At 34.3% G+C, this 144,179-nt stretch overlaps 2 protein-coding genes across 6 annotated transcripts; both read right to left on the bottom strand.

Annotated features, from left to right (window-relative positions):
- Positions 1-1,428: 1,428 nt before the first annotated feature.
- LOC132296549 (rRNA-processing protein EFG1-like) lies at positions 1,429-11,387 on the bottom strand. The gene is made up of 9 exons (XM_059794744.1): positions 11,241-11,387; positions 10,962-11,118; positions 10,227-10,356; positions 9,897-10,024; positions 9,442-9,580; positions 4,700-4,814; positions 4,187-4,250; positions 3,807-4,094; positions 1,429-1,725 (listed from the first exon to the last, which is right to left on the bottom strand). Exons 2-9 carry the CDS (start codon positions 11,115-11,117, stop codon positions 1,720-1,722), a joined length of 1,026 nt encoding a protein of 341 aa, XP_059650727.1. The 5' UTR covers position 11,118; positions 11,241-11,387; the 3' UTR covers positions 1,429-1,719.
- A 34,108-nt stretch (positions 11,388-45,495) lies between these two features.
- Positions 45,496-114,639, bottom strand: LOC132296524 (putative ion channel POLLUX-like 2). 5 transcript variants are annotated; one of them, XM_059794716.1, is made up of 25 exons: positions 114,469-114,629; positions 106,207-106,283; positions 95,160-95,278; positions 94,916-94,954; positions 93,061-93,356; positions 91,151-91,222; positions 87,778-87,850; positions 87,553-87,651; positions 87,320-87,474; positions 87,126-87,230; positions 83,930-84,016; positions 71,222-71,306; positions 70,984-71,131; positions 65,315-65,391; positions 65,143-65,223; positions 63,256-63,438; positions 63,049-63,162; positions 49,814-49,906; positions 49,591-49,717; positions 49,453-49,529; positions 47,128-47,175; positions 46,930-46,999; positions 46,768-46,841; positions 45,893-46,003; positions 45,496-45,826 (listed from the first exon to the last, which is right to left on the bottom strand). In XM_059794716.1, the coding sequence occupies exons 1-25, from the start codon at positions 114,543-114,545 to the stop codon at positions 45,725-45,727; spliced, it is 2,589 nt and encodes an 862-aa protein (XP_059650699.1). In that variant the 5' UTR covers positions 114,546-114,629; the 3' UTR covers positions 45,496-45,724. The 5 variants fall into 5 exon arrangements, with proteins under 5 accessions (XP_059650699.1, XP_059650704.1, XP_059650715.1 ...); XM_059794721.1 differs by lacking the exon at positions 94,916-94,954; XM_059794732.1 differs by lacking the exons at positions 95,160-95,278; positions 114,469-114,629 and having other exon boundaries at positions 106,207-106,227.
- Positions 114,640-144,179: the final 29,540 nt, after the last annotated feature.

The following is a 144,179-nucleotide window of genomic DNA, read 5'->3' as shown; positions in this document are numbered from 1 at the left end:
AGAATTTCTTTTTAATATACTAGCCGATCACCGTATAGATTTGAATGCTGTTGTATATCTATTCGGTAAAAAGCATATTGTCCATCCAAAAGACATTGTCTTAATTACAACCAACTTTAATCCATCATTTCCATTGTTCAGCATGGCTGTAACCATTAATTTTACTAATGATACCAAAAAATGTAGCAGTTATAATTTTTTATATTTCATAATGTAAAAGAATCAAAATATTTTGGCACACTTGGCCTAATGAGTAGCAACATTTGATGGCTGAGTCCCCATCCATTTGATGCTCATATGGATAGATGTACGGAGTCCAGGGTTAACAATACCTCACAATGCAAGAACCAAAGCCATGAAAACATTCGTACCAACCAAGACCTACATTAGTTCAGGAAATATTCAAACACCATGTACCTACTACAGGCAAATTACTTGGGTAACTTTAATTGCCTTTTTACCATTATAAGCCTATTATCCTAGGCCGGAAACAAAAAAAAAAGGGAAAGAGAGGGATGGGTTTCTCTCTCTTTTGGCATGGTGGGCACAGTGTTAGAGCACGCCCTTAATAATTATGACGTTGTGTCTTGCCTATGCTTGCAAAAAACTTCCTGTTGCTGCCCTTCCGCTTCTACATTGTTGAATTCAAACCCTCAACAACGCGATAGAAAAAAATCCAACAATTTGCAACCCTGAAATTAGGGAAGGCAACGGGACGGGTAGGGGTGGAGAATGCCTTCCTCATCCCCATCCCCATTTAGCTACCCCCATTCCCGCTCCAAAACTGTTTATTAAACAAGACGGGACGAGACTGGGGTGAGGTGCGGATGGATTTTGCAGAATACTTTTGTAATGATAAGAATTCTTTTTTCTAAAACAAAATTTAACTTCTCAGTTGAATTCTAAACTTAATATTATTGTAAGAACAACAAAATAATACATAAAAGTTCTAAAATAACAATAATACAAAAGGATATTTAGTGATTAAAATAAAATTAATTAGAATTTGTAAAAATATACCTCCTATTATTGAATATAAAATAACGTATAAACACAAAATTATAATTTATTACTATAAACGGGACGGGGCGGGGCGAGGGGACCATTCCCCATCCTCGCCCATAATCATGCAGGTTTTCAATCCTAATCTCATTCCTGCCCCGCCCCAAACCATTTAACCACCCTCATAACCGTTCTAAACGGGGCGAATACCCGACGGGGCAGGGTATTCCGCCATCCCTACCTAAAATTGGGGATCTGAAGCATTAACGTTCTCATGATCATCAAGTTCTGCCAATTGCCTTGCTGGCTATATGGTATTAACCAAACATGATGAAACTGAAAGGCGTAAACCAACCTAAATGTTCCATCCAAGATTTTCTTAAACCATCCACCAAACATCAAGGGAAAAAGGTGGGGAAAGGCAAATAAACAAACAAAACAGCTTTCCTCGAATAAATTTTTTAATAGTGCAACGGAGAATGGCCATAATACAATTAATTACTAAGGAAATTGAATTTTCAAACAACTAACTTGAATGCAGTAGACATGGTGTTTAACTGATCAAAACAAAGAATCACAGGTACAGATTCCTGACTGTCTAAAGAAAAGGAAAAGGAACAAGTCGATGGGTCAAAAAGTATGCTGTGAGAATTTTGCACAAACATTATATGAGCTTCTTCACTTGGCAATAAAGTTTACATCAGCAGTCCAATCAATTCATGCCTGTTGACAAAGAAAAGAGATAAATGAGTTGAAGTACACTAGAAACTTGAGATAATAAACCACCAGACGTGCAATTACTAGTCCAAAAATCAATTAATAGTTCAATAAAACTACAAAAACAAGAATATGAATAATAGAGCACTGGAGTGAATCAAGAAACAAATCACATTTCCAGGACCATCCCAAAGATAAATAATGAACTCAATTCAGCAAGCCCTAACAAAAAATGAAAGGAAGAGAAGGGTGTTTGCAGTGGTTTTAGATAGGGCAAGCAATGTTGTGGTTGGTTTAGAAGTAGTGTGTCATTAGTAATTACAATATAAATGAAATGGAAAAGACAGAAAAGAAAACCTATTTCATGGGCTTATACATATTTTCTCACTATCAAGACCAATTTAATGTTTGGCTTCGCCATTGTTCTTGCAGCACTTCCAAGCTAGACCATACCATTGTAACCCATTGGTGTAGAATTTTCACTGCATAGCGCTGAACCAATTATAGCCTACTGAATTTTAAAATTTAAGTGGTTGATAGCTCTACCATCACAAAAATTCTTGTATTTCCAGTTCTTCCTTCCTTGCAATTTCTCCATCGTTTCTCCTAATTAGTACCAAGTTATATGCAATGTACTGAGTAAGAAAGGATAGTAGAGCTCATTTCTCTTAAGAATAATACTAAATCTTATTCCTTCAATTTGACTGATAGCATGGATGATGTGATTAGTGTTAATCAAATTTGACAAATGCAAAAATGAGGGGAAGAGGGGGAGAGAGAATAAATCCCTGCCTATTTGACAGATGCACAAATGGGAAAATAAAAAGACCCTAGATCACGACCAAGTAAGTTACTAAAGCTTAAATGAGCTCTCATGTCAAAAAAAACCCCTATATTTTACCTACCTGGAGTCCACCCTGAAAATCCCCGTCCATATAGCATGGATTAAAAGCCACCCCTTTTGTTAAACCATAAGCCATCATGTTTTCTCTTAACACCTCAATCCACATCCTTCTTAACCAACTTTTTGTCTTTTTAGCTCCTTCAAACTGCTCTTCCTCACTCAAACTCAAGTGGTTTAACCTTTACAAAAATACAAAAAAAATGAAGGCGAATGTATTTTTACCCTAATTGGTTAGTCACAAGTGCTAACAAGTGCGTCTAATAAATAAGATAACTAAAAAAAAAAAAAAAAAAAAAAAAAAAAAAAAAAAAAAAAACAACAACTTTTACCACATTTAACAGCATTTTTGGATCAATTACATGGAATATCAATGGATATAAGATTTTGATCAACCTTCATCATCTTCATAATCTACTTTTAAAGAATCAAAGGTTGGCTAGGGTGACAATCACTGAAGAAGAATGAGAGTTATCAGGAAGGCAATTCGTTGACAGATCAACGGCCAGACTTGGGAGACTCAGGCATAAGACTGAAGGTTGAAAGCAACTGAACTCAAAGCACTAACAACTGAATCCAGGCAAGCTAACCGAGTGTAAGATGGAACAAGTGTACTTGGTTGTACTTTCTCTTCAGATAGTGGATTGGTCCAGATAATCAATTCCTCCAGAGAGGAGAAGGTCCCATGACTTTTCTCCGTTGGGTTATGCACCTAAAAGATCTGGTTATTTCATTTCTCTTGCTCTCTCTTATCTTATTTATTTTGGGTTTGCATGATTGATTGATAAACGGGACACAAATCTGAATTTGGTAATTGCTTTAGTTTAGAATCAACCATAAGAACAGATTGACCTATTCACACACTCTAAAGTCAAGGAATCAACTCATAAATCATTCAAAACCACAAGCACAGCGTAACTCTCCAAAGCAACTGACTTATTATGATTCATTTGAAAGGGTCGTTGTCTGGTTAAAACAAGTAACAAACAGTAGATACCAAGGACAAGAAAGCACTAGAAATAACAACAGTCATTTACATGTTAAAAGATTACTGAAGTCAATTAGGCAACATTAACACTAAGAGAGGTCATGCTCTGCCAAATCCTTAAGAGACGACATGGTAGTACTGTAATAACGAAAATGATAATAGAAAGGAGATGACACATTTCAGTCACAAATATTGCACCTGTTGCCTTTTCTTCTTAGGCCTCCTCCTCCTTCTGGGTTTCCGAGCATCAGAGTTGGAACTCAGATTACTACTCTGGCCCGTCCGTGAATCTGAAGATGCCCTGTTTCTGAAGGATGATCCACTCATGTTATTCGATGTATTGCTAGATGTGGCCATTTCAACCCTCTTAAAGGATGATTTTTTGCTTGAAGAACCTCCAAACCTTGATTTAACACCAAGTGACCTTGGAAACGAATTGTTTGATGGCCGAGGAGGTGGCATCAGAGCTCGAGCAGAAATCTGCCTCTATAATATTGCAGAGAAAAAAGGATGCAGAGAATGTTAACAGCTTTACACATCAATTTTATAACAGTAACATACCAAATTCAACAAAATACCTGATTTCTTTCATCACTGGACATGCCAGATGCTGCTTTACCGGAAGCACTAGAGGCTTGTTCTCTGTAAAGTACATGGTAAAAATCTAAGATGCAACTCTAGTTTTCCACACAAAACAGCAATGCAAATGCAAGATTAAGGGGAAGTGAAAACTATAATACAAACATTCCAACAGAGATGCATCAAATGCGTTCAATTCAATCTGTGTTGTAATTTGCTATTTTATTAATTATAGTTATCAATAACAAACAAAAAATATGTGCAGTAATTTGCCATGAAGGCAACTTGTTATAGACTTGGTGTCTTCGAAAAGATATCAACCCCGCACCAACTCATCAGAAAGATACAGAGTAACAAAAATTAAACATTGATCCGGAATTTTCTGTGCAACTGTGTTATTTCATTGGTAAAAGACCAGAAAGTGGCCCAAATGCAGCCCACAGAACTAGAAAATTTTAGCACTATCAATCAAAATAAAAATTTGCATCTCCTTTCACAGTTATAAAATATACCTTGTACTTTTATCTGTCCATTCATCATCTGCATCAGCTTCATCACTTGAACTTCCAGTTAAGAAGAAATCATCGTCACTCAGATCCAAAATTCCATCATCCTCACTCCCAGTCTCTATTATAGGAAGTCCAAAAATAAAGCATGAATTCTATTAAAACAGCAAGCTAGCATGATTATTAACAAAAACAAGAATAAATCATGACACAAGTAAATTAGGTAATGCAAAAAGAGCACAAGATCATCCACACTAAATCCCTATACATAAATCAGAGAGTAGGTTCAGGCAACAATTAGGAAAGTCACTCAGAAAATAATCATCTGGTACATTTCATCTATTTTCCCAACATCTTTAAGCATGCAGAAATTGTATGGTGTTTTTGGGAGGAAAAAATGACGCTCTCGTCTCTCTAGCCGTTTGCCTGTTTTCCTTCTCTCAGACACCGGAGTCTTCTACTCCGGGGTCCTCTGAGATTCTCTCTCTTTCTTTATTTTCTTCCTATTTTCTTTGATTTGTTTCTTTTTTGATTTCCATGAGAGCTTTAGAAGGCCAAAAACTGACGTTCCTTGAAGTTGCGAGCCTTCCTCGCCTTGATCTGAAGGGCGAAGTGGAATGTGTGACCACAAATGAGTTGCTTTGGACAGGTACGAGCCAAGGGAGATTCGAGATCCGCTCATTTTACTTCCGTTTGACGGATTTTCAGGGGATATCCTTTCCGTGGAAAGGTATTTGGCACTTGCGAGCCCCCCAGAAGGTGGCTTTTTTGGGTGGTCACCGGCTTTGGGGAGGTTTTTGACCATTGACAATCTGAGGCGGAGACGTCAGATTACTGTCAATTGATGTTTGTACGTGTAAGCAATCCAAGGAGTCTGTTGATCATCTTCTCCTTCATTGCCCCAGAGCTAGAGAGGCTGGGATATGCTTTGTGCCATTTTTGGGATCCAGTGGGTCATGCCTAAGTCTGCGGTGAGCTTGATTGCCACTTGAGGTGATTGCCGAGTGCGACCCCAAGTCAGAGACGCATGGGGGATAGCCCCCCTTTGCTTGTGGTGGGCTCTCTGGAAGGAGAGGAACAGGAGATCCTTTGATGGGGTGAAGTCACTTTGGCGGGTGTTCAGATATTCTGCGCATAGTCCTTTATTCTTTTGGGTTCAGGGTTTCAATTGTAAATCTATGGAGATTCTTTTTGTCTTTTGTGGACAGTTTGAAGATATAATTTTTAGGGGTGCACAAAAAACGGTTGGAAACGGTAAACCGGTATGAACTGAACCGTCGGTTCGATTCTTCTATGGTTTGGTTTCGGTTCTAGTTCCAGTTCCAAAAATAAAGAACACTTCGTTTATGGTTTGGTTCCATTTCTAGGTCCATTAGAACCAAACCAAACTGTAAACTATATAAATAGTGTATATATGAAAAATAAGTGTGAGCCTAAGGGAGACTCATTATGAAAAATTGTATGCATTTAATGTTATATTCTAATATTAGCAGTGCTTCTTATCAGTAAGGTACAACCCAATAGCTTTCATTCAATGTTATATATTCTAATATTTCTACTCTCATTTTTGCATCAATGTTATATTCTAATATTAACAATAAGGTACTACCAGACCACCAATGGCTTGGGGAGACATATAATAGTGTCTTATAACATTATTTTTTTAGGAAGTTCTTCAACTTACAGAACTGTGGTTCAGAACCGGACCTTTTACACTGGTTCCAAGGTCCAACGGTTCCGTTTCCAATTCCAATTTTTCAGGAACTGCGGGATTGGTTTGGTTCCGATTTAGCCGAGAACCGTACCGAACCGAACTGTGCGCAGCCCTTAATTTTTATGTAGTTTGGGCCACGTCCCCCTTTTGGACGCTCTTCAGTGAATACTTATCCAAAAAAAATTAATTGTTAAACACACAAAAACAAGGTCGTTTCCACTACAGCATTGGTGCAGCAGGATCCTCTTACAGCAGAGGATCCCAATCTGTCCTTCCATCAAAGACTTAACTTTTTGTTACTCAAATTCATAACATCCCCTAAGTTAATGTTCACAGGCTATTGTTTACCTTCAAAACATACCAAAAACGCGCCCCCTTCCATTCCTCTATAAATCCTAATCAACCAAAACTCTTTATTTGTGGTGCATGGTTGTTGTCAGCTCTAGCCTTGAGGTGTTAAATTAAGTCCTGCAACGAGAGCAACCCTCATATTTAGCTGCCATCATTGAGTTTGGATCCTTGAACAAACTAGCAGTGAAAAGCCAGAGGAAGGTGAGGATGACATCAAGTCATCATGCACCTCATGCCCTGGGCGACACATGCCACAGTGGCCGGAGCAAAGGATCACTGGATGCTACGAACCATATTTTCAACTTAAAATAAGCTAAATTACTGTTCGCAGCTTCAGAACAGCACAAAACTAGTCTCATCTGTTGCTCTATCAAATCTCTAATCAACCCCACCTATCATTTTAATAAATAATCCTTTCTTTTGGCCACCCAACTCCAAAACTTTAAATAACTGCTGTCCAAATATTCTAGCAGTGATTTCCCTGAATTTCCTACTACCAAACACCTTTAAAGGCCAGTCAGCTTCAAGCATTTCCTTATTTATAAAGCCTCCAAATTTTTCTCCGTTTATTAAAGCCCTAAATTCACAAAAAAAATTCTTTTCTTTTTTACCTAATGCAACAATAAAATCAATTTTCAAACTAAATTTTAATATGTTTGGGTGTTGTATGAAATTGTATCCAAAATCTCTCTCTCTACCTATGAGGCATGAACATGGAGACAAAATACGAAACACAAGGGTATAAAAAATTCCAAAAAAATAGGCCGGATAAAGCAAGGACACATGTTATGACTAACATTTTAAATATATGTGTTTAAAATATAAAATATATGTATCCATGTTTAATTGAAAAAAATAATTGTTTGTCATAATATAGATTACGACTAAAAATTTTCTTATAAAAAAATTATGACAACCAAACGTAAGAGTTATATTGCATGGACATAAACTGTAGATTAAATTAAACAAGATATATTATCATTGTATTTCAATTTTACTTTCTTTAAGAAAGTTAAATCATTTGGAGCTTTTCCTTTACAGTTATACTATGGTATTATACTTTAAAAAATTACATTTTAATGATCAAGACAAGTAAAAATGAGAACCTGAAAAGTATCAGATATGTGTTCCAAAATCTTAAAAAGAAGAAAATATTTTCAAATTATACATAGCTTTAGGAAGAGGGCGGGCCTTGGCGTTATGGTAAGATTGCTCCATTGCGAGGTAACAGATTCGAAACAGGAAACAGCCTCTCTACATGCAGAGGTAAGGCTGTGTATATCTAACCCTTCTCAGACCCTGCAATGGTGGGAGCCTCATGCACTTGGCTACCCTTTTTTTTTTTTTTCCATAGGTTTAGGAAGTATCATACACATATTGGCGAGTGTTGAGAAGTATCTTACGTATATTGATGAATGTCAAGAAGTATCTTTATCCGATATGAATACAAATTATAGAATTATTTGTGTTTCTTAAAGTGGGCTTGCGAGTTCCAAATAGAAAAAAAATATTATTTGTGCAACAGTTAATTAAATTTTATAGTTGGCTCCAATTCCAAGAAAGAAGGATTGCATTAGGAAGCTAAGAAACAAACTAAAACCTTTGTTAGGCCAATATGACCATGAATTATTCGAGCAGATACCAGGGAGTTCCCTCCTAAGAAAGTATTAACATCCATATGCTTCAAAAAATAGGAAGGGATGCCACATCAGCAACCAAGCACGATGAAATGTCAGCAAAGGGTTATTTTGGACAAGTGAGGGAAAAACAATTAGTTCAACATATTAGGCTAGGTTACATGGATTGGAGTTGTAGTCTTGCAGACAATGATTAGAAGGAACGCTGATACAACATGTTTACAAGAATCTAAGTTGATAGGGAAACGTCTAAGAAAATTGAAAATACTGGATATCAACTCTGTACGAGAAATAGAAAAATAGGAAAAAAAATTTCGATGTAGAGCAGGAGTAGAAATAATAGTTGATAAGAATTTTAAAGAGAAATTGTTAACAATTACGAGATAAAAGATAGGACAACATTAATAAAAACTTATACAGAGAGAAAATGAAAACATTAAAGCACAATTTTGGGAGCATATGGATGAATTAATTCAAGGGATCCCATAATTGGAGAGATTATTTGTATGCGGAGAATTTAATAGTCATGTAGGAAAAGGTGTGAGATGGTGAATGTTGGCTATGGATTTGGAGATAAGAATGATGCTATGAAGGCTAGCATAGACTTCCGTTAACTCCCACGTGCTTAAAAAAAGAAAAGAAAAAGTAAAAGGTCCCAAAATTCATGGAAAGTTACAATCCCCACCACGGTGCATTGGTCAAGGCCTGGCATTTCTTTGTATGACATGGTGGTGTAAGGTAGACAAGAGAATTTGGGTATAGGAATGATTTTAGGAAGGCTATCCTAGATTTCATAGTAATGTATGAGCTTATGATAGCAAACAACTATTTAGAAAAAGAACAGAGTTTCTCGAGGATAACCCACATTATTTACAAACACAAATATGTACTAATCAGTCCGCTTAAAAGTTTTATACTTAATACAACATTTAGTATCAATAATGGAACATGACACCCCAAATTCATGTCAGCTTATCAAAAAGTACAAGTCAACTCTACAAACATATCGTGACAAAATACTTGTAAAAGTAGTAAAAAGACAATACCTTCCAAATCCTTGCCACTAGCTGCAGCAGCAATTATATTAGCCTTGATCTGCTTCCTTAATCTATTTCTCCTATCAACTATGTCCACATCATCACCTCCCATAAATAAAGATACATATTTCTCGGTCTTGGGAAAGAACTGCAGTTCAAATAAAATATCAACTTCAACTCTGCAAATTAATGCAATATAACGAAAATGAAATTTATCAACTATGAGGAAGAAATGTATTTGATGAGTTAGATTTTTGAGTTGTTGATCATGAATCAAATTATTTCTGAGTTTTGTGCGTCACAATATCAAGTGAAGCTTCTTGAAAAACTACACAACTGCTAACTAAGTTAATGAGACTGCACTAAGATGTCAAAACAGGAAACAATTCATATCAAAGATCAACTAACATGAACTATTTTTAGAAAAAGAACAAAGGGTAGGAAGTAGTCAATATGTAGCTTACCCTGACGTATTCAAGGTCTTCTTTCAATTTAGAAAGCTGCTCGGCAGTCTCTGCCTCTTGGACCTGACCAGTTGAAGCACGTTGCAGTTTCTCTAATCGTCTTATTCTCCGTTCAATTTTTCTTCTCTCTAAACAAAGCAGATGGAGTTCCAATAGTCAAGCACAACTCAAGCATCACAATCATGCCCGTTGTATACTACAATGTATATAATATTTTGCAATCAAATATAAACTTCATAAACCAAGAAAGAATGAATTTTTTTCCCGGTAAGTAACAAAGAATAAACTTATCAAAAAAAAGTAAGTAACAAAGAATAAATTTTTATTTACCAAAAAACTTAATCTTCCGGTTACGCAAAAAAATTTTACGCTCCACAGCCAGTTGAACGTGAATCTCTTGTTGTTTCTTGAGTCCTTCTAACTTCTTTTCTTGAGCTTCTCTGACTTCAGGAGGAAGATCCTTGAATAAATAATTAAGTTAGAATGTAATTGTAACCCCATGCTCCACAAGGAATAGTACTTTCACATAACCTATAAATTACTGAAAAACATCAAATTCTGGTAAAAGGGATTAATCTAGAAGTTAAGCATCAAGAGAGGCTGTAGATTCAAAACACCATTAAGACCTTAATGACACCAATCGAAGGAGCCCCATCCATTTTCAACTAATTATTAAATGAATGAGCAAAAATTTTGGGTCCATACCAAATTCCAATTTGATATTAGCAACCTTTCCAAATCCATATTTGGTAAACTAGCCAGTCAGCAAATTCAATCACTGATGGTTGAAATTTCCTACAAGTAATATTGCTAACCAATATCCGAATATATAATAATTTTTACAAATTATACTGCTGCTATTGATCCTTATTTGCCCAACCAATTATTATTCTGATGTTGGGAATCATATGAAGTTTATAGATATTCATATATGGTCTCTTCGTTTTGTAACACGTGAATCAAACTGAATACACATTCAATTATAACAAAACCTAGCTTTGAGAAAAGAACAGCGCATACACACTACTTATACGAAGAAGAGTGAAGTGATAAGAGCATAAATACCTTTCGGAGCATACGTTCGATGGATCGAATCTGGTTCTTGATAGACACGGACTTAGGCTTGGCCTTCTTGTCGACACCAAGTTGTGCTTTGGACCGCCGACTACTCGCCGGCTTGCGTCCGGCCACCCCGCGCTTGTTGTAGCCCCCGTGCGCCATTCTAATGCAAGGGGGATAGAGAGAGCAGTATAGGGTTTCAAACTACTCAAAAAATATACATATAAATATACATAAACATATAAATATTTAAAATGTAAATAGGGAAATCCAGATTTTTGTGACCTAATGGAGTTACTTTGACGATCGACCGCTACAACTCCGACGAAGATTGTTCAATGTTCATACAATTATAGATTTCACTGTTGATTCTTAATAAAATACCACGGTTCGCGCCTCGCTTTCCCTAGCACTTTTGTATTTTCTTTTAAATATACCTTTGATACGTATTTCTTTCTTTGTATAAATAAAAGATTAGGAAACGCCCAATTCGAAATAATACAAAAATTAGAATTGCTAATGTTAGGTGCATTTTGATAAAACTAAAAATAAAATACTGAAAATTTTAAAAGCTGATTTTAAGTACTATAAGTTTTAAGTGGTAGTTAAAAAAAAAAAAATATATATATATATATATATATTTTTTTTTCAATTGTAAGTATATAGTGATAAGTGATATTCTTATCATTTGGTGCTTACCATTTTCAGTAATATTTAAATTACGTTATCAAATACACTTAATTAAATAAGTGCTTAATTTGTTCAAAATTAAGCTGAATTGAGTTTTCAAATAGCACCCAATTTATGATTGACATGACAGGTTTTGTCCACATTGAATCTAAATAAGAAAGAAATTGGATATGTATAGGCGGCTAATAGGGTTGCAAATCAATAAGTGTTCCACCAACAGTTCAAGCTTACCTCCCTTCCTACCGAATGAAGCATTAGGCTCGTTTTGAGCTCAAACCTAAACCCCCAATCTATGTGATTATAATACCGACCATTCTAATGGGGACCTCTAGCTCTGTTAGTTAGAACTTGTCTCCAAGTATGGATACAAATTGGGATTTGTAAGGGATCACACAATGGTAGTGTGGATTTATTTAGTTAGCCAATTGATCCTTAAATAGGCGGCATTTACTGTAACGATCCAAACCCGGGGCTCCGAATCATTTTCCGGGTCCTTAACCGAACCCAAGGTCGTCTAAGGGCAACACGGTCATTTCCATAGTTAGGATGTGATTCATTTGCCTCACTAGTCATTATAGTACACCCTAGTATCATCGAATGAGCCAGGACTAGACAACACAAGGAAAGAAGGAGAAGCAGTGAAGCTACAGGTTTCGGTAGACGTATGCAGGCCACACATCGGCCGATTTGAGCTGCACATTGAAATTGCCTACTGATGAGATACCGGTATACACCGACCGGTTTTCTGCTGGGGCTGGTTGTAAGGCCTTTTGAGAGTCCAAGCCATTGGTGACCTAAGTCACATAAAGTGAAAACAAGAGCAAATTTGAGAGCGGGAGCGTGAAAGCGGCAAAATTAAGTCACAAATAGTGATAATTTGAATGAGAAGGCGCACGGAGCATGAGAACAGGAGCGCGCTCGGAGCATGAGAGCTACACCCGTTGAGAAGGATTGTGTGACTTAGTTGCTAACTCATTTGGTTCATTTACTGGCTTAAATGCAATACAATCCTGCCTCAAAAATCGTGTATAAGCATGAAATGAAAGTAGATTACATCATACACATGCATTAATGAAGAGAAATGACATAAAAGCCCTTTAACTACCCCGTCATTTGCAAACATTCATTCATGAGTAATATTACAAAAATAATACTTGGGATTAACATTTACATACTGCAACTGAATAGATTGCATTGCCATTTGGGCGAATAACAAAAATAAATTGAATTTTCCGATACATTTTCTTCCATTTTAAAATTTGACAGTTTTAAGGTCATTTTAACTTCAATGTTTGCAATTGAACCATTGACGTTCTAAACTTCATTCTTAGCCATTTCCTCTATTTTTACACAACTAAACAAACAATACAAGTTCAAGGCTCTTAGAGCAAGTCTTGTATAGTTTTTGAATTTGCATAGAAAGGCTTACTACTATTAGATTTCCGTAGTCCACATGTCCACAATTAAGTCGTGTACAGATTCTCTTGTTTTTAGTAAACAAACACTGATCTGGGTACTTCTAGATTATACATTTTTCTCAATTTAGTATTTCCTTTATTGTTTTATTGTGCAACCATCTTTTACCAAAACAGTCACCAACTTCAAGGGTTGTTTATGTCTTTCTGATAAACTAAGAATATATATCAAGGAGAACATATGAAATAACCCCGACTTTCTTACATGTATTTATTCTCTTCTGAGTGCCCTTCTATTATCAACTGTTGAAGATTATGCCAGTTAATTTTAGTGCAATAAAGTTTATAGAACATGATCTTGCCTATACAAGTGTTATATTCTTCTATGAATATCTTGTGGTGTAGATTTAGCTAATAATTGATCAATAATGGAGGAATTTATGGCAAATGTTAGTGTTTTGATGTACATATTGATCAGATTACATAAAATTGACCAACCTCTTCATGTTCCATCAACCTAAAGCTTGAACAGCCTTTTCATGGCTATCATAATGATAATACTTAACATCAGGAAACTCTTGCATTTGTGCTTTTGTTTCTTCCAACTTCGTGTATATACCTACATTCCAACCGACAAATACAACGTAATAGCAACATCGAGACATTGGTTTGATAGATTTTGGATGTTTGTCTCTCAATAAGAAGATGATGCCTCCAAACCATGCATTAAGACTGCAATAAAAAGGCTAAACACCTTATACCATATTTCAATACAATCAACAACCGTAAGAGATTTAAAATTGTTTTCAATTACATCATCCATTAAGTGGAAATGATTACTTTCTACCACATTTATGGACATCAGTAGATGAGTAAATGGTTTTTATATTCTGAATTGTTTAAGTGCATCAAGATATTCACTTATACTCTGTACAAGTAATTGAGTAGACGAATAATATTAAAGAATACAAATAAGGTGGGACTGGGTAATGAATTGCGGAAAGGTGTCATTGCTATCAATCTTTGCAAAAAAGAAGGGATACCATTATTGTGGTTACGTATTTAAAGGTTTTAATATAATGGTTACCATTTATTGGGGTTACCTGTTTAAGGGTTACCTTTTAATATAGGGGTTTCAATATAAGGGTTACCATTTATTGGGGTACTTATATAGACGGATATTTTTAACGTATTTAAACAGGAGTCCTCTTAAAAACTTCCCCACACACAAAACTGTCATACTATTACATTGAAGATAGATTGCAATATTGGATAGATGATGTGATTCATCGAATTGATGCCATATGTTTCAAAACTTACAACGACAAGTATGAGTGGCGAGTTATTTCGAAAATATTGCATTTAAAGTTTTCATACATTACTGCTTGCTTAGGAGATTTAATTTATTTAGAGAAATGGAACAACTTGGGAATGCACCTTGGACCTCTTCATGAGATCATTATAATGTAGCAAAGCTTATATTGGCAAGTGAGGGTGTAATACCCCTAGTTTTTTAAAGGATAAAATTGGAATTTAAATTTTATTTTATGTGAAATTTTAATTTGTTTTTGTGGCTAGGTGCTTATGTGTCAAATTGGTTATTTGTTTGATTTTATTTTAATTAATTGTTGGTTTTATTTTATTGGTTGATTTAAATAGATTGTTTTATTTACTTGTATATTTTTTTAATTAAATTAATTGGCTTGTGTGTTTAAATGGATTAATTTAGTAATTATTAATTTTGATATAAATAAGTTAAATGAGTTTTTGGTTATTACGTTAGTTAACTAGGGTCTCTAGGAAGACAGTGTGTTTAACCGACATGGATACATCTTGGTTGCTTTATGGGCCGACTTGGGGTAACATTAGGGTTCTGTCTCTATTATTACAAGGATTAGGATTTTAGAATTTAAGTCTATAAATACAACCATTATGCTGTAGTCTAGGGTTTACGCTCATAACTCATAGCACAAAAACGGGGAGATAATTCTGTAAAAACGGAGGGTAGAAGGAACAGAACACTGTATGGGTGGCAAAGAGAAGAACAGAGAGAACCAAGGAGGGATTTTGGTGGACTATTCCAGAGCACTAGGAGGCTTTACAGAGGTTCGTGTTGCCGGAACAGTGGACACGACGCCGAGATTTCATAATTGAAATCACAGGCAAGTTCTATTCTCTCTCTATCCCTTTGTCATGTGTTCTGTGCATACCTAGATGTCTCTAGGATTTTAATTGCATTTTAATCTAATCTGGCATGCGAAATATATGTCAAGTTGATTATCAGTATGTATATGGTTGTTTAAAACAATTCTTGAATGACTTGTGTTTGGTTTATTTTAAGCTTACAGATTAGTTCTGTTTTAATGAATGATTTAATTCGTATTGTTATAAACAAGGGATTAGGATGTCATGGAATATATATAGGATGGTTAAGATCAGTTTTGATTATCTGTATATGTTCTGGTATTACCTGTAGTTATGTCTGCAAATCGAAGATCAAGTTGTATGTTAACGCATAAGGAATCGGTAGAGGTTTTAAATCACTGTAATAAATTTCAATTGTCGAACCAGACCATTGGGATGCTATTTGGTATTAATAAGACCCTTAGGATCAGTTTTAGAAACCAATTGAAGGGTAGAAAGTGACCAGGGTCGAAGCAGATCATCGGAAACGAAGAAGGATGGGAACAGTGAGCTCCCCCTTTTTGGAGGCGGCTCCAAAATGTTTTAGAGGCGGCTCCAAACACTTTGAGCCTGCTCCAAAAGTTTTTGGAGCCGGCTCAATGTTGGTTTGAGCCTACTCTATTTTTTTTAGAGCAGGCTCTTTCCATTTTGATGCGTACTGTAAGTTTTCAGCTACTGTTTAGGCTCTTGGGGTTTCTGAACAGTTTTAAAACTTTAATAGGGTTTTCAATAATTAATTTAGGATGTAATTAAGGTCTTGTATTGCATAAAATACCCTCTTTGTATTAATGGAATTAACAGTGCGCTATTTAACAACCGGTGCGCGGTTAACTGCTGGAAGGAAGTTAAATTGTCTAATTTTAATTTGACAATTTAGGGTGCTATAATATGATTCTAAATTAAATTTTAGATGTATGAGGGAGTCTTTTAATTAAAAATTTGGACTTGTAGCATAGTTTATGGCTCGGTGCTAAAACAATAAAACAGTATGCAAAGATGCAACCTAGCATGCTATTGATGGATAAAAGGAACTGAATTGCTAAAATTAATTTTAGCAATTTCTTGGACAATATTATGATTTTAAAACTTACTTATATGCATGATAAAGTTATTATTTTATTAAAACTGATCTATTCATGCTTTGGATGTTAGTCGTTGAACTGTTAAACAATACATGATTTAACTCTTGGATTTAAATTGCTGAACCTTTAAACATATTTCTGCAATTATTTGGGTTATAGTTTGGACTTAGATTACTGAACTAATACTTAGGTTTTGTTAATCTAATTGGATGTTGGCCTAGAATTAATTGAAGAATTAATTATATATATTTTCTGTCAATTACTTGGATGGATGCTGGATAATTAACTTGATGAAGTATTAAACCTTGTCTTGTTAGTTACGTGGATGGATTCTGGATTATAGATGATGAACTGTTTAAATTCTATTTATTATCTATTTGGATTATATGGATGTGTTTGATGTACTGCATAAAATATTGCATCATTTTCGGATCATTTGCATGTATGTACCAGTATGGGACGGTGACATACGGAGGGACGGATTAGATCAAAACGTTAATTCCAACCCAATCATACATACGGAATAGATTAACTAAAATAGTTAAATCCTACATGGATGCATGTCCTGTCAACTAAAACAGTTGAACGACATTACGGATGGTTGTTTATATTTTCTGTTAGTAGAATGGATAGGGATTTAATTAAAACATTTAAATCCTAATTTTATGTCGTGTCATGGCAACGAACTGTTGAGCGGTACTACATTGGTTTGGATGGAATTTATATATATAAACTATGGTACCGCGGTCTGAGCTTGAGTCTCATAGTCGACGGTTAGGGAGGGTATATGCAGTAGGATGCGTAGCTAGCTATGCTGGTTGAGGTATACCCTGTTAGGTTTAGGTAGTCATGCCCACTCAGGTACGTTTTTGCATGTTGCCTTCTATTCAGGTTGAGACCCTCAGCATAACCTAGTGAAAGTCCTGTAGTGTGGTTATATGTATATATTTATTTACGGACTATATAGATATGGTTGAGACATCTAGAATGTATCTGCGTATCGGGTCTCTGTTTGGATTGTAATTAGGATAGAACTTGTTCGTGGGCCTGACCCACCATTATTTTTCAGGTAACGGACGGTATCAGGTCTTAGAACTTGTTCGTGCTGAGCAGAGACGACTACTCACTCTACCGATGATGTAGGTGGTTCCTGTATGGTTTAGCGTTGGATTCCTTTCCGGTGGTTCATTTCTCAGTGTTGGTTTTATTAGGGGTCCACCAGATGGATTCCCGAGTTGTATTAGAATTGGAGAAATTGGATGTGTCAGATTAATACTTTCTTTATAAATATTTTATTCTGAGGTTTTCAGTTTTGGGTTTACTATTCTAGTTTCTTTTCAACAATTTATTTATTTATGTTTTCTTAATTATATTCTGTGTTCGTTTATTGCTAATTAGTTTGATATCCTCGGGCAATCGGGTGTGGGCCTGGCCAACCCGCATCCGGAAATCCGGAAGTATCACAGAGGGCCCAGGGCATGTAATCGGAGAGATGCATATGTACATACAACATTGTTTTAAGTCTAGGAATAATGATACAAGCTTTATAAGGGGGTGTGGTACGATTTATACCATTTTAAAGTTATCATTTAAATAAATTGTTCCTTTACAAATTTAAATTATAATATATTTTTGTATGGACATAAGTTGAAGGGATTATGTACAACCAAACCAGAGGGTTGGCATTCTTGCATAGAGGTGGAGTTTAGAGTATATATGTCATGTGTATTGCGTTACTGTTTGGAGATGAAGTACAGAAGGAGGCTAAAATTCATTTATTAAATTTGTTATGGACAAATGAACGACTCAGGAGAGCGTTGAAGATTGCGCGAAAAAAATGCTTACAATGATTAAAAAGGAGAAATGCTTACAATGATTAAATTATAATATATTTTATTGATTTCTCTCAAAGTTCTGTGTCTCATTTTCTGGTTCTGAATTTCTCTCAAAGTTCTTCGTTCCATTCATTAGTTTTTAATCAAAATCATCTATAACGCATAAGGTTCGTGCTACTATTTCTCTCCTTCAAAGCCCCTGAAGCCGGATCAAATGCACAAGGTTTGATTTTGACCAAAAATTGGTCTTCTGAGTGGGGTTAGGGTTTACGCACAAGTTACTCTTTCTGTTCTTCGAATCCACTAAAGCCGGATTATACTCAGAAGGTTTGATTTCCACAAAAAATTGGTCTTCTGAGTGTGGTTAGTGTTTTTTATTCTTTGAAATTATGGTTATTGTTAACTTCTATTTTTATTTGATTCCATTTGTCTACTAAATTTCCTCTATTGAAGGTATAAATTGCACATCTATATTCATATTTTATTCTGTTTTTCTTTTTGTTTCTTCATTTTCTCATCTCAATGTCAGCCATGATTGTCATTTAGCTAGTTTGATAAAAATATTTGTATGCATTTACTTATATACATATTAGGTTTACACTTTACAAGATATGGTTCTTTCTAAAAAAAACTAGTTAATTAAATGATTTGTCCAAAGAAGCACAACAATGCTTGCAAAGTAGATAAAACAAATTGAATTTTCCAAAACATTTTCTTGCATGATAAAATTTGACCGTTTTAAGGTCATTGTAACTTCGATGTTTACAATTGAACCATTGACATTCTGGACATCATTCTTAGCCATTTCCTCTGTTTCTACACATCTAAACAAACAATACTAGTTCAAGGCTCTTAGAGCAAGTCTTGTATAATGATGAGCGCTGAAAAGTGCATATTTAAACCCCTCAAGTTTAGATATTCTAGAATCTTTATCTATCTTATTTTACCCTTTTGTATTAATTTCATGTTATTTCCATTTTCAAGTACTTATCCCCAAAATAAGTTAACTCAGCCAAATAAGAGCAGAAATGAAGCAATTCCAGGATGAATCAAAGAAAGGAGCAAAGTAGACCAAAAAGAAACAAAATGTAGAATTTTAGCAACTTTGATCGATCTCAAGAAAAGTTCGATCGATCCAACTTCCATCAATCTCAGCACTTCAAGATAGATCCAGGCCATGATGTCATCTTCAGAGATCCCAAAAGTTCGATCGATCCAACATCATTCTTTGATCGATTGAACTTTCTTGTCCTTATCCATATGCCAGATCTTATCCAGCTGTACCACCCTACCAACCACTTTTTGTCATTTTCTCAAAAATATCTTTAAAATATCTCAGATTTGTTTTTATCCAAAAAGGTGCCGCCATTGAGGATCGATCCAACTTCAATTCGATAGATCTCAGCCATGTTCGATCGATCTCACCTCAAGTTCGATCGATCAACTTCCCAAATCTCGAGAAAAATCTAATGCCAGCTCATTAAAAGTTGTATCATATCCAATCATTAAAGGATTATTGGTGTACGAGCCCAGCTCATTTGAGATGATTTTTGACCTACCTATATAAGAAATATAAGCCACTTTTACACATATACACATACTTAGAGAAGATAATACTTGGTGAGGAAGCAAAGGAAAGGATGAGGCTAGAGACACTATTGGAGACTCTTCATCAACTAAGGAGCAGATTTCTTCCATGGAGCTTGCCTTTGAGGGTTGGAGGACATCATTCATGAGTGGCTAAATATCCTCTTGGGGCTAGAGTTAGTCATAAGCATGCTTTCTACTTCTTGATTTATGTATTTTTGAGGGGATTTGTATTGTGATTCATGTCTTGACACTTATATATATATAGATCTTGTTTATTCAATGATTTATGTGGTTTAATGCTTCCAATTGATCATTTCATTCTATCCATATGTCTATGTATGCTAGAATAGATGTTCATGTGTTTGTCTCTATTTCTTGTGTTATTGATACATGTCTATGTGTATTGATGCTATAAATCTAGAGATTGTCAAGGCATAGTGCTTAATAGCATGTTCTTTTGGTTTATTTGATGGTTCATACTCATTTCTTGATGGATTGTACCTCTCCCTTAGTTTAATTAGTTTAATTTTATGTTATTAGCTTAGTTGTAGAGTAGTTGTTAAATGTGAGGACAATCCATGCTTGTTGTTGATGTTCCATACTTATGAAAGCAAGTAACATATATTTCTAACCTTGTGATGTGTTTGGATTGTGAGCTTAAAGAAAGGATTAATGGCTTAATTTGATATGTTATGCTATCCACCATGTTGTTTAGACAATATATGCTTAATTTGTCATCCATGCTTATTGAAACAACGACACACACACTCTTTGTTGCAATGCATGTTTTTCTTCTCATTAATCATTCATTAAAGGTGTAGAAAAGTATGCTTGGTGGTGATCTCTAAACCCCAAGATCTCTCTCTTTTATTCTCCTTATTGCATTATTGTTTACTTTAGTTTAAATTGCATCTAGTTTAATTCAACCAACCAACCACTACTTTGATCACTCGACCTACTAACCCTAATCTTGATTCCTCATCCTAGTACGACACCTCAATCCCTTGGGACGATCCCTATTCACTCTTGCTACGTTAGTAGTAGTGTTGGTAGTGGGTTTTATAAATTTAAACTTAACCTAAAAGGCTTTTCTTGAACCGCACATTCACTACATTATTTTGGCGTATAGGAATTGCCATCGTCATATAATTTTTGAATTTCTATAGAAATGCTTACTACTATTAGATTTCCATAGTTCACATGTCCACAAGTAAGTCTTGTACAGATTCTCTTGTTTTTAGTAAACAGACATTGATCTAGGTATTTCTAGATTGTACGTTTTTCTCAATTCAGTATTTCTTCTATTGTTTTACTGTGCAACCATCTTTTACCAAAATGGTCACCAACTTCAAGGGTTGTTTATGTTTTTCTGATAAACTGAGAATATAAATCATGGAGAACATATGAAATAACCCTGACTTTCTTGTACGTATTGATTCTCTTCTGAGTGCTCTTCTGTTATCAACTATTGAAGATTGTGTTAGTTACAGCGATCCAATGCACCCTGACTCCCAACTAAGGAGTTGTTAAACTCTACTCTCTATTTCCCAGTCTTTACAAATACGAGTGGATCAATACTTATAGTTGGCAAATGAACAAGTGAAAAGAGGCTATGTATTCGTTACTGCTTACCAGGAATAGTAAGCACACAGAAACTTTGTCCATCTTCTGACCATTCTCTTCCTTTGCAATAAAGTTTTTAAAACATTATCTTGCCTATACAAGTGTTCTGTTTTTCCATGAACATCTTGTGGTGTAGATTTAGCTAATAGTTGATCAGTAATGGAGGAATTTCTGGCAAATTTTGTGGCAAATAATTGGTGTTTTAATGTACATATTGATCAGATTACATAAAATTGATCAGCCTCTTCGTGTTCCATTGACCTAAAGCTTGAATAGCCTCTTCATGGCTATCATAATGATAATACTTAGCATCAGGAAACCCTCGCGTCTATGCTTTTGTTTCTTCCAACTTCGTGTATATACCTACATTCCAACTAACAAATACAATGTAATAGCGACATCGAGGCATTGGTTTGACAAATTTTGGATGTTAGTCCCTCAATCAGAAGATGGTGCCTCCAAACCATACATTAAAGCTGCAATAAGAAGGCTAACCACCTTATACCATCCTTCAATACAATCAACAATCGTGAGGGACTTAAAATTGTTTTCAATTACATCATCCATTAAGTAGAAATGACTACTTTCTAGCACATTTATGGACCTCAGTAGATTAGTAAATGGTTTTTATATTCTGAAGTATTTATGTGCATCAAGATATTCACTTATACTCTGTACAAGTAATTGAGTAGACGAATAACATTAAAGAATACAAATAAGGTGGGACTGGGTAATGAATTGCAGAAAGGTGTCATTACTGTCAATCTTTACAAAAGGAAGGGATACCATTTGTTGCGGTTACGTATTTAAAGGTTTCAATATAAGGGTTACCATTTATTGGTGTTACTTGTTTAAAGGTTACCTTTCAATAAAGGGGTTTTATTGGAAAATTAGAAAGATATTTGGCAGTAATTACCAAGATTGAATAGCTGTAAATTAGGTAGTGATTAGTTAATGATTATAAATTAGGAATGTATCTTTATTAGGTAAACTAATTAGTTATTCTTTTCCTTAATTAGTTATTCTTTCCTAGTTTAGATTTCTTGTAATTCCCATAAGTAGGAATCCGTGTAAGTTAGAAAAGGATTAATATATGAGAAAATTATTCCCAAACTATTCTTTCTGTTTTTATAGTATTAGAGCCAACAATTGCTTGCTAACTCATTCTTTCCCATTCTTCCCTCTTTTGTTTCCTGTTCTCTATCTCGGTTGTAGCACCGTGTCTGATGTTTCAATTGAGTCCATTGCTGTCCCACCATCCTCCTCTGCTACAAACCGTCAAAAGGTAATGGAACCAACTCCGAGTTTCACTTTGTTCAAATTATCACTATCTGCTTGAATAGTGATAATTTTTTGCAATGGTCTCAATCGGTTCGCATGTACATCCTGGGGCGTGGGAAGATAGGCTACTTGAGTGGTGAAAAAATAGCCCCTGCAGAAGATGATCCAGCCTAAGCGATTTGAGATGCTGAAAATTCCATGGTCATGACATGGCTGGTGAATTCCATGGAAGGGGATATTAGCTCTAACTATTTGTGCTATCCAACTGCACAAGGGCTTTGGGAAAATGTGAACCAGATGTATTCGGATTTGGGTAATCAATCTCAAATTTTTAGTTGACTCTCAAACTTGGTGAAATGCGTCAAGGAGAGGATAGTGGCACCAAGTATTTCAACTCTCTAAAACGGGTGTGGCAAGATCTCAATTTATTCATTACCTATGAATGGAAATCTGTGGGAGGTAGCCATCATCACAAGAAAATTGTGGAGGACAATCAGCTTGTTAAATTTATTGCTCGCCTCAACATTGAATTCAATGAAGTAAGGGGGAGAATTATTGGAGGATAGCCCATTCCTTCAATTGGTGACGTTTTTTCGGAGGTAAGGATATAGAAGAGTCAAAGGAATGTGATGCTAGGCAAGAAAGGACCCGGTGTTGCTATTGAAAGCTTTGCCTTAGTGGCTGCCGATGGAAATTCTAGCAAAATCATCACTTACCAACGCATGAATGATGACAAACTGGGGGCTTGGTGTGACTATTACAATAAATCGCGTCGCACTCGGGAGACTTGCTGGAAAATTCATGGCAAACCAGCAAATTAGAAGAGCAGTAACCTTGGTGACACATCTAGCCGAGCTTTCCCTACTGTCAATGAAGCCGAGGTCAACCCCTTTACTAAAGAGCATATGTAACATCTTCTTACACTATTAATATCCAATTCATCATCTGGTATTCCTAGTGTTTCTTTGGCTAACCTAATGCTCTATCTTATTGTCTAAATTTATCCGCTCCCTGGATCATTGATATAGGAGCCTTTGACGATATGGCTAGTTCTTCACACTTATTTAAATCTTATTCACCATGTTCTGGAAATGAAAAGGTTAGAATTGTAGATGGTAGTTTTTCATCTACTGCAGGTAAAGGCTTAATAAAAATCTCAAAAAGAATAGATCTTAAATATATTCTTCATTTTCCTAAACTTGCCTACAATCTATTGTCCGTAAGCAAATTATCCAAAGATTCTAATTGTTGTGCTATCTTCTTTGAATCTCATTATACTTTTCAAGACTAGAGCTCAAGGAGGACAATTGGCAGTGCTAGGATGATAAATGGTCTCTACTATTTTGATGATAATCTATCTAGTAATAAAAAAACTCAAGGCTTTAGTAGTATCAACTCTGTCTCTGTTTGTGAACAAATAATGGTTTGGCATTACAGATTAGGCCATCCTAGTTTTTCCTATCCAAAACATCGGTTTCCATCGTTGTTTAAAAATATAGACTCTGCATCTTTTCAATGTGAAAGTTGTTTTTTGTCCAAAAGTCATCGTGCAACTTATCTTCCTAAACCTTATCGTGCATCAAAACCATTCTATTTATTTCATAGTGATGTGTGGGGACCTTCAAAGGTTACTACTATGTCAGGAAAAAGGTGGTTTGTGACATTTATAGACGACCATACTCGTCTTTGTTGGATTTATCTAATGCGTGAGAAGTCTGAAATTGAAAAATTATTCAAAGATTTTTACAATATGATTGAAAATCAATTTCAAACAAAAATTAGTGTACTTTGATCTGACAATAAAACGGAGTATTTTAAAAAAGTTTTGGAAACTTTTTTACTAGAAAAATGTATTTCTCATCAATCTTCATGTTGTGATACCCTCAACAAAATTGAATAGCCGAAAGAAAAAATAAACATATGCTTGAAGTAGACTGTGCTGTAAAGTTTCATATGAATATTCCAAAATATTTATGGGGAGATGCTATTTTGACTACATCCTATTTGATCAACCGGATGCCTACACGAGTTCTATAGTGTATCACTCCATTACATTGCTTAAAAACGGAATTTCCAAAATCTTTAATTAATTTAGAATTACCTTTAAAAAATTTTGGTTGCACAGTTTTTGTTCACATACCAAATAAATCTCAGTCTAAATTAGATCCGAGAGCTGAAAAATGTGTTTTTTTAGGATATGTCCCTAACCAAAAAGGGTATAAATGTTTTAACCCTCAAACAAAAAAATTCCATATTACTATGGATGTCTCTGTTTTGGAAAATACTCTATTCTTTACCAAAAATTTTCTTCAGGGGGAGAAAATAGGTGAAGAAGATAAGTTTTGGGAAAAATCTACACCTTTACCCAATAAAATCGTTGACTTTCCTTCTCAGGACACCGAAACATTTCCCACCGAATCCTCTCCACAAATTACTAAGTTTTTTCAGGAAAAAAGAAACAACATTCAAGATGTTGATATTGGCAAAATCATTTTTTACCAACAAAGAAGGAAATACTACAAAAGGATAACTTTAATCCAAATTTTGAGCTTCTGGTTTATACTAGGATCCCTGAAAGAAATAAAGACCCTCCTATCATCCTAGTGCAGAATCAATCAGAATCCCTGAACAATGGCTCTTTGAATATTTAAGGTAACTCTTCTCCTATTCCTATTTTATCTTCTGCTCCTACTTCAGAATCAGACCCTATAATATCTCCAAAAAATAAAATCTCAGATCTTGATATTCCAATTGCCATAAGAATAGGAACCCAAACATGCACTAAATATCCTATTGCCAAATATATTTCCTACCAAAAACTCTCCAATAATCATAGAGCATTTACTTCAAATATTTCTCAACTTATTGTGCCAAGAAGTATCCGAGAAGCACTAGATGATCCGAATTGGAAATTGGCAGTACTTGACGAAATGAACGCTCTTAGGAAGAATGGCACGTGGGAGATGGTTGACTTGCCGAGAGACAAGAAAACTATAGGGTGCAAATGGGTTTTTACAGTGAAATGCAGGGTTGATGGCAGTCTAGATAGGTACAAGACGAGGCTTATTGCAAAAGGTTTTACACAAACCTAAGGAATCGACTACCAAGAGACGTTCGCCCCTATAGCCAAAATAAACTCAATTCGAGTATTATTATCCCTTACTGTGAATTCCAATTGGCCTTTACACCAATTGGATATAAAAAATGCGTTCCTTAACACAAACTTAGAAGAGGAAGTTTTTATGAGTCTTCCACCGGGGTTCGAAGAAAGACTTAGTGTAGATAAAGTCGGCAGATTAAGGAAGTCATTATATGGCCTCAAACAGTCCCTGAGGGCTTCGTTTGAACGTTTTGGCAAAGTAGTAAGACGTCACGGATATTGTTAAAGTCAAGCAGATCATACCATGTTTTATAAACACTCAAAAAAAGGTAAAATTGCTATTTTGATTGTTTATGTGGATGATATTATCTTGACAAAAGATGATAGTACCGAACTGAGAAGACTAAAAGAAAGGCTTGCTGATGAATTCGAGATCAAAGACTTGGGGGCATTGAAGTATTTTCTTAGAATGGAGTTTGCTAGGTCTAAGGAAGGTATATTTGTTAATTAATGCAAGTACGTATTGGACTTGCTTGGAGAAACGAGTATGCTTAGCTGTAAAACAGCGAAAATACCAATGGAACCCAACACAAAATTACAACCTGCTAAGACCGAAAGTGTAGTGAACAAGGAACAATATCAACGACTTATTGGAAGGTTGATTTATCTATATCATATACGACCGGATATAACATTTTCGATAAGTATGGTTAGTCAATTCATGCATTCGCTTAGACCGGAGCATTTTGAAGCAGTTTACAAAATTCTAAGATATTTGAAGGGGACTCCTGGAAAAGGTCTACTTTTTAAAAACGTGGACATCTACAAATTTAAGCTTACACTGATGCAAAATGGGTTATGAGTATAACAGATAGGAGATCAACATTCAGATATTATTCCTTTGTTGGAGGAAACTTTGTTACTTTGCGAAGTAAAAAACAAAATGTGGTTGGTAGAAGTAGTGCTGAGGCAGAATTTAGAATAATAACTCATGGTATTTGTGAAGTTATGTGGATTAAAAGATTGTTAGAAAAGCTGAAGGCTTCAGATTCGCTGCCCATGAAGTTATATTATGATAACAAGGCAACAATTTCAATCGCCCATAATCTGGTTTTTCGTGACAGAACAAAGCATGTAGAAGTGGATAAACACTTTATCAAGGAAAACTTGATAGTGGGCTGCTTTGTATGCCATACATCCCAACTGCTGAACAGATTGCTTATGTATTTACTAAGGGGCTGCACAAAAAGCAATTTGATGCTAATGGGCAAGCTGACTATGGAAGATATCTTTAAGCCAGCTTGAGGGGGAGTGCTGGAAAATCAAAAAGATATGTGGCAGTAATTACCAAGATTGAATAGCTGTAAATTAGCTGTAAATTAGACAGTGATTAATCAATGATTGTAAATTAGGAATGTATCTTTATTAGGTAAACTAATTAATTATTCTTTTTCTAGTTTAGATTTCTTGTAATTCTTATAAGTAGGAATCCGTGTAAGTCAGAAAAGGATTAATATGTGAGAAAATTATTTCCAAACTATTCTCTCTGTTTTTAGGTTTCAATATAAGGGTTACCATTTATTGGGGTTACCTATATAGACGGTTATTTTTAACGTATTTAAATAGGAGTCCTCTTAAAAACATCCCCACACACAAAAATGTCATACTATTGCAACGAAGATAGATGTGTATTATTGGATTGATGACGTGGTTCGCCGAATTGATGCCATATGTTTCAAAACTTACAACGACAAGTATGAGTTGTGAGTTATTTGGAAAATATTATATTTAAAGTTTTCATGCATTACTGCTTACTTAGGAGATTTAATTTATTTAGTGATGTGGTTTTATGGAAATGGAACAACTTGGGAATGCACCTTGGACCTCTTCATGGGATCGTTATAATGTAGCAAAGCGTATACTAGCAAGTAAGGGCCAAGGCATGTAATCGGAGAGACGCGTATGTACATACAACATTATTTTGAGTTTAGGAATAATGATGCAAGCTTTATAAAGGGTGTGTTACGATTTATACCATTTTAAAGTTACTATTTAAATAAATTATTCTTTTACAAATTTAAATTATAATATATTTTTGTATGGACTTAGGTTGAATGGATTATGTACAACCAAACCAGAGGGTTGGCACTCCTGCGTAGAGGTGGAGTTAAGTGTATATCTATCATATGTATTGCGTTATTGATTGGAGATAAAGTACATAAGTGAGTTGGAATTCATTTATTAAATTTGCTATAAACAAATGAACGATTTAGGGGAGTGTTGAAGACTGGGCGAAAAAAAATGCTTACAATGATTAAAAAGGAGAAATGTTTACAATGATTAAATTATAATATATTTTATTGATTTCTCTCAAAGTTCGTTGTCCCATTTTCTGGTTCTGGATTTCTCTCAAAGTTCTTCATCCTATTCATTGGTTTTGAATCAAAATTATCTATAACGCACAAGGTTCGTGCTACTATTCCTCTCATTCAAAGCCCCTGAAGCCAGATCAAATGCACAAGGTTTGATTTTAACCAAAAATTGGTCTTCTGACTGGGGTTAGGGTTTATGCATAAGCTACTCTTTCTGTCCTTCGAATCCACTAAAGCCGAATCAGACGCAGAAGGTTTGATTCCCACAAAAAATTGGTATTCTGAGTGTGGTTAGTATTTTTTATTCTTTGAAATACTTCTATTTTTATTCGATTCCATTTGTCTACTAAATTTCCTCGATTGAAGGTATAAATTGCACATCTATATTCATATTTTATTCTATTTTTCTTTTTGTTTCTTCATTTTCTCATCTCAATATTAGCCATGATTGTCATTTGGCTAGTTTAACTAAAATGTTTGTATGCATTTACTTATATACATATTAGGTTTATACTTTACAAAATATGGTTCTTTCTCAAAAACTAGTTAATTATATGGTTTGTCCAAAGTAGCACAACAATGCTTGCAAAGTAGATAAAATAAATTGAATTTTCCAATACATTTTCTTCCATGTAAAAATTTGACAGTTTTAAGGTCATTTTAACTTTGATGTTTGCAATTGAACCATTGACATTCTGGACTTCATGTTTAGCCATTTCCTATGTTTCTACATAACTAAACAAACAATACAAGTTCAGGGCTTTTAGAGCAAGTCTTGTACAATTTTTGAATTTGTATAAAAAGGCTTACTACTATTAGATTTCCATAGTTCACATGTCCACAATTAAGTCTTGTACAGATTCTCTTGTTTTTAGTAAACAGACACTAATCTGAGACTTCTAGATTATACGTTTTTCTCAATTTAGTATTTCCTCTATTATTTTACTGTGCAACCATCTTTTACCAAAATGGTTACCAACTTCAAGGGTTGTTTATGTCTTTCTGATAAACTGAGAATAATATCAAGGAGAACATATGAAATAACCCTGATTTTCTTATATGTATTTATTCTTTTCCAAGTGATCTTCTGTTATTAAGTATTGAAGATTGTGTCAGTTAATTTTAGTGCAATAAAGTTTTTAGAAAATTATCTTGCATGTACAAATGTTCTGTTCTTCCATGAACATCTTGTGGCGTAGATTTAGCTAATAGCTGATCAGTAATGGAGGAGTTTTTGGCAAAATTTGTGGCAAATGATTGGTATTTTGATGTACATGTTGATCAGATTACATAAAATTCTTGTTTCAGTTTTAAACAAAATGCCCGATAATGTTTAATCACATAATTGGTATTGTGTTTCCATATTGTTAAGGAAGTAGTGTAACAAACTCTAATTTTATGGCTTAGGGAAAGGGAAAAAAAATCTAATTTTATCTTACAGTGTTTTCGTAGAAGTGTGTTAAACCTAGATTTATGTAATATAGTTCATACAATTCAAAATTAAAAAGTTAAAACGAAAGAAATCTTAACATGTAGATTTAATCGTTCTAATTAAAGTAAAATATCAACTTCATTCTATGTTCAGTTATCTTTTCCATCAATTTAGAAACAAATTTTAAATGTAAATGTCCCCACTTTGGAACTTTGGAAGCAATTTATCTAAACCATGACCAACTTACAATAAAAAAGGTGGTGGTACAAAATTGCATCAATTTGAAGGATTTGCAATAACAACTCAACATTCCTTTTTCCTTCTATCTCATGCATTTTTCTTCTTTTTTATGCCTTCTTTATCAATTTATCTACATTGGCGTGAAATCAACATTAATTTCATTTATTAAAATTTTCATAATAATGGAAAAAAGGAACTGAATTCAAATTGCCCTCGAGGCTCAAGTTAGGCAGACCTAATCATCAAAAGTAAGGAGCCAAATCTTTGTACCTTAGATTATACGAAATATAACCAATGGTTTGTAGATTGAGTGGTAGAGGGAAGGGTCCTATACAACAATATGTATACATTTTTTATTAGTTTTTGTTTGCATATATTAACTTTATCTTTTCTAACAAATTGAAGAACCCTTGTCTTTTAGGTTTTGTAATGAGTAAGAAGACGAAAGGTAAACAAATTGAAGGGCCGGGTACGAATATTTCTGCCCGAAATAATACTGCTCAACCTGTTCAAACAAAAAAAAACATCCCCATTACTCGTTCCCTGTTAGAGTTGTGGGTCAAAATTCATACAGAGAATTATATTATGGAAGAACGTAATTGGTTACGTTTTAGCAGAACTGGTTGTACTTGGGCATAATGGTTGGATCAGTGCTTCAAAGTAGCGAAACTTGTTGCGTTGTAGCGTAACCGGTTGCGCTTGCCATATGTGCAAGAAATAGCTTCCTAATTAATTTTAAAAGCCAGAATACTTAGGGAAAATGCTGAACATTTGAGAAAGAAGTTGTGTCTGCTATTCTAGAGTTAAAGACTGATATTTAGGTTTAAAGAGGAGAGAAAAGATGTGAGGGGTGTAAAAGTGAGTGTTATGAGGAGAGGGGAGAGTATAAGTAATTTCCGAGTATATAGATGTACCCTCAAAGAGATGATGAGTGAGTGAGTGGTTTTTGAAATATGATATTATATTTTCTTCTTTGATATATTTTCTCTCTCCATAGACGTAGCCCTAGAGTTGGGTGAACTATGTAAAATATTGTATTGTATGTGGATGTGTATGATTTTTATCTCCATATATGTTTGTATTGATGTGACGTGATGATACTTCTGCTTTGTGTGATGAAGAAGGGATTTAACTCTCAGCCAACCATGGAATTGGTTGGAGGGAGTTAATTTTCCCTAACATTTTTGTACAACAGCTGCAGATAATAACCATTCTAAGGTTGGTGAGGGTTCAAGAAGGGGGGGGGGGGGGGAATGAGCGAGACGACAATAATAGTATGTCTCTAGATGATTCAACTAAGAAGACGTTAATTAGTCCCCCTGGAGGAGTCTTCCTTATATTCCAGTAAGTATAAATTAATTATCACATTTACATTTATTGTATTTGTTCTTTTCTTTTGTGGTTATATTGCCTGGGTGATCCAAAAAGTATAATACATTTACCTTGATTATTTAGTTCATAAAATGGATTACGATGAAATTTTAGGTAACATAATCGAATATGTTAAGAACTTCCGAGTAGAACAAGGTTTGACCGAAAGAATTAGCGAGAAATTAAATTTGGCAATTATGAAGAAAGCAAATAAAGTGTGAAAATCAATGACCATTGTCCAAAAGAACCCTTATTATGCCTAGAAAAGGTGACATGACAGAGAGTTCAAAATGGTCTGGGATGAAACGAGTAAATGTTTGAAAAAACAAGATAATGTTTTAAATGGTACATCATTATGTTCGAAGACATATATACTATGCATGAGGAAATAGAATAATTATGTGTTAATATTATTTATTTCCTGATTATATGAATTTCTAGTTTGATTCAGAAGGAAAAGTTGAAAATAAAAACTAGGTAACATAGATACAAGGGCGTATCTAAAGGTGGGCTCAATTCCACCCCAATTTTTTATTTTATTATTATTATTTTTTCACTCTAGTCAATTAATTTTAGCCTAGCCTATATATATATATATATATATATATATGTCCACCCCATTGATAATTTATGGATCCGCCCTTTCATAGATACTCTTCAATCTCAACGAGGAAATGAGGAAAAATGTCAGAGAAGATTGGTGTTGGCAATATGTTGAACCCCAACGGTTTGTTTTTATCAATTGAACTCTGTTAAGAGTTGGTGCGAAGCGGAATGGTTGTGGAATAATATGGATAGATAATCTGGAGAGGTAGTGAATAGATTCAACTTGCTCTTTTATCCAATTTTTACTTATTTTAATTTTATCAAAATAAAACTAAAATCAAACCACAAAGCAAAAATAAAGTGCAAGTAAAGTAAATAGAGTTTGAAAGATGACATCAGGATTTTAGCGAGGAAATCCCAATTAGTAAATAGACCAATTGTAACAGGAAAAACCTCGTTGGACTTTGCAGTCCTGAGATAAACGATCCACTATGTTTAAAGCAAAGTATACTGAACTTTGACTCAGTCTCATACTCTATCGTTCTACAAAAAACCAATTGCTGATGATCCTTGACTTTGCGACTTCCCCGTCCAACAGATCTCGACCTCAGGCTTACTCTTGATCTCTGTAGAAGAGTTGCAAGTAGATCAAACAACACTCCATGAATGCTTTGACCCCTTTAAAGTGTGATCGCTTCACCCCTTTTCCTCTAGATCTGAATTTGATAAAGAACGAATGAATTCTGCTTTTCGGAATCTCTGAATCTTCAATTATGCACCAATTCCGATGAGATATAAAACAACACTACTAAATCACTTTTGTGTTTATGTGTGTGCTCTCAAAAATAAAATCAAAAAATCAGATTGATTTTCTGAATAAAAATATCTCTCAAAGATGGCTTTCAATTGGATTTGAATTTTGTATGCAAAAGCCGTGTATAAACTTATGTGTATGACAAGGTTTATATAGAGTTTACAATGTCCTAATCCCTCTGAAAATATAAAAAATTTCGTGCATAGGACTTGGAAAGAAATCTAGTCCAAAAGGGAATCAAAATAAATAAGGAAACTGAAGTTCTAAGACTGCCAGGACTTCTTGAACCGGTTCAGGAATTTGGGAACCTATTCAAGATGGCCAGAAGGTATTTCGAAGGCTCTTTTTGACTCTTGAACCGGTTCAGGAATTTGGGAACCAGTTCAAGATGGCCAGTCTTAAATTTTTCCAATTCTGCTAATGTTGAACCAGTTCAGGAATTTGAGAACCAGTTCAAGATGGACTGAATATAAAATCTTCCTTTAAAACTTCCAAACTCCTCCTAAGTGTTCTCACTATATCTCAAAACTTTATAAAACATTGTTCTCATCATCTCGAGTGTAGTATAACATGAACACTTGAATTTCTTCAAATCCGCATCTGATCTTCAAACTTGAAATGTTGAACCAGAAAATTACAACTCGATGGCCAATATACAATATATATATTTTTCAAAATCTCCTCAAAATATATATTTCACAATCTCCCCATTTGGCAATTTCTTGACAAAACTCTAAAAACAACATGTAATCTACCTAAGCAGAAAAAGTAAATTACAATGATTGTCAAAGAAATAAAACGAACTCTTCTTGAACCTCATGAAACTTCAACACATGTAGCAACTTGTAATCTGCATATTAGCTCAACAAAACTAACAGTGAAGCTTAATCAAGAAAGATAAATAATTAACATATATTAATATGTAAATATCAATATATATATATCTCCCCCTTAATTCTAGAAACACTCCTTCTCAAATATACACACTTTTCCTTCTTTTTGTTACAAATTGACAAATAAAGCTCAACAAAGAAGGAAAAAAAATAATGTGGGAGAATTAACATGAAGAGAGATCAAAACAATCATACATGCATAAAATATTGCAATAAACACAAAAACATGATGACATAAAGTAATAATAGAATCAAAGACAAGTATCCAAGATAACATATGTTCTATCCACCAGATATATAGAACCAATCATACTCAAAATCATCATGATATCTTTATCCAATTAAAAACAAAAATTCCTAATAAAAACTATAAGGAAAATCTTTTTTGATTTTTTTTTTTTTCATTTTTCAATTTTTTTTTTTTTCATTTTTCTGATATTTGAACAAAAATTATGAGATAGCAATTTCCATGAATTTCAATCATACATGAGATCAAAAATTTCTGAAGAATTTAAGAAAATTTTAAAGCACAATTTTTAGATACCACAAATTATTAAATCAAATCAATTCTTAAGTATGCAATCACAACATGAAATTCAATTTGCAATTTTTATAAAAATTTAGAAATTTATCTAGCAAGTTCACATGTATGTGCGTGCAATCCAATCTCATCAAATTTCAATCGAATCACATTGACCAACTGTCTAAATCATATTGATTGAAAAACATCAAGATAAGATTGTTTTGAATAAACTTTTCTAAGGAAGGCGGCTTTCACTCTAAAGAGTAGACAACAATTCCATGTTTTGACTTGTCTCCTCCTTTCTTTTTACTCAATTAGCTCATCTTCAAAGTCTAGTAGGTGTAAGATTATTTATTTAATTGTGGCCCACATGATTTGGACATGTGACATATTACTTGGTGGGTAAGTAAATAGATATCAATTAATATTATTTATTTTTGGTCAACTTATAATTATCTTTTTGGTAATTACTTATTGGAGAAGTGTTTTCCTTTCTTATTCCTTACTTTGATGGAAAGTAGAATTATGTTACTATAAGGAAAACTGGTCCTCTCTCTGCCTTTATAAAAATGCATATATTCCATCAATTATGTACAATTAATGAAACAACACGTAAAAGTTTTATGTGTGCAAAAGGCCAAGAGAGAGAAACCAGTTTCCACCTTTGCCTGTTGATCAGAGTTGCAGATTAGTTCATGCCCAAAGAATCTGGACGTTGGACTTAATCTCAACAAGAATTGATATCGTGAATCGAGGTATTTATATCTAACTAGTATTTATTTATGCATTATAGATATGTGAAAATCATGAAGTTCTAAGATATGAGATTCATGTAAATTTGTGATTAATGGCTTAACACGAATTATTATAGTTTACATATGGTATCAGAGCTAACGGTTTAGGAACTCATTATTTTTCATTAAAGTTGCATAAATAATATGTATAATTTTAAAATTAAATGATTGTATAATCCATTCTTTTAGAATCGTATGTTTAGATCAGTCCGTGTGGTTTTTGGGTTTAGGTACCTCAATTTCTAAGCCAAAATTAAATTATGAAAGTTGGTTACTGATACATAGTTTACATATGTGTAATAGTACAAACGTATGCATAATGTGTGTAAGACAAACAACTTCAATGCTTTAGATTACTGATTTTCGTGCATGACTAATAAAGAACATTGAATTAAAATAATAATAATAATAATAATAGTATTTGTCTTGCTATTGTTTTATAGAAACAGTAAGTTGTGAAAGGATTATAAAGACTCATTATTATTATTATTTAAAAATTAATAAATAAATAAAGTTTGTGTATTTATTTATTTTATTAAAGAGGTTTAAATTATTGTTATAAGTATTTGTCCAATGATTTGAAGATTCTGATTTTAATTTAAAATAAATTAAACTTAAAGTTATTGAATACATAAAATATATGTATTGATTTATTTATTTTAGGAATTTGAATTTCTAGAATAATTTGTGAGTTTAGAAATTTAATCTAATAAATTAGACATGTAAATAACTTATTGTTTCGTACCCAAACATACATACATATTGTAGAATCAATTTTAAATTGATTCAATTATGATCTTTAAGTCCGAAAATAAAATAATATATTTTATGATGTATATAAAATAAAAAAATATTTTCTATGAAATTTCGGACTATTAAGTTTTTGAGATCGAAGTTGCTTAAACTTTAATCGACAATTATGAGTATGTGTGTATAATGTTAAATGGGTAAATTAATAATTAATTAATTACTAGTTAATTTAATATTCATATTATGTGTGGGTTAGTAGCTACCAAAGTGGTCTAACCATAATGGTCGATGAATATTAATTTTAGTAGTAAATATAACTTAATGATTAATTAATTACTGTCTAATTTAATATTCATATTATGTGAAGATTGGTAGCTACTAAAGTGGCCCAATCATAATGATTGATGAATATTAATTTTTGTAATAGACATAATTAATTATAAATTAGTTACTATCTAATTTAATATTCATATTATGTAAAGGTTGGTAGCTACCAAAGTGGCTTAACCATAATAGTTGATGAATATTAATTTTAGTAGTAAACATAATTGCAATATTTCATGAATTATGATGCTTATAATTTTTGTGATATTCATGAATATTGATTTTATTTAATTATGAGAAATAATTCCTCAAAGGGAATTGATTTTCAAGTGATTAGATAAAAATTAAAGGGTCGTATGTATTTTTTTTTAATTAGGTAAATATAGGATATCCAAAGGTAACTTATTTGTTTAATTAAATAATGCATCACCAATAAAGGTATACGTATAAATACATATAAGCATCATTATTAGTATTTTATAGTTGCCACCCAAAAGGGTACTATAGTTATACATTGTATTTATATTTTTAAGTTATACATACGTGTTGTTAACTCAAAGTATTATTGTTGTTAAAATTTTATCTTATTATATTTGTTTTATTACATCCCTTAATGCACATGCTACATCTGTTCTGATTCTCAATATGACTAACTTCTCATAATAAAATGAGTAAGTTGAGTTCAAAATTTAAATGTGTTAAATCTTAATTTAACATTTTAAATTGAGAAACTTACTGTAATTACTGATAAAAATAGTAAGGGAGAAAAGATTCTCCATAAAGCTTAGAAGAGATCGAACAGATTAAGCATTATGGTTATGCGAATAATTATTCCTCATAGTGATAGTATTAAGGAATATTTGATTATAAGAATGTTTTCGTGTTGTAGATAAATATCTAAAACAAAAATTATTAATTGATATAACTATTATGGATTTTTTGTTGTACTCGTACCATGTATGATCGTATTTTTAGATAATTAATGTTGCTACCAAATTGAGAACCTTATAGATGATTGTGGATAAGAATTTTCTTATTCAATTTATCTCAATTTTTGTCTACTTGGTATGGGTCATTTCGAATTAACACTATTAAGACAAATGGAAAGTAAAAGAATTGACCATTATGTTAATTTAGGAGAAGACAAAGCTTAAGCAGCAGGTAATCATTATGTTCATCTGATGACTCAAGAAGTTAGAAAAAAATTTAGGAATAAGTCAGAAAAGGCAATAAGTGAGCAACACTCAAAATTAAAAGATTTAAGTCAATCTACTAAAAGAAAGTAATGTAATAATGAAAAAGTATCATTAATGTATTGAACACTTTTAGAAAGATTACATGACATATAAAGAATGATTCAAAAAAGAAAAGTACGCTTTTAACTTTTGTATATTGCGAATTACTTGTTGAAATTCTTTTTAATACATGATAGGTTGACTTAAGTACTATTTATGTTTCTAATAGATGCAAGAATTTTTTATGGCCTGAACCACAAATTCAATTAAGAATTTCTTATTTATGATAACTGGGAAAGAGTTTTGTTGAAACCATTGTGACACTATGTTTAATGTTAGACAATGGATTTTATTTAAATTGTTTTAAAATTTTTATGTTTATTCAATTTCCCATAATTTGATTTTATTTCAAAAACTTTATGTTAATGGTTTTTCATTTAAATTTAGTAATGATATTTATTTAAGAAATTATAATTTGTGAGTTATGGCATTATTGTTGATGATTTCTGTAAATTCAAATTTGATGGTTTATTTATTAAAATCCTTTTGATCTTGTATCATAATGTTAGAATTAAGCGTAACTCAATTAATAGAAAATTTATCTTTAGCATAAAAGACTAGGTTAATATCTAGTGAAAGGTTAGGAAAATTAGTAAAAGATGTGATTCTTCTGAATCTAAATTTTACTGATTTTGATGTATGTGTAGATTGTATTAAGGGTAGACAAACTAAACGCACAAAGAAATGAGCCACAATAAGTACATAGTTTCTTGAAATTATTTGTAGACCTTCTGATGTTCCATCTTTTGGAGGAGAAAAGTATTTTATCGCCTTTATAGTTAAATTTTCATGTTATGGATATATCTATTTGTTGTATGAAAAATCTTAAACAGTGGGTACTCTTGAAGTATACATAAATGAGGTTGAAAAACAACTAGATAGAAAGTGAAAATCATAAGGTCATATAGAGGTGGTGAATATTATGTAAAGTATGATGAAACAGGTTAATACTCTAACCATTTGTTAAACTCCTTGAAATGTATGTCATTTGTGTTCAATACACTTTGTTATATATGCCACAGTAGAAGTGTGTAGCTGTAAGGCGTAATCGTACTCTTATGGAATTGGTTAGGAGTATGTTAAGTAATTCCTCGTTACCCATAATGTTATGGATATTAAGTAATCTAAAGGGTACAAGTTTTACTATCCGAAACATAGTACGATAATTATTGAAACCGGTAATGTCAGATTCATTAAGAATGGTGAAATCAGTGGGAGTGATAAAAATAAGAATTTGATCATTTCAGAAGTTAGGGTACAAATATCTTTATCCATAACTTATAAGGAAGTAATTGTTCCTTCAGTTGTTGAACCGTATATCAACGAAGAATAATTAAATGATCAACAACTCTATAATGAGATTGTCACCAATGAATAGATTGTAGAAAAATCATAAGGAATAACATTAAGACGATCTCAAAGAGAAAGAAGATTTGTTATTCCGGATGACTATGTGATATATCTGCAAGAATCTGTTTTTGATATATAGTGAGATATATACGGATCCGGTTACATATTCACAAGCCATTAACAGTAATGATTTTACTAAATGGATTAGTGTCATGAATGAAGAGATTATAAAGAAATCTTCTCTTTAGTATTTAAGAAGGAATCTTTTAAAATATCATGGCATTAGTAGCTTATTATGATTTAGAGTTACATCAAATGGATGTGAATACAATTTTTATGAATAGGAGTTTATAAGAGGAAGTCCATATGGAACAACTTGAAGACTTCATATTAGAGGGTAAAGAATTCATGGTCCGTAAACTTAAGATGTCAATATATGGATTTAAACAAGCTTCCTAACAATGGTATATTAAGTTTAATGATACCATTATTTCTTTTGGTTTTAAGAAAAACACTGTTGATCAGTGTATATACTAGAAGGTTAGTGGGAGTAAGTTTATATTTCTGATTCTATATATTGATGATATTTTATTTGTTAGTAGTGATCTTAGTTTATTATATGAAATTAAAAGTTATCTCTAAGAACTTTGAAATGAAATATATGGATGAAGCATCCTATGTGATAGGAATAGAAATATTTCATTATAGATCACATTGATTTGTTTTTAGAATTGTCTCATAAAGCATATATTAAAAGAGTTCTAAAAGATTTGGTTGGAGGAACAATATTATGAAAAAGTGCAAAGTAATTTATGATTACTTTGTCTATTATGAAATTTTAATTCGTAGCATGCTTTGAGGCTATAATTTATGGTTGCAGAATTTATTTCAGGACTTGGAGTTATGGGTACCGTTTTCAGATTGCTGAAAATTTATACTGCAATTGTTGATCTTCTTGTATGAAAAATGATAGGTATTCTAAAGTTGAAATACTTTATCATTAAAGAAGATATTTAGAAACAACGAATGTCTATTGAAATTATAAGCACACAACTTATGATTGCATTCCATTATTGAATGGACTACCATCCAAGACATTTATGGAACATGTTGAAAGAATGGGTCTTAAATGTAATCAATGATGATTATTTTTTAATTGTGGATTGCTTAAATAGTGCTTATATATATTTGACATTTTGCGCTGATTAAATGTGTTTATGATATTTCCTATTAATTAATGTACATGTACGTATTGCTTTAATAAGTGGTAATAGAAATAGTCTTGGAAAAGACATTATTGTTAGATCATTATTGATATTTCTCATTTATAGACTATGTTAAATAGATTACTATTGTTATGGTACATGGAAGGGACTGTGTCATTTAAGGATATATAACCGCCATGACTCGCATTGGTAATTTATTTACCATGGTATTTATGATGACCAATTTAATAAGTTAATCTGATTTATGGTGCACATTAATGACTATTTTACTAAACCACTACAGAAATTATCATATGTGCCAAGTGGGAGAATGTAAGATTATTTATTTAATTGTGGCCCACATGATTTGGACATGTGACATATTACTTGGTGGGTAAGTAAATAGATATCAATTAATATTATTTATTTTTGGTCAACTTATAATTACCTTTTTGGTAATTACTTATTGGAGAAGTGTTTTCCTTTCTTATTCCTTACTTTGATGGAAAGTAGAATTATGTTACTATAAGGAAAACTGGTCCTCTCTCTGCCTTTATAAAAGTGCATTACTCCATCAATTATGTACAATTAATGAAACAACACGTAAAAGTTTTATGTGTGCAAAAGGCCAAGAGAGAGAAACCAGTTTCCACCTTTGCCTGTTAATCAGAGTTGCAGATTAGTTCGTACCCAAAGGATCTGGACGTTGGACTTAATCTCAACAAGAATTGATATCGTGAATCGAGGTATTTATATCTAACTAATATTTATTTATGCATTATAGATATGTGAAAATCATGAAGTTCTAAGATATGGGATTCATGTAAATTTGTGATTTATGGCTTAACACGAATTATTATAGTTTACAGTAGGAGCTTTCAAACTAGTCTCAATAGGTAGCCTCTTCCTTAGCAAAGATTTTCAGCATTCTTTTGATATTTCTTTTCTTTTCATGCTGAAATTTCATCAATTTTTTTTTTTTTTTTTTTTTTTCAAACACATGCTCTATATTTTTTTAAAAAATAATAAACTTTATAACTTTTATGAGCAATATGACCTAGTCAACTTCACAATGATTTTCAACTTAAATTTTTAGAGTTGGACTAGTGCACATGAAAAATATGAACTCAAGAGACTCATCTCTACAAAAAAAATAAACAAAGCAAATTGTCTTTCAACATATAGATTACACATCAAGAATCTTTCATCAAATAACCATGTGTCCCCAATTTGCATTCAAAAATAATTAATTCAATAGAAATAATTATCATTCATGCATTGATAGAAAAATAACATAAATCCTAAACTACAAGATATGGTCCAATAAAAATAAGATAAACATCAAAGCATAGTCCATGACCATAAAACCTCTTTAGGAATTACTATGGGGATTTTGCACCCAATGACCTATTGGAAATAGATTCCGCAGCATCAATATGCACATACAATTTTAAATCCTCTTTCTTCACTCAATAGCTTTCACCTTCAACTTTTGAAGAAATTTTTTAGAAACATCAGAAACATTCTTTTTCTTATGTCAATTCCTTTTAGCACGAAAATTTCTAGGTTTAGTCCAATTATATGTTTTGCTTTCTAGCATGAAATTTATTTTGTGCAAAGGAATTATAATCATAAAAATCAGAACAAGAATTATCCTTTTTCTTTTTATAACAATAATATTGACCATGTCCAGTTCTACCACAATAAGAACAATAAAGCACATTGGACACATTCTTAGCATGCATAGGATCAACAAAAATTTTAGGCTTAACAATAGGCACATTCAAGTTCATGGGTTTAACAAAAATAGTTTGACCCTTTTTACTAGATGAAGCCTCATTAACACCTACTCCAATTTTATCACCTACATGCTTAACAAAATTAATCATCTTATCAAGCATAATCTGTCCAGAAGTAAAAACAATTAATTTCTCTTGAGATTTTTCTAATTCAAGTTCAAGAAAATTAATTTTAGCAACAAGAGATTCTCTAACAAAATTAGCTTGACTTACCTCGCTCTCGAGAATTTTTACTTTACCTTGAAGATTCTAAATTTCAACTTTGTTCTCCTCAAGCAATTTCTGTTTTTGCTTATTTTCCTTCTTCAAGGTATCATTCTCCTTTTTCATCAACTCTAGTTCCTCATACTGCTTCTGACTAGCCTTTAAAATTGCCTCAAAGATTTTCAATGTATTGCTTTCACTTGGTTCTTCTTCAATTTTCTTATCATCTGAATCATAAGAACCAACCTTGCTTAATGTCCCAAATTTGGTAGAATCTCCTACACAAAAAGAAGAATTATTAGCAGTATCATTATCAACATTAGCAAGAAAAGCATTAGAAATATCTTTCTTATTTTTCTTATCTTCGAATTTAGAAGAATCACCTTTAACACAATTTTTATTCTTTATATTATTAAGGAGTCTTTCATATCTTTTAGATAAACGAGAAAGTTCCTCATCAGAACTTAAGCCATCTAAAACAAGATCTAATTCACCCTTATTCGTAGGATTTTCCATCATGAATTTTTGAAAACAAAAATAATTTTATTTTTTTAAAAAAAACTTCCACACGGATTAACTCAATATATAGAGGATGGTTCTGATACCACTTGTTAAGAGTTGGTGCGTGGAATGGTTGTGGAATAATATGGATAGATAATCTGGAGAGGTAGTGAATAGATTCAACTTACTCTTTTATCCAATTTTTACTAATTTTAATTTTATAAAAAAAAAAACTAAAATCAAACCACAAAGCAAAAATAAAGTGCAAGTAAAGTAAATAGAGTTTGAGAGATGACACCAAGATTTTAGATAGGAAACCCTAATTGGTATAATAGTCCAATTGTAGCAGGAAAAACCTCGTTGGACTTTGCAGGCCTGAGATAAACGATCCACTATGTTTGAAGCAAAGTATACCGAACTTTGACTCAATCTCACACTCTATCATTCTACCAAAAACCAATTGCTGATGATTCCTGACTTTGCGACTCCCTCGCCCAATAGCTCTCGACCTCAGGCTTACTCTTGATCTCTGTAGAAGAGTTGCAGGTAGATCAAACAACAATCCACGAATGCTTTGACACCTTCAAAGTGTGATCGCTTCACCCCTTTTCTTCTAGATCTGAATTTGACAAAGAACGAATGAATTCTGCTTTTCGAAATCTCTGAATCTTCAACTATGCACCAATTCCAATGAGATAGAGAACAACACTACTAAATCACTCTTGTGTTTATGTATGTGCTCTAAAAAATAAAATAAAAAACCCAGATTGATTTTCTGAATAAAAATATCTCTCAAAAATGACTTCCAATTGGATTTAAATTTTGTATGCAAAAGCCGTGTATAAACTTATGTGTATGACAAGGTTTATATAGAGTTTAGAATGTCTTAATCCCTCTGAAAATATAGAAAATTTTGTATATAGGACTTAGAAAGAAATCTAGTCCAAAAACGAATTAGAATAAACAAGGAAACTGAAGTTCTAAGATTGCCAGGACTTCTTGAACCGGTTCAAGATGGCCAGAAGGTATTTCGAAGGCTCTCTTTGACTCTTGAACTGGTTCAGGAATTTGGGAACCGGTTCAAGATAGCCAGTCTTGAATTTTTCCAATTTTGCTGATGTTGAACCAGTTCAGAAATTTGGGAACCAGTTCAAGATGGACAGAATGTAAAATCTTCCTTTAAAACTTCCAAGCTCTTCCTAAGTGTTCTCATTACCTCTCAAAACTTCTTAAAGCATTGTTCTCATCATCTCGGAGTGTAGTATAATATGAACACTTGAACTTCTTTAAATCTGCATCCGATCTTCAAACTTGGAATGTTGAACCAGAAAATTACAACTCGATCGGACTTTGTTTTGACAACAACATCAGCCAATATGCAATATATATATATTTTTCACAATCTCCCCAAAATATATATTTCACAAACTCTTTAATTACTAGAACATTTTGAAGGCTAAAAATGTCGAATTAGACTTCAGGAGGAGAATGGATATTTGCCCATTAAAAAGTTCTTATATATATATATATATTGTTTTATCTTTTCAAATTTCAATTATATTTACTTTTCTTCAGTGGTTTCTTTACTAAAAGAAACTCATGGTTAATCAGAACGAAGGTCGACAAATAAGATTTTCAAGAGTGTCAGGGTGTATAATAAAAAAAAGTTTGACGACTAATTTATGTGCGCGTATATTTAAAAATTGTAAATAATAAAACAATAAAACCTCATCACTTCTGGATTCTTTCATTGCAAAAGAAGTTTTAGATGACACGAAATATATAATCATTCGACTAGTAATTATCACTTAGGCTGGCTAATCCAAATAGAAGCCAAACCATGCTCGATTATTTATGGGTTTGAACAAGTTTTTACAATCAAAGTAGACTTAAAGATAGAAAGTGTGAACCCGTACTCAATCCAGGTCCGTGTTTGGTTGCACTGAATAATAATATTTTTGGGTAAATTTTACTTACCTTTCTTAAAGTTTATGAATATCCTATACATAAATCCTCTTTACATTTAATAATTTCACTTACTTTCCTTGAGGCTATGGTTTTTGTAACAATATTTTCCCTACTGTTAGGCACGAGACAAACAGAATCGGTTGATGTCAACAACAGAAAATTAAAAGAAGGTCAATTTTGCCCTTCTAATGTTTGAAATGACAACATACATTTTATAGGCAAAACGGTAAAATAACGCATTAATAAGGGAAGTAAGCAGGATTATGAAATATATAGAGGGATTTATCATCTATGTGAAATACGAACAAATCTTAGGGTTGGTAACTGAAATTTACCCTAATATATATATATATATATATTTTATTATTATCATTATATTATTTTGCAATTTTATGGAATTCTCACTGTAAAATGATGAATAAAAAATATAAACAATTGTTATATTAAGCAACCACAAAATTCTCTTATAAAGTAAAGCACGTAGAAGTATATATTTCAAGTAAAAAGAACGATTTATAAAAAGTATAAGCCAAAAAAATTTAATTAAGAGCTTGTTAGGAATTGTTTCTCTACTAAGTGTTTTTATTTAAAAAAAATTGTATTTAAATGTTTTTGGTAACAATTAAAAGCGAGAACGATTTATAAAAAGTATAAGCCAAAAAAATTTAATTAAGAGCTTGTTAGGAATTGTTTCTCTACTATTTAAAAGTGTTTTTATTTTTAAAAAATTGTATTTAAATGTGTTTTGTAACAATTAAAAGCGCTTTTAATTGTTACCAAATTTTTTTTTTTTCTTAATTGGTACACACACATGCCTCCATCGAAACTTGAACCCTTGAACTCCCTTTTAAAGTAAAAACCTGATACCGCTAAACCAGTAATTGTTACCAAATTTAGCTCAATAGAGTTTTTTTTAAATGATACTAGAATTTGAAACTTTCAAAACAATTTTGCCCTTTTTATTTTTTATAAAGACAATTGCACTCCTTTCTTAATAAAATTATTATTAAATATGGCAACATCTTATTAAAAAATACTATTGTAAAATTAGCAATAAAATATTAAAAAAAATATAATTAAAAAATATTTAATTGTGAAAAATACTTATCATAATCAATCACCAAAAACTTAATATGTTTTTTTTTTTCTTATCCCAGTTTTTTGACAGAAAAAAAGTATTTCCTTTTATTCCAACAGCTACCCGAAATGAGCTCTAAGATTTACATCAATTGCTACAGAATCTCATATGTTAGGGCTTGCGCTTTATTTTTCTCTCTTATCCACAAAAACATGTTCATGTCATTAAGCTCTTACTGAAATATTTTCATTGTGTTTTCTGAGCGCATGCATTGAGACATGTTGAATGAATGGGTTGCAATTGCAACCTAAAGAATCTTTGGATTGCCCAAGTTTAGTGTGCCTGCTAACCCCCATCATACATAATCATTAGACCTTACTAAATAGTATAAGGTACTCCTTTTAATGATTTTTTCCCCCCCAGAAAGCAAAAATGATGCTCCTGCAATAATAAAAAAATAAGGAGGGAGCAACCATGAAAGTGTTACAAGAAAAAAAAAATTGGTACAATTTATTCAATCACAGGTTGTTCTCCTTCAAGCTCAGATATTACGATTAGCGAGTCCGTCTGCTCAAGGGAAAGTGGCTCTGATTTGGGAATGGGGTTTATAACCTGCAATGAGTAATGTACATGTAACAAGGTATTTCAATTCAAAAACCCAAATCAAATTGTATATACCTTCTTATTGTTTTTCACGTAACCGATTGCAACTTCTCGCCGTAAACAAGCTCTTTCAGAGAGTTCAGCAAATGAAGGATTCTCCCCCTTCTTCATGTACAGCTCAATATCCTACCAGAAAGAACGGAAGAAAGTCAACAAATCAGCAGCGAAGAGTTTCGTTGTTTGGTTGTAATTCTTAGTCACTTGGAGGATCTCTGGTTGGGCACTCTTATCATGTACTCAGCAATAAAACTAAAAACTTAATGAGACCCTATATTGTTTTTGCAAGGGCAGGCTTAGTCCTCGGTCATATAACTACTAAAATTTCAAGTAAATTTAAGTAATACAAAACTAAACTGGATATGTGTGGTTTCCGGAATGCTAATAGTGCTTGCACAAGCTGGTTGACAAGATCGGTGACCACACACTTGTATATAAGAAAAGAAAACATCAAAATGATGGTGAATCACAACCTATTGATCTGATTTCATTTCTCCAAAATCAAAGAGATAGAACAAAAGATATCAGCCTGTTCTAGATGATAGGCGCATTTAATCTAATTTGGTATTTGTTTAAGGTTAACCGACCACCTCTTCTCCATTTTATTCTAGTAAGTAAACATAGCATGCCACATCACAGTCACAGGGTGTAACAAAATCTTTCCACTTCTTCAGTGCAATGATAGTTGCCTCCATTGCATTCAGCCATGCAAAGTTTAATTTACCGACAGAACAGGAGAAAAGCCATGTTTGGATTTATGCTGCAACCAATCTGGAACTTCTGTAATGGTTACCAACTTACCATGCCCAAATGTTCTATCATCAACTAATTCATTTTCATATTCACCTGAATACTTAGAAACCAAAATAGCAACTCCACAAAGAGGCATTTACCTTCACATATATTTCATCTCCCTCTGCATCCAGAATGTCTCTCCACACCTCATTCAATTCACTGTTATGAGCCACTGCCACACAAAAATAGAACTAATTTTTAAAAACAAATAACCTTAATTGTCAACAGCAAGTTGCAGATATAGTGGAATTATACAACACCTTGGGCAGTGACAAGGCTCATTACTTCCTCCGCGGCAATGTAAGTGAGGGAAGGCTTGATTCTTGTTATCTGTAAGGATTCGGTTAAGTTTGATGAGTGCAATAAACTTGATTAAATGCTGATATAATCACATTGTTTTAAATAAGAAAGTCACTAGTCTGCAAAAAGGAAAAAAAAGAAGAAGAAGGAAGAATTACTTGTTTGCCCAATTTGGAATCCACAATTTCTGCAACTAGATTTTGCACCTGCAAGCGACTCTTCAGTGTCTTTCTTTCCTCGGGAAGAAAATACAAATATTCATTATTGCCTTTGCCACAAAATAACACGACGTAGATGCCCCTTAGTCTTAATGAAAGGCTGTAGATGCCCCTGGTATTAGTCAAAGGCTGAGATGCTCATAGTCATCTCAGCCATTTACCACATCCATTTCACAGGCTTATTTAGTTGAGGACTTAGAAGAAGGTTCCCACAACGCATTCTACTTCATGATTAGAGCCCTGTGCCTATATCACCAGATACAGAGACTTTTGCGCATTACACTTATTTTTAGTAAAATACAATATTATTCTTTGGGGTTATTGTCAAAGAAAAAGTTGAGATGCCTCTCTTTCTTAGCTTATCATCCGATAAAAATTTACCATGCCAAATGATAGTAGAACTTGGAGGTCCTTATTGCTATAATTCTACTTGTTTTTGTTCATAGAAAACAAGATACTTTAGGTGTTTATCACAGGAGTAAAATGGAAAGAACCTACTTAAATAATCAAAATGGATCCAACCTGTCGTTTCTCTAATTTCCATAGCTAGAAGGGTTTCCGAAATGCCTGAAAATCACAATTTCAATTGCCGTCTTTTTCTTTCCCTCGTACGCATGTGCAATGTGTGTGTGTGTGTGTGAGAGAGAGAGAGAGAGAGAGAGAGAGAGAGAGAGAGTACAAGTTAAAATTTGATGGACTAGAGTTTAAGTGAGTCCATGGAAATTATATATGGATAAAGATGATTGTAGACTCGCCAATGTGTGCATTTAATAAATCCTAGTTTACCGAACACGGGTTTTGGTGAGAACTCAATTATGGTCTTGGATTTATCACCAATGTACCATGGATACAAGTAGGGTGAACTGGTGAGGACATGTCAATGTACAAAACATAGTTTTCAGGGATTATGGTCATGGACCTATCACCTTATGATGGGGCACGTTAAAAACGCATGAAGTTTCTGAGAGGAGGGGGCACTTATATAATAAACTTCAGCAATTAGTAGGAGTCCTTGTCAGTGATGGAGCCAGGAATTTGCTTCAGTGGGGGCAATTTTAGAGTTTGGACAATAATAAGAGAGAAAAAAAATAAAATAAAATACAAAAACCTAATTATTGACACACAATTTTTTCATCCAGTACATCTACAATTATTCTGAATTTTTTTTCACGAAAGCATTGTATGATAACCTCACTACTTTTTTTTTTTGGATGGTAAAGCAAACACACACTTTTTTGCCCACGCCGGGACTCGAACCCCTCCCCTCTTCTTTGAAGATGAGGAGGTTATACCTCACCACTTGAAGAAGGGGGTTTCAGGTTCTTATGTATCACGTCTTCCTCTTCACATAAAGAAGAAGGGGAATTATCAATTAATCTTGAACTCAAATAGTATCTTCTTTGCTTTTCAAATGAAAGTTTGAGGGTTCAAATCTCATTATGGGCAATAATTGATGTGTGTTTGAGTAGGTCATCGGGGAAAAAAAAATGAAAAAGAAAAAGAAAGGAGACTGAGAGACTTGGTTGATGGATTGAAGTTAAAATGTAGGCCTAGGATCAATTAGGGTTTGAAGAGAGAAGAGAAAAAAGATGAGATTTACAACAATACCCAACATAGAAAATATGTCTAACATCTCTACCCGCATGCATTTATATTAATAAAAAATGAGATTTACAACCAAGTAATCATACAAGCCAAGTTTTGAGAAAGAAATTACTTACTACCCTAATAACATCAATTAATCATACAAACAACCCATCAATGATGGCCTTATTCCTTCTTTGCCATGTGAAGAAAAATAGATGAGGAAAGAAACCTTCCACATATTATGCTTTATCGATGCCCTTGGAAACGACAGTAGACAAGTCATGACAAGAGAAGAGAATAATATTATTCATGAATATATCTAATAAAATCAACCACATTGTCCTAAACTGTTTATTCATCTTTACGTTATCTTAACATAATATTCTTTTACTTAGTTCCACAGGAAGCATGTTGACAGTCAATGCTCTAAATCAGAACAAGAAATGTGTTTTATATGTTTTAATATGTCATAACATTGGATCAGTTAAGAAGTGGACATTGGGAGCATCTTTCACTTTAAAATTATTGGTGCATCATAGTTTCTCAGCCTAATTACATCTGAGGTCAAGAGGGGGGAAATTCTCTCATGAAAGATGAATTTTAAAGATTAATATTCTATACAATTTGAAATAAAACATTGATATCCATCAGGATTATTATTGAGTGAGTTACACTAACCTTAACTCCAAGTTTCTCGCAAATGTTTTCAGCAAGAAGAAGAGAATATGCAGAATGCTTGTCTGCCCTGGATGGATCTGAAGAAAGAATAGTTAATACTAAGCTGCTTCAGTGAATTGAAATAACATGTTCCTTTACCTCCAATTAGCAATTCTCTATCAGATATTACAATGATTGACAAGGGCATATCTTCTCCTTTCTTGAAAGATTTTTGAATATTTATGATGGTTTCCTTCAAGATATCATAGTTCATCGGGTTTCCAATCTGCAGCATATGAAAAAACATAAAGGATGAGAACACAAAGAAGGTTTTTGAAATGACATAAGATGACAAGAGATATTCTTCCATCTGAGACCATACCCTGTGGGAAACCCTGACATTTTTTAGCTTTCCTTGACCAACAAATTTCCTTTCTCTGTTTCTGTCTTCCATTGGCACATCTGATAATATTTCCTACAATATATGCTAAAGATCATAAAGCATAATTTTTTTTGATTGATTCTCTTACAATCTAAGAACTCAATGCCCGTGCAAGCTCAAACAATAATTTATCTTGCATCTAATATAAGAAAAAGGAGAAAGAAAGACATGTCATGTCATCAGTGGTCTTGGAAGTAACATTATAGGAGATACTGCAAATACCTATTAGCAAATTAGCTTCCAGTTGAGGAGGAAAAACAACTAGCTTCCAGTTAAAGGCAAAAGCATTTCGTATTGAATGCCAATAAATGAAAGAAAAAACAATCAAATTTGAAATTCCCATATATGCTTCTATCAAACAAGCAATCTATGTTGCCAAGCTTCTGATCGAAGCACCATACACTCTTTGCACTACTAAGAGCTGAACAAGAAGAGATGTTATGATGTTCAATCTATTGGTAGAGCTAGAGAGGGAGAGGGAGAGAGAGAGAGAGAGAGAGAGAGAGAGAGATGTGGAAATTCAATTGGGAGAGTTTGCACATATACTCACATATTTGGCTGTGTTTCCAGCAGATTATGTATAATTGTTCAGAATTTGTTCCACATATACCTATTGTGACTATTATTCTTCTGTGTATGTTAGTAAATGCTGAAGGTGTCAATGAATTTCAATTCGCTTGAATTACCAATTTCATATGAAAAACCAAGGTGAATTGAGATATCATCTAGGGAAAGAGGGAACTAATATGCCCAAGGAATCTCCCTTTCACAAAGGAATTATGTTACTGATTTTTCTTAAGAGAGACTACAAGTTGATACACCAATATCAAATGTGAAATTTGAGATAGATGGGAAGTTGGGAACAATACAACTGATAGAAGTATCCCCTAGTTGGGGTATGATCCCTCTTATTTGTTTTATAAAAGATAAGAGTAGCTTTATATATATATATTTTTTTCATCAAAAAATCACTCTCACAATTCCTCTTAAGCCGGCAGAAATCTGGTGAATTTCTTCTTTCACATCCAGAGAATTGGGGAAATCACATTGCTCGAGCATCCATAAGGACCACACAACTAATGCCAGAGTTTTTGATTCAGTAATCTGGAAATCAATACTGAGTAACAGGGAGTTTTTATTAGAACATCTGATTTATACTATTGGTGATTGTCAGACTTTCAACCTATTTTATGACCCATGGTATAATGGTTTTACTCTTCAGCAAAAATTTGGTCTTAGAAGACTTCTTCTGGCTGGTCACTCCTATTCTGATAGAATGTTCCCCCAAGTTGGCCTGAAGATATTTCTCAATTCTTTGCTAACTTGCCTGCTGTTAATAGTGTTGATTACATAAAATGGAAGCATGGTGTAATTTCTTTCAAATCAATGTGGAATTTGTGCAGAGAGAAAGGTTCTTTAGTGGCATGGCACAAGATGGTTTGGAACTGTTGTAGACCTAGAATTAACTTGCAATCTGCTCTCATAGTTCTCAAATTTTTCCCTTCCTATTTTAATCTCAGGAAAAGAGGCTTCATTGGTCCAGCAATCTGCCATAATTGTTTTGCATTCAGATTCCAGAGATCATCTTTTTTGGTGCTGTACTTATGCTCAGCAAGTTTGGCGATGGCTATCTCACACTTGTCATTGGGATGCTCTACTGTGTATGCAGCACTTCTCTGAGGTGATTGCTTGGTTTGTAGCTGTTACTGCAGCAAATACAATGAAAGCCAAACTGTCTAGATGCTTGTTCACAGCAGCACTGTGGTGCTTATGGAATGAAAGAAACTGCAGAGTCCATGGTAACACTCATTCTCCTCAACAACTACCATTTTTTTTTTTTTTTTTTTAAAGCCTAGGTGTAGTTGGTCTACCCCTAACTGATCTAGATCTCTTATTTGACGATGCTGGAAGTTGAAGATTGTTGATGGCTTTTCCTTTGTTTTCTTTAGGTTTAGGGTACGCCCTAAAACATATTTTCCCTTTCATTTTTTTTTTTTTTTTTTTTTTTTCTTCTTATGGAAGATGTCATGTTTGGAAAATATCATTATAGGAGTGATTTAAGCCCTTAAATCACTCATTCGGCAAGGAATGGTCTGAGGAGACAGCACCTACACGAGAGGTGTTGGGTAGGCAAGGTGGTCTGACGCAACGAGGGCATTGCGATTTTGGCACCACCCATTCAGGAATGCTTCGAGGAGATATCATTGATGGTTTATGGTTTGAGGAGACATTGCTGCTTCTTTCATCTACATATTTTAAACATGTGTACGAGGGGAAACGGCCTGAGGAGACATGGTTGGTTGGTTATGGTCTGAGAAGACATGGTTGGTTGTTTATGGTCTGAGGAGACACCATTGATTGTTTATGGTTTGAGGAGATATTTTGATTAGGTGATTGGCACTTCATTTGCAAAGACCTGGATTTTATTTATTTATTTATGGATTTAGTAATGGTTTGTTATGAGAATTTTATTTCAAGTGTGTAGGGTTATTATTTTTTATATTTTGGTGTACATTTAATTCGCCTGTGTAGGCCCGGGACGAGTATTGGACTTGGAATTTAGTAGTGGACTCATATGAGAAGAATGAAAAAAGGGAGTGCCAAATGGTACTTTCCTTGAAGTAGGTAAGAGGAAGGAGCAAATAAGCAAAAGATGTGGTTAAGTTTCTAATTTAGGAAATTCAAGGACTATAAAAAGGAGGAGGAAGGAAGACCTTTCATTTGCCATCTTCTCTTTCTCTCTCTATACATGCTTTTTCATGTCTTGCATCTACACTATTCACCTCCATCTTCTCTCTAAGATTTAAAGCCTTAGAAGTGAGATTTTGGAATGACTCAAGAAGGTAAGTTTGTCCTCTCTTTTTTTTCACTTTTTCACCAGTTCAAATCTTCGATTTGGAGCTTTTGGGATTTGGGTGAACTTAGGGCTTGGACTTTTGAGGTAGAGGTGTGTTAATTTAATTAACCCATAGTTCACAAGTTATTTTTATGTGTGCATTTGTGTCTTAACATGCTTTAGAAATGTATATTATGCCATTTCCGTGTTACTTGCTGAAAAGAGGAGGTTTTTTGAAGCTAAATATGAGTTATAATATACATGTTTAATATTGCATTGGTTGGTGTAAAATAACATTAAGTAGAAATATAAAAAGATGAGAAAGGAGAGAGTTGCGTAACGGTTTGAATGAGATGAATTACTCATTCACAGCTCTAGTATTTATAGATAAAAAGAGCACATGCTCATATTACAAGAAAGGAAACTAAATCAAATCTAAATCAAATCACAACCTATTGTAAAGCATATTCTATAGCATAGTCAAATCTCTGCTATTATGGTAAGTCATTTCATAAATCGTGGCCATCATATATGCTAACATATGCATAGTCAAATCTCTGATATTATGGTAAGTCATTCCATAAATCGTGGTATCATATGTGCTAACACTTCCCCTCAAATTGGTGTGTGGATATCTGAAACACCCAACTTGAACAATGCATTCTCAAACACAATCTTGCTGACGCCCTTTATAAGAATGTCTGCAAGCTGCTGAGAGCTTGTGACAAACTGTGATGACCTTGTGGGTGGGTGTGTCGTGAGTGGGTGCGAGACACTGACAGGCTACCACACTGGCGAGCTACGGGTGCACAATCCCACATCGCTTGGGAAAGGGAAAGATGAAGTGCTTATATGTAGGTGTGTCACTCCAATTGGTATGAGACCTTTTGAGGTAAAGCCCAAGAGCAAAATCGTGCCGACTCAGGCCCAAAACGGATAATATCATACCATGTGGTGGAGTGGGTCGTTACAAATGGTATCAGAGCCTGATCCAGTCGGAAGTGTGCCGACAGGGACGTCTGGCCTCCAAGGGGGGTGGATTGTGATGACCCTGTGGGCGGGTGTGCCGTGAGCGGGTGTGAGACACTGACAGGCTACCACACTGACGAGCTACGGGTGCACAATCCCACATCACCTGGGAAAGGGAAAGGTGAAGTGTTTATATGTAGGTGTGTCACTCCAATTGGTATGAAGCCTTTTGGAGTAAAGCCAAAGCGCAAAATCGTGCGGGCTTAGGCCCAAAGCGGACAATATCATACCATGTGGTAGAGTGGGACATTACACAAATGGAGTGCAAATTTGACCAGAGATGATCTTCTCTCGAATGAAGTGACGGTCCACCTCTATATGCTTAGTCCTGCCATGCTGAACGGGATTTGCTGCTATGCTAATGGCAGACTTGTTGCAGTAGAGTGAGAATGGAAGCGACACTGGAAGGCACAAGTCTGTCATCAAGGTTTTCAACCATAGCAACTCACCTACCCCAAGAGTCATAGCCCTATACTCTGCCTCTGCACTAGATCGAGAGACAACATTCTGCTTCTTACTGCACCAAGTAACCAAGTTACCACCAATAATGGTACAATAAACCGAAGTTAACCTCCTATCTGAAATTAATCCTGCATAATCAGCATCTATCCAAGCCTCAACACGTAAGTGACTATGATTGGCAAACAAAATACCATGGCCTGGACACCCTTTTAAGTAGCGAAGGAACCGAATAGCTGCATCAAGGTGAGGGGCACGAGGAGAGTGCATGAATTGACACACGACACTCACAACATAAGCAATGTCAAGTCAAGTCATGGATAAATAGATGAGCTTCCCCACAAGTCATTGATACTGACCAAGATCTGACAACAAGTCCCCCTCAGAATCAGCCAACCAATGATTCTATTCAATCGGAGTATCAGTAGGACGAGCGCCAAGCTAACCAGAAGCAGAAAGCAAGTCAAGAACATACTTGCGTTGAGAGATGAAAATGCCAGCCTTAGAGCGAGCCACCTCAATGCCCAAAAAGTACCGTAGGGGACCAAGATCCTTAACCTCAAACTGATGGCCAAGATAGCTCTTAACCTCATCAATTCCGGTAGTATCATCGCTGGTAAGAACAATATCATCGACATACACAATAAGAGCAACTGTCTTACCGCCTGAATGACGTAAAAACAAGGTATGATCAGCTACACTTTGATGGAAACCAAACTTGAGCATGGCAGTGCCGAAGCAATCAGACCAAGCTCGAGGAGACTACTTGAGGCTATACAGAGAACGACGAAAACGACATACCATACCAGAATGAGTAGGAGAACGAAAGCCCGAAGGAGGAACTATGTACACCTCCTCCTGCAAATCACCATTGAGAAAGGCATTCTTGACATCTAACTGAAATATAGGCCAAGATCGAATCGCAGCAACAAAAAATAATACACGGATGGTATTCATCTTGGTAACAGGGGCAAAAGTCTCCTGATAATCTATGCCATAAGTCTGAGCATAACCCTTGGCAACCAATCGGGCCTTGTAACGAGCAACTGACCCATCTGGATTATACTTAACTGTAAACACCCAACGACAACCCACAGCCTTTCGTCCAAAAGGAAGCGAAACCATATCCCAAGTCTGATTTTTCTTAAGTGCTTGTAGTTCTTTTGTCATAGCATCACGCCATTGAGGATGCGCTAGTGCATCTGCAACACTAGAAGGAACAGGAACAGAGGCAACAGAAACAAGAAAACTCCGATAGGAGGGTGAGAGAGCATAATCAGAAACAAAATTAGAAATAGGGTACGTACAAGAACGTTTACCCTTTTGAAGAGCAATAGGGCGATCATCAATCGAAAAAATAGCTTGAGAAGGCAGAGTTGGTGCCGAAGGAACAGGGCAGTCGATCGTGGGAGTAGAAGCTTGTCTCTGTTGTCTTCGACTATACAATTCCCCCTGCTAGAGGGGTATCATGAGGAGGAATCATAGAAGACGAAACAGGTAACAGTAGAGGAGTTGAAGATAGAAGAAGGTGATCATCCATTATATTCAATGGGAACCATTCACTTTGAGAACCAACTGAACCGCTATAGTATGGTGTATGCTCAAAGAAAGAAACATCCATGGATATAAATCGCCGACGACTAGGAAGATAGTAACACCTATAACCTTTTGAGAGTGAGAATAGCCCAAAAACACACTTCAAAGCCTTGGGGTCAAGCTTTGTATGAGTCTGCCCCAACTGCTGAACAAAGCACACGCACCAGAAGACTCGCGGAGGAATAAAAAAAAGAGATGAATTGGGATGTAAGATTGAGAGTGGGGCTGCAGAGTTAAGAACCCTAGGAGGAGTCCTATTAATGATGTAAACAGCTGTAAGAACTGCATCTCCCCAAAATGAATGGGGAACATTCATGCCAATGCAGATTGCTCTAGCTAAGTCAAGGATGTGGCGATTCTATCACTTAGAACGACCACTCTGTTGAGGAGTTTTAACATTAGCCATTTGATGCTCAATCCCAAATTCTATACATAACCGTTGTACCTCCCCATAAGTGTACTCTGTACGCTGGTCAGATCTGAATTTTTTAATGATGCGACCATATTGAGTCTGAACCATTGTCATAAAATTTTTAAAAATGTTGTATACCTCGTTTTTTGTTTTCATAAGATAAACCCATGTAACACGACTATGATCATCAATGAACAACACGAAATATCGATATTCAAGACAAGAAGTAACTGGGCAAGGACCCCACACATCTGAATGAACAAGATCAAAAGGTGTTAAAGCAGATTTATTACCACTAGTAGGATAATTGGAACGAACATGTTTAACCATATGACATGTCCTACAGGATAAATCTGACACTGCCACATTACAAAATAAGGATGGAAATAAATGTTTTAAATAACCGAAAGAAATATGTCCTAAACTCGTGTGCCAACGCATAAGCTGGGGTTTATTAGATGAAACAATATTAGAAAATGAAGCTGAATGTGCTTGAGGTGACAAAGGAGCATCCAACAGGTATAAACCGTCCACTTCACACCCACTGCCAATCGTCCGTTTCAACACCAGATCCTGAAAAATACAATGAGAGGGAAAGAACATTATACTACAATTTAATTGTTTGGTAACGGTACTAACAGAAATAAGATTTCTAGTCAACTTTGGAATATAAAGTGTATCTAACAAAGTTAATGAAGGAGTAATTGATATGTGACCCTTCCCAGCAATGGAAGATGGAGAGTCATCCGCAAGGCGGACCTTGCGTTGGCCAGAGCAGATACTGTAAGATTGGAAGGTGAGGCCATACCAGTCATATTGTCTGAAGCACCAGAATCAATGATCCATGGTGGCAAAGATGTAGATACGTTATGTGCAGAAGCAATAGTACCTGAGTGGGCATACGTGGAGGTTGGCTGAGATGATGCCTCCATTTGATTGAAGAATTGCTTGAACTTGTCCAAATCAGCTTGAGTCAAGGTAACTGTGGCAGAAGATGTAGAGGCAGGGTTGTCAGGAGTTGACAACGAGACTGGTTGTGTAACAAAATGTGCAGAGGATCGAGCCTGTTGTTTCTGTTGCGGTGGGCGTCCATGTAGAGCATAACAACAAGATTTGATGTGACCAATTTTTCCGCAATGGTCACACCGTCTGCGTTGTTGTCCCAAAGGAAGACCGATGGTAGAGCTTTGAACTGACTGGGATGATGAAGTTCCTGAAAGTTTGGGAACCCGAACTACCATAATAGAACGATCAAGAGAAGCAAAACTTAATGGATGAGTCCGACGGCTCTCATCTGACAACACATAGGAGTATTGATGCAGCAGCGGGTAGGGGCGATTCGAAATCAGAATCCAAGTAGAATAAGAAAGAGATTGAGAGAGAAAGGGAATAAGAATAGAGGAAAAGAAATCAGAAGAGAAGAAGAATTTAGAAGAGAAGAAGCATTCAGAGGGAGAAGAAATCACAGATAATCTCAAATTCACTATTAATAATAATCATAAAAAGTTGACTTTCACAATGTCTAAACCAACATATAAATAGGCATCGAAGAAAAACCCTAATCAACCTATTACTATAAATAAAACCCTAACTTGCTGAAATATCCCATAATAATAATAAATAAACAAAAATCCCTAATTTTATCTTTCTTTCCACGTCTCCAATAGTAGGTGTGGGCCATGTGGCTTTCAAGCTCTCGGGCCAGGCCTGGTTCTCCATCATTCTCTCCCGGTTGAGGAGAACTCTTCTCCGGAGAGTAAATGAAAATGTATATCTTCAAAAAGTAAGAGTCAATAAAATATAGTTGTTTTGCTACAATCCATGTAAAATCTGAAGCTAGAAGGTAATTGTGGACATCCCAAATACGATCAATCCAATCCATATACTGCAGCTGAGACGATGGAAGTGCCGGTGCCGACTCTGAGAAAGATGGAATGCTGCCTGTAGGAACACATGCTAACAAAATAGGAGGTTCAAAGGTGCCTCAGTTAGGTAACAGATACTCCACATCAAAAATTAAACTAGTACTCATATCCAAAAACCAGTCAAAGAAATACGCATTAGTCCTAATTTTTGAAAGATGTGGCAAAGTCCATCAATTTTGGCATGTTTCATCTTCATTAAAGAGTTTTTATGACAAGGTTGTGGTAGTGCACAAATTATAGCATAATCTTCTTCATTAAAGTCATGATTCCCATGATGAGCATATGCAATGAGTTTGTAATTCTTTTTACTTAAGACAATTTCTTGTCGCATATCGGCATGAAAATCATGAACAAGCTGAATAAAGGAATCAAGAAACTCAAGTGAATACATACATGGAGGCGAAGGATTATAATCAATGGACTGGCATGGTAAAGAATGGTAGATAATCTCAAAAGAACAACTTCCAGTACTTTGATTATTCAAACTTGTATAAACATATTCCATGATAGGTAAAAACAAGTTCCAAGTGTCTAGACACATGCTAGTAATAAAACTAACCAACTTTCCTAGACCTTGATTCACAACCTCAATTTTTCTATCATTCAAAGGACAAGATGCAAAAAGAAACTTCAAATTTGTTCCTAAGAATATCCAAAGTGTCTTCCAAAAATTACTGTTGTACTTGACATCCTTGTTTGACATAATGGCAGTGAATGACTCGTGAAGTTTACCAATCTCTTCAATGCAATCTTGAGTGATCTCATTTTGTGCAAATTTATCATCTGTTTCATTCAGTTCAACATCTTCCCTAGGATGTGTATGGTTATTTAGGACATCAAATGAATATGATCTTGGGGCTAAGGCAATGGTGTGTTGCTCAACATTCACGAGTGGCAATTTAGTTGGAGGTTCCTCAATTGTCCCATTTTTAATTTCATTAACACATTTAGGTGGTGGAGAATCCAACACCTCCTCATATGTGACATGGGGAACATCATTAGTCACTTTTTCTTCTTTTGCCAACACTGGAGAGATGTGACTATATTCAAAATTCTCTTTTTCAGATTCATCTTGACAAACATAAGCGACTATCTCAGCAAAATTTTCTCCTAACTTAAGAATTGTAGAGCTTTTGACAAGAGGGCCATGGATTGTAGAGCTTTTGAAAGACAAGACTTAAAAATTGTACCACAATTGTTCAAAACTTTTTCTCCTAACTTGTAAGATTCAGGTAAAATAGTTTGATTTTTCTTTCTAACACTAGCTAGAAGAGGACGAAGTAGCTCTACTGAGATATGGTCGCTTTCCTCCAATACAAGAGTCATAATTTGTTCCATATATCTAAAGATATTGTCCAAATGATGATCCCTTATTTCCTTTAAAAAGTACCAAAACATCTGAACAATTAACTCTTCACATTCCAAATCTAGCATTATCAAACATGACTTGACGTTTGCAAATGTGTTGAGAATTTTGACCCTTTTACCATACGATGGTCTAGATGTATCAGATAGATTTTCAAAAGATGATACAATCACCTGGAATATTTCTACCATTTGATCATCATTATAGGGAAAATCTGGGGCTGTAATCCTTGTTAACTCACTAAGGCATGAGGCTACTGCAACTCTAATATCACCATTTGAATGCTTTAAAAATTCTTTAGCAATTAAAGCTTTCATTATTGGGGAGAGTGCAACTTGCATTGAAGCACATGGGTCCTGGCGTACTTTGCAAAGCTAGTGGTCTGTTTTGTTAAGCAACCAAAGGAGCTCACTGATTGAGGATGGAGGTTGAAAAAGCCTATTTCCAATTTTCAGAAGTTGCTCCAAATTTATTTTCATTGTTGTTTTTGCTTCCCTTTCATTTTCACACCAGTTAATTCTATTTCCGTGTGATGGGAAGCTTGGTTTGGACTCAACAATCTTAACCTTGCTTGGCTTAGAACAAAGCCATTGGGGACATAAAACGATGCTCTCCTCTGACATTGTTAAGAGGATTAGGTCAATGGACAAAGTTAAAGAAGGTTGCTGATGGCCATGGTGGAAAGGTATGACATACGAATGGTTGAGGACAATGCCAACATAGAACTCAAATTGAATTAAGTAAACTAAATTATAAACTAGAACAATGCACAACTAAGAAATCTGAATGCAAATGAAATTAATTATGCTAGAAGTCATGCACTGGTTTAGGTGTAAAAATAAAGTGGAAACAAGGAAAAGATTTTTTTTTTTTAAATTAAATGTGCAACTGAGGCAATTTAAAGGGGTTCAAAATTTAAATGGTTCAATTAGGACCTTTTGCATTTTTTAAACTAATCAAATGGATAAAAGTACTAATAACATTTTTTTTTTTTTATAGTCGAAGTACATGAACCTTTTCTGCAGTAGAATATAGATCCCAATTGAATGCTCCTGAGTGTTGAAGATTACCCCAAAATAGCCGCTCGAATTTTTTATTTTATTTTTTGTGTCAGTCTACTACTGAACAGGCTGAACTATTCTGTTGTGGCTCTGAAATTTAGTCTAATCTTTTGAACTGGGCTAAGCTTGGGCCTGAAAACTCAATCTGCAACTTCCTTAAATGGGCTGGATCTGACTATTTTAAATTTGAGTTTGGTCAAATCTGGTTTATAAGGAAACAAAATATATCCTTTCCAAACCCAAATATAAACTTTCCAAACGAGACGGGATAAGCCAAAGTTGACTTTCCAAAATCAGCAGCGCTAAAATTTTGGTGACAATAAGGAATGCAAAGATTGCAATAACCCAAAGTTGACTTTCCAAAAATCAGTCGCGCAGATTGCAATAATCCAAAGTTGATTTTCCAGAATGAAGAAGAGGATACTGAAATTTCGGTGAACAATTGCAAAGATCTGGGCACACGTTGACAAATCAGTGTGAACGAATATCTAGGAAGATGACAACTAGGGTTTGCGTGGTTTTGGTGACGGTGAAGCAGCGGTGAGTGATGACGAAGGCTGGGGTATTTTGTTTGTGGCATGAACAGTGTGGAACTTGATCCTTTGCACTGAATAAATTCAATAAACTAAGAATCTTTCGCTCTGATACCAATTGACGTAGCAGCGGGTAGGGGCGATTCGAAATCAAAATTCAAGTAGAATAAGAAAGAGATTGAGAGAGAAAGGGAATAAGAATAGAGGAAAAGAAATCAGAAGAGAAGAAGAATTTAGAAGAGAAGAAGAATTCAAAGGGAGAAGAAATCACAGATAATCTCAAATTCAATATCAATAATAATCATAAAAAGCTGACTTTCACAATGTCTAAACCAACATATAAATAAGCATCGAAGAAAAACCGTAATCAACCTATTACCATAAATAAAACCCTAAATTGCTGAAATATCCCATAATAATAATAAATAAACAAAAATCTCTAATTTTATCTTTCTTTCCCATGTCTCCAATAGTAGGCATGGGCCATGTGGTTTTCAAGCTCTCAGGCCAGGCCCGGTTCTCCATCAAGTATGCATCCTCAAGAGTAGGGAATGAAGATAAGCCCAATAAATGAACACGAGCATATTCAAACTCGTCGTTCAACCCAACAAGAAACTGAAACACTTGATTCTTCTCCACAATCCCTGCACATAAAACTGCATCATCTAGATCCTTCCAAAAGTGGAGGGAATCATAATATGACATCTCCTCCCAAATAGCACGAAGCTTGGTGATGTAACCTAAAACTGTCAAGTCACCCTGAGAAATCTTGGTGATATCTCGCCCCAACTTGAAAATTCGTACATTATTCTGCCTTTGAGAATAAGTGCATTGAACTGAATCCCAAATCTGTTTAGCAGTCTTCATAAACATAGAACCAATAGTTATATTTGGTTGCATCGAATTGACTAGCCAAGACATAACCATAGCGTTATTTGCAAACCACTGTGGATATGCCTTCTCTGTCTCAGCTGGCTCTTTCTCAGAACCAGTAATATAGCCAATCTTGCCTTTGCCACCAATGAACATTTTGGCAGACTGTGCCCAAATCAAATAGTTGGAACCATTCAACTTCACTGTGGTGATTTGAAGTCCTGGATTTTCTGATGAGTTGGTGGGAATGGCACCACCACCCACAGAACTTGAGCCAAGAGAATTAACAGTCAAGACCCTGAATCTGCCATAATCTGTCACACGACAATAAACTTTTTTTTTTTTTTACCCAAGCCCTTCCAAGTGTTGGAGACCAACTATCCCAATTTACTCAACCCTAGAAGAGTAAAAAAGAAATTGTAAAACTTAAAAATATCTGTTTTCGATCACAAAACAATAACACAGAAAAACATGTGTAGGCAACGTCACACGATATCACAAACAGCCTAAGGTAGCTGTCGCACAAGTAGCAAGGCTGATGAAAGGTGTGGAAAGGTGTTGGCTTTGATACCAAGTAGAAATGTAAAAAGAAGAGAAAGGAGAAAATTGCGTAAAGACTTGAATGAGATAAATTACTCATTCACATCTCTAGTATTTATAGATAAAAAGAGCATATACTCATATTAAAAGAAAGGAAACTAAATCAAATCTAAATCAAATTACAACCTATTCTAAAGCATATTCTATGGCATATTCTATAGCATACTCAAATCTCTGCTATTATGGTAAGTCATTCCATAAATCGTGGCTATCATATATGCTAACATATGCATAGTCAAATCTTTGCTATTATGGTAAGTCATTCCATAAATTGTGGTATCATATATGCTAACACATTATATATGTAATTTGATGATATGAGTATTACATGCTTACTATTTGTTTGACAAATGCTCAAGTGACAAGTTATGCTAAAAAAATGGATTTTTATGCTGTCTTAAAATATCTCATGAGGAGAGATTGGTAAGTGTTAAATATCTCATGGATTTTTTATGATGTTGTATTAAAAAAAATTTAGAACATACCAATACACTGCCAGGTCCAAGATAATTATCATATTCTTCAATCATTTCGACAACATTCGGGCGCCACCCAAGCATTAATATGCGTTCTTTTGGTCCTTGACTCCAGTCTGATGCCTACATTTAAGAATCAAATAATAAACCAGACCGACATCCAAGTCTTTCAAACAATATCAACAAATTAGCAATTGTTTCTGAGTAAAGTTATACCTTTGAACCTGGTTTTGTGGGTCGTTTTACTATATTTCTAAGCCGTGTTTTTATAATTTCCAGGGCATGATTAGGAGATTCACTGTTTAGGAGATTATGAAATGTATTCTCTTCTTCCCTGACAACGTTTGAATATGCAAGCTGTGGTTTTCTCTTCCCATGAACAGGTGAAATAAACAACACCTGTACAAGTAAAATAGTACACAATAAGAAAGCAAGAAGACCAATTGATGAGGAAACATAAAACTGAAGAATTTAGATAAGAAGAAAATATCAATAATCTCTTGGTGAGCAAACATATCTTTCCTTGCACACTTCCAACCACTGAATTAACTTATTGGTCTTGCCAGTTTAAAAGCATGAAACATAATGCGACGACCAGATATTATTAATATAATTTTCTTTCCTAAGAAAATTAAATTAACCAAACAAAAAGATACGGGACCAGAAGAGGACATACCCTCTTTTACTACAAACAAAGGCAAAAACACCCATTTCCAGAAACCTGCTAATAAGAAGGAAAATGGTAGAAACACAACAATAAAACACCATTTATATAACCAACTGAACCCTAATCTGGTGAGTGCATATAGTGTTCTTAATTTACCTGTTACAACAAATACCATGAACCAAGAACAAATCAAGAATCACGACAAAAAAGTAAACACGCCACACCTAAAGAATATAAAGATTTATGTGGTTCGGCAAAGCCTACATTCACGGTGAGATCAAGTGAAAGATTTTATAATGCGAAAAACTGGAGATTACAAGTTTTAGCCCCCAAACCCTAGATCTCTCTCACACACTCTTTCCTGCGATTTTCAGTGTTCTCTTGTTACACACTCCAAATTGGCAAACCCTAAAACGCCCTTATATACTAGGCTATAAGAGAGTTCTAAATGGGGTCCATGACCCGCAAGAGAAAACACGGGGGTTGAAATGTGACCAAGGCCGAAACAAAATGCAGGCCACAACATTACATTGCCTTTATACTCTTGGCTTCGAAGATTACCATTCTGCCCTTGGTTGCCACTTTATTTCCAATATGCCCGACAAACTTGGCACAAACTAAGTTTTGAAGTTCTAGCTAAAACTAAAAGTAAAATCAGAGACTCTAGTTTTTATCACAAAATATGCCAACCTAAATCCTATTAAACCAACACAGTCATTCAAAAGAGATACACTCAACCTGAACTTCAAAAAGGCAAACCTGAGTTGCTTTTATATGAGTAGTGTACTCTGCAGAATGAATTGATAGAACTGAAACATATAAAAGTTTCTACATCTTTGATTAAATCAGGCAGTTCATGGTTGAACCATTGAACTGATTCCTTTAAATTGATGTGCTGAGGGAGACTGGGTACAGACCAAAGATTTGGAATTATTTGCCAAAGTGAATATCCTTAGCCTTGAACTCACATCCTCATGTTTGGCAGTCCAAATTTTACACTAAGCCATAGCTGCTTCATGCTTTAAGTCTGAACTGCTAAAATCATGTAACTCACACTTCTTATGATAACACATTTTTAGATACCATTTTCAAAGCAATGTAGATTGAATATTGTCTAAATACCTTTTATGCAAACACATATTATTTAAAGTATTATTTATTCAGTTGCATCATATTAGTAGTCTTCACAGGAAGTAATTATATGTCTTACTGTTTGGTAAATTATTTTCCTTTTACTGTTTTATATTTTCCTTTTCCCAACAACTTTGTGTTCTTTCTGCATAGAAAACTGTCAAAAGTAGATGAATCATCAGAATTTCAAAGAGTGTAATGGCTTAAATGCAAGACAAATGGTTAGTGACGATGTGTTTTATTGTATTTATGATAAAAGGATATCTTGCAAATCAATATTCAGTAAATCCATGCTCTATACATACTTTGTCAGTTTGCTCTAGCACATCATCATCATTTGGGTGGAAGTATATCTTTCCTTTTCGATAAAGTCCACAAACAACTGCCTGAAAAAAATATTCATACATAAAGAAAGAATTTAAAACCAGCAAACTACAGGGGACACCAGTAATAAATACGTTTAGAAGATAGCTTTACCTCTTGAAATCCACGTCTTAATTCCCTATATTTTGTTCCTGCTAGATTAGGAAAGCTGCATAGATTAAATACATTTTCTGCATCATAAAACCAGGATATCATCAATATTGAGGTAGTATTACTCAAGGTAACATGCTTCACAATATCATAATTGAATCACAGGATGGGGTGGGAAAACATGACATCATAAAAGGTGTTCCAACAGCTAAAGACCCAAACCCACCACAGACCTTCGCATCTAAGTACTGAGACTAACGTGCTTTTATACTGTATGACAGGAATACAGACAGAGGTTTGGTTCCTGATAAATACAACGCACAGAATGCCTATGACCTCCAAATAGCTGAAATGATTTCGAAATGAGAGTATTCATACCAAGTAACTACATCCAACGTGGATACAGGATGTTCTAATACGGTAAAAATTGCAAATATTGGAAATGATTGATTTTCGGTATAATGGACCTCTGTTAAGGAATCATTTTTCTCTTAGAGCTCTAAGGTCCATTACTTTATCTAGAGATTCTAATTTTAGCTCTTTGATAGTCAATGGGGAATGGAATCTTGACTGCTTCTCTTCTGCAGATCTGCTTCCTCTTAAGCAGTTTCTGTTTCACACTCTCATTTCTTCTGCTCAAGAAAAAATTATATGGAAGAAAGGTTTGCTTAATTTTAAGAAGGTCGGGACTCCTGTCGAACTCATTATTCTCGTGTTTCTTGGGCTTCTCTTTGCTGGAATGCAGGTAAGCCAAGGATTTCTGTAGGCTGTTGCATCAATATTCTTCATAAGCAACCAACTTTTGTTAATCTACAGAAAAGAGGATGGAGTTTACCTTCTGTATATACTAATTGCTTGAAAGCTTCAGATGATAGAGATCATTTTTTCTGTGGAATGTGATTTTTTTTTTATAAGTAACAATGAATTAAAAAAGGCGTTCAAAAGGGGAACGCGTTCCCTAAACATTAGAGGAACCGGGGTCTTAGGCCCCAAAGAATCCAAGAAAGTAATTCAATCATCAGAAGAGGAACAAAAACTCCTCTTCACATAACTAAAGACAGAACAAATAATAACAAGTTTTAGAGTCGCCGTAGACGACTCTTTCGCTTCAAACATTCTACTATTTCTCTCCTTCCAAATGCACCACCAAACGCAATGTGGGACAGTTCTCCAATAATCACGAACACCCCTACTCACACGACATCCTTTCCAGGCATGAATCAATTCCTCAGACGAATGTGGCATTGCCCAACACATGCCAAACAATCCAAGAATAAGATTCCAACAATCGTGCGCCATAGGGTAATGCATTAGGAAATGATTAACTGACTCACTATCTTGCTTGCATAGGTAACACCAATTAACAATACAATTTCCCCTCTTCCTCAAATTATCAATCGTCAATATCTTACCCCAAACAGCAGTCCACACAAAGAATGCCACCCTAGTAGGAGCCATAGAGCGTCAAATGGTCTTCCATGGGAAGTCAGAGCTGACAAAATTAGACAGACATAAGAACAAAGATCTTACTTCAAAGCGACCGTGAGAAGAGGGAATCCATGTCAAATTGTCATAACCCCTGCCAATTCCTTCCTGCCGATACAATTGGTCCAGAAAAAAACTCACCTCGTCCAACTCCTAATCCTGAAATGAACGTCGAAAATGCACATTCCACGTAATCCCACTATTATCAAGCCAATAACAGTCAGCTACGTAGGCATGTTTATCAATTGCAATACTGTATAATCTGGGAAATGTACGGAATAATGGCTGATCCCCGCACCAAAGATCTTCCCAAAAATGAACGCAACTACCATCACGAACTTTGAATCTGATATGAGAGGAGAAGGCATCCCATCCCTTCCGAATGGATTTCCATGCCCCAACTCCTCCCGCAATAGAAACCGGACGTGTAGTCCAACCACCAACGTCTTCCCCATACCGACAAGAGACTAACCTTCACTAAGGACGATGTCTTTCCTTCCTGTATCTCCACAACCATTTACTCAGGAGAGCTTGATTGAAAGGAATCAATCATCTAATACCAAGACCACCCAACTTCTTAGGCATGCAGACTTGCTCCCATCTGACAAGGTGATACTTGAACTCTTCTCCCCTTCTGCCCCAAAGGAAATCCCTTTGAATTTTTTCAATCCTATCAGCAATGGAGCATGGAATTTGGAACATAGATAGAAAATATGTGGGGAGACTTCATAAAGTGCTCTTGATAAGAGTTACTTTGCCCCCCTTTAGACAAATATTGCTTCTTCCATCTTGCCAACCTCTTCGCATACCTGTCAATCACAGAATCCCAACTCCTCACTATCCTGGAAGAGACCCATAGGGGCAGACTCAAATAAGGAATAGGAAAAGAACTCACCCTACACCCAAGGACTGCAGCTAAAGAAGAGATATCCTGAACATTCCCAACCGGGGCAAGCACACTCTTAGCCACGTTTACCTTTACCCGGAAACCGCCTGAAAACAAGCCAAGATGCACCTCAAATATCTAAGTTGAGACACATTTGCATCACAGAAAACCAGGGTGTCATCTGCAAATAGCAAATGGGAAATCTCCACCTGATGGTCTATATCTCTTCCCACCCTGAATCCCTTAATGATACCAAGATCCTCTGCCCTGCGCATAAGTCTGCTTAAGCCCTCCATAACAATAAGAAAGAAAGATGACAATGGATCACCTTGTCTTGTACCCTGAGTGCACCCAATAAAACCAACGGGAGAACCATTCACAAGAATTGAAAACTTGATAGACGAAAGACATGTCTCAATCCATTTCCTCCATCTACCCTTCTTTGTAGCAAATAGAGAGAAAATTCCAGTTTAAATGATCATTAGCTTTCTCAATATCAAGTTTGCAAAGAACTCCAGGAACACCACTGCACAATCTTGAATCCACACATTCGCCTGCAATAAGAACTGAATCAAGAATTTGCCGTCCTCCAACAAAAGCATTCTGGGAATCTGAGATAATCCCATCCATAACTTTTTTCATCCTTTGAGCAAGCACCTTAGCTATAAGTTTGTAAATACAACCCACTAAGCTAATAGGACAGAAATACTTAATGTCACAAGCGCTTCCCTTCTTAGGGATGAGGGCAATGAATGATGCATTAAGCGACTTCTCAAAGACACCAGTAGAATGAAATTCCTGAAACCCATCACCTCATTTCTCACTACCGCCCAACTTTCCATCAGAAAATGCATAGTAAACCCATCAGGCCCCGGAGCTTTGTCCCATTACAACTTGATAAGCCTTTAGAACTTCTTCTTCAGTAAAAGGAAGCTCTAGCTCATCTCTCTCCAACTCAGAAATAGCCTCAAAAGGGAGTCCATCAAGTTTGGGTCTCCAACCTAATGGTTCTGTGTAAAGCTTCTGATAAAAAGAAATGATCCCATTACGCACCTCTTCCTCCCTCCACAGCTCCACACCTTCCACTCGTATACGTCCTATGTGATTTCTCCTTCTATAAGCATTAGCTAGTCTGTGAAAAAAATTTGTGTTACGATCTCCCTCTTTCAACTAAAGAGCCCGGGATTTTTGTCGCCACGAAATCTCCTCCATGCTAACAATCTCAGCAAGAACTGCCTGACAGAAAACTCTCCTACTACAAAGAGACTCCACATCCCCACCCACCTCCTCAAGACGATCAATCTCAGAAATTCAGCAAGGACTCTATTCTTCCTCCATTCAAGATTCCCAAAAACATCCTTATTCCACTGCTTAAGATCGAATTTGAGAGCTCTTAACTTCTGTGTTAATATGAAGCTGGGCGCACCTGTGACTATTGCTCCCTCCCACCAAAATCGAATTTTCCCTTGGAAGTCCTCCGCTCTTAACCACATATTCTCAAATCGGAACAGGATTCTTCAAGAACACAAACCCCCACTATCCAAAACCAAAGGAACATGATCAAAGGTAACCCTTGCTAATACCGCCTGAACAACATCCGAGAATTTTTCTTCCCACTCCCTAGAGATCAAAAATCTGCCCAGTCTTGAGAGAGTAATTGGATCCCTGCCACTTGACCAAGTATAGGCTGCACCTTCCATTGGTAGATCAATGAGAAGATGCTCATCAATGAAGTCGGAAAACTGATCCATATCTAAGGACCTCCTTCCCCCTGCAGACCTCTCTGACGGGGACCTGACAGAATTGCAGTCCCCACCCAAACACCAAGGGAGAGACCACAATCTTTGAACATGGCTTAGCTCCTCCCAGAAAATAGGTCTCTCATTATCAACAACCGGTCCATGGACCCCATAAAAGACCCATTTGAAATTATCCTCTTCCATCTTAAACTCACAGGAAACAGAAAATCTCCCCATCCACACATCCACTCTAGACAACCATCTGCTATCCCACATAACTAAAATTCCACCCAAATAGCCTGTAGCATCCAAGGCCTCCCATTCCACAAACCTTCCTCCCCACAAACTTCTAACCACCCTATCAGAAATGGATGCCATCTTGGTTTCTTGCAAACAAACAACCTGGGCCCCCCATTTCCTTAAAGCTACCTTCACCACCCTCCTCTTATTCGGGTCATTGAGACCTTTGTGGATTGTGATTTGGCTATTGGTGTTTGGACTTGGTTCCAGAATATGTTGCATTGGACTTGGCCTGAATTTTCTAATGCCCGAAGTAAGTTTCATCAATTAGTGGATTGGTTCGTAGCTCATTTCAGAAATTCAAAACTGTCCAAGATGTTGTTTGCTGGCATCCTTTGGGGCATTTGGGGAGAGAAATTCAAGGCTTCACACTGGAAATGATTCCTCTTCTCAAGCTATTGCCTCCTCCATTTGGTTCTCAGTCCTTGATGTTGCCGGCCTTAGAACTGAAGATGTGATTTCTTAGATTGATTTTTAGGCTTTTTCATGTGTATTGGAAATAGATGTTTTCATACTCCATTTTTCTCTGTTTTTTTTCTAGAGGGTATAACCTCTGTTCTTATGTGCTCTAATGCTTTATGCTTCTAACAAATATCCCATTTATGAGGAAAAAAAAAAAGTTACAATAACCAGAAAAATAAATGAAAATGGTCAGAAACTGCAGCAATATCCACAAGCAAAAGGATGCTTGTATGACTAAGGTAAATAGAGAAAACTCCATAGAATGAAGTTTCTGTTTACATGTCACAAAGTGGAAAAGACCACATATAAGTTTGAAAACTTCAATGAAACATGGATGTAGGAAGTAAAAGCTAGGATATTAATTATCAACATATGTCAAAAACAAAAACATAAAACCTGCAAGATATATTGTTCCAAGATTACCAGCTCCCCCAGCAATAGTTTTTCATATTCATCAAAAGGACCAAATCGAAAGGGGAAAAGATAGGGAAAATAGACCAGGAAAATTAATAAAGAAAGAGCATGCCTGATACAAAAACAATACTGACTGAACAGGAATAAAAGGAAAAATAAAAAGAATATTTGAGCAGATTAGAAATCCTGAAAGAAATAAATTTATGTATAGCGGTCAAGATAAGAAAATTAAGAAAGAGAATTAAAATGATTAGTTTCAAGTTACTATTTTTAAAGTTATCTGACAAGATGATGAATGGAATAGATTCATAAATGATTATTTTTGCCACACTTCTATTCTGAGCAATACATATATTCATAATTTCTAAAGAGAATTTGTACATTACTTCGATAATTAAGCAAGTGTCTATAAATTTTTATGAGCCCCTTTTGCCGCGAGCACTGAACAAATAATTTTGATGCAACATTTTCCACAGGCTCTACTTTCAATCCTGATATTGACTTTAAAAGTGCACACGTGTTACAGTTTGAAACCTGCATGCAATCAAGAGACACATTCAGCTTGAGTCTACACATTCTAAATTTTGCAACACAAAAGTTAAAAAAGGAGTCCAAGAAAATTACCTCAACGATGGTGGGCACAGATGCCATTTTTGGAAGAGGCTGCAGAGCAAGTACACAGAGAAATGCATCTGTATCAACCTCATACCTGATAAACTGAGATATTAATATTAATGAACTTTAATGATGTAATTGTAAATTAAGAATTCTAAATAGCACAAAGTGTTATTCCATGTCATGATGGGGGCTGCATAGGCTGATAAAAGCCAATGCATAAAAATTGAGCATCTAATAGGTGCTTCCATAGTGTTCTAAGACCACCATGTATATGTCATTGCATCAAATTGCATATTTTTGGCCTTCCCCTTATCCTTTCAGCTCCTTCAAACCAATCCATCCCTCTCCCCCTTTGCATAGTAGCAGCTCATCTCACACCATCCCAGCCCTCTTATCTTATCACCAGTTGGTGCTATACCAACAAATTAATCCTTACCTTCTCATCCCTCCACACAGTAATCTTGACATCCTCTTTTGAGGTATACCCCTTTTGTGTATATGTTATTTCTTTACCACTGCCACTTTATACCTTAAAACACCTAGATTTTACAAATGGGAGCGCTGAGATAGACGAGCAACCCAAAAATAAAGATAATGATACAGCAGTATGGACACGGATTGATGGTCTGGAAATGTTAGAAACAATAATGAAAATTCCAAAACGATGAGAGGAAAGTAGATGACTGAAAAAAGACGTGGGAGTAATAGTGAAGACTTGAAGAATCAACCATGATATAAGATATGCACATAATAGATTGAAATAACTGCATCAAGATTCATGCAGCCAACCCAAAATAGTTAAGATAAGGAATAAATTATGATGATGATGAGGTTGTATCTTAAACCTTTGATGATGTCATAAAACCATTAGGCATTCAACAAAGTAAGATATGTTCAGATATATAAAACTTTCAGAAGTTATTATTGACCATTATTTCCACTGAAATTCTTGTAAAGACTGGGCCTTTTTTTTTTCGTGATTTTGTCGGTGAGATTTTGACTCTAGTGTGTCCGGGTTTGATTACAAAGGAGCAAATTTTAAAGAAGTTGGGGGTTAAGTTGCGATTTTGGGAAACTTGGAAAGTATAAAAGAAGGCTTGGGAGAAGGAAGACCATTCATATGGTCTTCTCTTTCTCTCTCTATATCTATATGTGTATAAACCCATTTGACCTCCACATTCTCTCTAGAATTTGAGTGCCTTGGGAGTGAGATTTGAGTAAAGTTCAAGAAGGAAAGTTCGTTCTTCTCCCCCCCTCCCCCTTCTCCTCCTCTACGTTTCTATGGTTTAAAGTTTCAATTCAAAGCATTTGGCATTTTGGGTGGCTTTGGGCTTGAATTTGGAGGAAGCCATAGAAGGGAGAAGTTTTCTCCTTACTCTCCTCTACATTTCCATGCGTTCAAAGGGCGATTTGGAGCACTTTGGTTTCAGTGGGATTTCTAGGGTTTGACCCTTTGAGGTAGGGATGTGTTAATCCTTTTACTCCATGGTTCTTGAGTTGTGTTTTTGAGTTAATTTGAGTGTTAAGCATGCTTTAGAGATGCTAGAAGGATATAAGATGCTATGTGTATGCTATTATTGAATTGAAAGGATTTCACATAAAATTGATATTGCTATTGTGATGCTAGGTACGTGAGACAATGTTGTGCATCTTTAATGTGGATTTGTTGGTGTAGAGTATCAATATATATGTGGATTGACAATTTGAGTACCGTGTGTTTGTAATAATGTCCAAGTGATGTTTTTCAATTCAAAAGTGGGTTTAATGATGCAAAATAGGGAACTTGCATGCATTGGATATACGACATGGAAATAGTGCATGTTTGAATGTAGAACCCATTGTTTGGATGCACATGCTATATGCTATAGAAGTGTTACTTGTGAATACATGGTATCTTGTGGATTTGGAATATGATTCCTTTATGTGTGAGGTGTGGAATTGAGATACAATTGCAACTTGGATGATTTCAGTTTGGATGGGTGCTTGCATTTTGATTGTTATTGATGGTATGATTCATTTCATACCTTAAACTGTTATGTGATCATTGTTGCTCATTTGTTGTTTCTTGCCTTTATGTGTATTGAGATGGCGGAAATTTGATAATAGTAGTGTTGAACCATAGAAGTTACAGAGTATGTCAGGTACAAATTACCTCAGTAGATCATGTATGCCACGCTTGCATGCCTCGTAGGATTGTGGGTTAATTTGGTCACCATAGCTTCTACGGGGCTAGTTTGCTCACCCCTATATTTTTCAGGTACAAAGCATGATAAGGCGGTGCTTAGGTCCTCCACAAACTTTGAAGCATGCTTTCGACCTTTGATATCTTTTAATGTATTTGAGAAATATGTAATCCTTGCTTTGCTTTAATTCAAATGTGTGAGGGCATGTAAATTACATTAATGTTGTGTATATTTTCATTTATGATCAAGTCATTGATGTGGAAGACTGAAGTATGTATGTATGAATTTCGATTTGAGATCTTAATGTAAATGATGTTATCCCAAGCTTTTAAATTAGTTTTAGACCATTTAAGACCATTGAAATGTGCTCACTACTCACGTAGGTTGTGTTTGAGTTGGGGTATGAATTGATGCACTTGAAGGCAAAAATTGGAAATTTTTCTAAGTCAGAATGCAGGAATGCACAACTTGGACCGGTCCAACAGTGTAAAAAGGTGGTCAATTCCGGAATACTTGGGTCCAAGTGGCCTGGGAGAGGGATTTTGTGTTGTTTTCAGGCCATTTTCGAGGGGCTTCTCTTAGGGAATGTTAGGGACATTGTGTAAGGGATTTGTAAGGGTGTTTAAGGGCATGCATAAGGGTGTTAATGGGGATGTTAAGGATTGGATTCACTTTTCTTTTCTTTTCTTCCTTTCCTTTATTTCTTTTTCTTTTTTTTTTCATGACAAATGGGTCCTTGTTTGGAGACGTTTGATTGTATGCTTCCATTTGGAGTTGGAGATGTTTTGCATATTAGATATACATATATATATTGGAGAGAGAAGATTAATTAACATTGAAAGGACCTATGTACCGCCCCTATATCTATACTAGTATTAAAAGTACAAGGAGTTTTTAGAGTTTCTATCAATTTGAGTTTCCATCCTATATTTAAAAAAAAAAAAAATTAAAAAAAAAAGAACATAAATTTTTTTCAAAAGAGTTTCTATAAATTTTGGATTCTTTAGAAACCTGTAACATTAGTTATTAATTTTTTCAAAAGAGTTCCTACAAATTTTTGACTCTATAACAATCAAAACATAATAGTAATAATTATAAATGAATAGTTATCTACGTTCCTATTTATTATTTGTTTCTATCCTTTTTTTATTTTTTATTCTTTAGTTATTTATTATTTTTTAAAAGTGTTTCTATAAATTTTGGACTCTTTAGTTATTCATTATTATTTCTATCATATTTTCTATCCAATTTGAGTTTCCATCCTATATATATATATATATATATACAAAAAAGAACATAAATTTTTTCAAAAGAGTATCTATAAATTTTGGACTCCTTAGAAACCTATAACATTAGTTCTTATTTTTTTCAAAAGAGTTCCTATAAATGTTGTACTCTGTTACTATCAAAACATAATAGTAATAATTATAAATGAAAAGTTATTTACGTTCCTATTTATTATTTGTTTCTATCCTTTTTTTTATTCTTTAGTTATTTATTATTTTTTAAAAGTGTTCTATAAATTTTGGACTTTTTAGTTATTCATTATTATTTCTATCATTTTTTTTACTTTGTTAATTATAAATAAATAATTATTTAGGTTCCTTTTCTCAATTGTATTTTGAACTCTTTAATTAGTTATTATTTTTTTCAAAAGTGTTTCTATAAATTTTGGACTCTTTAGAATCCTATAACAATCAAAACATAATAGAAATAATTATAAATGAATGGTTATTTACATTCCTATTTATTATTTGTTTCTATCCTTTTTTAATTTTTTATTCTTTAGTTATATTTTGGACTCTTTAGGTTTATTTATTATTTTATTAAAAGAGTTTCATTAAATTTTGGACTCTTTAGAAACCTATAAGTTATAACAATCAAAACATAATAGTAATAATTTATTTATTTTTATTTTTATTTAGTTATTTACGTTCATTTTTCTCAATTCTAAATTTACCTTTTCTAATGATTAAATTTACCTTTGTATTTATATCGAGTCATTTATCTTCCTTTTTTTCAATTCTAATTCTATTTGGAATCTTAATACTTAGGCTAGAATTCACCGCATTTAATGTAAAGATCACAATTGTGATGACGTCACTAGGTGCGATTTCACCACACTAGGGGCGATTTGTGCAGCTGCGATTTTGTTAGGTTAGGGATGAAAGCTTTTCTGGAGAATGCAAGATTACCAAGAATCTCGCTTGGAGGGGATGTGAAGACAGCAATTCCCATCGAGGGCCGTCATTGTACATCGACGGGGAGTCCGTCGGAGGAAGGAAATCAGTGCTCTCATCTTGCCTGGTCAGACGATTTGACAAGGAGGTTGGGGGGTACGATCGAGTGGAGGAATGGGCAGCGCGGGCTTCGAACACGTCTTATGGGGTGGGGGTAATACCCTTATCCAATTCGCTGCTCCTTTTCCGGTTTCCTTCTCAGGCAAAGGCCAAACAGGTGCTAAAGGAAGGCCGGCGACAGTGGGGAACTGCAACCTTGAGGATCGACATGTGGTCTTTCAAAGTCGGGTGCTATGACGTTCTTAGAGACAAAGGTCTCAAATAGATCCGGCTGTTCGGACTTCCTCTGCATCTATGGTGTCATGCCTTGTTTGTCGAAGTGGGAGAGCTATGTGGTGGATAAGTGAGATCTGATGCAGATGAGACTAGGAATGCCGAAAGCGTTCAAATCACAGTAAGAACAGGCTCAGATTGTCCGAAATTCGTGTTTATTAATGACAACACATTCTGCTATAAGGTCGCGATTTTGGAAGAAATCTCGTCGAAGCTTGTTCCCTCAATGGAGAGTCTCGAAGGTAGTGATGGGTCACACCTTATGACCATAGTTGTTAAAAGCGCCAAAGGCGCGCGCCCGAGGCACAGGGCGCCTACAGGCGCAAGTCATGCTCCTGAAAGGGACTAAGGCGCGGCCCTTTGCACAAGCGCGCGCCTTTACGGCAAAGGCGCAAGGCACCAGGCGTACCAAAGGCGCGCCTTCTTTAACCTCGTCTTTTTATTTGTTATTTGTTATTTTTTTATTATTTGTTATTTGTTTATTATTACTGTTTTGGACAACTTTACAAAATGAAAAACAATAAAATAAAAGGAAAAGCAAAAGGAAAGTGATTTGAAGCAAGGAGAAAGACAGAGGGCTAGGGCTTGCAATCTGCTGATTGCTGACTGCTCTCTTATGAATCCAGGTAAGTTCTTCTCTCCTCTCTTCTTCGGCAGATCTCCTTCTTTTCTCTCTCTTCTTTTCTTTCTTCTTCTTCTTCTTCTTCTCTTTCTTCTTCTTCTCTTCTTTTCTCTCTTCTCTTTTCTCTCTTCTTCTTCTTCTTCTTCTTCTTCTTCTTTTCTGTCTCTTTTTTTCTGTCTCTTTTTTTCTCTCTTTTTCTTCTCCTCTCTTCTTCGGCAGAATTATTCTCTCTTCTTTTCTCTCTTTCTTCTTCTTCTTCTTCTTCTTCGGCAGAACTTATTTAAGTTTGGCATTTAAAATTTAATTTTCCAACTTACAGATTTTTTAATCCAAGTAGTGTTTTGGTTTCAATTTTCATTTAATCCTTTATCTCCTTTGTGATCAATTTGAATCTAATTTCATTGGTCTTTTTTCTGATTATGAAGATCTCAGCCTTGCTAGGATTGCTATTTATATAATTATATGTCCAAGTGTAAATGGTTGTGTTCCAAGTATATAGATATTATATATAGTACGACAAAATCATAAAAACAGTGCTGATGAACAATAATGTTAATTGAAATTGAAATCTGGTTTTGCTAATTGACATGAAATCTAGTTGTGCTAATTGAAATCTAGTTTATTTTGCTAATGGAAATCTGGTTTATTTTGTTACAACACCTTTATGTTGAATATTGAACTTAAGTAATTGATTTAGTTGACTTTTGCATCTTTATATATACTATTACATCATTATTGGGTCGTTTTTTTTTTTTTTTTTTTTTTTTTTTTCATCGTGCACCTTGCTTCAGTCGCACGCGCGCCTCGCCTTACGCCTCAAGCTCCAAGAGGCCTTTGCGCTTTTGTGCGCCTTGAGCCTTTAACAACTATGCCTTATGACGGAAAAGGAATGGATTAAGATCCTCAGTAAAGGAGAAAAGAGAGTACTCGAGATCCAACAGCGGCTGAAGGAAAGAGAAATACAAAGGGTAGTGAAGTATGTAGGGGGAAGAAGACGAAGTGATCTACATGCGCCGGTAAAGCGCGTTGATGCTGAATAGAGGAAAATTACACGTGGAGGTCGACGGAATGCATATCCGGATTCCTCCTTATCCTTATCTCTAAGGGATGGTGATATGATCGAGAAGGGCAGTTCTAATTGGGCTATGGTCAGTGGTGAGTTGAGCCGGAAGGTGTCAAGGCAGGCCAGGGGTGAGTTCGGGCCTGGTTTGAATTTTGGGCTCACTAAGCCTAAACCCAATAGAGCTTTTAATGGATCTGGGCCTAATCGAAGGGTACAGAAAAGGCCTGACGGATTTGGGCCCAATAGACGGGTGCAGAAATTCCCAATTCTTTAACCATCTCCTTCTCAAATACTAAGCAAGGCCCAAACATTCCATTAGGGCCATTTATTGAAGAACAAGCCCATGTCCAGACTCAGTCTCATGTCTCACAGCGAGACTCGCCCAGGTTTAAACACTGGTCTTCGTAACGAAGTGGAGGATGATGAGTGCAAACTCAGTCGGTCGCCATGGTTCTCGGTGGACTCAGAATGAAAAGCAAAAATGGGTAGCACGGTCTCATGCCTCCATTCATCCAGGTTTGACCTTTGTTCCTCATTCTCAGAGCTATATTTCTACTCCTCCTTCGTGTGAAGTGGTGAGAAGTGGGGGTGGTGTGGAGGATGGTTTGTTTCAACAAAGGGATATTCTTGGGTCTTCAATTTAACGGTTTGATGGGTTAGCCTGCACTTTAAACTGACAAATGATTCAGTCGTGGCTCTGCTCAAAGAGCTCAGGCTTTTTGTTGCGTTAAAAGGGCTAAACTGCCTACCATCCATGAATGAGGCGAATGATGTTCACAATTTGATGACTGAGCCGGATGATTCGGAAACAGAGGGTGATATGCAATTAGGAGAGGTGAATGGAGATTGGGTTTCTTCTCAGCAGTTTTGTTTTAATGACTCTTATTCTTACACAGAAATGGATCAACCTGCTGTGAACTTAATGGAACCTTTGGCAGTTGTGCGGCCAAATTGCTTGGAGACGACTAATGATCTAGGTATGGAATGGGTGATTAAGAATATTGGCGCAGTAAGTGGAGCTTTGGGTGTCTCTTCAGAAGGTAATGACAATCGAACTATGTCCATTCTTCACACAATAGTTGCAGGAAATGATAATATAAAGACTTTTCGAGGCACAAAAGAAGTTAAAGCTAGAAAACATTTATCACATCGGAAAGGGGATCAGGAAGTTAAGAATCTCATTTCCTGTGTTAACTATGAGGGGAAGGATGGGGTGACTAAAGAAAGGGGAAGGACCAGAAGTGGAAAATAGGGAGGAGGAGAGGAGATGATCGTTTTTGGTTCTTGATGAAGCTATGAATTATTACGTGGAATGTCCGTGGTCTAAATGATCCAGACAAAAGAAGAGTGGTCAAGGTAGTTGTGAGGAAGTGGAGTGCCCATGTTGTATGTTTGCAAGAAACTAAGATGGCCTCTATCACCGACGAGGTAGTCAGGAGCCTTTGGGGAATGGGAAGCGTTAAACGCCTCCGGCACTTCGGGTGGTATTCTTATCATGTGGGATCGAAGGTGGTTATCAAGTATGAACACTTGGAAAGGAATTTATTCTTTGTCATGTGTGTTTTAGATGGAGGATGATTGTTTCAGGTGGGTTTTTTCAGGAGTTTATGGACCTGTTATTGATAGTGGCAGACCAGCCTTTTGGGAAGAGCTTTGCTACATTAAGGGATTGTGGTCATTGCCTTGGTGTTTAGGCGGGGATTTTAAATCCGTTAGGTCCCCGTTTGAGAGGTCCACAGGGGGTAGGTGGTCCTCCGAAATGACCATGTTTTCAGAATTCATTGACAGTCACTTTCTCATTGACCTACCATTGGAAGGGGCAGCATTTACTCGGGTCTAATGACAGGGATCCAGTTACTTTCTAAAGGCTGGATAGATTTCTGATTTCTGGGGAGTGGGAAGCGCATTTCCCGGATGTTTCTCAGGCTGTTCTGGTTAGAGTAACATCTGATCATGTGCCCTTAGTTCTAGATTGCAAAGGAATGAGATCTAGACGCACACCTATCCGCTTTGAAAATACGTGGTTGAGATCTGAGGATTTCCACAGGAAAGTCCTGTCTTGGTGGGAGGAAGCAACTTTTATAGGCTCTGCTAGCTATGTGTTAGCTATGTGTTTAGGAATCTTGAATGGAAGAAGAATAGAGTGCTTGCTAATATTGCTGAGCTTGATCGTCTTGATAAGGTGGGGCAGAATCTTGAGCCTTTACGCTCTAAAAAATCCTCTTGCCAGGCATTTTTGCTGAGATTGCAGTTATGGAGGAGATTTCATAGCGTCAGAAATCTCGGGCATTGTGGTTAAAAGAAAGAGATCGTAATACAAAATTATTTCATAGACTTGCCAACGCTCACAAAAGATGTAATCACATTGGGCGTATTCGTGTGAATGGTTTAGAGCTGTGGAGAGAGGATGAGGTGCGCGGGGGAATAGTTTCTTTTTATCAGCAGCTTTACACTGAGACTTTGGGATAGAGACCTACACTTGATGGTCTTCCATTTAATTCTATTTCTGCGCTGGATAGTGATAGGATTGAGGTTCCTTTCACTGAAGAGGAAGTGCTCAAGGCACTATCAAGCTGTAATGGTGATAAAGCTCCAGGACCAGACAAGTTTACTATGCGGTTTCTTAAGGAGAGTTGGGAGGTGGTGCGTACTGAGGTGATGGGCACCTTTCAGGATTTTTATTCTCATGGCACATTTGAGAAATCATTGAACACATCTTTTATTGCCCTTATTCTTAAGAAGGGTGGCGCCTCTGATATTAAGGACTTTCGGCCAATCAGCTTAGTGGGATGCATGTATAAGCTTATTGCCAAAGTTCTTGTCTTTAGGATGAGTAATGTTTTGGATGGAATTATTTTAGAATCACAGAATGCTTTTGTTAGAGGATGGCAGATCTTGGACTCTGTTCTTATCGCAGGGGAATGTGTTGATTTTAGATTGAAGAGTGGGGTTCCTAGCGTTTTATGCAAGCTTGACATCAAGAAAGCCTATGATCACATTAATTGGAAGTTTCTTCTTTACTTGCTTCAGAGGATGGGGTTCAGAGATAGATGGAAAAAATGGATAGAAACTTGTATCTCGTCCGTTATGTTCTCTATGCTCGTGAACGGTTCACCTACTGGTTTTTTTGCTAATTCGCGTGGTTTGAGACAAGGAGACCCATTATCGTCTTTTCTATTCCTTATTGTCATGGAAGGATTGAGTAGATTAATGAGAAAAGCGGAAGGTTTGGGATACATCAAGGATTCAGAGTTGGCAGAGATGTTGAACATCAAATGCAAATCCCTCATTTGTTGTTCGCGGATGACACCTTGGTTTTTGTGATGCCAATGCCTCCCAACTCAGATATCTGAGGTGCATTCTTGCTTGTTTCCAAGCGGTTTCTGGACTTAAGATCAATGTTGAAAAGAGTGTGCTTGTCCCAGTGGGGGATATTCCAGATATTTCCTCCTTAGCTGCAGCTCTTGGGTGTGGAGTGGGCGTTTTTCCTATTCCTTATCTGCGATTGCCTTTGGGAGTATCCTCTACGAGAGTGGGGAACTGGGACCCGGTGATTAATAGATATGAGAAGAGACTAGCAGGATGGAAAAAACAGTATCTTTCAAAGGGGGGAAAAGTCACTCTCATTAAGAGTACTCTCTCGTCCCTTCCTACCTACTTTTTATCTTTGTTTCAAATCCATGCTCTGTTGCTGAAAGGATTGAAAAAATCCAATTTTCTATAGGGTGGAAGAGGAGAGGAGTTTAAGCATCATCTTGTTAATTGGGAGCAAGTTTGCAAACAGTTGAAATTAGGCGGTTTAGGCATTCGAAAGCTAGTCCCTTTTAATAAAGCTCTATTAGGAAAGTGGTTATGGAGATTTGGTAAGGAACGCCATTGCCAGTGGAGAAGAGTTGTCTCATTTTGTTTTGGAGAGGAGAGTGGGGGCTGGTCCTCCCGTCCAGTCTCTACTACGAGAGAAGTTGGTGTGTGGAAATTCATTCGGAAGGGTTGGGATGTTTTCTCCTCACATATTAGATTCAAGGTTCGTGATGGTAGGCATGTTCGATTTTGGGAGGACTTATGGTGCGGTGATCAGCTGTTGTCTCACTCCTTTCCTAGACTTTACAGTATTGCTGACAACAAGCACGCCTACGTAATTGACTGTTATCAACTTGATAGCAGTAGAGTTACGTGGGATGTGCGTTTTAGGCGCTCCTTTCAGGATTGGGAAATAGAGGAAGCATGTGTTTTTTTGGATCTGTTGTATAGACAGAAGGATGTTGGCAGAGGATGTGACGATATTTTGTGGGTCCCTTTAACCCATAGTAGGTATGGTGTCCGATCCATGGTCTTGTGTTTGTCCAATTTCGTTGGTCACGATTTCCCATAGAAGTCTATTTGGCGCTCTAAAGGTCCTCTTAGAATCGCATTCTTCGTCTGGACTGCCACATTAGGAAAGATTTTGACATTGGATAATTTGACAAAGAGAGGTAACACCATTGTTAACTGGTGTTGTCTATGTAAAGCAGACGGAGAATCTGTGGATCACATTCTTATGCACTATCCTGTGGCGTGCGATTGTTGGAACTTCATATTTAGCATGTTTGGCGTTTTTTGGGTAATGCCTAAGCACCCCTTACAACTGATTAACGCATAGAGACGATGCCCAGTCAAAGGTCATGCTCGTGATTATTGGAGGATTATTTCACATTGCGTTTGGTGGTGCCTATGGCGAGAGAGGAATAACAGAAATTTTGAAGGAAATGAATCATCTTTAACAAATCTAAAAATTCATATTCTTCGTTCTCTTTTCTATTATGTAAGCGGAAGCGCCTGGTCCTCGATTGATGACTTCTTTGATCTTTTAGATGCTATTTGTCCATGGGTCCTTTTTTCATTTTTGTATTAGGGAAGTGTTCCCCTTTTGAACACTTTTCTAATATACTTTTTACTTGTCAAAAAAAAAAAAAAAATCTGTTTGGAATCTTACAAACGTATAATTTCATGCTTCTTCACAATTCTATTTTTCTTTTGACTGTTAGAAAAACGGAAGCATCAAAATAGCACCTAGGGCTCAAACTCAAAGCTACTCTCTCTCCCAAAAACGAAGCTCCGGCCAACACAAATCTCAAATCGGTTTGTTCTCCCTTTGTTATTCTCCCCCTAAGTTTTATCCATATATTTTTTTTCTAAAGAATCTGAACAAAAACAGTTTATTATTATTATTATTATTATAAAGTTTGTATGATGATGTTAAGCATTGTATTTTGTCTTTTTTTGTTTTTACCTTACATTGTATTTTGTTCAATTGTTGTTATTTGTCTACTGATTTTATTGTATGTCATTAACTGTGTTTCGTAAAGGTTCTAAGGGTTTGTCCAATTTATGGTTTTTAATTAAGTTCTTTTTTTTTTTTTTTTTTGATAAGTTTTAATTAAGTTCTTTTTATTATAAAATATATATATATATATATATATATATCTTTCTTTTATTGTATTCGAGTATTATTTTATTTATTTTACCTTTGCCATTATATTTTTATTTTGCTGTCTAAATGGTATTTATTGGTTTTGAAAAAGCATGAAATCGGGCACATAAGTTAATATGTGGAGCAAGGGATCCAATTAATCAATTTGATTAAGGACATGTAGTCTATTGATAGGTTTTGTCCAATTTAGGGTTTTAATTAATTAAATTTTTTTTTTTTTTAAAAAAAAATTATCTTTTGTATTCTATTTGTGTATGATTCTATTGATTTTACCTTTGCCGTTATTTATTATATTCACATAATGAAATTTGAAATTTAAGTTTAATTTTTATTCAATATAGCGTATTAATAGAATATATCTATAAATTTATATAATATTATTATTAAAAAACTTCTCATTTTGATATCAAATTTCTAATTTTATAATTTATAAATATAATATAAACTTCAATATTGTATTTAATTTTTTTTACATTGATTGTGACTCACATGCAATGCACGTACGTTTTTACTAGTATGATTTAAAGTAGTAATGACTTTTCTCTAATCATCTACTAGTACTACCAATTAATCTTCAATTTATACTTAGTGACACCGTGGAGTGATTGCCATCATCCCAACAGAAAATAAATAGCTTGAAGTATAAACAAGAATCAACTTCAACATTATTATCAACTATTTTAGTTGATGCCCACAACTTGAAGGCCAAAGTCTTCAATCACAGAAAGGGAAAAAAGCAAACAACAGAATATAGTGTAAATAACCTTTGAAATATGTTCATCTCAACTAAATAAAATTCTCACCGATCTCCCTTTGTTGGCAAGATAATAATGGCACGTGCCTTATTGGCTGCAGCTCGTTCAAATGACTTTGTTAAGCTCAGGCTGCAACTGTAACAGTAGAAGCTCAAAATATAAGGGATATAAAAAATAATTATTATAATAAAAGAAAGTCTGAAGAGCTATATCTAATGTAACAACAATTTATATCTTCCATTGCTTGGGAACCAGTAACAGTATCTCCTCAGTCAAACATATAGTATAAAAATCTTTATTTGCAAAGAAAACATTGAAATATTAAATAATAGTAAAAAATATTCCACAAAATTAAAATAAATAATGACATAAAGATAAAGGGATATAAAATTCCAACCTCCCCAGCATAAAAGCACAGACTATCGACCAATATAAATGTACATTGCTTGATATGTATTAATATCAGTTGATTCTATCCAGATGTTGGTAGCAACACAGACAACATCATGAATGAAATCTTTTAAGACGTATTTGTTACCCTAGTATTGACTCTAGAGGGGGGGCGGGGTGTTGACTAAAGTCTATAGCAAAAACTAGGAAAAAAAAAAAAAAAAAGTCTATAGCAAACAATAGTCAATTTTTTGGATTTAGAATTTAACAAGTCTAAGCAATATCTAGATAAATTGTGCAAAAGCAATATATCAAGATAATCAATATAAGCACAATTTAAATGAGATAAGGGAAGAGAAATTCAAACACAATCACATGCCGATTTAGCGAGGTGTCACTAACAGTTGTCTTATCAAAGGGACAGTCCTCTTATCTCCTGCAACCAAGTCTTTATCAATATACTTTTGAGATATTATAGATTTTAAACTTCTCTACAGGCTCTTCCCAACTTCCCCTTTAGAAATCTAGGATCCAACAGTGATTGGAGTAAACCTAGTCTTTCTTACTGCTGTAAGAAGACTTGTGTTCATATCTATTTGCTTCATGTAGTACCAGAGCCTTTCCTTCAGATCTATGACCTTTTTGCAGATCTATGGCTGGGCAAGGAAACAACCAAGTGGACAACCAGGAGAATGTGGAGACATCTCAAGCACAATGCTGGTAATTTGGCTACAAAAGAAGATTTGGAGAACCTGCAATAGCAAATTAATCACATTTGGGGTTGCTTCTTTCTGATAAGAAGTTGAAGAGAGCTGATTTTAGGCCTTTGATTGATAAATTTCTGATAGATTATCATATTGGAATACTCTGAATCTGTCCTTTGCTTGTAGGACTGAACTTATTAAAACTGTGAATGTGCCTTTCATCTACTATTGCTCAAGATATCTTGGAGTTGCAGGATATTGATTGAGATGAAGATCAGGTGTTTTCTCTGGGGTCATTCTAAATCTAAAAAGAAGGTGGTTTTGGGATCAGGAAAGTGTTTGCAGCTTTGGGATTTCATTCATCACGAGCAAAAGTTGTGGGTGTAGTCAGTAGTGGTTTGGAAATAGATATTTGCAGAGGAGTAATTTTAGGAACTGCATTCCAAAACCTTATCAGTCTGCAGCATGGACTAACAAGCTTTAGGTGAGATCTTTTGTGTTGGATCATTGTGCTTTCCAGATTGGTGATGGTTCAACTTTTAATCTGCTTGCTGATCCTTGGTGTGAGGGTTTACATTGGAGCAGAAGTTTGGTGGTAGATTATGCAGTTACCACTATTTCAACTTTTATTTAAGACAGGCAGTGGTCTCTTCCTGACTTCTGAACTCGGTGTGTTGAAGATTACATCTCGTCTTAACTTTTGCATCCTGGTCTAGACTTGATTAAATGGAAGAATGGTTGTATTAGCTTCAAATCAGTTTGGAATCAGTGCAGGGTGCATAGTGAGAAGATAGAGTGGTATAGGATTGCTTGGAGGCCTAGGGCTGCTCTGACATGTGCTCTTGTTCTACAAAATGCCATTCCCAACTTTGTAAATCTGCAGGGCAAAGGTCTGCCTCTCCCAGCTGTTTACCATTGCTGCTATGGAGGATCATGTTTTTCTGTTATGTCAATATGCAAGATCTATTTGGTATCTGCTGTTTGATATGTTGCATATTGCTGCTCCTCATTGCTAGAACTTGAGCCAGTTAATTCAGTTGTTCCTTTCGCACACTAGGACTAAAACTCAAAGATCTAAATTTTTGCAGTGCATTTTTCCTACATGGGCTATTTGGAAACAGAGAAAAGCTGCATTACATGAGGGATCAAAAGCTCCTGTGAAGGAGGTGGTGGCATGTACCTGTTGGGCCTCATGCTGCAAGACTTCTATTTCATCTTCTGATGTTTTGGTCCTTGTTGCTGCTGGTTACTTTTATTTCTTTCTGCACGTATTTTCTTAGTTCTCTTTTCTTGTTTCTGATCCTTCTTTTTGCCTTGGCTTTGTACTGGATGGTCTTATTCATTTCCTTGTTTTGTTTGTGAAGGTATGCCTTCACCATCACTTGTACCCTTTTAGTTTCTTTCCTTATAAAACCATCCCATTCAGGAAAAATAAATAATAATAATAATCAGCTGTGCACAATGTTAGAGCAATCTGGAGTCATTTGCCCTCCTAATCCGACCATTGGGAGACAAAGAGAACATCAAATGAATGTATATCAAAGTGGAAATCAGAGGAACCAGCCAGCTGTAGAAATATTTCAGGAAGTTGTTGAAGGAAATTTTTTTGACCTGTTTTTTGCTTGTGGGTCATGGACCCTAATTAGTACTCTCTTGTAACCCGATATATAAGGGTGCATAGGGTTTGGAGTGGAAAAAGATTTAGACACTGAAAAACGCAGAGAAAGAGAGTGAGGGGCTGAAACTTGTAATCTCCCATTATTCGCATGTTGAAAACTTTCGCCGGATCTCCCGTGGATGTAGGCTTTTCCAAACCACGCTAAATCTCTGTGTTCTTTGTGTGTGGTGTGTTTATTTTCTGTCGTGATTCTTGGTTTTATCTTGGGTTCGCTATGTTTGTCGTAACAAACTTCGATGTGGATATAGTTGTGTGCATAATACCAATACCAACACATGTTTGGCACTAGAATGACTCTTTCTTGGAAGCCCCTATGCAACCAACACATCTAAACAAAAAAAACTAAGAGATTACATTAAAAGAATATAAGAAAAACCATTGGCAATATCCCAAGGAAAAGAAAAGAAAAGAAAAACGAAAGAGAGAAGGAAAGTGGGCTAATATAGGAAATGTATTCATTCAATATATTTACCTCTTTGTAAGGACGTCAATATGATTAAGATCTTTTGCAAAAATGTCAGCTACCTTGTCCATCTGTTTCCTTGGAAGATCAGACAAAATAAGAATTTTCTGCCTCCTGAAAATATATATAAGCAAAGTATCATAGAAGTCAAAATCTCATGCCGTAGCTATCATAATATATACGGATAAGTAAGAAGTAATTACCTAGTTGTAGCGGTACCTAAGCGAATGGAAAACTCGTGATACTTATTTAGCTGCTTTAATATGAAGGACAGATGACTATTTACTCCACAAATAATGATATGATCAGTTTCCAGAACTTGCATTTGTGCTCCTTCTCTGAGTTTTTGCATGTTATTCTGTTTAAAAGCTAGTCAGGAGGATCCCACGCATACATAAGTAAGCTGTTGTAAATGTAACTGCTTATAGAAGCTTACTCTAAACTGTTCTGTCATCGTGCTCAATAGGCGTGAGTAAAACAGTATACCCCACATAGCAAGAACAAAGCCAATGACACGTTCAACCCGTGTTTTTTGCTGTAGTTCAGTAAAAAGAAAGTTATGTAGTTACAACAGTTTATTGCTTCCCCATTACTTTACTCTTATAAATATAGTAACAGTTTATCTAGTGAACAGTATGAATTCACAAAAACAGCATCACACTCTCAAATGAGTAGATGATGAAATCAGGCATGCCCACGCCTCCCACAAGCAATCCTCCAGAGATCCCGCACCCCTGTTTTATTGCACAAATGACATCTTTAAATTAGCAAATGTGGCAAGAGTCAATTAAGAAAAGTATCAGATGAATATAAGATCCTCACAAACAAATTTATAATACGCATCAGCTCAATTCAAACTCAACAAGCCTTTATTCCAACTACTATGGGTCGGTTGCAAGGATCAGTCTTCTCTAGTCCTTGATTTTCAAATCTATATCCTCAATGAAATCTAAGGGAATACCAATCATTTTCTATGCCCATTAAAGATTTAGGTTGAGCTTTTCAACCGATTTGCAAATCAACATGTCAATTTGGGCTGCCCTTCCCATCACTCATATACAGGTCAGAACTGGGTTGACTGGGCCCAATAGGACTACCAATTGCCCAAGAGCTTAAACTATTAGAGAACAACATTGTTATCAAGCTATTACAAGACGGAACCATCATTAATTCTCTATTTTATCACAAATAAATAGTTATAACACGACGTTTCTATTTAATAATGTTATTATAGGTCATTATATATAACTAATATTAAATATCAACTATCATGAGTAATTTAGATATAAAAATTTATACTTCTAGATAAAGTAATAGGAATAAAAAGATTTAAGTGGATTGGGTTTGGGTTTGGGTTTGGGTTTGGGTTTGTAGGATATTTAATTTGTCAGGCTTAGGATTACACCCTAAACTCGTTTATTAAAATGATTAGGCTCTGTTGGATATGTAAGAATATTCGTGTAGTGAGCATAATTAGTGGGATTTTACCACATGAGGTATTATTGTAAATTATACTTTTGACAAACATAAATACATGGGTGTAGAGATGTCAGAATCATTCTACAACCCTTTCTTACATTCTGTGTCTTCTTCTTTCTTTTTTCTTCAAAACCTAAAATATAATTTCAATTGGTTCCGGTCTAGCATATACATGCTCCTGTAGGCATTTAACTAAACTAATTGCCACTCTGAGCCTAAGGCAATAATTTCCCTACCCAAAGTGCCAACGCATGCACTTTCATCCTTTCTGCAATTCAATTTGATATAAATGACTTCTCCGCTATTGGTGTGTTACTAATGTCTATGTTGCACATGGTTAAACCACTTTGGATGTGCTAGGAATATAAGTCCTGTGTTGGCAATTTCCTACTCAAAACATGGGTTGTACCATTGTAGTAAGTGTTCAAGTCGGTGGTCTACAACCATTGATGGTCATGAGATGAAGATTTGTGCAGAACACAGCGCAAAGTTCACATGGCTCAATCACATATCTAGGGCAAACGTAAATGCAACCATAAAGACCTCTAAATTGACCTAGTTTTGATCTAAAAGTTATGCAAAACTGAGTTCTGATTTAAACATTTCTCAAGGATTTCAAAAATTAATCTTTATTGAGAAAACAGTACGTATCGGATTGCGGAATAGAGTTGTAATTGACTAGTTATTCCAGATGCTCGCCACAATCCATTGATCCAAAAAGCCTGGATTGATACCAACGGGCCAGTGGCCTAGCGGTATCAGCCTCTTACTTTCCAAAGGAAGGTCAGAGGTTCAAGTCTCAGAAGAGACAAGTGTGTGTGAGTACCAACTAAAAAAAAAAAAAAAAAAAGAGCCTGGATTGATAGGTGAATTGATCAAAAGTTATCCAGAAAAGTTGTTTTGAAATCCAGTACGCCTCAATCGAAAGCTAGATCATTTGAGAAGCCTCTGGTAGGTGTCGATCAAAGGCTCAACCAATCGAACCCTGCGGAAGTTTATTTTTAGAAACTCTCTTAAATTTGACTTTTAGAATGATTCTACATATTATTTAGTTTGGGCCTCCTATATTGGCTATAAATTTGGTGTTATACTTAGTCTAGGGTATGCTTCTTTGAGCCTCTAAGCGAGAAGAGAGAGAATCTGTATATTGGAGGGAGAAAATCCCTTGTTCCTCAATCTAGGTTTTTCATGATTATATATTTATATAATTGATTTAGAGTTCGATAACAAGGATCAACAACGAGTGCTTCACCAATCAAACAGAGAGCAGAAGGATCGAACAAACCATGGAGAAACAGTGTGTGAAGAGCAAATATGTGGGCAAAGCAAAAAAACTGGAGATTCGAGTGGAGAGTGGTGTCTCTGTGTCAAGATGTAACTAGGCTGAGAATCTGGTAACATGATTATACTATCTCTTATAGTTGATTGTTCATCACTGGTCTGTTTAGGATTTCCACTTAAAAATTTGTGTCTATCCTCTTTGTACTTATTTTCTATGTTTTATGTGATTGAATGAATGAAGGTTAAACAACAACCAAAAAAAAAAAAAAAATTTGAACTAAATAACTGAATTCAAACCACAGTCAACGGTAACACAAAAGTTAGTTAAAATTCAAGTAAATATTCATAGGACTTATTGACATCCCCTTCTAGGTCTAATTTACCGCTCTCAATTTGACATATTAGAGCCTTCAGTAATGGTTACCACATCTAACAGTTGACTTTTCCAAGTCTTATCTTCAATCAGTGCCAATTCTAACTTTCTATGAATTGCATTTGTCTATCATTCTACCTTCTCTTCTGATTCCACCCATTCTTTCCAGTAAACGGTAGCAAAAGTAAAACAAGAAATATTTAAAAATGATTTTTTAGTGTCCTCAGAGATAAATTTCGTGATGCTCCCTCTTATAGAAGCAACTATGAGGTGGTAAACTCTATTTCAATGATCCCTTCAAAATTATCAAGAGTAACTGATTAAATGCAAAGTACAAGAGAAAGCATCCGGCAATGGAACTTAATTTTGAAATGAATTTAATTTTATTTCAAAATTAAAATATTACTCAATGAATTTGAGATATAAAAACCAAAGAAAACAAATAAATATTCTGTCCAAGAAGACATACATAAATAAAGAACAGAGAACTTAAAGCAAATATTTAGGAGACCAATCACACAAATGAGGCTAAGATTTTCCGTCACAAGCCATGACTAAGGCAAGGAGTATTAAAGTTTTCATTACTTAACAATCACTTCCATAACATAATGAAAAGAAAAATGTATTTGAACAATGAGATGAACACTATTCTTTCTTTATTTAACATCAGTAATAAAAGATTTTCAATTGTGTAATATATTTCAAAGATTTCTTATTGTCTTATGGTTTACATGAAATTCAAAATAAAGGGCCAAAGGAAGGACAATAGAATACAGTGTGGTTTGATTTTATTTTTTTTCATCATTAAATTATAAAAAAGCAATACAAAACACTGTACACTTTTGACACAAATTGTAACAATTATAGAACAAACATTTTTCAACATAAAAATAGCAAGTACCTGAACTTGAAGAATAGGAAACCACCAATGATAACAAATGAGAAGCAAGCTACAAGAAGCACAACAAAAAACCTACAGAACATCCACAACAACAGTTTAGCCAATCAACTAGAAAGCAAAGACTGGAAGCAAATCCTGGGTAGGCATTTATCAAATAGACCCTTAAAAAGTATGAAGTAAAACAGAAAATTGACGGCTGAGAAAGTTGAGAAACTACTAACACAGTGAATTTTTTGGAATTGATGGAATGTATATTATGCTAAAAGGCTGTAAGTTGTGAAAATCACTTTTGCGGGGATTTCAAATGTTAACTTCTAGTATCTGCATGCTGATCAAAACCTTGTCCATTTCAGAGTTAAAACCTCAGAAAGTAATTCAGATTACAAGCCACTCCAAACCCATTTTTGTCCCGAAAGTTAAGCAAATATATTGATGTATAACGTATTTACAAAAAGAAGCTTGGCCAAATAAAAATCAGGCCCAGTAAGCACAAAAGAAGATCCATGAGCCAATCATGCCAATCATTAAGTAACTCAATAAACAAACCCATTAGCTGATTACACCAAATGGACCCACTTGTAACAGAATCATTAGCTAAACCCATATCCTATACAGAAATTACAATATCACCTAGTGGTAGAAGAGATTATTAGTAGAAATTTTATGAGTTGTCATGGAAAGAATTCCTTTAGAAAGTAGTTTAAATTTGCATATTTTCAATGAGGAGTTGATTGATCAAAGAAAAGAAAGGAAAGGAAAAAAAAAAAAAAAAATTAGAATCTTTAGGAATCATATGAAATTGAAATCGGTTTAAGGTCTTAAACAGGCTGCCAATCAAGAAAGGTGGTCCTCTTCACCCATTGACAATCAGAGAACCAACAGGATAAAGATAACACATTCATGTCAAACATATCTTTCAAGTTCACCATTTCCAATGTTGAAAAACAATAAGAGCATTAGTAGCGAGGATACACAAAAATTTTCCCCCTCTTACCATAAATTAAAAATAAATAAATAAAATTCAGACCTTTTGCCTGATCAAATTTTCAAAACCCATGCAAATCTGCAAATGACATGAATTTTCTTCATGCATCTCCTAGCCACTTTGCAATGTTTACTTTATTGTCTTCTGCTTTGTGTGTCATGCAATCAAAAAGGAGAAAGGGCCTTTTCACTTTCACCTTTTATCTTTATGCTTCAAAAAGGCAAGAGCTAGCCTATCAGGAAATAGGAATCATAAACGTGATTTAATTCCGTGGATTCAATGATTTTGTTAAAGATTGCAGCCCAAAAATTCCATTCAACTGATCCTTCCTCTAAGGAGCTCAAAGAAAATCCTATGCACTCAACCAAAGGAAAATTATGGATTATTGTTACCTATGTCCTTGTAACTAAAAAGAAATAGAAAAAAAAAATCGAATCTAAATAAATGGCCAGAAAATGATACTAACATTTGTGAATGAACTCAAGGTCAAAAGAATAATGACATAAAACATAGAAAAACAATTTACGAAATAATGCTGAAGTAACCTAACACCAAAAATAAATAAATAAAAGAAACTAATCTATCACACAATATTTACTTTGCTATACACATGTAGGATTTGTCTCCAATGCTGATGTCTGGTAAGTGCATGAACATTAAAAAAAAAAAATTACCGTTACAGAACAGGCAACCTTTATTGCATGGAATAGGATAACAACTAGTTCATTGAATATCATGTAATAAGGTCATATGCCATCCCATCTTTACTTCCAAGGGATAATAGAGCACCACATATTCTATATTTTGACAGCAATATCATATACATCTAATGACGCAATGTTGATATTTTATCATCTAACACCACATAAAATTGGAGAGAAAGTGAAGGGAACACAGCAATAAACAGCATATTTGTTTCACTTACGTGGCAACATTTCTCTCAAGTTGCATGTTGAATAGATAAAGTAATCGTGCAAAGCTCCATCTAATATCTTGCAATGAAGGCAAAGATACATCCAATTGAAGAGGGGTGGGTTTATTCAAGGAACTAGACATACATGCGAAAGGCAAATTTGCAGAAGCAAATGTTCTAATTACACAATATAGTAAGTTTTGGACCAGATTCATCACTGTATTGGTGGAACCTAATTGCATCCCTCTGAAGAAGAAATATGAGGACATTGACGCTATCACGACTGTAACTTGGCTACCATGCGTTTGCTGTAAACAAAATCAAACACCAGTTAAAATCAGTACTAACTACTACTATTGGAAGCATAATATAGTTCAACTTACCAATTAATCCCCAGTCAAGTTCAAAAAAACTAGTAAATCCTCATAGGTAAAGAAAATTATATAAATGGAAGATTATAGAAAGAGCTTAAATAGATTCATATAAGCAACAAAAGATCTTGACCAAATTACATAGAATATGAAGTGCTTGTATATCAAACAGAAAGAAGTAACATAAGAGATTGAAGAGTATGAACAATATCAAGTCCCAAGGAGTACTACTGGAGCCAAGTTCAACTTTTTTTTTTTTTGCCCCAAGTCCAATCTCACTAAACCATCAAAACAACATAAGAAGCTTGAGCCAAGTTCTGTTTTTCACAATAGCTTTTGAAAAGTGTTTTGAAGTAGAACAGCTCAGGAATGGATAAACTATTTTTCAAAAAAAGGGATCCACGTCATAGTAAGAAGGTTAAAAGATAAACAAAGAATATGATTTATGTAATTCAAGAAGCATTTTCCTACTGAAACTAAGCTCCGGTTTCACAAAATACAGAAAAGCATTGTAATGAGATCTATACTGCCAATTTTACCTCCTTACAGTTAATGCAATAGATTTTGTTACTACGAACAGCAAGTTCCTTAAGGGATCAAATAAAAAGTAGGGTTGGGTTCAGCCTCAAGGGAAAAACATAACTAAGATGTCTTCCTCAAGCAATCAAAGTTAAAGTAGATCAATCAATCAACACATTAAGCAATTAAGTAATCAAGGTTAACCAAAGAATCAAGCATGTGTAATGTGTGTGAAACTAAAAGCATGTATGCCATGTATGCATTCTCCATTAGTTCTCCCCCTTTTTGTCACAAGAAAAAAATAGGAATTAAAAACATAAAATTGGAGAGCTCAAGTTAATAAACTCGATGATTCATTAACATAAACAATCATTACATTACACCAATAGATATAACAACTCCAACCAAGTCCTATTGACTTGTACAAAATATGTGTCCTAAACATATAGGCTAAATCGAATATGTAAACACGAATAGAAAACTCTAGGTAGATCCACATAAAAACATAAAAAGAGATAGAACAACACAAAATCTTCATGCATCTCTATGAGCAGTACCACAACTACAACTTCCTCCAGCACAACCTTCAGAGCTATCAATGAGGTCCTCAAGAATTGTTCAAACCAAAATACACCAATTAAGAACCCACCAATTTTAAAATCTTCAGTCATTAACAAAATAAAAGCCCAACATATCTTTTCAAGCTTTAGTGCATTCATGATCTGTTAGGGATTTCTGTTTTCTTTTTTCTTTTTTCTTCTCTCTCTCTCTCTCTCTCTCCTTTTTCCGTTTTTTGTCTTTCTTCTTGCAATGTCAAATGTCTTTGACCTTTTTGTTGGCTGTTCTTGCTTTTTATTAGAATAAATTTGCCATCCTTCTTTTGTACCTTTCTTTTTCTTTTATGAGATGGAGAAGTTTCTTATGAAGAAAAAAAGAAAAAGAAAAATAAAAGGAGAGAGAGCGAGAGAGAAGAAAACAAATATTAGCGATTTCCTTTCCAGCTGCATGAAACAATCCTGCAAATTCTTGCACCAAAAAGTAAACTTGAATTAACTCTATTATATATCATCCACAACCAAATTATCACAAAAACTTAACCAAATGACATGTATATGCTCAACATGGAAAAGTAAATAAGCTATATATTGCATTCTTAAAACTTTGAAACTTCTTATCGAACACTCATTTTAACATTTTGTTTCAGCTTCAGTTATTGCTCACCTGAGGACTATAATTTAGGTCCATCTTCAAGTATTTAGCATGCAGATCCTCTAAAACATTCAAATTAGTAGGGGAAACTAGCTTATCCCTTGTACCTTGGGAACTTGCCTCCCATTTACCTAGCAAAAGATTATCATCGATCATCATTAACTGGAATATTCATATGGGAGATATGCTAATCAACACCAAGTATTAGAGTCAAAAGGCGCACTTTTTTGTAGTGATAGCAAAGCCATTATATGTATCTCAATTTTAACATTAATTATAAAATACACCAAGTAAAATTGTATGTAATATCAAAAGATGACGACTTGCTAAAGTGTAGAAGGTAGATAGAGCAAAAAAAACATCCTGGCAAGATGATGATGACCACCACCATCCCAATCAATCTTGAGAGTTAACATTCACTTGTGAAAGGTCAAATTGCATGAGCTCTAGGTAGCAAACTAACTGCCACAATAAAGTTTGCTCGTCAAGTGTAAGAATGTAGGTTTGATTATGAGTGCAGCCACATTCCACAAATAATGTGGAAGTTAGATCTGCACCAGAACCTTATCTACACTCAGAAGGGCCAGAACCAAAACCACTCCTGCCAACACCCTACAACATTGCCAGGAAGTGTAAGCATTGAAGAAGTAGACAAGAGCACATGTGCTGAAGAGACAAAATACATGGACTAATGCACAAGACAGTTACCTAATTTGGAGAACGAAGAGCAATAACAAGCTGATAACTATAGGATTAGCATAAATCATGTCAAGCTAGCAATGTATGATCAATAAAACTAGCAAGGAATTGACAGCCCATATGTAGGAAGTGACTTTCCACAATCTATCAACATTATACATTTCTTTACAAAGATAAGAAGGATGGAAGATGTGTATCTGACAGCAAGTATGAAAGATTGAGTAAATTATCTGATAAGTTATGAGATTGCTGTAACAGGTCGGGTGCTTCGTGATCCGACCCAAAAGCTTAAGCTATTGGGTGGGGCTAACACCCAACCCATTTCTACCGATTTCACTTCCCATCCGGATCCGATGTGGGCAAGACTCCTCTTGTAACATTCTCCCCATCCAACCTCGCAACGCCCTTGTTGCGGTCGGGCACCCTGCCTACCCGGGTGGGCTCATCCGAACTCCTCCAAGCTGGCCGCTTGGCGTGACACAGGATCAAGGACTGGATTTGGCTTTGATACCAACTATAACGGGTCAGGTGCTTCACAATCCGACCCAAAAGCTTAAGCTATTAGGTAGGGCTAACACGCAACCCATTTATACCGATTTCACTTCCCATCCAGATCTGATGTGGGACAAGACTCCCCTTGTAAAAACCATGGATTCTTATACTTAGAAAAGTAACAAAGAAAACCAAGACTTCATCTAAAACTAAACCTAGAGGTGCTCTTTGACAAAGTAAATGCGTGAATGTGGGGGTGTATGTGCGAGAGAGAGAGAGAGATGCATATTTAAACATGCATGACCTTGTCCAGCATGACCAAGAGAACTAGCTGACATCTCATAGAACTGAGTAGAAATATAAAAAGGAGAGAATATGAAAAAGGTTTGAATGAGATATAAATCACTTATTTATAGATAAAAAGAGCACATGCTCATATTACAAGAAAGGAAACTGAATCAAATCACAGGATATTCTATGGCATATTCTATAGCATAATCAAATCTCTACTAATATGGTAAGTCATTCCATAAATCGTGGCTATCATATATGCTAACATATGCATAATCAAATCTCTGCTATTATGGTAAGTCATTCCATAAATCGTGGCTATCATATATACTAACAAACTGCCTGGCCAAACTTCTTAAACCAAGCAAAGGCACCTCTATAAGACTATAAATAGTACGGTAAAGACACTGACCAAGAAGAAAAAAACACGGCAAAGATCACAAACTGGTTGTAACAAAAAGGGTAAACTGAGATGTGAATGAAGTGGCTAATCACTAAATTAAGGGGTTAAAAAATAAGAATTTAATTCGCAAAACACCCCTCTACTTTCATTTCTTGACACTTTACCCTCTATACTATCAAACCACTCCCTATACTACAAAAAAGTTTCATATAAGGACAAATTGTCACAGAACTGTTAGTTGACTGATGAAATTACCAAAATGGCCTTCCTTTATTTCCTATCCCAGGTATCATATTCTAACTCTAGAATCATTTATCAAAAAAAAATATTCTAACTCTAGAATCACGTAAGCCACCTCTAGCTAGGAATCACACAGAACGTTCTCCTTGTAGTCTGGTCTGCCAGACAATGAATCCACACTCCACGCAATCTGCTCTTCAACTTGTGATTCAATATCCTTGACTAGTTATCCAAACTTCAATGGTCGTGTCGGATTTCGCTGAGGGGTTGAATTTTTTATAGCTCTAGGATTTGTATGGTCAACACTCAAAGCCACTCACCATCTATATTCAATGATGATAAATTAAATAAACAAAAATCTAGCGACTGTATTTCTAGGATGCATTCAAGTATAGTCTCTCAATGCTATATGATACTCTATGCATGCTCAGTGTAGTTTTTTAAAGCCATAGGGGCCTTTTATAAACCTTAGAAGGTGAAAGGGATCAGGGTTTTTAGAGTTTGAAACAGCACTGGAAGCTGCTTTCCCGCAGGTTTCAAGCAATTGAAGACTGGTTTGATTAATTAAACCTAGTTTAATGAGTTCCGAGAGATTGTGCGATTGATCGAACCCCCTGTAATTGTACACTTGGGAAATTTGATTCAAAAACACTTTAATGCATTATAAGTGTTGACTTTAAGATATAATCAAATCAAGAGTAAGTGATAAAGAAGAAGAAAAAAAAGAGAAGACAGCGGATGTGAGAAAAAGAGAGAAAGATAGGGAAAGAGAGAGAGAACGAAAGAATATTTTCATCCTTCCACCACACATTCTATTTATAGTAATAAGTTTCAGAAATTACGCATAAGCCCCAACATTATATAAGTAATAACAAATAAGCCCCTGACAACATTCCCCCTCAAGCTGGTGCAAAGAATTCTATCATGCCCAGATTGACTAACATATCTTGCAAGCAAGTCTTGCTCACACCCTTAGTCAAAACATCAGCAACCTGATCATGTGTGTTGACGTATGGAATACAAATCAACCCAAGACGAAGCTTTTCCTTGATGAAGTGTCGATTGACTTCAATGTGCTTTGTCCTATCATGTTGAACTGGATTGTGGGCAATGTTAATAGCAGCCTTGTTGTCACAATACAACTTACATTAACTCGCAAACAGGAAAACCCAACTCACCCAACATCGTACGTAGCCATAACAACTCACAAACTCCATGTGTCATGGATCTAAACTCAGCCTCTGCATTAGATCTAGCTGCTATAGACTGTTTCTTGCTTCGCCATGAAACAAGATTACCTCTAACAAATGTGTAATATCCTAAAATAGATCGTCGATCTAATCTATCACAGATGCTGCCCAATCAGCATCAGTATAGGTTTTAACATGCAAGTGGCCATGACTGCCAAACAATATCCCCTTACCAGGTGAACCCTTGAGGTAGCGAAGAGCCGAAGAACATGATGAGCTGCCTCAAGGTGAGGTGTATGTGTCTGAGCGAAGTTCGAGGTGGAAATGGAGGAATGTTGTGCTAGTAGATGTGGGAGAGCATCAAGTTCAGCCCCAGACAAAGAACTCGATGGCCCAGAGGAGGCATGACCAGTAGAAGTAGTCTCGCGCTCTGCAGTATGTGCCGCAGATAACCCCCTAAATTGACTAGGCCTTGGCCTAGCATTCGCATGAGCAAGAACTGGAGTAGGGCAACTGTGTAGATTCTAGCATGTTTCCCTAGTGTGGCACATACGCCCACAGTGATTACACCTCAACTTGCTCTTGTTATCCTACTTCCCTCCTTTTGGAGGATTGGGCTTGTTCCATTGTTGTGTGGCAAGAGCAGACCTCTCAGACAATGGTACTTCTGGCTCAGGCTTAGTGTATACAGGTGCAGACATAGCCTTCATTCTACTCTCCTCAGACTGGATATATGAAAATACATCTCTAATAGAAGTAGGGGCTGGATACCTGCCTAACACTTATACCCTGGCATGCTCGTATCTCAAATGCTCTGATACCGTGTTAACAACCATCTACTTCAAAAGCTTAAGCTGTTAGAGATAGTGTAACTTTAATATTTATATCCTTCAACATGTCCCCTTACGTGTGGCCTTCTTTTTGGTCCAACACATGTTTTTCAATTTTTAATTAGGGTAACGGTGAGATTTGAACTCGAAACCTTTGGCTCTAATACCATGTTGACTTTAAGATATAATCAAACCAAGAATAAGTGATAAAGAAGAAAAAGAGAAGAAAGCAAATGAGAGAAAAAGAGAGAAAATACGGAAAGAGAGAAAGAATGAAAGAATACTTTCATCCTTCCACCACATTCTATTTATGATAACAAGTTTCATAAATTACACATAAGCCCCAACATTATATAGTAATAACAAATAAGCCCCTGACAACACTAAGCACATTCCTAATGATCAAAACGTGCAAATTGTAAACCTTAGCTTGTTTAATGATATCAAAGCGGAATCTAATGCTTTCAACTAGAATTAGAGTCATTAATCCTTACTATTGAAGTAGTTGAACTTCATTTCACATGCAGGTTGCAACTAATGCAATTTGCCCTCATCTTAACATTGATTAATGGTACCTATTACTTCTCAAAATTCCTTTTGTTATCCTTCCATTTGTCTAACATCCATATTCACGGTTATTTAGTGGACATGTTGTTTCTTGACTAGTATGCCTTCTAAAAGATAAAGTATACTAAGACTTAGAAAATTTGATTCAAAAACACTTTAATGCATTCTAAGCACATTTCTAATGATCAAAACGTAGAAATTGTAAATCCTAGCTTGTTTAATGATATCAAAGCAGAATCTAATGCTTTTGTAGAAACTAAATGAGAGAGAGACTGATGGAGGCTGCAATATACATATTCTCATTCCATTACCCTAAAATGAAATAGGGAAAATATATACAAACATAAGAAAGGCCTAATTACATAATAGCCACAAACTATAATTACAGTTTGGTCCAACATAAATATATATATATATATATATATATATATATACATATATATTCCAACACTACCCCTCAAGCTGGAGAATATATATTATATTATCCGAGCTCGGAACAGATAGTCTTTAACTGATTATTACCCAACGCTTTTGTAAACATATCAGCTAGTTAATCTTCAAACTTCACAAATGGAGTAGAGATGTTCCCACTTAATATTTTTTCTCGAATGAAGTGACAATCAACTTCAATATGCTTTGTCCTCTCATGGAATACAGGATTGGATGCAATGTGAATAGCCGCTTGGTTATCACATAACAATGGAATAGGAGCTTTAACTGTTTACCCAAGTTCATCTAGAAAATGTTTTACCCATGTCAACTCACTAGTGGTATGGGCCATTGCCCTGTACTCAGCTTCAGCACTAGACCGAGCTACCACTGTTGGCTTTTTACTTTTCTATGTAACAAGGTTTCCTTCTACAAATGTGCAATAGCCAGTAGTAGATCTCCTATCCGAAGAAGAGTCAGCCCAATCAGCATCTGTAAAACCTTCAACCAAAGATGACCATTTGATTTATATAATAACCTAGAACCAGGAGATTGCTTTAGATATCGAATAATCCGAAGAACAACATTCCAATGTGGTACTCTGGGAGCTCCCATGAAGTGAGTTACGACACTAACTGCATATTAAATGTCAGGTCGGGTGATAGTGAGATAAATTAATTTCCCAACTAGACGTCGATATCTGCCAGGTCGTCAAATAGATCGCCTTCATCTGACAAAAGTTTTATATTTGGATCTATAGGAGCATCAGCAAGACGACTGCCTAACATACCTGTTTCTTCTAATAAGCCCAACACTTATTTCCTTTGAGATAAACTTTTACCTTTCATGGATCTAACAACTTCAATACCCAAGAAATATCTAAGTTTACCCAAGTCTTTAGTGTGAAACCGATTTTACAGAAACAATTTCAACTTAGAAATGCCTTCGGAATCATCACCTCTGATCACAATATCATCTACATACACCACAAGAAAAATGAAACCAGCTTTAATGTGCTGGTGAAATACCGAATGATTTGTCTAACATATGTTAAAACCAAATGCTAATGCTACCTCAAAGAATTTTCCAAACCAAGCCCTTGGAGATTGTTTCAATCCATACAGGGCCTTCCTAAGGCGACAAATAGTATGGCGATACTCCCCCTGAGCAACAAACCCAGGTGGTTGCTCCATGTAAACTTCTTCAGTTCAGTCACCATATAAGAAGGCATTTTTCACATCTAATTGGAACAACGGCCCGTTACAATTGACAACAATGGAAATAAGGACTCGAATAGAAGAAATCTTTGCAATATGAGAAAAGGTCTCATCATAATCAACACCATAGGTCTGGGTGTACCCCTTTGCAACAAGACGAGCCTTCACCGCTGAATAGATCCATCATGAAGGTATTTGATAGTATAAACTCACTTACAACCAACTGGCTTGGAACCAGGAGGTAAGGGAACAAGATCCCATGTCCCATAACAATGAAGGGCATCTATTTCATCTACCATGGCTTTGCACCAATCTGAATTAGAAAAAGTATACTGCAAAGTCTTGGGAATAAAGATAGCAGACAATTTGGATAAAAAACAGGACAAAGATGGTGATACATTACTATACAAGACAAAGTTAGAAAAAAAATCTGTAGTAACAAAAGACAAAGAACCTTTGCGTAGAGTAATAGGTAAAGAATCAGACACAATAGATGGTGTCGGGTCCAAAGACTTCGAAGAAGATGGAAGAACCAAAGTAGGCAACTTGGGTCGCCAAGTATAAACCTGCAACGGGGTAACAGATAGGGGAGGATCAGGAGTAATGGGAGTAGGAGATAGAATGGGGGATACAAAGGGAAGAGGTGGCAAAGATGGGTCAGGAGTAATATCGAGAGGAAGGCTGTAATCAGAAAAATATTGGACCGACTTGGAAAAAAAGACATCCGCACTAATAAAGTACTTTTGGAGAGGGGGACTGTAACAACGATAACCCTTCTGAGTGCGAGAATACCCAAGAAACACGCATTTAGTGGCACGGGGGTCAAGTTTGTCAAAATCAGGTCCAAGGTTATGGACATAACAAATACATCCAAAGACTCGAGGAGTAAGAGTAAACGGTGCGGAATCAAGAAACAGGATTGAATGGGGAGATTTCCCTTGTAACACAGACAATGGCATAAGATTAATAAGATGACAAGCCAATATGAACAACACAACTCCAAAACCGTTTGGGAACATGCATATGGAATAAGAGGGCACGAGTTACTTCCAAGAGATGACTATTTTTACGTTCAGTGACTCCATTTTGTTGAGGAGCATAAATACATGATGACTGATGAATGATGCCTTTAGCACGAAAATAAGTCTCAAAATTCTTTGGCATTGTCAGAACGTAAAATTTTAATGGAACGCCTAAACTGAGTTTTTTTTTCTTTACAAAATATTTGAAAAGTAGAGAATAACTCATAGCGATTTTTCAATAAAAACAACCAAGTCATACGAGAATGATCTTCCACAAAGGTCACAAAATAATGAAATCCAGTAAAAGACGTATGCTTGATTGGTCCCCATACATCTGAATGAACTAACTGAAAAGGACTAGCCTTATGATTATTAACTCTAGGTTTGAAAGATACACGACAATGCTTACTAAGATGACAAGCTTCACAAGACAGAGACAAAACACGACTAGGACTTGGGACTTGACGCTGCAAAACAGAGAGTGACGGGCGGCCAAGACGACAATGCCATTCGAAATGAGACAAAGAGGATTAAAGAGCAATGGAATGATGCTCAAAATCAAGGTAATACAAGCCATCTATTTCATGTCCTGTACCAATTTTCTTCTTCGTCATAAGATCTTGAAAGACACAACATGTGAGATAAAATGTAACAGACCAATGATGAGTTTTAGTAAGTTTACTAATAGACATCAAATTGAAAGGGAATTGACCAACATATAGGACAGACCAGAGAGACATAGAAGAACTAATATGAATTGTGCCTACGCCCGAAACTTTAGTTGATGAGCCATTAGCAAGAGTAACACTTTGAGGTGGAGTGACAGAATGAAAATCAGATAATAAATGAGAACTACCAGTCATATGATCGGATGCGCCAGATCAAGAATCCATGGACTGTGACGGGAAGACAAGAGACATGCAAGCCTACTTGATTGGGCGAAAGAAACCATGGTAGATGAGATGGATGTTTGTTGCTAAGTCGTAAACTAAGCATACTCAGTACAGGGAATAGTAATCATGTTGGAATTAGCAATCTGGTGAAAGCCGGTAGGTGGAGCAAATGAATGAGAACCATCCTCTATAGAGGACACTTGATGTGCATAGGCAGAAGATTTTGCTTTCCCATGAAGGTCCCAACAATACTTGAAATTGTGATTAGGAAGACTGCAGTGAGTACCTGCGTTCGATTCTCTGCTAGGTATAATAGAATGTGCAGTAGATTCTGCCATTTAACCAAGAGCAGATTGAAGAATACACACAAAAAAAACTTAATGTAGTCCTCGGTGCCAAATGAAGCAACAACACAGAGAGCTCACTGTCTCGAGAAGAAACTAGAGGCAAAAAATCTTAACTGAACCAGGTTTGCCGGGTCAACACATGGGTCGGGACCTCAAAATGAGTCGGAACTTCAAATGAATCAGATCTGAAACTGGGTCGGATCTGCAAACCTGTTTAGATGTACACTCGGCCGGGATAGGCTAAACTAGTCTGGGACAAACAATACCAGTAGCCAAACAGCCCACTTCTTCTTCACCAAATTCTGCAACTTCCGGCCAAAAAAGACGATGGCAACCACTGACCAACGAACCGAGTCTCACAAAGCTAGCAAACACCTTCACCGATGTATGAACCAAGATGATGATCTGATAATGAAGCCACCACACAGGCACAATGATGACACAAAATCCAAACCAAGTCCATCTCAACACAATCGACAACTCGACAGACGACAAAACACAACGACGACAAACACCTGTGATGGAGATAGTGCCTACAACACAAGGTGACACTATCGAGTAAAAATTCCACTCCAGCGACAGCAAAGAACTGGGTTGCGATGATGAAACAGATTGAAAATTTCACGATCTAAAAAAAAACTTTCTATGATGAAGAGGCCAACACACAGACTCCCTCTTCTTCACAGCGATGTCAACAAACAACTTCAAGCGGCACCGATCGGCGCTCTAATACCATGTAGAAACTGAAGGAGAGAGAGAGACTTATGGGGGCTGCAATATACGTATTCTCATTCCATTACCCTAACATGAATAGGGAAAATATATACAAACATAAGAAAGGCCTAATTACATAATGGCCACAAACTATAATTACATTTTGTTCAAACATAAATATATATATATATATATACGCATAAATATTCTAATAGCTTTCAACTAGAATTAGAGTCATTAATCCTTACTATTGAAGTAGTTGAACTCCATATCACATGAAGGTTGCAACTAATGCAATTTGCCCTCATCTTAACATTGGTTAATGCTACCTATAACTTCTCAAAATTCCTTTTGTTATCCTTTCATTTGTCTAACATCCATATTCACGGTTATTTAGTGGAAATGTTGTTTCTTGACTAGTACGCCTTCTAAAAGATAAAGTATACTAAGACTTAGAACCATCTCACAAAGCAACAAGGGAGAAGGTACACGCACACACACGAGAGAGAGAGAGAGAGAGAGAGACGCGCACACACACACACACACTTTGCAGTACAAGTATTTTGAGAAGGTCTCATGTAAGGGTTTTAGAATGGATAATGATTCCACTTTGTATTTGGTGGGGCTTGGTGTGAAAGGAATAGAAGATCCTTTGATGGGGAAAAATCTTCTGTTTAGGTGTTAATATTGTCCATTCTTGATTCTCTTTTTTGTTGGGTTAATGGGAGACATTTATAAATATTTGGAGTATTTGTTGTCTTTGTGGATAGCTTAAGGGTATAGGGGTGTTTTTTTTATATGTTTTCTTGGGCGCGGGGGATGAGAATAAGCAGCCTATTGTCATGGTTGTGCGACCAACATCTTATGTTAAAAAGGGACCATGAAAATTTAGTAACTTAAGCTATTTTGGTTACAGAAGGTTTTTTTAATTAAAAAGAAACATATAAATGAGGATGACCTCTTGGTGACGAAAAATTTATTTAACACAAACTCGCACAAAGGACTATAACAAGAAGACAAGGTATGCTTCTATTAAACAAGGACAACTACCAAACACATATAACATAACATAATGTTCCATATGCATATCATAATATGCATGTGTGCGCTTATGGATGTATTGGGTTTTGTTTGTTATAATGCACGTGCATTAAGCGATTGTCTCTTGATGATGTAGCCTTTGATTTCCTATTCTTAAATTGATTTGTTTATAATAATGATTCATTGTAACTTCAAGAGAAAATATTTATAGTGCCAACTGACCTCACTGGATTAACTGAAATCAAATAAACTAATTCTTCTTGCGTCTAGATTAAAATCGGTCCATAAATACTTACTAAAAACATTAACAGAAGGAACTATACCATACTCTGTGAAAATTATATTCAGACAAAAAAATTCTCGTAGACGAATTAACAAAATACAGTAATGTGATGCAAAACAACTTATCAATTGACTTAACTTCCGGGAGCTTTGCTGAATTGAAATGGTAGACTTTAACCATAGATGGTTTAATTAGATCGGTAAAGTAAAGAATACTCATCTCTCTTTCCATATGTCATTACGAGCATATCATATATCACGTCATAACAAGAAGCAAAAATACAGTAGATTAAAATTAGCATGCATTTATACTCAATATTCCACTATCAAGAGATCATTACTTTATACGATAAATAGAGACATTGATCCCAAATTTTCCAACATATGCTGTCCATAACTCACCTTCATTGTTCATTAACAGATTACATGCTCGGAAAGCTGAAGTTTGAATCCACCAACATGGGCATGGCATTGATTTTCTGAAAAGTAACACATCAGCATCAGATTCATAATGCTCTGCCTCTCTAATGAAATTCAGGGTTTTTTTTTTTTTGATAAGTATAATGAAATTCAAGTTCAATTGTTGCAGAAACAACTATTAACGATATTTTCCATGGCATGCAACACAAGAAACATGGATGCTATAAATTTTTTATTTCCTTGGTAAAGAACTCCCACAATGCTATTGGGGAGACTTGAACCCTCTACATTTCACTTTGAAAGGAGAGGGGATACCACTTGGCTATAGACCATGGATGCTATAATTTTGAATTGCAAGTGCCCACAAAGCATTCAGTTTAACACTTTCTCTTAACTTGTTACGCATTAGAGTGATAACGATCTTTAAGCATGCAAGACTAAATACTTATGCATGCTGCTATGAAGCGGTTCATAACATAATGGGTGAGCTCGTTACTAACAAGGGAGCTGTAATGGGACTGTGCCAAAGCCATTGCATTCAAAGGTAAATCAAATGGTGATTTTTGACGTAAGAACGTCAAATCAGAGGTAATCATTATATTTCTTTCTTGCAAAGTGGATAAGTTGACATCCGAACTAGGTCTTGTGGCCTTCCTAGTTTGGATTTCAGCATACAAAATCATGTATCTTCTTTGTTGCTTGTGGTTGATTTTAATTTTGTTGGTTGATACTTAAATGATTGATAGTTGATAACAAGATCAAAAAATTGGTAATGGAACAACCTTCCAACACATCTAGAGAAAAAGATTCCTATTCGGCCTCTCTAGGTATGTAACATTCCATAACGTACTTGGGTGGCTTCTGCCAGTGCCAGCATAGCTCTCAAAGCAGACTCAACTAGTTTCCAAAGTTTGACACAAGTAATTTGTGCACCCAATTATGTGCTATGAAGAATGGATGTGGACATGGGACACAAGTACGATATGATACAGACACGACAATACGACAAATCCCAAAAAATGAAGAAGACATGAACACGATATGGATGCGTCAAATAAAAGAATAATATATTTGATTACTATTTTGGAGCTTAAAGCTTGATGGGTGGTGTTCATGTTTTCCAAAGTTCTATATTTTTTTTTTTTTTCCTTAACTTAAACTTTACATTAGGGCCCCTTTTTAAACTACTCTCGCCATGTTCTGAAAGTGTCCCGAAATGTGTCCATGTCGTGTCCAACCAAAAAAAATATGAAAAACTCCAAAACACCTGTAGCCATGTCCCACACGTGTCCGACATCGCCATGGCGTCCCCAAAGGAGTGTCCATTATGTTCGTGCTTCCTAGATTATGTGTGCTTCATGCTCTTACACGATCATGTACAGGACTTCTAAATTGAAGAGATATTTCCTAGAATGATGGCCATTATGTAATAATCTATTGAATCAAATGTTGCACAACTAAGAAAAAGTACTTGAAAGTTATCATTTCTTATTCGATGACCTAGGAAGCACGGCCACTCCAAAATGGGCGAAGAATCCGTGTCCGACACGTGTCGGACACGCCCCGACACGTGTCGGACACGCCACAAAACGTGTCTGGAATTTTTTTATTTTTTTTAATTTTCGGACACGGCTCAGACAGCTCGGACACAGCTCAGACACGGCTCGGACACACTTTTCTGGAATTTTTTTTTAAAATTTTTAATGCTGATATGTTAATTTTTTTTTTTTTTAAAAATTTTTTAATGCTGATATGTTCTATTTTTTGTTTTGTACTACCCTAAAGATGCTGATATATATATATATACTAACCTAAAGATGCCACAATTCGCCGTGTCCGTGTCCTAAAGATGCTGATATATATATATACTAACATATCAGTGATATATATATATATATATTCCAACCTAAACATATCAGTGTTTTTTTTAAAAAATTATTAATGCTGATATATATATATATACTATTCGCCGTGTCCGTGTCCTAATTTTTTTGGATTTGCCGTGTCGCCGTGTCCGTGTCGTGTCGTATCCATGTCCTGTATCCGTGTCCGTGCTTCTTAGTCGATGACAATGAGACGGATCATATATTTATTTTTATATAACTACTCTTTATCAAAATTGTTGAAAGAAAAAATATAAGAGAGAAATTAAAACATGAATAACACATAATATAACGTGGTTCAGCCACTAGGGCTTACATCCACGACACAAAAAGCCTAAAGGGCTACATCTCTTTTATTACATTCTCTCTTGAGTTTGTTTACAATACCCACCTCTATTTATAGGTGAATTCGAGAAGACTTGTAATAAAGAAATTACACAGAAAGTCAAATATAAATATGAAAACAACTTGTTGCCCAAGTATAGCAACATTAACATTCTGTCAAGGAGTGATTTAAGGGCTTAAATCACTCCTATAATTATTCCCCAACACCCCCCATCAAGGTGGTACTCGGAGATTTAACTCAAGTGTCCAACTTGAAATTAAATATGAAGTTATCGAGAGTTTGAGATGAGTAAATCCGAGACAAATTGAACAGAAGATCCGAGACAAATTGAACCGAAGATCCGAGAAGAGACGAGACGAGTTAATCCGGAGATCCGGGACGAGTTGATCCGAAGATCCGAGACGAGTAGAGTATAGAGTGGGGTATGATAAACCTGCTCTAATATCATGTTGAAAGAAAAAATAAAAGTTAAAGAGAGAAATTAAAACATAAATAACACATAATATAAGGTGGTTCAGTCGGGCTTACATCCACGACACAAAGAGCCCAGAGGGCTACATCTCTTTCATTACATTCTCTCTTAAGTTTGTTTACAATAACTACCTCTATTCATAGGTGACTTGGGAAAGACTTATAATAAAAGAATTACACAGAAAGTCAAATATAAATATAGCAATAACTTGCCCAAGTATAGCAACATTAACATTCTGTCAAGAAGTGATTTAAGGGCTTAAATCAATCCTATAATTATTCTCCAACACCCCCCTCAAGTTGGTACACGAAGATTTAATTCAAGTGTCCAACTTAAAATTAAATATGAAGTTGTCGAGAGTTTAAGATGAGTTGATCTGGAGATCTGAGACAAATTGATCCGAAGATCCGAGATGAGACGAGTTGATCCGAAAATCCGGGACGAGTTGATCTGGAGATCTAAGACGAGATGATCCAGAGATCTAAGACGAGTAAAGTATAGAGTGGGGTATGATAAACCTGCTCTAATACCATGTTGAAAGAAAAATTAAAAGTTGAAGAGATAAATTAAAACATGAATAACACATAATATAACGTGGTTCAGCCTCTAAGGCTTACATCCGCGACACAAAAAGCTCAGAGGGCTACATCCCTTTTATTACATTCTTTCTTGAGTTTGTTTACAATAACCACCTCTATTTATAGGTGAATTGGGGAAGAATTTTAATAAAGGAATTACACAAAAAGTCAAATATAAATATGGCAACAACTTGTTGCCCAAGTATAGCAACATTAACATTGTGTCAAGGAGTGATTTAGAGTGATTTAAAGGCTTAAATAACTCCTATAACTATTCTCCAACACCCCCCCCCCCCCCCTTCTCAAGTTGGTACACGAAGATTTAACTCAAGTGTCCAACTTGAAATTAAATATGAAGATGTCGAGAGTCTGAAATGAGTAAATCTAAGATAAGTTGATCCAAAATCCGAGACAAATTGATCCGAAGATTCGAAACAAATTGATCCAAAGATCTGAGACGATACAGTTGATCCGAAGATCCAGGACGAGTTGATCTGAAGATCTGGGACGAGTAGAGTATAGAGTGGGGTATGATAAACTGAAATAAAAAATAAAAGTTGAAGAGAGAAATTAAAACATGAATAACACATAATATAAGGTGGTTCAACCGTTCAGTCATTAGGGCTTACATCCACGACACAAAGGGCTCAGAGGGTTACATCTCTTTTATTACATTCTCTCTTGAGTTTGTTTACAATATTTATAGGTGAATTGGGGAATACTTGTAATAAAGGAATTGCACAGAAAATCAGATATAAATATGGCAACAACTTATTGCCCAAGTATAGCAACATTAACATTCTGTCAAGGAGTGATTAAGGGCTTAAATCACTCCTATAATTATTCTCCAACAAAAATAAATATCGTACGCTTCAAAGTTTATGAATTGATTATGTGTTTAAGGTCTTTCTATATAAAATTAGCAAAAGAATATTTTCTTCTGCTTCCCACCATGGCATCCCATACATGTTGAACTAACTAGAGTTAGTTCGTTTATGTCTTCCGCTACATCTGGTGGTTGTCTTCCATACACTTAGTATACCATGCTCTTTGGGTCATTTTTTTGGTTTGGTTATTTTACTAGTTACTATTTTGGGGTTTATAGCTAGATTATTTATGATTTCATCACTGATTGTATTTTAAGACAGTGGTGGTTTTCGCTCTTATTTGATCTTGTAAATTCTTGGGGTATACCCGTTGTAAGTTGTACAGTTCCTTTCTTTATCTGTACACACTCTTTACTTCAAAAAATAAAATTAAAAAGAATATTTTCTTCTTCAATAACCATGAAATTATATAGTTTATGCATAGGAGTACATTTTTATATTATTTACTACTGGCAAAAACGAAAGGCCTACTTTTATAAATGAACTTTATCATGATTAATTGTTGTTGAAATGTAATACCCCTAATTTAAAAAGGATAGTCTCGGTATTATTTTAATAGTTTTAATTGCATTTAATTATTTAGTTGTTTTCTTGGCTAATTGTTTATTTGTTTAATTGATTTAATTATTTGTTTAAATTGAATTGTATGTGATGATGTGTATTTATTTAGGAATTTAATTGTTTTATTTTTATTTTTATTTTTATTTTATTTATTTTATTTTTATATTTTTAAGGAATTGGATATGGATAGTAATAATTGACCAATCAATTGGGCTCAATGGGCTACTTGGATAAGGGATTTAATGGGTACGGATAATTACCCATGTATATGTATATTTAATAAATAAATAAATAAATATATATATATATATATAAGGAAAGTCCTTAAATAATAATTTAATATATATTAATATATTATATATAAAAATGAGTACACATAGATTATACGTAACATATATTTAAGTTACCTTTTTAGTATTTAAATTTTATTTTATTTTATTTTAGTTTGTCTTGAAATGGAAAAAGGATTAGGGTTATTTTAGTTGCCTATAAATATATAACTATAGAGTTATGAAAGAGGTTAGAAAATATATCACGTACTATATTTTAAAGAGAGAAAGAAGGAAGAGGAAGGAAGAGAAAAAGGAAGAAGGAGGCTAAGGTTTTTATCAAGTCCCTATAGGCAAGTTTTAATTCTTCTCTTCTCCTTTGATTCGTACCCTATGCATGCTAGATTAATTCTAGGTTATTTAAATAAATTAATTGAATCAAATTTTTTTAACTTAATTTGGAAGTTACAATTTATGTGTTTTAATAATGGATTTGTGATGAATTTAATATCTTTGCTGAACTGGACATTGTTTGGTGATGTCTTTATTTAATTATTATTTTTTTTTTTTTATAAACATGAATTTTCTTTGCACGAATCAGTTTATTAAATTTAGATGAAATTTGACTTTGGTTGCCTTCTAAAGCAATGCACGCCGAACGGAAAAAAAAAAAAACATAAACAATCAAATAATGGCTTACAGAATGAATCAGTTGGTGTTATAATTAGAAATTGTTTCTTCATATAGTACACACGCCGAACGAGGAAGTCATTACAATTGACTTTAAGGAAAACAGTTTGATATATAAGGCATATATGGGTGATATATATATATTCTTTAAATAGTGAAGTCAGATTTATTCTTCCTATAGGCACGCTGAACGAGGAATTGCTTTAACAAAACCATAATGTTACACAGTACATATATGATTGATACAATAGTTGGTATAATAGTTGATATAATGGTTGATAATTATACATTCTTTAAATTTATCCTTTATATGTTTTATTTATTTATTTTGATTAATGCTGAAATATTAAATTAATATTTGTTATGTTTGGATTGATAGATCTATATTAAATATTTAAGTGATTTAAATAGATTCATTAAAAATTGGAAAGTATGATTTAAGTTTACATGCTAAGTATGGAATGTAATTAATTTTAAGATGATAAATTAATTAGATATTGTTGGATTATATTATTTTAATCAATTATTTAGATTTAAATTAATTTAATTCGAACATGGAGATGTACAATTTAGTTGAGATGCATTTTAATGTTCTATGATGTAAATTAAATGCATGCTATTTAGAATTTACATTTTTGCTCAAGTAAATGCAAAGGATGTGTATATGATTTGTATCATATTTATTTAGATTGTTATATGTAAATATTATTGACATTATCCTTGAATTTGAAACTTTTATTTGATTCTGATACGGATTAATGCACCATTATGGCACCATTATGGGATGGGGGCATTAGGGATGGATTAACTTAAGAGTTAAGTCCTACCTATTTTAAATAAGGGAACGGATTAACCACAGTGTTAAGTCCTACTTATTCGTGTCAGGTCAACGGAATAGTTAGATGACATATTATTGAAATAATAATTGGATATGTTATTTTGATGGTTGGATAGGACGGATTTTACATATAGAATTATACGCCACGATATGAGCTTGAGTCTCAGGATCAGTGGTTAGGATGCATATATTGCCAGGGATGTGTAGCTAGATATAGTATAGTTATGTACCCTAGTAGGTCTAAGTACTCATGCCCACTATATGTGCGTTTTGCATGTTGCCTACTATTCAGGTTGAGACAACTCTATAGTCTAGTGAGGTTCCTTTAGTGTGTGTATATCTACGTATAGACTATTTAGTTATTGTTGAATTAATTAGGATGTGTACGTGTGTCGGGTCTCTGTTTGGGATGTAGTAGATTAGAACTTGTTTGTGGGCCTGACCCACCATTATTTTTCAGGTGTTCGTCAGTTCCAGAGATTGTTCGTGCCAAGCAGAGACAGTCATTCACTCTTCCGACTCTACGTAGGACTCTTCTTCATGGTTTAATTATTAGTTTTATTTCAGTTCAGTTATTTCAGTTAGGATATTATTAGGGGTCCACAATATGGATTCCCGAGTTGTGGTTTTAATTAATTACTGGTATCAGAGGATTGGAGAACTTTAGTATGGGATGTTTAATTATTAATTAGTTTTCTTTTCAGCTTATCTATTTATTTTTAATTCATCTTGTATACCAATGCTTGTTTAAATATTAATTGTTTGATATCCCTTATATTCTGTGCTCGGACTTGATCACCCGTGGCTCTAAAATCGAAGAGTATCTCGTGAAATGTGTCAATATTTTTCTACCAGCAATTTATTAAGAAACCTTTTATTTTTTTTTTATTTTAAATATTTTATTTCTTCGCATCTAGAGGCACTAACTTTTGCTTCAACTGGAAAATGAATCATTTGCTACTTACACTTCATAATAGTACTTTCAAAGTACATAACCAAAAAAAAACACTTTGTACTCCCCAAAGAAAAGCATGTATTTTATAATGGAACCAAGTGATGCCTAAAATACAGACGCTGACAATCAAGAATGCTCACATATATATATTTTTATTTAAAAAAAAAAAAAAAAAAAAAAACGTCTCTTACCCTAGTAGAGCCTAAAAACCATTTTTCATTTAGTTACAATGAATAGTTTGAATACCATCAGTGCACTAATTACTTAGCTTAAATTTAACCTAAAATGCATAAAGTTTGAAAGATATTCCAATAAAATCTGTACCAAATTCAATTATATGACTTTAATTTATTGAATTTGTTAATGCAAACTTCAAGCATTAAAAAAATAATAAAAGAATATATAAGGCCAAGCATCACAGATTCATGAATGCATGAACATTCTAATCATAGCCTTCTAGTTCTAAGTTCTTTTCACAGTTCTAAGCTGCTCATACGCCAATTGATGGAATTTTAAGTGGTTTTTCATATAATTGAATACACTGGATGGTTCTCACTAGAAGCATACAAGTAAGCTCTACGCTGATGCATTATGCATACACAACTACATGCATTTATATATAAATATATATACATACATAAACACACACATATGACATAATATATATATATATATATATAACAATCTAGTTCAAATAGAGATCACTGAAAAACAGGACTTCAAACAAATTGAACTGAAATTCGAGGTTAGACACAAATGAGTCACCTCTTCCAAGAAGATATCTTGTTGAATCTTGGAATTGGAGGCGAAATCCATGGTCGCGAGCTATGCAACTGAAGCATCCCCTGCCTCTCTCTCTAGACTAAGTTTCTCTCTCTCTCTCTCTAAAAATTGGTGAAGCGGAACTAGTTTTCTGTCATCAACGCTGTGCTTACGATTTACACCCCAAAAAAAAATATTAATTAATTAAAAAATGTTTCGTACGATTTTCTGTGCGAGTGCGAGTGGCCATTTACAGATATACCCTTCAAACGTTAGATATTTCACAAAAAAGACCACCACGTGTCAATTTTCTATGGAGTTTGGATCTAGATTGATCAAGCACCTGATTAGGATTTGACTTTTTTATTAGAATTAGATTTTGGATCTAGATTGAGCAATATTTTAAAGAGTAGTTATTTTGGAATTTTTATTCCTTTGTCAAATATATTGTAACTTATGCAGTTCTTTGGTGAGGTAAAAAATTATAAAGAAAAAAAATGTCATAATTAATCTAAGAGTGTATTCAAAACGTATGATATTAAAATTGTAAAATTAAAATCGATAGAATTTGAAAAAAAATAATTAAAAAAATTGAACTAAATTTTTTTCAAATTTTACCAATTTTAATTTCAAAACTTCAATTTTATGTAACTCAACATAACCTAAAAATTTTGCAAGAACCAAAAAACAAAAAAAATTAAAAGACGCTAATTGTGGTGGTGACCGTGCTGTCAATATCAAATTTATAAAGGAGTTATTTAGAAGGATTTTTTTTTCTCTCTCTCTTATTTTTTTTAATTTATTTATTATTTGTGATTGATCATAGATTAGTATTCTACAATATTGCAAGGTCATATTATAATTGGATAAAATAATAAACCCTCAATCTTACCTTGAAGATGATTCAAAAATAAATGGATACTGAGTTTCAAATAAAATAAAATAAAATAAAATAAAACCAAACTAATGGACACTTGGTACAATTAACAAAACAAGTCACTGAAACCAAAGTTATCTCACATAAAAGTTATTCCCTCTTATTTAAGTAACTCAAAGGATATATATATATAAAAAGATGTAAAATATATCATTTAAAGAAAGAAAATGAACATTTATTTTTAGACAAATAAAAAATATATATATATATACATGACACTTATTTTGAGATAAAAAAAAAATAAAATTCGTTATATTTGAATAAAAGTTTCATGTTCCCATGCTAGTTACCAACTTCGGATTTATTATTTGAAAGAAATTCAATTGCTCCGATAAAGAAATTAAAAAGCGAAAATTGAAGGGTATATTTGTCAAATGATAATTTGTGTCGGACATGATATATGCTGATAGCTGATGTAGCAATTAATATGGTTCGTCCCCTTTCCATGGACCAAAAAACCTGACACAAGTCTTGTCAGGCACGTGCTTTTCCAATGTCCACTGAGCCTTCGATAGCTCTGCAGCTTTTGCCTTCCATATCAAAAGTGAAACAAAGTCCAAAAATGATATTTTTTAATGGTAAATTACTATATTATCCTATCTTTTTTAAAAAATTAAAAAAAAATTACTTTAATCTCATGTCTTTGTTATCCTTATTTAATTTAATATTATTTTAATAAAAAAATATATCAAACCAAAAGACTGTTAATTTTTTTTCTCCATCTTGTAAATACTATATTATTCTATCTTTTTTTATAAAAAAAAAAAAAAAAACTAATCAATTGCCATTAACAAAAAAAAAATTTGAAAATTTAATATAGAATTGGTATGAAAATTGATAATTTGCAATTCAATGGCATCTCGTAGTATTTTTGTAATTTCATGTCATAATAGAAAGCTATTAAAGTCTTTCTAACGCAACAAAAGGATAAGTTAGTTATTTTTTGAATTTTCATTAACAGATGACGTTGAGCATATGCATCGAATTTCAAAGGAGGTCAAAATATTACAGATCAAACAATCTATCTGTGTGTAATTAATTTTTCCAAACATCATAGAAGCTCAATGTGATTTATCAAAGAAAATGAAAAAAATTATGGATAGTAACAAAAATCCAATATATCCTTAATTAATATTTAATAGGAGACACGTTCTATTATTGTCATTTAATCATATAGAATTATTGGTGAAGACATTGCCAGTATCATTACTCTTTTTTCAAACTTTGTTATTAGTGGGCTATTCATTATTATTCCGTAATTGCATGAGTAATCGCGCTGTTGTAACTTATAAATCGATCAACTTTGCTCTTTTTTAAACATGTTTAACGGAGTAATAACCTAAAAATGTTATTTCAAACTATATATGTTTTTAAACTTGTTTTTCATAGTAATAACCTAAAAATGCTATTTTAGGCATGTTCACAATAATTTTTTTGTCTTAAAAAAAAAATGGGACCAAAATAAAAAATCAAATGTTACTATTATGTCCTTGTATTATTAATATATTCAAGTGTACGCGTTTACGTTTAAAGATGTGACGTTGAAGTTTCACTGAAACACTATACTTATTATTTTATTTATTTTAAAATGACACAATTATGCTTTCCAACTGGTGTGGAAGATTAATTTTTTAAAAATTGGAAGGGTGAAAGTACTTCTAAAAAATAATTGTTTCATTTTATTTACTTTTTTAAAAAATAAGCATATTTAGTGCGAATATAATTTTTGTGCCCCAGTGAAGTTTCTCGTGGCTATGGGAGATTGCCCCAACCTAAAGGCATCATTGGTGGTGTCTGTTGCTATGTAATCTTTGTGGCAATGTAAGGTTATTTGGGTTGCCAAAAATATATATATATATATAGTACATATATCTATAATCTATATAACATTTTTATGTATGTAAATAACCATCATACACGTGTATGCTTAATATTAAAGGCAGTTATTTACTCCCCCAACAACTATGTGTGGACAAGTTTTTTTATCACGTGGTCCTGATTTCAACTTGTCCAATGTCTTTTTGTAACGCACACTTTATTTTGTTTCTTACACGTTAAAATTTAGGTGAATCATAAATAAATGGTCGTTTGGATCCTATTTTACACCAACTTGGAGTCAAAGTACACATGTTTCAATAATGGTTTTTCACCAAATAAATCCTTTTAGATTCATGGAGCTTTTTTTTTTTTTTTTTTAATCACCCCACAAATTATATTTTTGCAATAACCATAGAAATAAATATAATCACAAAATGATTTAAGACATAAATTTAATTTAATGTAGGTTGATCGCCCTCCTAAAAAACAATTAAATATAGTAACCCTTAAGAAGTATGTCTTTGAATTTCAAACTTTCCTATTTCGAAATTATCAACAATAATTTGACTAAACTTTTTCTACTTAAAAAGTATTCTGAACACCTTTTTATACCAAAGTGTGTGTGCGCTTTTTTTTTATCATACAATACACGCATTATTTAAGTTAAAAATACGGTTCGAAAGCGATATTTCAAAAACTTATCTCCCGAATTCATGTCACTATACCTTGGGGGTCCTTTATACCAAAGTTGTGCAGTCATATCTGTTAAAACTAAAATACGTTTGGTAACATACATTTGTTGATTTTTTTAAATGAAAGAATAGAAAATATGACTAGTAATTTTTTTTAAAAAGAAATTGACTCTCTTATTTATTATTAGAGTATAATTGATAAATAATAAAATAACACTTTTAATTTTACTACTCGAGTACAATAAAATATTTTATTTACTATTTGAGTATAATTGAAAAACAAAAAAATAATATTTTATTTACTATTCGAGTATAATTGAAAATTAATAAAATAATAAAATAACATTTTTAATTTTACTATTCGAGTATAATAAATTGTTTTTTAAATTTGATTTACTGTTTGAGTATAATTGAAAAATAATAAAATAATATTTTATTTACTATTGAATATAATTGAAAATTAATAAAATAATAAATTAACATTTTAAATTTTACTACTCGCGTATAATTAAATTTATTTTTTTTATTTTTTTTTTTACTATTTGAGTATAATTGAAAATTTATATTTTATTTACTATTTGATTATAATTGAAAATTAATAAAATAATAAAATAGCATTTATAATTTTACTATTCAAGTATAATAAAATATATATATTTATTTATTTACTATTTGAGTATAATTGAAAAATAATAAAATAACATTTATCTAATTGTGAAAAATAATAAAATAATAGTATTTCAAAACCAAAACTGAAACCAAAGCTCACATTTGTAGAGTTGATAATTGTGAAGCAAATATGAAAAGAGTTTACAAAAGTTTTGAAATATGAAAAGTCATAATAGAGTTACCAAATCCATTTTGTTGACTTTTTTTAAAAAAAAAAACACTATAACGAAGACTAAATATCAAAACTAAAAACATTACCAAACAAATCCTTAATGACTTATGAACTAATTTTGTATTTGGTGTGCATGAATGGAATGAAATGTAAGTAGAATAGAATGGAATGACCATTCTCATTCTATTGTTTGGTTGTAAATATGAGATGTGTAGGAATGAAATGATAATAACCATTCTACTGTTTGGTTGAACCAATTTAAAATTTAGAATGGAATAAATTTCAATTGAATTCTCCAAAATATCCCTCTTAGTAACAAATAAATTAAATTAACAAAATGACATTCTCTAATAACTTTTTAAAAATAAATGGTGACAATGGCGGTGGTGGATGGTGGTGAAGGTGGAAAGCGTTAGTGGTGTAGGTGGTGGTGTTGGAAGGCAGTGGCGGTGGCAATGGTGAAAGATGGTGATAGTGACGGTAGCTGTAGTGGTAGTGGTGGAAGGCGACAATGGTGTTGGTAGAAGGCGGTGGTAGTAGTGTTGTCGAATGAGATAGTGGTGTAAGTGGCAATGGTTGAAGCCAATGGAGGTGGTAATGGTGATGATAAAAGGTAGTGGAAGGCGATGGCGGTTGTGGTGGTGGCGACGGTGGTGGAAGACGGCTGCGGCAGTAGTGGTGGTGGTGGAAGGCAGCTGCGGCAATAGTGGTGGTGGCAGTGGCGGAAGGGTGGTGATGGAAGGTGGTAGAAAGCGATGGCGGTTGTGGTGGTGAAAGGAGATGGCGATGGTCAAGGGCGGAGCCAGGATCTCATTTTAGGGGAGGCGTAGTGTATTTGACACAAAAAAAAAAAAAAAAAAAAACGAAAAAAAACGAAAAAAAATCTTATCAAAAACACAAAATTCTCAAGTAATAGCATAATATTCTTGATCTAATTTAATACCAATATTGTTTTAAAGTAGAACAAAGAATTACCTATGTATGTTGAGATACCGATTGAATTTTGAGCCATGCCTAATCAATCATACTCCATCTCCAATCACTTCGTGAATCCTGACAACCAAAGCAAACAAGATTTTATTTAATTATTTCTATCTTAAGCTAACAAGGAAACAAGATGTTTTTAGTAATGTGAATAAAAATTTAAATAAAAGAATTCATTGTTCAATTGAAAAGAACAGAGTTACAACTCAACAATACTTGACAAATATAAAAACCAAAATATAGAAGTTTACTTGACAAATATAAAAACCAAAATATAGATTTTGATAATATTTTCTTGAATACATTAAAATTGTTCTTGACGGGATTTCATTTTTTGAAAGCGCTGCATGATAACCTCATTATTTATGCTCCTAAATATATCTTTTTCAACATATACAACTGTGATATTCCTCGACTCTGATACATGGGTTGATCAGGCCCAAGCCCAAACCCGAGGTAATATCAAATAATTAAAGTATTTAACAAGCATAGAATACAAAAGAAATTAGAATAAATAAAGAAGTTAAAAGAAACTAATTAATAAAATCCTCCATTAATAAATCCAATAAAATAATTCTGCAAACATATCCAAATCCTCTGATATCAGTAACCTTATAGATTATAACTCAGAAATCCATCTTGTGGACCTTTTATCCAAAACCCAACTGAAACTGAAATAAAACAGAATCCAAATACTAAAACATAAAGAAGAAGTCCTACATAGATTTGGAAGAGTGAATAAACTGTCTCTGCTCAGTACGAACAATCTATAAGTCTAGAACTAACGAACACCTGTAAAATAATAGTGGGTCAGGCCCACAAACAAGTTCTAATCTATTACATCCCAAATAGAGACTCGTAATTCATAAACATCCTAATTAATTCAACAATAACTAATATTCCGTAAATATGTATATACACACTAAAGGAACCTCGCTAAACTATAGGGTTGCCTCAACCTGAATACGCATATATAGTGGGCATGAGTACCTAGACCTATCACGACACACAACTACACTTTATCTAGCTACATATCCCTGGCAATATACGCACCCTAACCACTGATCCAGTGACTCAAGCTTATGTCATGGCATTTACTATAGATATATATAATGTCCATCTTATCCAAATAAAAATAAAACTATCCAAGTATTATTTTAATAATATGTCATCCAACTGTTCCGTTGACTTGATACGAATAAGTAGGACCTAACTCTATGGGTAATCCATTTCCTTATAAATATAAATAGGTAGGATTTGACTATTCTGTTAATCCATCCCTATTATGCCCTCATCCCTTGAGATGATGCATTAATCCATAATTGATGCAATACAAGTAATTATTCATCAAATATTTCATAATTAAACATAATCAAAATCAGTTAAATACATGATTATATTATACTATCAACACACGATTAAGATCATATACACATCGTTACAATAGCTAAATTAATTTAAGAAATTAATTTCTCCATTAACAACATGTAAATTCATTTAAATTTCAATCACATAATCAAATAAAGGTTTCCAATCTAAGAATGAAGCAAATAATATTTACATCTAATAATCTAAAAATAAACATAATATAAATTATATATACATCCTTTGCATTTAATTGAACAAAAAATAACAATTCTAAGTAGCATGCATTTAATTTTTATCATAAGAAATTACTCATGCATCTCAATTAAATTGTACACCTCCATACTCTGATTAAATTCATTTAGATCTAACCAATTGATCAAAATAATTTAAAACCATTAATTTAATTTTTTAAATTAATTAAATTCTATACCTAGCATATAAACTTTAAATCATGCATTTAAATTGTAACGACCCAACTAGATACCAAAAGAATAATAATAAAATAGATAAAATTTCAGCATGACCTTCGCAGAAAAGATCCCTCTAAAACCTGTTGAAATACAAAAGAAATAGTGCAATGGCCTCACTGGGTCTTAAAAATAACCCGTCCTGTCACAACGCACAATACAAGTATTACATCACATTTCCAAAATAATTACATACATATCAAAAATCCCCTTCCACCACTTCATCTAAACAGAAACACATCTTAGTTACATCAAGTTACAGTCCATAAAATGTAGCTAGAATTTAAAAGTACATAACTTACAACATTGTACCCATTAAACTAGAGTTTCACAAAATAGTTAAGAGTACATTACAAAATATTAAGGTTCTAATACAAAAGATAGCAAAATAAAATGGGTCTTCAAGCTCGTCAAAACCTGTGGTGGATTGTCGTCCACCGCCTCTTTTCCATGTCCTGAAAAATGTTAAAAAAATAATAGAGTGAGCATAAGCTCAGTAAGAAGTGTCTAAGACACACTTCTTATATTCCCATGAATCCCACACAAAGAATGGATAAAAAGAGACGGGGTCATACTATGGGAAAAACATAATCTCAATCACAACAACGAGCATGGTATAAATAATATCCAACCACAAATTTCCCACATGCACCATGAAGTGCAATGTCATGCCTATGCCACTCCCCGTTTCTGAAACAATTCCGTTTCAACAATCAAACCGTTCGTGTAATCCAACCTAAGGCACTTCCAAGGCGTCACGAAAGGAAGGTTGGTTAACTATCCACGACCACAAAGCACCTCTAAGGTGTCGCATCCGGCCTAGTTAACTCAACTATATTCCCTTATAGACTACACCAACATCACGGACCACTAGGTGCCTCCTAGGCGTTCGGTTTTCGCAACACTTTTAGAAAATATTTTCCCCAAAATAATTTCGTTTGTTCTAAAAATATTTTTCCCCCTTTCTCTTTCCCAATGAATGCATGAATGTGTGTATTTCAATTTGTCAATTCAAGTATAAGCTTTCACGCATTTCATTTACATCATCATCACAATTCAATAAGAATTTCTAAACATTCATTTATTTTATTTATTTATAACCATAGCATTAATTTTTTCAGGCAATAAATAAATAAATAATCATAGAACATACAACATATCAAACACTAAGCATGCTCATTTACCGTAATGAAAATAGACATGTATATGAACTCAAATAACACATGGAACACATTTATCATTTTAATTACACATAACTACAACAACAATAAGCTAGGTAATCAAAATTTAGCATGCTTATGATCAAATTTAAGGGGAAAAATTCACAAAAGGCCAAAAAGTTGTAGATTAGAACACCCTTACCTCAATTTGATGAAAACCCCTAATTTGAGCCTAAGAACCCTAAAATTTCGAAACATCTGGAGGGCACTAAAGCTGAAATTGCTAGTACTTACGTGTAGATCTTGCCGTGCTCTTCGATTTGCCGCAAACGGTACCCAAAAATTCCAAGAATGGAAGGAAGAATCAAAGCTTGAAATTGTAAAAGAAAAAAAAAAGAAAAGAAAAGGGACTGGACAAGAGAGATACGCAGAAAGAGATAAATGGATCTGGTTAATAGCCATTAGGCCTTATGTGGTGTTTAAAATGTTAGTGGAGCCCACTACCTTTTTTTGTTTTTTTTTTTTAAAAACTAATAACTTTAACATATATATATATATATATATATATATATATATATCTGTAAAACATTACATAAATCCTACATGAATCTAATTAAACAATTTAGAACATGTAATAACAGAGCTTCAATTCAACATTCCAAAATGTCCCAACAACAACAGTACAATTTATAAACATGATCTCAACATTATAAAACACAATTCATGCATTAATTCATTAAATCATGCAAAAATGACACAAAGCCATTAACATATAATCATACTTTATAAATATGATTTTTATATGTAATTAGGTTTATTAATTAAATTTATAAATCTTGGATTTAATCTAGACATGTATAGAACACGAATCAAAGGAGAAGAGTTAGAAAAGAACTTGCCTTATGATTTTCAGATTAAAAATCTAAGCCTCATTCTTCCTTATTTTAGCCATCTTCTTTACCAAAACCTTATTCTTTCTCTCTCTAAAATTCTTTCTAATATTTTGTACGTGAATAGAGTTTTCTAACCTTTTTACAAGCCCCCGATACCCATATATATTGTTATGAAATAAGGATCGAATAGAATTTTATGAGAACAAGAGAAAATTAATGTCAAGAAAATAAATAGGCACACACAAACGAGACAAGGATTTCTAAGTGGTTCACCTCACAAATAGGGTTACGTCCACGGGCGATAATGATTTGTATCACTATAAAGAAGAAGATTACAAACTGAAGGACGTTTTGATTCTTCCTCACAATAATCTTTCTTCTCATACCACTCACTCACCAACAAAGAAGACTCACTCAATACTCAAGAAATCCCCCAAATAGTATATGGTTTACACAAAGAGAAAAACCCACCCAAATACAAATTTCAACTTTTTCTTGAAGATTGTACACACAAAAGGATTTTCTCACATACACAAAACCAATACACTTTCTTAATCCAAATATCGTCTTACTGTTGGATGCCTCTTGGATGCTTTCCATTGAATGAGTGCAAGAGTATTTATAGCCAAAAATATACTTGGTGTCCAAGTATATTACAAAGCTTCCTTTGGAAGCCAAATAACACTTATTGCCCAAGAATAATTCTTGTTGTCCAAGAATTTCAAAGCTTCATTTGGAAGATAATTTGGAAGCTTCACCATCACACTTCTTTAGCCAAAAGATTTTTGCCATGTTATAAATGAATTTTAGACAAATTTATAACAAATCTCCACATTGACTAAAATTCTCCACCTTGGCAAAAATTTCGAATAAGCCACAAAACTCCATCTTTGGCAAAAAATTTCCGCCTTAGCAGAAATGATAAGACAACATCACAAAGAGTTTTTCTTTAATACAATGTGAGTAATAAAAATAACGTCATCATCATCTCCAACACAAAACAAATTAATAAAGAATTTTACTCAAGTTTGAGTCATTCTCAAACTTGACCATCGAGCTCTCATTCTTCAACCCATGCATGCCTTGCGCATCCACAAGCATATCTTCAATATTTTTGTCAAACTCTAAACGCTTATCAAAAACACCTTTAGAAATTCCAAGTTTGACATCTCCTTCAGCAACCTTCTCCAACCACCTACAAACCACCGGCTGGTAATGAAAAGTCATCTTCTCACCCTCGTGGAGAATAGGACGTCCTTGACTTTTCCTCGCATCTCTATTGTGATTAACTACTTGCCTCCCATACATCTTAATGGCACTCGAATGGACTATCTTATTGCCACAAAGATTATTACAAGTCAATATCACACATGTCCTCGTATGTCTACCTCCCTGTACGGACTTCTGCAATTTCGGTTGCCATCTGAAAACGGATTTCATTCTCCCATCATGTTATGTAGTCCCCTTACAACCCTTTTGAGAATTAGGATCGTAACTCCTCTTTCTAACTTTTCTTTTACCAAAACCTTGTTGAGTAAGCAGGGCCTACATCTTAATGCGCCAAAGACTAAAACTAATCTTGCTATCAAATTTCTCAATCTCGTATTTTGTCGACATCTCAAAAAACTCCCCAAAAGCTCTGATACCAGTTTGTTATGAAATATGTAATGACCCGGTCATTTTTCTTCCTTTCTTTTTCTTGAAATTTTACGGATAAATTTTTTTCCGTTTAATTTTCTTTTCTGAGTTCTGTTTCTCGTCACATAGTGTCGTTTCGAGTGCTCAAAAATGATTTCTGAGACTCTTTTATTTGGATTGACAACTTCCTTTGAGGACCAAGTCCTTTCCACATTTTCACATTTCGGACACTATGCACTATTTCGTCATTTTCTCTATTTCGTCTTTTCCCCGTTTGTCACTTTTCGGCACAACCTCACTTTTCGTGCTTGGAGTTGGTTTTAACTTCACGTATTTTCATTCTAAGTGGTTTCCACGAAATACGTATCTTTACTTTTGCAGAAAAGTACTCTAGTTGCTCCCGGTGTCCATAGGGGCATGGATACACAATTCTTTAGAATCTTTTTCTTTTCTTGGGGTGTTTTTCATAAATATCTTTTGAAGATATTTTATTTCAAGGGTATCTAAGAAAATGTCTTTTGGAATATATTTTCATTTTAGGGTAGGTTTGCAGTTAACCTTTTTGTAGAGGCCATTGTGCAATTAACGAAAGTTATTGCAAAATACCTTGTTTTGAGTCTAGATCCTCGTACGGAATTCATTTTCACATTTCGTTGAATCGTGTACTCTTAGAATTTCCTTCTGGTCGTTTTTCTCCAGTTTCAGGGTTTCTGACACCTGTTGCCACCGAACTTATTTGGGGCATATCTCTCTGCTTGGGACTCAGTTTTCGACGCCGTTTATTTTGTTGTTCATATTTTCTCATTTTGAATCTTTTTCATTCATAGAGTTTCATCATTTGAGCGCGTCTGCTCGAAATCCACTTTTCTAGACCCGGCGGGGCCTTTTCGGGGCACTTTTAGGATTTTTCTATAAATAGGAGACTTAAAGAGAAAATATCAGATTTTTCTCTCTCCTTCCTCTCTCTTGGCCAGCAGTCATGGCAGCCAAAGGGCTGCCATGCTTCTTCTTCTTTTTCGAGCCACTTCCCTCGAGCGAAACATCGTCGTGCCTTAGTATTTATTGTTCGCCTTGACGACGCGCATCTTTCCCCCTTATTAGAACCCATTTCTGACCATTTTTTAGTTCAGGTTTCAAGTTCAAGTTTGGATTTTCATGGTACCTCCTCGGTGTTTAATGTTCCTCTCGTTGTCCCCGACATAACCTAGGAGTATCGTCGGATTCGAAGCATTTTTCTTTCGGTGGGGATTTGAGATTTCATCTCAAATGAAGGTAGGGGGTGTTATAATTTATTTTCTTGTTATATTACATGCTATTGATGCATATACAACTTGTTTACTTGCTTTGATATCAAATCTAGAGATTTTATTATTTATTTTTCTTGTATGAGATTTGATTTTCCCGGTGAATTATAACTTGGTTTAAACATGTGGTATGATAGAATATTACCCCTTGATATGTTCATTAATATATATTAAATTGAGAGCATTTGAACAAGTAATGAAGATTTTATTTAATATTTTTCTTTAGTGAAAGATTAATTCATGTGACCTTAACTAGTTTGAAATCAATATGTGTTAGCATATTATATTAGGCCCTAGCATGCTCTTCAACATAAGTGAATTTGAGAGTAATCGGAGGTGTTTTAAAATCTAGAGAATATTTAATTAATTGATTAATTAATTTATTACATGTGTACTATTCACTTCATTTGAATTCTGACTTGATATTATTGATGTGTATGCCATATACTTTCACATATATTAAATCTAGAATATTTGATTAGGCTTTGAAACTTTTCATTTATTATTTTTCTAGTATTAAAGTTTAATACTCATGGTCGTATCTCACTTAGAATTCACTTGTATCATACTTTTAAATCAAGTCTTGACATGTTGTATAACGCACATTAATTTGAGAACATTTGGACTTGCCTTGTAATCTTGATAATTTAATCCGTTAAGTAGATTAAATTTCATTTTTATGCTTCCATCGAGTTAATCATGCCTTGATATTGAATTCTTGTTAAATTTGTGAATTGGACTTGTGTTTCATGGATCCTTGTCTTTTATCAAGTATTATGAATTCTTGTAACTTAGTCTCATTAATGTACTTAATGAACATGCACATTTGTCTTGGAATGGTTTAATTACACATGTATTGTTTAGTATGTAATCGAATCATATATCTTATACTTGTAGTATATTTACTTCAATGGATTTCTTGTACTACATATTTCGGTTCTAGTCTATATAGATGCACATTATGATTTCTTGACATTTCGCATGCTATCATAGTTGAGAACTTAGGGCATGACTTGTGTGTTCCAAAATCTTGGTTGTGCATGAAACGTGGTTAATGCATTTTTTGTATTTTGATACTATCTTGACTTGTATAACTTGTTGATTTTGGGACTTGAGATATCAATCAAGAATTGACATGACTAGGACTTGGTTCTAGTACGGAGGATTGTCCTTCTACAACTATAGTGCGCACTAAGGGAAGGTACCCATGGGTTAGTAGCCCTAAAGTGATCCCAAGAGTACAGTTTTAATCCTGGCGATATCCGAGTCTCCACATTGGTTAATTTCACTCCTTAAATTTCAAGTTGTTATTCTTTGAAAATTTAAACTTGTCGTGATATGTGAAATGCTCCAATCTTGTTTACTTGCATAGATATTATGCCTTGTTTATGATTTCATGTATAACTCTTTTCGTGCTTCATGGAATATTCATCCTTATTTTATTGCATAGATATTATGCCTTATCCTTGATTCCATGTATTACTCCTATCATGTTAATTAGTATATTCCAATCGTGTAAATTGCATTGACAAGGTGATTCTTGTATTCTAGTATTCTTTTGTCGTGTTGTATGGATTATTCCAAACCTTGCTTAATTGTATTAAAAATGCAATTCATGTTGATCTGTACTCAAGCATCCTTCTTGTCGTGTTCTTTGGATTATCCCAACTTTGATTCGTTTCATGTATGTATATATATCATGATTCTTGTTGATATTACTCTAAGTTAGCTTAGGATGATCCCTGAGTCTCACCTTTGATATAGGCGTTAGGTGGCATGACCCTTTTGAACTGTTTCATGTTAATATAAAAATTTATAAAAAATCGAGTCGATGCATACTCATTCTCTACGAGTAAACTTGTTTACTCACCCTGAAGTTACTGGGGGATTTGTTCGAGTACAGGATTTTAGATTCGGAGATTTGCACTTACCTTGGGTGACTTGGAGATTTGAAGTTCCTTTTAAAGTTTTCTTGTTCACATGCAAGTGTTAACATGTTTAATTTTTGCTTATAAGGATGTAGTACATAGCTAGGTTCAATATGTTATTTTTGCCTTATAACATGTAAAGTGTGATTGGATACACTATTTGGGTTGTATTTGATATGTATGACATGAGGCCAAGGGTCACAAACCTTTAAGTTCAAGTGTATGTATTTAAACTTCAAGTTTTGCCTTTGAAATGTAACTTTTCTAACTTTAGATAGTTGGCACGTCAAATTTTGTAAATGGAGTGTAATGAGGCCGTAAGCCGTTGTAACATATTTAAAATGCCATATTACACTTGCGTGCCTGTTCACATCATCACACAATAGCATATGATGTAAATTGATCATGCCATGGGGGATTCCAAATAGACTTTCAGCCTTGGGTGTATAACAGGTGGTTTTTGCACTTTCTCGAGCCATTTCGTCTAACCGATATGCCATTTCGGTCGACCGAAACCTTTTGGACTTCATTTGCACAGTAAAAAGTCATTTTCCAGTAGCTTTTGCCTTGTTCAGGTCCATTTCGGTCGACCGATTCATCATTTCGGTTGACCTAAGTGATTTCTCTTCAATTTCAAGAGTTTTGGAACTTTTCTGGTCATTTCGGTCGACCGAAATAGCTTCCATACACAACACTCTTCAGTTTTGTTTCAGCAGTATTGTTCTGACTTCAAACGGCCACATCTCCTTCATTTCTAACCCAAATGGGGTGATTCTTGAGCCTAAACTCAAGGATTTTGAGTCAGCTTTCCAATGTACCTATTCCATTCTCAGATTCAAATCACAGTGGGAGTTATTCATATTTTAGTGAAGTAGTGTCGGGATTTGGTTTGAACCGGGAAAGGGCTTTTTGTGGGATTCTTGTCCAATATTCTTGAAACCTCTTGGAATGTTGTGAAATGATTAGTTTAGGTTGTATAGACGTTATTTGACTTGCTTAGAGTCCAATCTCCCTTCTCATTTGTAAATCGACCATTTTACCCTTGATTAATGGGTTTTACTCGTCTTTCTTCATATTGTCGTTTCTTCTTCGTCCGGACTCCGAATCATGCGATTCTTGAGTCCATCTTGGTTAGTTTTTCGTTATCTTTCTAGTGGTGTGCTCGGTGGTACCTGAATCTATACTTTCTGAAATGACTACTTTGTCCCTGTGGGCTTAATTGTTATTTTTCTGATCTTTGCCTTCACACTTGTTTCTTTGGGTTACATGACCTCATTGAGGGTCACATTGGTGTCTTAGAGACGTGTTATATCTCTAGAGACCATTGTCTTGTTCCTTGCTTCCGCATTTTGATCCGTCATCGAGTTAATCTTTGATTCATCGCTGACCCACCGGGTTGAATAAAAACTCGGGTCGTTACAAAATAAGGATCGAATAAAGGTTTATGAGAATAAGAGAAAAATAATGTCAAGAAAATAAATAGGCACACACAAACGAGACAAGGATTTATACGTGGTTCACCCTCACAAATAGGGTTACGTCCACGGGCGATGATGATTCGTATCACTATAAAAAAAAAGATTACAAACTGAAGAACGTTTTGGTTCTTCCTCACAATAATCTCTCTTCTCACACCACTCAGTCACCAATAAAAAAGACTCACTCAATACTCAAGAAATACCCCAAATAGCATATGGTTTACACAAAGAGAAAAACCCACCAAAATACAAACTTAAACTCTCTCTTCAAGACTGTACACACAAAAGAATTTTCTCACACACACAAAACCAATATACTCTCTTGATCCGAATATTGTCTTCCAAAAGGATGCCTCTCGGATGTTTTTCATCGAATGAGTGCAAGACTATTTATAACCAAAAATATACTTGGTGTCCAAGTATATTACAAAGCTTCCTTTGGAAGCTAAATAACACTTGTTGTCCAAGAATAATTCTTGCTACCCAAGAATAATTCTTATTGCCGAAGAATTTCAAAGCTTCCTTCGGAAGCTAATTTGGAAGCTTCACCCACTTCTTTAGTCAAAAGATTTTTGCCATGTCATAAATGAATTTTAGAAAAATTTCTAGCATATATAGATAAGTATAAAATCCTATTCCCATTCCAACTTATAAAATATAAAATTGAATTTTCAACCCAACTTTCATTAATTAAAATAAAGGAAAAGAAAAATATAAAATATAAAATCCTATTCCCAATCCAATTTACCTTAATTAAAATAAAGGAAAAGGAAAATATAAAATATAAATATAAATATACCAAATCAGTTACATATATGTATATAATATTTTTAATTATAACACATATAATTCTAAGTTTCAAAAAAAAAAAAAATAATAACAATAGTAATTATTAAAACTATCCCTATTTATATATATACACATATTATCATAAATATATAAATACAACTATTCATGGGTAAATATCCATACCCATTAAACCTCCTATCCAAGTAGTCCATGGGACCTAGATGGTTGGTCCATTACTACTATTCATATCCAACTCCTTTTAAAATAAAATAAAATAAAAAATAATTTAAATACAAATAAACACATAACATGTAAATAAATAAATACACATCATCACTTAGCATTTAAACAAATCAATTCATACTAATTATTAATTAAAATAACATTTAAGCACACAAATTAATTTAAACAAATAATTCAATTAAAAACATATAAACAAATAGTCACATAATCAAATAAATCATTTAATCAATTAAAAATGCAATAAAACAATAAATTAAATACCGAGATTATCCTTTTAAAATTAGGGGTATTACAACAACCAAGCTATCATTCATAAATTGATCTCCTATCTGATTACGCAATTCATTTTTTACAATATTCATAGTAGAAAATGCCGTTTCCACCGTGGTAGTCGCAACTAGTAAAATCAACGCCAATGTCATAAGCAAATACACCAATGGATACACCTTGTCCTTTTTTGCCTCCATTTTTTTTTTTTAAGAGTAGAAATCCCTTTCAATCCTTCAAAGCTACTATTAAAGCGCATATTAATAATATAAGTCTCGAGTTGACTATGAAGTTCTTCGAGCTTGACTGTAGAAAATTCTCCTGGAAATATTCAGCAAAATGAATTATCTTTTGTTTGTCAAAAGTAAAGAATGAATCATTTGGACATAAACATGCCATACAAAGAGGTAACTCAGTATTAGCCTCACTAAAACGACTATTCAACTCTTAAAGTTGCATATCTATCACAGAATAAAACAACTCAACACGATAGTAATGCAAGTTTGTCATTTATTTTACATTCCGCCGTCGTCGACCTTGAGCAAAGAAATTGTCATCCATGTTGGAAACATCAATCCCATGTCTCTCACAAAATGAAGAAACTTCTTCGAGTAAAGAATTCCATCCATCATCCCTCATCATTATAGTCTTTGCTTACATACTTTGACTAAACACATAACATTCACGATATCTTGATTTTTTCTTTGTAGTGTTTTTTATAATTCATTTGTCATTTCCAACACTGGCTTCATTAAATGGAGTCTGAATACAAAATTAAAGGATTGTATTGTCCCAAGTAGAATAGTAGCTTCACCTTTTTTATCGGATCTATATCCATCCGTTTCGATAATCTCAAGAACATCAATTACAGATGAGAACATTGTAATTAAGTTCATTAAAGTACTTTAATGTGAGCCCTAACGAGTGTCTCCTGCACATATAAGAGAAGTACTCTGATTTAAGCCTTGCCTATTTGAAAGCTCGCCATTGTTAAGTCTTTCAATAACTTTTGCAATTTGTTTCTCTCGAAGCATACCACGACGTTTACATAAGGCTCCAACTACATTCACCACATTAGCAACAAATAAGAAAAAAGTGGAAATCTGACCATGATTCTTTGCCATATCAACAAAAGCCAATTGAAGTTGGTGAGCAAAACAATGAACAAAAAAGGCAAATTCATTCTCTTTCAGAATAAGCATTTTGAGACCATTGAACTCGCCTTACATATTGCTAACCCCATCATATCCTTGCCTACGCAATCTAGAAATGCTCAATCCATGTGCAAAAAATGCATTATCAATTGCTGCCTTAAGTGAGAGAGCAGTTGTATCTATAACATGCACCATACCAATAAAATTCTCAATGATACTCTCATTCTTCACATAATGTAACACAATAGCCATTTCCTCATTTATTGATACATCACGAGACTCATCAATTAAAATAGAAAAAAAATGTATCTCCAATATCACTAATAATAAAATTGATGATCTCTGTTGCAATGGAATTAATAATTTCTTTTTGAATATTGGGTGACGTTAATTTCATATTTGCGGGAGTATTTTCCAATACGACGGCTTTAACATCCTTATTGTGACGAGCATGAAATCTCAAAAGTGTAAGAAAGTTCCCTTGATTGTTTGAATAAATAGCTTCATCGTGGCTACAAAATACAAGTCCTTGTTGTAAAAGATATCGGATACATTCAACTGATGCAGTCAAACGAGTTCAATATTCAATTCTAGCTTGGTCTGACTGCTTGAAAAAAATTGTTTGAATGTGTTGCTTTTGGTTCACCAAAGCTTCACAAGATCTATAAGCTTGGTTGTGGGCACTATTCGGACCTCCAACATGAATTTTGAGTTTTTCTCTCTTCTTCCAATTTGAAAACCCCTTACCTACAAAGAAGTCACCTCCTGATTGTTCTCCAATATCTGGCTTGAAAAGGAAGCAGCATAGGCAAAATGTCACATCTTTGGCTATGCTATATTCTAGCCAATTAGAATATTCGCTAAACCAAGCAGGGTTGAAACGATGTAACCCTTTCCTAAAATTCCTATAAGGAAATTTTTGAGTCTTAGGCTGACAATGGACTTTTAGATAATATGTTCTACAAAATTCGTCTCGAATATTAGGATGGTAATCCATTATTCGAGCTCGTTGTCCTGGATCTGCTGGAAGATCCTCCAAGTTAATGTCAATATGGCTTTACTTTAAACTATCATCATTTCTCTCTATAGAAGATGTCAGCTCTGATTTTCTTTTATAGAATTGATCAATTTTTTTTTTTAACATAACTGTTTTAAAAAGAAATAGATTATTTAGGGAAAAAAGAGAGAGAAGAAATGTAAGATTGTAAATTGCAATTGCTCACTCCATCTATCATATTAACTATTAAGCACAGCTGTTCCAAGATGCAAATTATATTTCTTTTAAAAAGTTAGAGAACTCAATTATAATATGTGGGATTTTGGGATGTGACCAAATATGCACATAATCAAGAATAAAATATGGCAAGAAAATAACTACACATATAATCAAACACTTAAATCAATTAAACTGATATACAAACACACACATAATTTGTATATATGAGTGTTTTTTTTTTTTTTTTGACTAACAGAGAAGTATGATTACTAACCATTTGGTGGGTTTGAAGCTTCTATGTTACTATGTAGCATTATGGGCTCCAAAATTGATGCAGAAAATTTGTTGTTTTTGTTTGTTGATGGAGAGAGATGAATTTCTGAGCAAATGAGGAATCAACCAAATTATTCAATTTAGGGAACTTTGAAACGAATGAACGGAAGAATCATAAAGAAGATAAAAACAATTTGATTAACGTTTTGGGAGGTTCTAATTTGTTAACCGAAGACCTCTCTTTTCCGTATTTATATATAAATAAATTAAAAGGAAAAATCAAGATCTTGTCATAGAAAGAACCAGGAATGGCAGGACTGACTTTTTCTTTTTTACCAAATTACGACCAACAATGTATCGTTTAATTAAAAATAAAATCAAATAAATATAAGGGCTATTGCAAATAGATGTGAATCATATGATTCATGTGAAATTCTGAACCCAAAAAAAATTTGGGTTTCCAAATTGTATAAATATATATATGTTTTACTTGGGGAATCAATGACAGACTGATAGCAAAACAAGGTTAATTCTCTTTTGATATCTCCTTCCGATTCTGTTGCAGACAATGGAGTTTAGAAGAATCAGAATAAAAAGTGGATTGCCTTTTCTGGGTACGGTGTAAAGTAGAATTGCTTTCCCCAAAACAAAAAGAACGTGATGTTAATCCTTTAGCCTTCAAAATGATAGGTGAATGACTGAATCACCCCTCAACATGTGTACAAAAATTTTTTTTGAGGGGGGGATATATTTGAAATTTTGAAAAAATATACATATAATAATATTAAAAAAAAAAAAAAAAAAAATTCAGGGGGGGCACAAGGTCCCTCCGCCCCTGGCGGTGGTGGTGGCGGTGGAAGGCAGCTGTGGCTGTAGTGATGGCGGTGAAAGGTGGTTGTGGAAGGCAGTGATGGAAGGTGGTAGTGTTCGTGAAAGATAGTGGCGATGGTGGTGGAAGGCAGTGGCGGTGGTGAAAAGAGATGGCGGCGTTGGTGATGGTGGTGTTGAAAGGCAATAGCGGTGGTGGTGGTTGCGGCAAAGGAAGGCTGTGTCGGTGGTGAAAGAAGGTGGCGGTGTTGATGGTGGAAAGTGGTGTGCGATGGTGAAAGTCGGTGGTGGTAGTGGTGGTGGAAGGCGATGGTAGTGGTGGTAGTGGTAGTGGTGGTGGTGGTGGTGAAAGGTGGATGTGGTTGTGGTGGAAGGAAGTGGTGGTTTTTGGACTTGAAACATGAGAGTTTTTTGGGAAGTTGATTTTTAAAAAAAAATTTACTTGGGAATGGAATGACCATTTAATAGGTTTAGTTGTGGAATAAATTTTCATTTCCAGGAATAGATTTTCATTAGAGCTAGAGGGCACTAGGGGCCATGGCCCCCCCCCCCCCCCCCCCCCCCCCAATTTTTTGGAATTTTTTTTTATTACACCCCCCCCCCCCCCCCCCCGGCCCCCAAACACATAGATTGAGTAGTCATTTTTTTTTGAAAATTCTATTGATAGCCCCTAAATATTAATTAATTTGTAGATTTTGTCCCTAAAATTAATTAAAAATTTCAATTGGCCCTCCAATCTTTTTCAAAACACATATATTGATCCAAAATAAAGACTTCGAAAATAAATTTAATTTGTGTCTCCTTGAAATTTAAATATTTTTCAACTTGCACCCTTTTAACTATATTTTTAAAAGCTATTATGAAACAAAAATTTAAGCTCATTATTATTATAGCCATTTTTTTTTGGGTAAATAATTATTATAGTTGTTATCTCAACAAATTGTTATTTTATGTATATATACACGTACGATATCTATAATATTAATTCAAGAGAGAAAAAAAGGAATAAAATAATTGATGTTCTCTCATGTTTGGTAAAAATGCATGAAGCGTATTTACAAAAAAAAATATCTAAAATTATATAACAATCTTTATTGGCAAGTCCTAAGAATATTTGGAAAGAAGAAAAACTAAAATATATATTGTGAGACTCTCAATAACAACAATAATATCATCTATATACTTTTAGTTATTACTTTCAAAGTAACAAAATTTATAACTATTTGTATCTTGTTTAGTAACTCAATAATAATCTTGTTGAGTTTTTCTTTTTCTTTTTTTTTTTGGTTAAAAATTGAGTTAAAATTTATTATGTTGTTGAATGGAATCTACTTAATTTTCTTCTTCCAAAACTTAGATTTTTGAAAAATTAAAACAATTAATAAAAGAAATTTGATTTTCTAATAATGCTTATTTCTTTACATTTCTTCTCCATAATTTTCTCTTAACATCAATTTTTTTTTTTTTTTTTGTCCAAATTGTATTTTTTTAATTTTTGAATTTTCTCAAGATATACATACTATGACCCGTATTTAAAAATAAATTATATTACAATTGATTTATAAACTTTTAAAATTTTTGTTACATATTTCAAATCCGGCCCCTCTCATTTCTCACTTTAAATTACATACCAAACAAAATAATAATTAAAATGAGTATTTTATTCCATTTGAACACGAAATAAAAATTCATAGGAATTGTAAATAAATGTCGTCGGGGCGGATAAACGTGTATGTTTAATATTAAAGGCAGTTGTTTACTCCCCCACAACTCAGCGTGGACAAGTTTTTCCATGGGGTCCTGCATTCGACTTGTCCAATGTCCTTTTGTAAGGCAAACTTCAGTGAATCATAAATAAATGGGCATTTGGATCCTATTTTACTCCAACTTGGAGTCAAAGTACACATATTTTAATAATGGTCTTTCACTTAGATTCATGGAGCTTTTTATTTTATTTTATTTTATTTTTATCAACCCACAAATTATATATTTTCAATGACCATAGAAATAAATATAATCACAAAAATGATTTAAGACATAAATTAAATTTAATGTAGGTTCATCGCCCTCCTAAAAAAACAATTTAATATAGTTACCTTTAAGAGGTATGTCTTTGATTTTCAAACTTTCCTATTTCAAAATTACCAAGTATAATTTGACCCAACTTTCTCGCTTAAAAATATTCTGAACACCTTTATACAAAAGTTTGTTTTTGTTTTTGTTTTTTTTTTTTTTTTTTTTCCTTCGTGTATCGACCCCATAATACACGTATCATTCAAGTCAGGAGTGCAGTTTGAAAAAAAGACTTCAAAGACTTACATTTCAGATCTCTATCAACGCCGCTGTGCCCCCTAGATACCAAAGTTGTGCAGTCATTTCTGGTAAAAGTAAATAATAAAATAACACATTTAATTTTACTACTCGAGTATAATAAAATATTTTATTTTATTTACTATTCGAGTATAATTGAAAAATAATAAAATAATATTTTATGTACTATTCGAGTATAATTGAAAATCAATAAAATAACAAAATAACATTTTGAATTTTACTATTCGAGTGTAATAAATTGTTTTTTAAATTTTATTTACTGTTTGAGTATAATTGAAAAATAATAAAATAATATTTTATTTACTATTGAGTATAATTGAAAATTAATAAAATAACATTTTTAATTTTACTACTCGCGTATAATAAAATACATTTTATTTATTATTTGAGTATAATTGAAAAATAATAAAATAATATTTTATCTACTATTTGAGTATAATTGAAATTTAATAAAATAATATTTTATTTACTATTTGGTTATAATTGAAAATTAATAAAATAATAAAATAGCATCTATAATTTTACTATTTAAGTATAATAAAATATTTTTATTTTTTATTTTTTACTATTTGAGTACAATTGAAAAATAATAAAATATCATTTATCTAATTATGAAAAATAATAAAATAATAAATAACGTTTATCTAACTGTGAGAAATAATAAAATAACATTTCTCTAATTCTTATTTTGAAAAATAATAAAATAAGAGTATTTTAAAACCAAAACTGAAATTGAAGCTCACATTTGTAGAGTTTGATAATTGTGAAGGATATATGAAAAGAGTTTTCAAAAGTTTTGAAATATGAAAAGTCACAATAGAGTTACCAAACGTATTTCAAGGCTTTCTACGAGGTACAAAGAAAACATACCGTTTAACAATTAAAAATTTCAAAATTATACAAACTACTTTTTAATAGCAAGAATTTATTTTTCCATTAGAAGATAGTTCAACTCACTTGGTTTGAATGTTCCCGGAGTATACTTGAAAACCTATCATAGGATAGCTTCTGGCCTTTTGGCCTTCATAATTCCACTCCACTTTGAATTTAAAGCATATATTTTGACAATTAAAAATTCATTTTGTGTAGGATGTTTTATCCTTACTAAAATGACTCAGTATTAGCCTCACTAAAATGACTATTCAAATCTTAAAGTAGCATATCTATAATAGAATAAAACAACTCAACACGATTGTAATGCAAGTTTGTCATTTCTTTCATATTCCGTCGTTGTCGACCTTGAGCAAAGAAAATGTCATCCATGTTGGGAACATCAATCTCATGTCTCTCACAAAATGAAGAAACTTCTTCGAGTAAAGAATCCCATCTATCATTTATAGTCGTTGCTTACATATTTTGACTAAACACATAGTGTTGAGGGTGAAATTCACGCGGTTCGATACGACACCGTTTTCCTGCAAGGAAAAGAGGAAAAGATCAATGAACTTTGACGGTACCGGTGTGGTGCCTGCCAAGAGCTCTCCGACGGTTAAGTTAGTCACCGGAGGTCTAAAAAGAAGGCAGGAATTTAATAATAGTTTTTTCGTCGTAACTTTGGTGGGGATATATTTCTATATGATTCCCATAGACGGCGCCAAAGTGTAGGTGCAAAAATTCGCTCAACTTTGACAAGTCAACGAATTCTCTACAATTACTACACCCAAAATAATAATAGAGAAGAAACAATGAACTAGAGAATTTGTATAAAGATGCGAGGTATTGAGTCCTGAGCCCAGGTACGAATATATTACTAAACCCATTTTAGTAATAGTTCTATTGGAAGAAGAATTATAATTTATGGAAACCAAATAATGTAAATCCTTGTTATAAGGAAAGTATGATGTAATTCAGATTCTTAAGGGACAAGCAATGCGAGTCCTAAAAAGAATCCATTAATGTTTTTCCTATATAAAAAGGGCTCAGGACCCTCAATAAGGGGGACACGGAAAAAAGGGCAAAGCCCTCAAAAATAGAGATCCAATTCTCGTCGCCAGAACTATGTTCCGACCTGATTCCTGCGCTCCATGCGGGATGCGTAGGCAATCCAGGTAATCCTAGGTTTGGTCATATCATCAAAATACCTCCCATCTCTATACAAATTCTCTAGTTCATTGTTTATTCTCTATTTTTATTTTGGGTGTAGTAATTGTAGAGAATTCGTTGACTTGTCAAAGTTGAGCGAATTTTTGCACCTACACATAGCATTTACGATATATTGATTTTTTCTTTGTAGTGCTTTTGATAATTCATTTGTCATTTCCAACACTGCCTTCATCAAATGGAGACTGAATACAAAATTAAAGGATTATATTGTCCCAAGTAGAATAATAGCTACACCTCTTTGATCGGATCTATATCCATCTGTTTCGATAATCTCAAGAACATCAATTACAGATGAGAACATTGTAATTAAGCTCATTAAAGTACCATAATGTGAGCCCTAACGAGTGTCTCTTGCACATATAAGAGAAATACTCTGATTTAAGCCTTGCCCACTTGAAAGCTCGCTATTGTTAAGTCCTTCAATAACTTTTGCAATTTGTTTCTCTCGAAGCATATCACAACGTTTACATGAAGCTCCAACTACATTCACCACATTAGCAACAAATAAGGAAAAAGTGAAAATCTGATCATGATTCTTTGCCATAGCAACAAGAGCCAACTGAAGTTGGTGAGCAAAGCAATGAACAAAAAAGGCAAATTCATTCTCTTTCAGAATAAGCGTTTTGAGATCGTTGAACTCGCCTTACATATTGCTAGCCCTATCATATCCTTTCCCACAAAATCTAGAAATGCTCAATCCATGTTTAGAAAATACATTATCAATCGTTGCCTTAAGTGAAAGAGCAGTTGTATTTGTAATATGTACCATACCAATAAAATGCTCAATGATACTCCCATTCTTCACATACCGTAACATAATAGCCATTTGCTCCTTTATTGATACATCACGAGACTCATCAATTATAATAGAGAAAAATGCATCTTCAATATCTCTAATAATAAAATTGATGACTCTGTTGTGATGGAATTAATAATTTCTTTTTGAATCTTGGGTGATGATTTCATATTTGCAAGAGCATTTTCCAATATGACGGCTTTAACATCCTTAATGTGACGAACATGAAATCTCAAAAGTGTAAGAAAGTTCCCTTGATTGTTTGAATCATCAGCTTCATCGTGGCCACGAAATGCAAGTCCTTGTTGTAAAAGATATCGGATACATTCAACTGATACAGTTAAACGAGTTCAGTATTCAATTCTAGCTTGGTCTGATTGCTTGAAAACAATTGTTTGAATGTGTTGCTTTTGGTTCACCAAAGCTTCAGAATATCTATAAGCTTGGTTGTGGGCACTATTTGGACCTCCAACATGAACTTTGAGTTTTTTTTTCTTCTTCCAATTTGAAAAACCCTCACCCACAAAGGAGTCACCTCCTGATTGTTCTCCAATATCTGGCTTGAAAAGGAAGTAGCATAGGCAAAATGCCGCATCTTTGGCTTTGCTATATTCTAGCCAATTAGAATATTCGTTAAACCAAGCAGGGTTGAAACGACGTAACCTTTTCCCAAAATTCCTACAAGGAAATTTATGAGTCTTAGGTTGACAAGGACCTTTTAGATAATATATTTTAAGAAGTTCGTCTCGAATATTAGGATGGTAATCCATTATTCGAGCTCGTAGTCCTAGATCTGCTGGAAGATCCTCCAAGTTAATGTTAATATGACTTTGCTTTAAACTATCATCATTTCTCTCTATAGAAGATGTCAACTCTGATGTTCTTTTACATAATTGATCAATTTTTTTTTCTGCATAACTGTTTTAAAAAGAAATAGAATATTTAGGGAAAAAAAAAAAGAAAAGAAATGTAAGATTGTAAATTGCAATTACTCACTCCATCTATCATATTAACTATTAAGAATAACTGTTCCAAGATGCAAATTATATTTATTTTAAAATTTTAGAGAACTCAATTATAATCTGTGGGATTTTGGGATGTGACCAAATATGCACATAATCAAGAATAAAATAGGACAAGAAAATAAGTACACACATAATCAAACACTCAAATCAATCAAACCAATGTACAAACACACACATAATTTGTATATATGAGTTGTTTTTTTTTTTTTTATATTATTTTTTTTTTTTTAATTTTTATTGACTGAGAAGTCTGATTACTAACCATTTGGCGGGTTTGAAGCTCCTATGTTACTATGTAGCATTATGGGTTCCAAAATTGAGGCATAAAATCTGCTGTTTTTGTTTGTTGATGGAGAGAGATGAATTTCTAAGCAAATGAGGAATCAACCAAATTATTCAATTTAAGGACCTTTGAAACGAAGGAATGGAAGAATCAGAAAGAAGATAGAAACAATTTGATTAAAGTTTTGGGAGGTTCTGATTTGTTAACTGAAGACCTCTGTTTTCCGTATTTATATATAAATAAATTAAAAGGAAAAATCAAAATCTTGTCATAGAAAGAACCAAAAATGGCAGGACTGACTTTTTCTTTTTTACCAAATTACGACCAACAATGTCTCGTTTAATTAAAAATAAAATCAAATAAATATAAGGGCCATTGGAAATAGATGTGAATCATATGATTCATGTGAAATTGTGAACCCCAAAAAAATTAGGGTTTCTAAATTGTATAAAATATATATATATATATATATATATATATATATATATATGTTTTACCTAGGGAATCAATGACAGACTGATAGCAAAACAGGGCTAATTCTCTTTTGATATCTCCTTCCAATTATGTTGCAGACAATGGAGTTTAGAAGAATCAAAATAAAAAGTGGATCGCCTTTTCTGGGTACAATGTAAAATAGAATTGCTTTCCCCAAAACAAAAAGAACATGATGCCGATCCTTTAGCCTTCAAAATGATAGGCGAATGATTGAATCATCCCTCAACATGTGAACAAAAAAAAATTGAGGGGGACATATTTGAAATTTTGAAAATATATATATATAATAATATTTAAAAAAAAAAAATTCAGGGGGGGCATGGGCCCCCCCTGAGCACAAGGTCCCTCTGCCCTTGGTGGTGGTGACGATGGCGACGGCGGTGGAACGCCACTGCGGCAATAGCGGTGGTGGTAGCGATGGCGGTGAAAGGTGGTTGTGGAAGGTGGTGATGGAAGGTGGTAGTGGTCGTGAAAGACAGTGGCGATGGTGGTGGAAGGTGGCGGTGGTGGTGAAAGGAGATGGCGGCGTTGGTGGTGGAAGGTGGTGGTGGTGTTGAAAGGCAATAGCGGTGGTGGTGGTGTTGAAAGGCAATAGCGGTGGTGGTGGTTGCGGTAAAGGAAGACGGTGTCGGTGGTGAAAGAAGGTGGTGGAAAGTGGTGTGCGATGGTGAAAGTCGGTGGCGGTAGTGGTGATGGAAGGTGGTGGTAGTGGTGGTGGTGGTGAAAGGCGAATGTGGTTGCGGTGGAAGGTAGTAATTTTTGGACTTGGAATATGAGGGTTTTTTGGGAAGTTGATTTTTAAAAAAAATTTACTTGGGAATGGAATGGCCATTTAACATGTTTAGTTATGGAATGGATTTTTATTTCCAAGAATGGATTTTCATTGGAGCTAGAGGGCAAGCAAGGGCATGGCCCCCCAAATTTATTGGAATTTTTTTTTTTATTACCTTTTAATTGTTAATTAATTTGTAAATTTTCCCTCTAAATCCCCCCTCCCCCCAATATTTTAAACACATATATTGACCAGCCAATTTTTTTGAAAATTCTATTAATAGCCCCTAAATATTAATTAATTTGTAGATTTTGTCCCTAAAATTAATTAAAAATTTCAATTGGCCCTCCAATCTTTTTTAAAACACATATATTGATCTAAAATAAAGAGTTTGAAAATAAATTTAATTTGTGTCTCCTTGAAATTTAAATATTTTTCAACTTGTACCCTTTTAACTATATTTTTAAAAGCTCAGATATTATGAAACAAAAATTTAAGTTCATTATTTTTATAGCCATTTTTTTTTGGTAAATAATTATTATAGTTGTTATCTCAACAAATTGTTATTTTATTTATATATACACGTACAATATCTATAATATTAATTCAAGAGAGAAAAAAAAAGGAATAAAATAATTAATGTTTCCTCATGTTTGGTAAAAATGCATGAAGCATATTTACAAGAAAAATATCTAAAATTATATAACAATCTTTATTGGCAAGTCCTAAGAATATTTAGAAAGAAGATAAACTAAAATATATATTGTGAGACTCTCGATAACAGTAATAATATCATCTATATACTTTTAGTTATTACTTTCTAAGTAACAAAATTTATAACTATTTGTTTCTTGTTTAGTAACTCAATAATAATCTTGTTGAGTTTTTTTTTTTTTTTTTGGTTAAATATTAAGTTAAAATTCATTATGTTGTTGAATGGAATCTACTTAATTTTTTTCTTCCAAAAATTATATTCTTGAAAAATTAAAACAATTGATAAAAGAAATTTGATTTTCTAATAATGCATATTTCTTTACATATCTTCTCCATAATTTTCTTTTAACATCAATTTTTTTTTTTTGTCCAAATTGTATTTTTTTAATTTTTGAATTTTCTCAGGATATATATATTACGACCAGTATTTAAAAAAAATTATATTATAATTGATTTATAAATTTTTAAAAGTTTTGTTACATATTTCAAATCGGCCTGTAACTTTAAATTTCTGGCACCGCTTCTTTCTCACTATAAATTATATTTCAAGCAAAGAAATGGTTAGAATGAATATTTCATTCCTGAACATGGAATAGAAATTCATAGGAATCGTAAATAAATGTTGTCCAACAACTCAGTGTGGACATAGTTGACTTTATCTTTTCGAGAAGAACTAGATTTTCATTTCTGCTCTTAGGCACGCATTCTCTGCATAAGACGAAAGAGTTACTAACTTACAGGCTCTTGCCTTATTCCCTATAAGAAACTGACCCCATCAGACTCCTCCGTGGCTGAAAATAAAGAGTTTCCAAACCAGCCATCTAACAATGCTAAAGAAGCCGCCTCTTCACTTGGCATAATGGGGATGTTTCTGAGTGAACTCGAGTTTGTTTCGACTTTGGTAAAGGGCTCCCGTT

This window comes from Cornus florida, unplaced genomic scaffold (assembly GCF_030987335.1).
Source record: "Cornus florida cultivar Cherokee Brave unplaced genomic scaffold, ASM3098733v1 CherokeeBrave_3.0.0_Hap2_Chr01, whole genome shotgun sequence".
NCBI classification, from domain to species: domain Eukaryota; kingdom Viridiplantae; phylum Streptophyta; class Magnoliopsida; order Cornales; family Cornaceae; genus Cornus; species Cornus florida.
Note: the sequence above shows the minus strand (reverse complement) of the source record. Positions and strands in the feature narration are given on the sequence as shown.

Excerpts from the sequence above, each read along its gene's own strand:
- LOC132296549 (XM_059794744.1), bottom strand. The coding sequence starts at position 11,117 with ATGGCGCACGGGGGCTACAACAAGCGCGGGGTGGCCGGACGCAAGCCG. Across the intron at positions 10,025-10,226 it reads CCGGAAGATTAAGTTTTTTG|AGAGAAGAAAAATTGAACGG; the intron begins GTAAATAAAAAT and ends TGCTTTGTTTAG. Across the intron at positions 4,251-4,699 it reads TGGACAGATAAAAGTACAAG|AGAACAAGCCTCTAGTGCTT; the intron begins GTATATTTTATA and ends TGTACTTTACAG.
- LOC132296524 (XM_059794716.1), bottom strand. The coding sequence starts at position 114,545 with ATGCTTCAGTTGCATAGCTCGCGACCATGGATTTCGCCTCCAATTCCA. Across the intron at positions 93,357-94,915 it reads AAAGGAAATCGCTAATATTT|CAAACGCATGGTAGCCAAGT; the intron begins GTTTTCTTCTCT and ends TTTTGTTTACAG. Across the intron at positions 87,652-87,777 it reads CATCATCTACTCATTTGAGA|CAAAAAACACGGGTTGAACG; the intron begins GTGTGATGCTGT and ends ACTGAACTACAG.